Source organism: Diorhabda carinulata, chromosome 6 (genome assembly GCF_026250575.1).
Source record: "Diorhabda carinulata isolate Delta chromosome 6, icDioCari1.1, whole genome shotgun sequence".
Lineage (NCBI taxonomy): Eukaryota > Metazoa > Arthropoda > Insecta > Coleoptera > Chrysomelidae > Diorhabda > Diorhabda carinulata.
Genome location: NC_079465.1, coordinates 30,964,113 through 31,080,065, shown reverse-complemented (window position 1 = coordinate 31,080,065; position 115,953 = coordinate 30,964,113). Strand labels below are relative to the sequence as shown.

Genomic DNA, 115,953 nt, shown 5'->3' with positions numbered 1-115,953 from the left:
GCTTAATTTTGATCTTAATCAGATTTATCAGCCGATTGCGGTTCCTAATCACAATTTCCGAACGTCGTCTTCGATTTTTTGATTGATGTACTGTTGAACTGTTATAGAATTTTTAATTATACTCATAATTGTTTATTGATATTTATTTAAACGTAATATATTTTCATAAATACTAATTTCTTCTTTATTTTTAACAATTTTAGGAAAAAACGGCTCCAAGAGAAAAACTGGCGCAGTCAGTAGAACTTTTTATGAAAATGTATAACAATTTCGGTTTAAATATTGAAAAAAACGTTGATATAATTAGTTTAACTGATTATTTTACTAAATCCTGTGACGTGTAGTACCGGCTTAAGCTTCCGGACTCGCTCCGATTATCATCCGTTAGCTGGAAAGTGAATATTGACGCAAAACGTTCGACGTATCGTGTAGTTTCGGTTTAATTTTGATCTTAATCAGATTTATCAGCCGATTGCGGTTCCTAATCACAATTTCCGAACGTCGTCTTCGATTTTTTGATTGATTTTCGATTTTACTCATAATTGTTTATCGATATTTATTTAAACGTAATATATTTTTATAAATACTGATTTCTTCTTTATTTTTAGAACTTTTAGGAAAAAAACGGCTCCAAGCGAAAAACTGGCGCAGTCAGTAGAACTTTTTATGATAATGTATAACAATTTCGGTATACGAGAACGTGCTCTGCGCGATCTTTCCATGAAAAACGCGGTCTAAAATAGCGCGCTATTTGATTTGAATAACAGTATACTATAATAGAGTGTTTGTAGGTTTTGTGTCGTTTTTAACTCAAAAAATAACGGGACATTTTGTAAATATGAAAAAAGTAGTGGGGAAAACTACATTAGATTGTGGTTGTTACCAAAATATACAAGTTTTTGGTAAGGATAAATCTTAAACTGTAATAGGGGTGAGTGATTAAGTTAAAAATATTTATAGCACCCAATTGACAGACAATTTATTATGTAGCGTAGTTTTTTTACCGTTAAATATAATAAAAAAACGTTATTTTCGTTAAACAGACGAAGACCCAGCGAAAATTTGTTTATGACACATCGATTTACGGTTAAATATCTACACCTCATTGCGAATTTTTTATGTAGATTTACCGGTGATTAATTTTTGTTGATTTTGAATTTTTTACGACTAAACGCCTACAAAAACATCCAGGTACCGGGAATATTAATTAAAACTGTTTTTTTTGTAACGTATATAAGCGATGGAGCAATTACTTTTCAAGTATAGAATTGTTTTTGTTGAAGAAGTTAACACAACTCCAAATATGCTAAAAGTAAGTCGTTTCTATTTATTTTCTTCAATAATTTCATAAATTTGAGTAATTTTATGTACCAGACACGAAAATAGAAATCATCTTTATCGAAATTGATCCATAATTCATGGATCAAAATCCAAGAAACTACCGATATCCTTCGGAACGTAAATCAGTACTTTGGTTCGATTTTTTTTACGTTCCGGATCGCTTGTAATGATTTTAAGCAGATTTGTCGATCGAACAGACTTCAAACTAATCAAACGTCCATTGTATTCTCCACATTTCGTCCCTTGCGATGTCTGGTCGCTTCGGAAACTTGTATTGGAATTTGGCAAACCCCAATTGTTATTGTAAACCGTTCTACGATAATTTAAAAGAGAAAAAAATATTTTTTAATAAATTTAACTAATTTATTCATTATAGTTAATAATATTAATCGATTGACGTTTCATTTTCAGATTTGTTTGACGTTTTTCACAGTTATATGTTGTATTTCCGTAGTTTTCTCGCTTTCCGGACCGGATATACGAAATACATCAGTTTTTTCGGACGTACAACAAAATCTAAAATCAACAAACGATATAAAAGAACCCACTACAAGTATTAATGAAGGAAACGAAGATATCGATACCGCGGATACGATTGTTTTCAGACCTCTTTTTGTTTATAGACAAAACACGGCCCGAAGATATCGAGTACAAAATGCAAACAGAAGATATTATCGACCGTATTATTAATAATTTACTTAAAACGTTGATTAAGAACCATATTTCAGGATACGTTTCTAAAGCCGGTACTATACGATACGTTGAATGATTCCAACGTTGAACGGTGGTTTTATTGGACGCATCCCGTGGTCGTAGTGCGGATGTCTTTCGCGGAAAGTTTGAACGAAGCTGGAACCAACACTTCTGGTATCTACATGCAATTCTTGTGTCATTTTGCGCGAGAATGCCACGTGTTTTGTATAAAAAATCAAAGTTGCCAACGTGTAGTACCGGCTTAAGCTTCCAGACTCTCTCCGATTATCATCCGTTCGTTGGAAAGTGAATATTGACGCAAAACGTTCGACGTATCGTGTAGTTTCGGCTTAATTATGATCTTAATCAGATTTATCGGCTGATTGCGGTTCCTAATCACAATTTCCGAACGTCGTCTTCGATTTTTTGGTTGATATACTGTTGAACTGTTATAGAATTTTTAATTATACTCATAATTGTTTATTGATATTTATTTAAACGTAATATATTTTTATAAATACTAATTTCTTCTTTATTTTCAACACTTTTAGGAAAAAAACGGCTCCAAGAGAAAAACTGGCGCAGTCAGTAGAACTTTTTATGAAAATGTATAACAATTTCGGTTTAAATATTGAAAAAAACGTTGATACAATTAGTTTAACTGATCATTTTACTAAATCCTGTGACGTGTAGTACCGGCTTAAACTTCCAGACTCGCTCCGATTATCATCCGTTCGTTGGAAAGTGAATGTTGACGCAAAACGTTCGACGTATCGTGTAGTACCGGCTTAATTATGATCTTAATCAGATTTATCGGCTGATTGCGGTTCCTAATCACAATTTCCGAACGTCGTCTTCGATTTTTTGGTTGATATACTGTTGAACTGTTATAGAATTTTTAATTATACTCATAATTGTTTATTGATATTTATTTAAACGTAATATATTTTTATAAATACTAATTTCTTCTTTATTTTCAACACTTTTAGGAAAAAAACGGCTCCAAGTGAAAAACTGGCGCAGTCAGTAGAACTTTTTATGAAAATGTATAACAATTTCGGTTTAAATATTGAAAAAAACGTTGATATAATTAGTTTAACTGATTATTTTACTAAATCCTGTGACGTGTAGTACCGGCTTAAGCTTCCAGACTCGCTCCGATTATCATCCGTTAGCTGGAAAGTGAATGTTGACGCAAAACGTTCGACGTATCGTGTAGTACCGGCTTAATTTTGATCTTAATCAGATTTATCGGCTGATTGCGGTTCCTAATCACAATTTCCGAACGTCCTCTTCGATTTTTTGGTTGATATACTGTTGAACTGTTATAGAATTTTTAATTATACTCATAATTGTTTATTGATATTTATTTAAACGTAATATATTTTTATAAATACTAATTTCTTCTTTATTCTTAACACTTTTAGGAAAAAACGGCTCCAAGCGAAAAACTGGCGCAGTCAGTAGAACTTTTTATGAAAATGTATAACAATTTCGTTTTAAATATTAAAAAAAAACGTTGATTTAATTAGTTTAACTGATTATTTTACTAAATCCTGTGACGTGTAGTACCGGCTTAAGCTTCCAGACTCGCTCCGATTATCATCCGTTAGCTGGAAAGTGAATATTGACGCAAAACGTTCGACGTATCGTGTAGTTTCGGCTTAATCAGATTTATCGGCTGATTGCGGTTCCTAATCACAATTTCCGAACGTCGTCTTCGATTTTTTGATTGATGTACTGTTGAACTGTTATAGAATTTTTAATTATACTCATAATTGTTTATTGATATTTATTTAAACGTAATATATTTTTATAAATACTAATTTCTTCTTTATTTTTAACACTTTTAGGAAAAAACGGCTCCAAGCGAAAAACTGGCGCAGTCAGTAGAACTTTTTATGAAAATGTATAACAATTTCGATTTAAATATTAAAAAAAACGTTGATTTAATTAGTTTAACTGATTATTTTACTAAATCCTGTGAAGTGTAGTACCGGCTTAAGCTTCCAGACTCGCTCCGATTATCATCCGTTAGCTGGAAAGTGAATGTTGACGCAAAACGTTCGACGTATCGTGTAGTACCGGCTTAATTTTGATCTTAATCAGATTTATCAGCCGATTGCGGTTCCTAATCACAATTTCCGAACGTCGTCTTCGATTTTTTGATTGATGTACTGTTGAACTGTTATAGAATTTTTGATTTTACTCATAATTGTTTATCGATATTTATTTAAACGTAATATATTTTCATAAATACTAATTTCTTCTTTATTTTTAACAATTTTAGGAAAAAACGGCTCCAAGAGAAAAACTGGCGCAGTCAGTAGAACTTTTTATGAAAATGTATAACAATTTCGGTTTAAATATTGAAAAAAACGTTGATATAATTAGTTTAACTGATTATTTTACTAAATCCTGTGACGTGTAGTACCGGCTTAAGCTTCCGGACTCGCTCCGATTATCATCCGTTCGTTGGAAAGTGAATGTTGACGCAAAACGTTCGACGTATCGTGTAGTACCGGCTTAATTTTGATCTTAATCAGATTTATCGGCTGATTGCGGTTCCTAATCACAATTTCCGAACGTCCTCTTCGATTTTTTGGTTGATATACTGTTGAACTGTTATAGAATTTTTAATTATACTCATAATTGTTTATTGATATTTATTTAAACGTAATATATTTTTATAAATACTAATTTCTTCTTTATTCTTAACACTTTTAGGAAAAAACGGCTCCAAGCGAAAAACTGGCGCAGTCAGTAGAACTTTTTATGAAAATGTATAACAATTTCGTTTTAAATATTAAAAAAAAACGTTGATTTAATTAGTTTAACTGATTATTTTACTAAATCCTGTGACGTGTAGTACCGGCTTAAGCTTCCAGACTCGCTCCGATTATCATCCGTTAGCTGGAAAGTGAATGTTGACGCAAAACGTTCAACGTATCGTGTAGTTTCGGCTTAATTATGATCTTAATCAGATTTATCGGCTGATTGCGGTTCCTAATCACAATTTCCGAACGTCGTCTTCGATTTTTTGATTGATGTACTGTTGAACTGTTATAGAATTTTTGATTTTACTCATAATTGTTTATCGATATTTATTTAAACGTAATATATTTTCATAAATACTAATTTCTTCTTTATTTTTAACAATTTTAGGAAAAAACGGCTCCAAGAGAAAAACTGGCGCAGTCAGTAGAACTTTTTATGAAAATGTATAACAATTTCGATTTAAATATTAAAAAAAACGTTGATTTAATTAGTTTAACTGATTATTTTACTAAATATTGCGACTTATTAAAAGAAAACTACGATTTGATTTGCTAATTAGCAGTTTTTCTTTACAAGTTTCCCTTTTTATACAATTTGCGTCTGTTATAATCGCAATTTTAATAAAAAAACTGAATTATTAACTGTTTTTATTCACTTCTAAAATACATTTTCATTAAAAACAACATTTCAATTACCAAAATCAGAAGCTATTAATACTCGTTATGAAAAAAAATTGAACATAATCAAAATTCCAGTAGTTTATTGACCTGTGATCATTTATTTGTCGATAATTATTGTTGAGACGTTTGAGAACAGTTATTCCAATCTATGACCTCTTTCACACGTTGTACGACCGGTTTTAAAACCGTATCGTTATGAGTCGAAATCGTGAAACAAGGTTCTAATTTATTTTCAGCTTTACTCAAGAAATTCTTAACGTAGATCGGTACTTTGTGTCCAATGTTGCCATCGTTAACTAAAAATACATAATTTTTCAATATAAAAACCTATAAATTATTCGAAAATGAAAGATAACACAATTTGAGTGAGTCGGAGCGACATTTGGTCTTCGAAGGTCGTCCGGTCTCGTCTAAACTTTGCTACGCAATATTTTACTGTTTACAACGAACTAGCAATCTCATTTAGAGTAGAATCTAGTTCGGTTTAAGTGAAAAAAAAATTGTTTTACCTAAAATTCCTATGGTCAATTGTTCTCCAAGGAATTCTCCATTGCAGGTACAATTCTCCCAGCCTCTCCCTTCGTAAATAGTACCGTCTTGATCGACGATGAAATTATAAAGTATATCTGGTTCTTTTAGCTCATTCATATGCTGATTTTGGATCACCCTGACGCAGCTAGAATAGTAGTAGTTTCCCCCGCATACATTTCCATCAGACGCGTCGATTTCTATCAAAGAAACTTTTCGTAAAGGCAATTTCAATTTCACCATTTCCCTTGTTGGGTAAACGGTCGTCCATTTGCTTTTAACTATCAAGTGAAAAGTCGATTTTTCATAACCTACGAACGATTTTATTTAAAGTAAACCGGTAGCTCCATCTGTTAAGTCATAACTTACCTAACCAAATCAACAGAGAAACCCCCACGAACAAACCAACAATCACCATCAAAATAAAAGTAACCAACCATATTTTATCGCAAATACTCCATATGGTATTGGATCTTGGTATTAACGGCGTGGATTCTTCTGTACGATCTTCATCGGCGTTGGTATCGTTATCTAAACTTTCTTTAAGTTTATTAGCGCTTAAATTTATTGTGACGCTTTTAGGGGTTGTTGGATTTCGACTAGATTCCTTCGGGTCGATGTTACTACCCCGATTTGAACCGTCGATTTTCGTAAGATACGATTTACCACCCGAATCGTTTTTACCAACAAGAATATCCGCTGCAGAAGAATCGTTACTCGAATAAAGTTTATTGTTCGGCGTTGTTTGCATAATTTCTGTCGATATTTTTTCCGTAGATACCTCTGAGGAAATAAGGATAATTATTTTAATCGAAGGACGTCGAGGTTTAACTTTCTAAACCAAACACCGATATAATACGACAGATTTTTATTCCGTAAATTTTTGAACGAACCCTGTACAATATTTCTCGTTAGATGGAACTTTTTAACTTGCCCCTATATTCCCCATATCCATGGCTATCTGATATACATCTGACAACATCGCAATACATCGAAATTGCCATTTTATTAACAGTTTTTGAAATAATCTGTATTCCAATTTATTGGGACAACCTTTATATTATGAGGTTCGTAACCTCGGTTATTAACATCAAGACTGATTACATATTTTTTACCTACGGTATTTGAAATGAAAATAAAAGTTAATCAACACTGATAGTATAATCGAATGTACAGGATAATCGTTAAATTTATTTATAATTAAAACACTAGGGGGGGAACAGTGTTAATAAGGGGGGTCGGACAAATTAACAAACAAATAATTTATGGATAAGATAGGTGGTGATTTCCTTCACGATTAGATCTATTAAACAAAGTAAATTTTATTTATAATTAAACGTCGTAACAGATAAATAATACGGGGTATAATCAAAAAATATTATTCCTTAAAAAAAAACGGTAATTATACATTTGGTTTTTTGGCTCTAGAAAATCGAAAAATGGATGGATTTTAATGATCTTGGTCTCAAAATGTTCCATTTTACGGCGGATTTATAAAAAAAATTAATAGAAATAGCTGGAATGAAAATTTCTCATAGTTTTTTCATTTTTTATAGCTTAAAATGAAATCGATGAAAAGCAATCAATTTTCGTGAATAGTTTCGTACTATATTCTTCATTGTTAATAGTTTTTGGACCATTAAAAATAGAAAAATAGATAAATTTTATAATTTTGGTCCCATTTTACGAAGAATTTATGAAAAACACGGGGGTAGTAGCTGAATTTGCGGTTTTTAATAGTTTTAAACCTTAAATAATACAAAAACTTTTTTTTTTTTTCAAAATATTAATTTTTTTTTATGTAAATTGCGAAAAAAAATATACGAACTTGATTCCACGACGTCAGAAACAGTTACGAAGGATTATATGTGAAAAGTCATTTTTTTTTGTATTTAAAGTCATGAAACTGTAAAAAATATTTATTTTTTTTAATTTTCGTAGTTTTTTTTATAAATCCGCCGTAAAATGGAACATTTTGAGACCAAGATCATTGAAATCCATCCATTTTTCGATTTTCTAGAGCCAACCTAACCTAACCTAACCTAACCAAAAAACCAGGTGACCGCGAAAGTGTATAATTACCATAATTTTTTGTAAAGGATTATTTTGCAAAACCGTTTTTTTTACGATTTAAAACAGTAAAACTATGAGAAATTTTCATTCCAGCTATTTCTACTAATTTTTTTTATAAATCCGCCATAAAATGGAGCATTTTGAGACCAAGATCATTAAAATCCATCCATTTTTCGATTTTCTAGAGCCAACCTAACCTAACCTAACCTAACCAAAAAACCAGGTGACAGTGAAAGTGTATAATTACCAAAAAAACGAATTGGGATTAAAAATAAATTGAAAGATCAACGTTTTTCACCTGAATAATCAGTCGATATAATCAAAACACATGTTTTGGATCGGATTGTATCCACAAGTGTTCAAATGAATACAAAAAGTGTCTTATTGGAGATTATTTCGAAAAACTACAAAGTCTTATCTAATTATGAATATTTGTAGCAGCCCTCGTATAAATATATCGTGGTTGAAACTAATTTTTAGTACAATAATAAAAATTAAACTTATAATAAATGCGTTTCTTAGTTTTGTTTGTTTGTTTATTATTATTAAAAAAACTAGAAACGAATTTATTAATTATTAAGCACAAAACTAGTTTAAACTAGATATAAACGAATGGGTATTACACCGTAAAAAACGATGGAATAGAGGTTAAATCTGTCATGGAATAAAAAAGAAGAAAAGAAAAGCACCGTTAGTAAATTATTATTTTGTGGTTAATATTTCACGACGTATTCTGATTTTTAACCATGGTACCATACAACTATGGGACCTTGGTATAATCTCCAAGTGATTAAAATGATTTTTATGAAACTTCGAAGCATTTAAATATGAGTTTGGACATAAAAACATACACACGTTTACATCACGTCTTCTTTATTGGAATATCTTTGACCACTGAACCGTTTTTTCAAGTCTGGAAACAGGACATAGTCCGAGGGGACTAAATCTGGCGGAAAAGGCGCATGGGATAGATTTAATTCGTCAATTTTGGCTATTGCAATAACGGACGTTTAAGCTGGTGCAAACAACACTTTCTTCTTAATCAAATGAAATCTACCAAACAAATACTTGAAACATATGCAGTATAAATCGTCATCTTTAGGTCAAACTAGGTAATTTTAGGACCAACCTCGTACCACAGATTGAATACAACTAATTAAATTATGTATTAATAGAAATATCAAAAGTTTTTTCCACGAAAAACAACAGATATAATATTTAAAACGATATTTTTCATAATTCGATTTTATAAATACGCAAAACAACTTACTAATTGCTTCTGGTTTAGTCTGGTTATCAGTCATTTTTACCGTTTCTTCGATGTTAATAACAGCATCGTCAAATCTATTGTATTAAATTGATAAAGAAGTTAAAAAACTGTAATTAGGTAATTGACAAGCACGTCGTGGGGATTTCCTCCTAATAAAACACAATCTCATACTACGACTCACGTATAACTCGAAACAATTATAAATTTTGATACCAAATCACGTACAATCGTTTGTCTTACACTCGGACCGTACTATTTAAATTATGATAAAAGTTAGATATCAATTAATTAACAAAGGAAATGAAACGGTTGACAAAACGTTTAAATAAATATTATTTTAACGATGAATTATTATTTCACCTTTAGGCCGATGATTTGTTTACCGGGGGTGTTCGAAAGGATCAGGGAAATCAATCGCGGAACGTTTTTAACAGTCAAAACGTCGAATTTACGGATCGTCCCTCGTATCATCCTTATTTGACATAATCTATAGTAAATTTTCTTCATTAATTATTATTTTTTATTGAAATCAAGTTGATTTTTATCGATATAAAATGTAGTATTTACATGAATTTTATCTATTTCGAAAATAAATACGAACCACGTTTAATTCCGATGTTTTCTGTATGCTATTAAATCGGAACTTGTACTTAAATTTATTCCTTTCGTGTTTTGTTTTAATTTAATGAATTACGGCACGAAATTCAGGATGAAATGCGTCCTTTGCAGGACCGGTTTCATTGGAAAATTTATTCCGTTAGAATAATCATTCAAAATAGAGAAAATAACGAAGAAATTTGAGGAAATGAAAATTGAACAAACTTTGGACGGTATTAAATTCGATCATTTTGGGCCCCAGTGTCCCCTAGTCCGGCATTAACGAACCCTCTAGTACCCCAACGAATCGCATATACCCCAAAAGCTCTAAAACCGTAGGTCAGGTCATTTATATTCCCTTTTAAAAAGAGAAGCGACCAGGACAAGGATTTTTTGGTATCTAATGGCACTAGGTATCAATTTGATCCTTCAATTTAATATCATAATCATCCTTTGATTGTTATTACATCAATGAATCAAAAATGACTTGTGGAAACGCGGACTATAATTTCGAATAGTTAGTATCGATTAATAAAGTGAGATGCTTGATTTGTGAACCGGTTTTGTATCTAACTAACCTCTTCAGTACGATGATTCTTTCTAAGAGTCGTAGGGGGAGAAACGTCAGATCTGAGCCGGTCCTGTGAGTGAGGAGGATCAGTTTTCCTCAATTTAAATTGGAATGTCATTTAGAAATCAATTCTTTAGTTTCCAGTATCTACTAACGATCTAAGAGAATTTAGTTGGGTTCGGTAATTCTTATCAATAATTTAATGTAGAATTTTATTTAAATTTTGATATAAATGGACACGCGAATGAGAAATTAGAGAAAATAATAATTGCGTGGTGGAGTTTAGTTTATAGTTAATCACCGAACATAATGGCCGACGATGAGGAGTTTAACAAGGTAATACCTTTATTTTGCATTGCAAATTTTTATTATTGTAATAAAAACTTACAACGTTCACTATTTAATACCTTGTCGACTATATTCTTAACGTACTTTCTTAGTTATAATTTTACCTGGAGAACTGCGAAAAGTATTCAAAAAATCAACATAATCCGTTGCTTTTAGTTACCAATCTCTTGTAGCTGCGAAAAATGATACCAAATAGTACAGAACGATGTCGAATTGAGGTTAGAAAAATAAAAGAAGCCATCGATACATTAAAATGTATATTAACTGCAAAAAAATTAATATTTCCTAGTCCTTGATTGATTCATATTAAGCGAAACGATTGAGATTCATATCCACAATAATCAAAAAAATAGTTTACGAAGAGCGACCGTGCTAATTAAACACCAAAGTGTACTAATACTAATATATTTACTAAAGAAAATAAACATTTCTCATTCCTTGATCGATTTATATTGAAAGAAACGATCGGGATTCATAGTTGTACATGAAACTCGAATCCACAACAATCAAAAAAGTGATTTACGAAGAGCGACCGTGCTAATTAAACACCAAAGTGTACTAATACTAATATATTTACTGAAGAAAATAAACATTTCTCATTCCTTGATTGATTTATATTGAAAGAAACGATCGGGATTCATAGTTGTACATGAAACTCGAATCCACAACAATCAAAAAAGTGATTTACGAAGAGCGACCGTGCTAATTAAACACCAAAGTGTACTAATACTAATATATTTACTGAAGAAAATAAACATTTCTCATTCCTTGATTGATTTATATTGAAAGAAACGATCGGGATTCATAACTGTACATGAAATTCGAATCCACAACAATCAAAAAAGTGTTTTACTAAGAGCGACCGTGCTAATTAAACACCAAAGTGTACTAATACTAATATATTTACTAAAGAAAATAAACATTTCTCATTCCTTGATCGATTTATATTGAAAGAAACGATCGGGATTCATAGTTGTACATGAAACTCGAATCCACAACAATCAAAAAAGTGATTTACGAAGAGCGACCGTGCTAATTAAACACCAAAGTGTACTAATACTAATATATTTACTGAAGAAAATAAACATTTCTCATTCCTTGATTGATTTATATTGAAAGAAACGATCGGGATTCATAGTTGTACATGAAACTCGAATCCACAACAATCAAAAAAGTGATTTACGAAGAGCGACCGTGCTAATTAAACACCAAAGTGTACTAATACTAATATATTTACTGAAGAAAATAAACATTTCTCATTCCTTGATTGATTTATATTGAAAGAAACGATCGGGATTCATAACTGTACATGAAATTCGAATCCACAACAATCAAAAAAGTGTTTTACTAAGAGCGACCGTGCTAATTAAACACCAAAGTGTACTAATACTAATATATTTACTAAAGAAAATAAACATTTCTCATTCCTTGATCGATTTATATTGAAAGAAACGATCGGGATTCATAGTTGTACATGAAACTCGAATCCACAACAATCAAAAAAGTGATTTACGAAGAGCGACCGTGCTAATTAAACACCAAAGTGTACTAATACTAATATATTTACTGAAGAAAATAAACATTTCTCATTCCTTGATTGATTTATATTGAAAGAAACGATCGGGATTCATAGTTGTACATGAAACTCGAATCCACAACAATCAAAAAAGTGATTTACGAAGAGCGACCGTGCTAATTAAACACCAAAGTGTACTAATACTAATATATTTACTGAAGAAAATAAACATTTCTCATTCCTTGATTGATTTATATTGAAAGAAACGATCGGGATTCATAACTGTACATGAAATTCGAATCCACAACAATCAAAAAAGTGTTTTACTAAGAGCGACCGTGCTAATTAAACACCAAAGTGTACTAATACTAATATATTTACTAAAGAAAATAAACATTTCTCATTCCTTGATCGATTTATATTGAAAGAAACGATCGGGATTCATAGTTGTACATGAAACTCGAATCCACAACAATCAAAAAAGTGATTTACGAAGAGCGACCGTGCTAATTAAACACCAAAGTGTACTAATACTAATATATTTACTGAAGAAAATAAACATTTCTCATTCCTTGATTGATTTATATTGAAAGAAACGATCGGGATTCATAACTGTACATGAAATTCGAATCCACAACAATCAAAAAAGTGTTTTACTAAGAGCGACCGTGCTAATTAAACACCAAAGTGTACTAATACTAATATATTTACTAAAGAAAATAAACATTTCTCATTCCTTGATTGATTTATATTGAAAGAAACGATCGGGATTCATAACTGTACATGAAATTCGAATCCACAACAATCAAAAAAGTGTTTTACTAAGAGCGACCGTGCTAATTAAACACCAAAGTGTACTAATACTAATATATTTACTAAAGAAAATAAACATTTCTCATTCCTTGATCGATTTATATTGAAAGAAACGATCGGGATTCATAGTTGTACATGAAACTCGAATCCACAACAATCAAAAAAGTGATTTACGAAGAGCGACCGTGCTAATTAAACACCAAAGTGTACTAATACTAATATATTTACTGAAGAAAATAAACATTTCTCATTCCTTGATTGATTTATATTGAAAGAAACGATCGGGATTCATAGTTGTACATGAAACTCGAATCCACAACAATCAAAAAAGTGATTTACGAAGAGCGACCGTGCTAATTAAACACCAAAGTGTACTAATACTAATATATTTACTGAAGAAAATAAACATTTCTCATTCCTTGATTGATTTATATTGAAAGAAACGATCGGGATTCATAACTGTACATGAAATTCGAATCCACAACAATCAAAAAAGTGTTTTACTAAGAGCGACCGTGCTAATTAAACACCAAAGTGTACTAATACTAATATATTTACTAAAGAAAATAAACATTTCTCATTCCTTGATCGATTTATATTGAAAGAAACGATCGGGATTCATAGTTGTACATGAAACTCGAATCCACAACAATCAAAAAAGTGATTTACGAAGAGCGACCGTGCTAATTAAACACCAAAGTGTACTAATACTAATATATTTACTGAAGAAAATAAACATTTCTCATTCCTTGATTGATTTATATTGAAAGAAACGATCGGGATTCATAACTGTACATGAAATTCGAATCCACAACAATCAAAAAAGTGTTTTACTAAGAGCGACCGTGCTAATTAAACACCAAAGTGTACTAATACTAATATATTTACTAAAGAAAATAAACATTTCTCATTCCTTGATTGATTTATATTGAAAGAAACGATCGGGATTCATAACTGTACATGAAATTCGAATCCACAACAATCAAAAAAGTGTTTTACTAAGAGCGACCGTGCTAATTAAACACCAAAGTGTACTAATACTAATATATTTACTAAAGAAAATAAACATTTCTCATGCCTTGATTGATTTATATTGAAAGAAACGATCGGGATTCATAGCTGTAGATGAAATTCGAATCCACAACAATCAAAAAAGTGTTTTACTAAGAGCGACCGTGCTAATTAAACACCAAAGTGTACTAATACTAATATATTTACTAAAGAAAATAAACATTTCTCATGCCTTGATTGATTTATATTGAAAGAAACGATCGGGATTCATAACTGTACATGAAATTCGAATCCACAACAATCAAAAAAGTGTTTTACTAAGAGCGACCGTGCTAATTAAACACCAAAGTGTACTAATACTAATATATTTACTAAAGAAAATAAACATTTCTCATTCCTTGATCGATTTATATTGAAAGAAACGATCGGGATTCATAACTGTACATGAAATTCGAATCCACAACAATCAAAAAAGTGTTTTACTAAGAGCGACCGTGCTAATTAAACACCAAAGTGTACTAATACTAATATATTTACTAAAGAAAATAAACATTTCTCATTCCTTGATCGATTTATATTGAAAGAAACGATCGGGATTCATAACTGTACATGAAATTCGAATCCACAACAATCAAAAAAGTGTTTTACTAAGAGCGACCGTGCTAATTAAACACCAAAGTGTACTAATACTAATATATTTACTAAAGAAAATAAACATTTCTCATTCCTTGATCGATTTATATTGAAAGAAACGATCGGGATTCATAACTGTACATGAAATTCGAATCCACAACAATCAAAAAAGTGTTTTACTAAGAGCGACCGTGCTAATTAAACACCAAAGTGTACTAATACTAATATATTTACTAAAGAAAATAAACATTTCTCATTCCTTGATTGATTTATATTGAACGAAACGATTGGGATTCATAACTGTACATGAAATTCGAATCCACAACAATCAAAAAAGTGTTTTACTAAGAGCGACCGTGCTAATTAAACACCAAAGTGTACTAATACTAATATATTTACTGAAGAAAATAAACATTTCTCATTCCTTGATTGATTTATATTGAAAGAAACGATCGGGATTCATAACTGTACATGAAATTCGAATCCACAACAATCAAAAAAGTGTTTTACTAAGAGCGACCGTGCTAATTAAACACCAAAGTGTACTAATACTAATATATTTACTGAAGAAAATAAACATTTCTCATTCCTTGATTGATTTATATTGAACGAAACGATTGGGATTCATAACTGTACATGAAATTCGAATCCACAACAATCAAAAAAGTGTTTTACTAAGAGCGACCGTGCTAATTAAACACCAAAGTGTACTAATACTAATATATTTACTAAAGAAAATAAACATTTCTCATTCCTTGATTGATTTATATTGAAAGAAACGATCGGGATTCATAACTGTACATGAAATTCGAATCCACAACAATCAAAAAAGTGTTTTACTAAGAGCGACCGTGCTAATTAAACACCAAAGTGTACTAATACTAATATATTTACTAAAGTAAATAAACATTTCTCATTCCTTGATTGATTTATATTGAAAGAAACGATCGGGATTCATAACTGTACATGAAATTCGAATCCACAACAATCAAAAAAGTGTTTTACTAAGAGCGACCGTGCTAATTAAACACCAAAGTGTACTAATACTAATATATTTACTAAAGAAAATAAACATTTCTCATTCCTTGATTGATTTATATTGAACGAAACGATTGGGATTCATAACTGTACATGAAATTCGAATCCACAACAATCAAAAAAGTGTTTTACTAAGAGCGACCGTGCTAATTAAACACCAAAGTGTACTAATACTAATATATTTACTAAAGAAAATAAACATTTCTCATTCCTTGATTGATTTATATTGAAAGAAACGATCGGGATTCATAACTGTACATGAAATTCGAATCCACAACAATCAAAAAAGTGTTTTACTAAGAGCGACCGTGCTAATTAAACACCAAAGTGTACTAATACTAATATATTTACTAAAGTAAATAAACATTTCTCATTCCTTGATTGATTTATATTGAAAGAAACGATCGGGATTCATAGTTGTACATGAAACTCGAATCCACAACAATCAAAAAAGTGTTTTACTAAGAGCGACCGTGCTAATTAAACACCAAAGTGTACTAATACTAATATATTTACTAAAGTAAATAAACATTTCTCATTCCTTGATTGATTTATATTGAAAGAAACGATCGGGATTCATAACTGTACATGAAATTCGAATCCACAACAATCAAAAAAGTGTTTTACTAAGAGCGACCGTGCTAATTAAACACCAAAGTGTACTAATACTAATATATTTCCTAGCTTTCGAATACTTATGTATTCATCGTCTGAGGAATAATTAGTTGAGATTCGAGGCGGTTTTAAACTGTGTTTTTTCTCATTTTCATTATCGTATGGGTTTACAGGGTTGTATTTGATTTACTTTAAGTTAATACATTATTTTGTTTTGTGAATTTTAGACGCATCATTCTGTATAATGAATAAATAACATTTTTGTTCAAACTGCAGTTTTTTTTCATTTTATTTTGAAAAATTTACATCGATTATTGAATCATTTGGAAAAAATCCTTCATTCTGAAGTACTTTGACTGCGATTTTTTTATAAAAGGACTAACGCCAAAGCGACATCGCTTACGATACAAAAATTACAATTAATTACGATAAATTCGTTGTTTGGGCTTTTCCCACCTTCCGAATGTGTCGATCCACGTCAAATTTTCGATCAAACTCAGTTGCTATGTTACTAAATAAAAATAAAACAGCCAAAGTGTTATCCTAAAATATTATACTGTTATAATATTTGTTTGATTCGTTATATTATTTAAACAATAAAAATGGAGAAGCCCGCGAGTGGTAATACTAAGAAACCGAGTAGTAAATTGGTCCTTCTTCAAGGTATAAGGAGATTCGCGATGCCTAGCAGGTCCTTCAGCGAAGGCACGCAAAATGTAAGTCGATTGGTGTAATTATCGATTCGATAAATTATTTGTAACAAAAGTTCATGCATGTCGGACGTTAATTATTCTTAAAAAATTCGAATTAACGTACTAAGTGCGTTTTATTCAACAAAAATCATCGACAACTACTCGTTATTCCATATTTAATATAATATATCATTATTTTTATGAACAAAGTTTATTCTACGGTTTTCTATTTACTGCTACAACTATCGGCACGCATGATCAACGCGTTTCTGAAGCTGAATTGTGGACAAAGTGATTTTCAGAGTTGAGAAAGCTCTGTTCAAAATGGGATGATTCTGAGACTAGTATTTGGAGCTGTTCGATCGTAATAAATCCGAATGTTGTTGTTGTTATGTGAAAACTATGAACGGCGAGTTTAATGAAGCGATTCGATGAGGAAATCGAGGAAAATCGACCCCATTTGAAGAAGAATAAACAGCAGATAATGTATCTTATCATAAACAGCTTCGTATCCACCATATTTTCCGTATCCGGTCCCTAGTTACTATTTTCTGTTCCCAGAAATCGAAAAGTTGATCCGATGGATAGTAATTAAGAGTTTATTGATTGCTTGTTTTAAGTAAAACCCCGAAATAATAATTTGGAAAGTTTCCGAGCAATCAACAAGAGATTGAGAACTTTTCCGTTAATTTTTATTGAATTTTATTGGTTTTCGTTTACTTTCTCAAGTTTTATGTGGTTTTCATGACTTTCCATTATGTTTTCACCAATTCCTCATTAATTTTTCTCAATTTCGAATGATTTTTATCGATTTTCATTAGTTTTCCTCAAATTTTCATTATTTTTCGTTTGCGTTTTCAAATTTACTGCAGTTTCCCTGGCTTTCCATTAATTTTTATCGATAATTTCCTTCAATATCGATTGATTTTTATTCATTTACATAAGTTTTTAGTTAATTTTCATTGGTTTTCGTTTTGTTTCTTAAGCTATCTTCAGTATTCATTGCTTTCACAACAATATGCGTCAATATCCATTGATTTTCATTAGTTTTTACTAAGTTTTCATTAGTTTTCGTTTACTTACTCAAGTTTACTGCAGTTTCCATGGCATTCTCTCGATTTTATTCATCAATTCGATGAAAATCGATTGATTTTCATCAGTTTTTACTAAATTTTCGTTTGTTTTCTTGGATTTTCTGAGATTTTCATTGCTTTCCATTTATTTTTTTTGCTATTTCTCGTCAATTTTTGTCAACATCCATGAATTTTCATCGATTTTCATTAGTTTTTACTAAGTTTTCATTAGTTTTCGCTTGCTTACTCAAGTTTACTGCAATTTCCATGGCTTTCCATCGATTTTACTCATCAATTTCGTTGTTTTCTTGGTTTTTCTGCGATTTTCATTGCTTTCCATTTATTTTTTTGCTATTTCTCATCAATTTTTGTCAATATCCATGGATTTTCGTCGATTTTCATTAGTTTTCACTAAGTTTTCATTAATTTTCGCTTGCTTACTCAAGTTTACTGCAATTTCCATGGCTTTCCCTCGATTTTACTCATCAATTTCGTTGTTTTCTTGGTTTTTCTGCGATTTTCATTGCTTTCCATTTATTTTTTTGCTATTTCTCATCAATTTTTGTCAACATCCATGGATTTTCATCGATTTTCATTAGTTTTCCTCAAATTTTCATCAATTTTCGCTTGCTTACTCAAGTTTACTGCAGTTTCCATGGCTTTCTCTCGATTTTACTCATCAATTTCGTTGTTTTCTTGGTTTTTCTGCGATTTTCATTGCTTTCCATTTATTTTTTTGCTATTTCTCATCAATTTTTGTCAACATCCATGAATTTTCGTCGATTTTCATTAGTTTTCACTAAGTTTTCATTAATTTTCGCTTGCTTACTCAAGTTTACTGCAATTTCCATGGCTTTCCATCGATTTTACTCATCAATTTCGTTGTTTTCTTGGTTTTTCTGCGATTTTCATTGCTTTCCATTTATTTTTTTGCTATTTCTCATCAATTTTTGTCAACATCCATGAATTTTCGTCGATTTTCATTAGTTTTCACTAAGTTTTCATTAATTTTCGCTTGCTTACTCAAGTTAACTGCAATTTCCATGGCTTTCCCTCGATTTTACTCATCAATTTCGTTGTTTTCTTGGTTTTTCTGCGATTTTCATTGCTTTCCATTTACTTTTTTGCTATTTCTCATCAATTTTTGTCGATATCCATGAATTTTCGTCGATTTTCATTAGTTTTCACTAAGTTTTCATTAATTTTCGCTTGCTTACTCAAGTTAACTGCAATTTCCATGGCTTTCCCTCGATTTTACTCATCAATTTCGTTGTTTTCTTGGTTTTTCTGCGATTTTCATTGCTTTCCATTTACTTTTTTGCTTTTTCTCATCAATTTTTGTCAACATCCATGAATTTTCGTCGATTTTCATTAGTTTTCACTAAGTTTTCATTAATTTTCGCTTGCTTACTCAAGTTAACTGCAATTTCCATGACTTTCCCTCGATTTTACTCAGCAATTTCATTAAATATCGAATGATTTCCATTTATTTTCATCAGTTTTTACTAAATTTCCGTTGTTTTCTTGGATTTTCTGCGATTTTCATTGCTTTCCATTTATTTTTTTGCTATTTCTCATCAATTTTTGTCGATATCCATGAATTTTCGTCGATTTTCATTAGTTTTCATTAATTTTCGCTTGCTTACTCAAATTTACTGCAATTTCCATGGCTTTCCCTCGATTTTACTCATCAATTTCGTTGTTTTCTTGGTTTTTCTGCGATTTTCATTGCTTTCCATTTATTTTTTTGCTATTTCTCATCAATTTTTGTCAACATCCATGAATTTTCGTCGATTTTCATTAGTTTTCCTCAAATTTTCATCAATTTTCGCTTGCTTACTCAAGTTTACTGCAATTTCCATGGCTTTCCCTCGATTTTACTCATCAATTTCGTTGTTTTCTTGGTTTTTCTGCGATTTTCATTGCTTTCCATTTATTTTTTTGCTATTTCTCATCAATTTTTGTCAACATCCATGGATTTTCATCGATTTCCATTAGTTTTCCTCAAATTTTCATCAATTTTCGCTTGCTTACTCAAGTTAACTGCAATTTCCATGACTTTCCCTCGATTTTACTCAGCAATTTCATTAAATATCGAATGATTTCCATTTATTTTCATCAGTTTTTACTAAATTTCCGTTGTTTTCTTGAATTTTTTGCGATTTTCATTGCTTTCCATTTATTTTTTTGCTATTTCGATGATAACAATCAAAACGATGATGGACCGAAGTGGAAGATCCGATTCCAAACAAGACGAATACCGTTTCATCTGCTGGTAAAGTCATGGCGTCGGTTTTTTTGGGAAAATTTTCATTGACTATCTTGAAAAAAGAAAAATTATCAACGTTCGAGCGAAGAAATCAAGCAAAAACGACCGCAATTGGTTAAGAAGAAAGTATTGTTTCCACACAGCTCACAAATCCGTTATTCCAATAGCCAAAATTGATGAATTGCTTCTACATCCACCCTATTCGCCAGAATTAGCCCCCTTGGATTATTTTCCGATTCCAGATCGATGATTTTTCATTTAATGGATATTTTGAGGAGCATGACGATAAACATCGCCGGGAAAAGCTACCAGGAGAGCTACGTCGCGATTTCTTCGTTAGACCAGATACTTTCGGGACCATCCTCGTATATCAAATACCAGCAAACAATTTCTAATAATACCCGAATCAAATTTATTTAGTTTTCCATGCGAAAACGAAGAAAAGTACTAAAAACTCACCTTTGGATTAAATTTTTGTTAATTTAGTATACAAACTCCAATTTTTTTGGGGTATACATTTAAGTTGGGACAACTTTAACGAATTTAACTTCTTTATACCCGCCATTGGTGTATATCCGGATGAATTGGTACCAGTTAGCGCGTGTACTTTAATTCGCCACCTCGCCCTTTGTTCTACATCAAATTCCGACACCATCATGAAACTAAGTATCAAGAAATAAGGGCATTCAAATGAAATTCTTCGAGAGTGACTAGTGCTACCTCGAACGGTTCGAGTTGAAAAGTGAATTACGAAAAAACTAGATCGTTAAAAAGTATCGAAAAATACAATTCTACGTAGTCATGCAAAGAAAATTTAATCATCCCCCACGATAGATATCATTTACGAACCCACGGATTTTAATTAGTCGATTAATTTTCATTTTATTACGTTTTGGCATTAAACGCGGCTTCGTTTTTACTTCAGTACGCGTTTGAATCGTTTCTAGTGCATTGGAAATACAAAAAAAAAGTGTTGGCTGGTTCTTGTGATGTAAATTTCATTTCATCCATGTCAAACTTGTTTTTTATTCTACTTAAACTGTTTCAAACAACGTACGAACCACCAAAATCGCTACAACCGTTTAAAAATGTCGCTAAACCTTTTCCAAGCTAGATCAACGTTCCATTTTGCCCAAAATCTGTTTTTAGTTCAATGAGATAACGTTGTTTTGTATGATTCTCTCTGTGAAATCTCCGAGAGCCTCTACAAGTGCCAGGACGATATTAGACCCAAAATCCCCGGGATAAATCTGATCTTCACATCTCAATTGGACGAGTTTGATCTTCAGAATCAAATGGAACGCGAAGATCTTCATCAAGACTCAAATTCAAGACTTTCTAAAGATATATGTTAAGTTTCTGTTTCTACTGAAAGAGAGACGTCGACTTTTACTATCCGAGTGCTTAAACTTCGCCAGGAATATCACTGGGAACTAATTCATGGTCTGGTGTCGCGGTTTTTGTCTAAATCTTCCTCGTCGGCTTAACCTAACCTAATAAATTTATATTTCTCGTAGTTTACTGAAAGTTTTATTCGACTTTTACTATCCGAGTGCTTAAACTTCGCCAGGAATATCACTGGGAACTAATTCATGGTCTGGTATCGCGGTTTTTGTCTATATCTTCCTCGTCGGCTTAACCTAACCTAATAAATTTATATTTCTCGTAGTTTACTGAAAGTTTTATTCGACTTTTACTATCCGAGTGCTTAAACTTCGCCAGGAATATCACTGGGAACTAATTCATGGTCTGGTGTCGCGGTTTTTGTCTAAATCTTCCTCGTCGGCTTAACCTAACCTAATAAATTTATATTTCTCGTAGTTTACTGAAAGTTTTATTCGACTTTTACTATCCGAGTGCTTAAACTTTGCCAGGAATATCACTGGGAACTAATTCATGGTCTGGTGTCGCGGTTTTTGTCTAAATCTTCCTCGTCGGCTTAACCTAGCCTAATAAATTTATATTTCTCGTAGTTTACTGAAAGTTTTATTCGACTTTTACTATCCGAGTGCTTAAACTTCGCCAGGAATATCACTGGGAACTAATTCATGGTCTGGTATCGCGGTTTTTGTCTAAATCTTCCTCGTCGGCTTAACCTAACCTAATAAATTTATATTTCTCGTAGTTTACTGAAAGTTTTATTCGACTTTTACTATCCGAGTGCTTAAACTTCGCCAGGAATATCACTGGGAACTAATTCATGGTCTGGTATCGCGGTTTTTGTCTATATCTTCCTCGTCGGCTTAACCTAACCTAATAAATTTATATTTCTCGTAGTTTACTGAAAGTTTTATTCGACTTTTACTATCCGAGTGCTTAAACTTTGCCAGGAATATCACTGGGAACTAATTCATGGTCTGGTGTCGCGGTTTTTGTCTAAATCTTCCTCGTCGGCTTAACCTAGCCTAATAAATTTATATTTCTCGTAGTTTACTGAAAGTTTTATTCGACTTTTACTATCCGAGTGCTTAAACTTCGCCAGGAATATCACTGGGAACTAATTCATGGTCTGGTATCGCGGTTTTTGTCTAAATCTTCCTCGTCGGCTTAACCTAACCTAATAAATTTATATTTCTCGTAGTTTACTGAAAGTTTTATTCGACTTTTACTATCCGAGTGCTTAAACTTCGCCAGGAATATCACTGGGAACTAATTCATGGTCTGGTATCGCGGTTTTTGTCTATATCTTCCTCGTCGGCTTAACCTAACCTAATAAATTTATATTTCTCGTAGTTTACTGAAAGTTTTATTCGACTTTTACTATCCGAGTGCTTAAACTTTGCCAGGAATATCACTGGGAACTAATTCATGGTCTGGTGTCGCGGTTTTTGTCTAAATCTTCCTCGTCGGCTTAACCTAACCTAATAAATTTATATTTCTCGTAGTTTACTGAAAGTTTTATTCGACTTTTACTATCCGAGTGCTTAAACTTCGCCAGGAATATCACTGGGAACTAATTCATGGTCTGGTATCGCGGTTTTTGTCTATATCTTCCTCGTCGGCTTAACCTAACCTAATAAATTTATATTACTCGTAGTTTACTGAAAGTTCTGTAAAATGTTCGTACATGGTATACGCGATTATCCAGTCTCTACATCTGACGAAGATTTCGAAGACGACGACGATGAAGATGATCCCGAGAAACTACTCATTGTAAATAATTTATTTATTATGAGATATTAATGGTGAAAAGCTTAATTTATGTCGAGTCGAATTGTTCAAAATGACGTGTGTTTTTGTTGAAAACCTTTCTGCTATACCGAGTCGTCGATTTTTATATTTTTCTTTTATTAGCGCCGTCGAGAAGAATGCGAGCGGAAAGCTAGAAGAGGCGAAATGGATCCTCGATTGGAATTTACCTTCCAATTACTCATGGACGCCACCGGTCTACCTAGAAACGAAATAATGGATCATGCTTTCGAAGGAGATATGGTATTCGTTTTCACTACTTTATAAAATTCGATCAAAAACATCTTTTTCTTCTATATCCAGCTGGACGAAATCAACCAACTGTTTTTACCTCACATGAAAACGAAATTGATGTGGTTCTACCAAGACATGGAGGAGACATCGTCCGAACCTACCGCGGATCCAAATAAACCGAGCACCAGCAGGCAATTGCAACCGACTTCCAGCAAACTTACTTTGATACAACAGCATACTTACAAAAAGAAATTGTTTCTCACAGATGGCGTGAGCGTACCTTTAACAGGGACACTCATATACATATACAGGACTAATAGTAGTAAACAACTTCCTGAAGAGGGCTTCCAAAAGGTGATTTTTCTATATAATAATTTAAAATAGTACTTGGCTTTCTAATACCAGTCAAATGGAGGTTTATGGTTTGTGATTGTGAAGCTGTCCGAGACCCCAGAGCTATCCACAGTTGACCAGAATCTTGGAGAAGCTCAGGACGTAGATAAAAAGTCTCTGAAATGATGTTTGGCCGATATTCGACCTAGAGCAATATTTGCAACATCTTCCCGTGGGACATCAACACCGACTGCTCCTGAAGACTTCTTTCTTTGGAGCACATCTTTCTAAAATTTAACAGGGACACTCATATACATATACAGGACTAATAGTACTAAACAACTTCCTGAAGAGGGTTTCCAAAAGGTGATTTTTCTAAAACCAGTCAAATGGAGGTTTATGGTTTGTGATTGTGAAGCTGTCCGAGACCCCAGAGCTATCCACAGTTGACCATAATCTTGGAGAAGCTCAGGACGTAGATAAAAAGTCTCTGAAATGATGTTTGGCCGATATTCGACCTAGAGCAATATTTGCAACATGTTCCCGTGGCACATCAACACCGACTGCTCCTGAAGACTTCTTTCTTTGGAGCACATCTTTCTAAAATTTAACAGGGACACTCATATACATATACAGGACTGATAGTACTAAACAACTTCCTGAAGAGGGTTTCCAAAAGGTGATTTTTCTAAAACCAGTCAAATGGAGGTTTATGGTTTGTGATTGTGAAGCTGTCCGAGACCCCAGAGCTATCCACAGTTGACCAGAATCTTGGAGAAGCTCAGGGCGTAGATAAAAAGTCTCTGAAATGATGTTTGACCGATATTCGACCTAGAGCAATATTTGCAACATCTTCCCGTGGCACATCAACACCGACTGCTCCCGAAGACTTCTTTCTTTGGAGCACATCTTTCTAAAATTTAACAGGGACACTCATACACATATACAGGACTAATAGTACTAAACAACTTCCTGAAGAGGGTTTCCAAAAGGTGATTTTTCTAATACCAGTCAAATGGAGGTTTATGGTTTGTGATTGTGAAGCTGTCCGAGACCCCAGAGCTATCCACAGTTGACCAGAATCTTGGAGAAGCTCAGGACGTAGATAAAAAGTCTCTGAAATGATGTTTGGCCGATATTCGACCTAGAACAATATTTGCAACATGTTCCCGTGGCACATCAACACCGACTGCTCCTGAAGACTTCTTTCTTTGGAGCACATCTTTCTAAAATTTAACAGGGACACTCATATACATATACAGGACTGATAGTACTAAACAACTTCCTGAAGAGGGTTTCCAAAAGGTGATTTTTCTAATACCAGTCAAATGGAGGTTTATGGTTTGTGATTGTGAGGCTGTCCGAGACCCCAGAGCTATCCACAGTTGACCAGAATCTTGGAGAAGCTCAGGACGTAGATAAAAAGTCTCTGAAATGATGTTTGGCCGATATTCGACCTAGAGCAATATTTGCAACATCTTCTTGTGGGACATCAACACCGACTGCTCCTGAAGACTTCTTTCTTTGGAGCACATCTTTCTAAAATTTAACAGGGACACTCATATACATATACAGGACTAATAGTACTAAACAACTTCCTGAAGAGGGTTTCCAAAAGGTGATTTTTCTAATACCAGTCAAATGGAGGTTTATGGTTTGTGATTGTGAAGCTGTCCGAGACCCCAGAGCTATCCACAGTTGACCAGAATCTTGGAGAAGCTCAGGACGTAGATAAAAAGTCTCTGAAATGATGTTTGACCGATATTCGACCTAGAGCAATATTTGCAACATCTTCTTGTGGGACATCAACACCGACTGCTCCTGAAGACTTCTTTCTTTGGAGAACATCTTTCTAAAATTTAACAGGGACACTCATACACATATACAGGACTAATAGTACTAAACAACTTCCTGAAGAGGGTTTCCAAAAGGTGATTTTTTTAAAATCAGTCAAATGGAGGTTTATGGTTTGTGATTGTGAAGCTGTCCGAGACCCCAGAGCTATCCACAGTTGACCAGAATCTTGGAGAAGCTCAGGATGTAGATAAAAAGTCTCTGAAATGATGTTTGACCGATATTCGACCTAGAGCAATATTTGCAACATCTTCTTGTGGGACATCAACACCGACTGCTCCTGAAGACTTCTTTCTTTGGAGCACATCTTTCTAAAATTTAACAGGGACACTCATACACATATACAGGACTAATAGTACTAAACAACTTCCTGAAGAGGGTTTCCAAAAGGTGATTTTTCTAAAACCAGTCAAATGGAGGTTTATGGTTTGTGATTGTGAAGCTGTCCGAGACCCCAGAGCTATCCACAGTTGACCAGAATCTTGGAGAAGCTCAGGACGTAGATAAAAAGTCTCTGAAATGATGTTTGACCGATATTCGACCTAGAGCAATATTTGCAACATCTTCCCGTGGCACATCAACACCGACTGCTCCTGAAGACTTCTTTCTTTGGAGCACATCTTTCTAAAATTTAACAGGGACACTCATATACATATACAGGACTGATAGTACTAAACAACTTCCTGAAGAGGGTTTCCAAAAGGTGATTTTTCTAATACCAGTCAAATGGAGGTTTATGGTTTGTGATTGTGAAGCTGTCCGAGACCCCAGAGCTATCCACAGTTGACCAGAATCTTGGAGAAGCTCAGGACGTAGATAAAAAGTCTCTGAAATGATGTTTGGCCGATATTCGACCTAGAGCCTGAAGACTTCTTTCTAAAACTATAAAACCTCCAGTATCAGCATCGATATCCATCCAAAGACTTCTCGAGCGTTTGCTTTTTAACTAAAACGAAGTGTGCTAAAAATTAGTATGTTTCAGGACTTGTTTGTGGGTATAATCGATTCGAAACACGTCGGTTTGGTAACCAGCATCCAAAGAATCATCGAATTCGTTTTCATGGAGGCGTTAGCCCACCCCAGTTTAGATTGCGAAGACGACGCCGCTTCCTGTCCAATGGTAAAAAATAATCTACTGCCGAATTTGAGATCTTTTTGTAGCGTTCTAAAAGGTAAATAGCTTCGAAACTTTCTCCAATCAAATTTCAACGAGATTTTTCTAGTTTGCGAAGAAGTATGCGGCAGCGGCAACTTATTCGACGACGGTAAAGTTATAACGGCGCATCTCGACGCCGACGACGTAAAAGAAATGGCGAAACATCCGGATCAGATACAACGGCTGGAAAATCGAGTCAAGGGATGGATTAAGCGATTGGACGAAATTTTAAAGGAAAGCGAACAGATTAGACGAGAAAACGATTCCTCAGGTTTCACGTTAATTCAATTAATTTTCTTTTTTGATCAAAAAAAGTTTCCAGGACCTCAAGACGAATTGGAATATTGGAAAAAAAGGGGAGCGCAGTTTTCTCAAATCGTTAATCAAGTAAATACTTCCGAAGTACAGATGACGATATTGTGTTTGAAGTTGGCGCACGCGAAAATTTTGAAAGAGTGGAAAGAAACCGATAAAAAAATTACTTTTTGTTATAACGAAGCCAAAGATAACGCCAAGTTTATACAAGCTCTAGAAACGAAATGTCACTCCTTATATTTGGATGATCCGGTAAGTACGATGACTATTTAATCTATTTCCTAAATATCGAGATGTTTGTCCTACGCGGAATGTTATTTATCATTGTAAACTCGCTCAAAATGAAGAGAAACCGTCTAATCAAATTCAATTACGTCGATTTTTTCCACCAGAATCTTCTTGGTGCTTTCCGGGAAGTTAAAAAACAGGTAAATCGTTTAGGTGGTGGTATTTGGGGTCTAATAGAAGGAATATTAATATTTGTTCGTCGGGAAAACTGGATTTTGATAAATTTCAGGTGAAAATGCAATCTTCCATTATGGGGTTACTACAAACGGTTCGCTTGATACACAGCGTTTCGCAATTTTATAATACGTCCGAAAGAACATCTGCTCTAATGGTCAAAGTAAGTTTGATTTCTGTCGAGAGGCGATTGTCCAAATTGTTTTTTCTTGAAGATAACCAATCAGATGATCGAAACTTGTAAGGATTATATAACCTGTAGAGGACAGGAAAGTATCTGGTCGCAGGAAAGGTGTCATATGAAGGAAAAACTCGCGCAGTGCATTATTTTGAATAGAGTTTATAGGAAAACTTACAATATCGTAAAAGCGCAGTCGTTTTTACCTGAACAACGACAATTCAATTTTTCGGAAAACTACGTTTTCGGAAAATTCGACGCTTTCTGTAGAAGATTGATGAAAATAATCGCCATGTTCGATCTTATTGATGATTACAGCGGCTTGTTTCAACGTAGAATGGAAGGACTGCTCTTAGGAGACGGTAAAGTATATTAAAAAAAATAGAAAGTGATTTTTTTAATAAAAAATGTGGTAATCGATTTATTTCCCTTGAATGAAGCGCACTTGTAAACCCTAATAAATCGATTTAAACAATCGATTACCCGGAAAATCGCTTTCGGATTAAAAACATTTCGATTTTTAGTTATTTCTGATTCGCTTGTATAAAAACTTTAACATTTCCGAGGCTAAATCCAAGGATGAAACGTTTATCCAAGTTACCGTTTGGTTTTTGAATAAAAAATGTGGTAATCGATTTATTTCCTTTGACTTGAGCGCACTTTTAAACCCTAATAAATCGATTTAAACCATCGATTATTCGGAAAATCGCTTTCGGATTAGAAACATTCCGATTTTTTGACATTTCTGATTCGCTTGTATGAAAACTTTGATATTTCCGAGGCTAAATCCAAGGATGAAACGTTTATCCAAGTTACCGTTCGGTTTTTGGACAAAAAATGCGGTAATCGATTTATTTCCCTTGAATCGAGCGCACTTGTAAACCCTAATAAATCGATTTAAACAATCGATTACCCGGAAAATCGCTTTCGGATTAAAAACATTTCGATTTTTCGATATTTCTGATTCGCTTGTATGAAAACTTTAACATTTCCGAGGCTAAATTCAAGGATGAAACGTTTATCCAAGTTACCGTTCAGTTTTTGAATAAAAAATGTGGAAATCGATTTATTTTCCTTGAATTAAGCACTTGTAAACCCTAATAAATCGATTTAAGCAATCGATTACCCGGAAAATCGCTTTCGGATTAAAAACATTTCGATTTTTCGATATTTCTGATTCGCTTGTATGAAAACTTTAACATTTCCGAGGCTAAATTCAAGGATGAAACGTTTATCCAAGTTACCGTTCAGTTTTTGAATCAAAAATGTGGTAATCGATTTATTTCCCTTGAATTGAGCGCACTGGAAAACCCTAATAAATCGATTTAAACAATCGATTATCCGGAAAATCGCTTTCGGATTAAAAATATTTCGATTTTTCGATATTTCTGATTCGCTTGTATAAAAACTTTGATATTTCCGAGACTAAAACCAAGGATTCATTACTAATTGTTTCAATTTGTTATTTGTACGAAATATATTCAGACTGAAAGTTAAAATGGAAGATATTTGAAACGTCCAACGACTTTTGGTGATGTGTTCGAACAAAAACGTTTTTGAACGTTCAAAACATCGAATTTATGAACAATCCCTCGTACAGTCCTTGTTTAACACCTGATGACTCCTTTTTATTACCGTAGATCAAAAATAATTCAACACGTTACGAATATTTGATTCATTTGATTATTTCGAAACTTTAGTAGCAACCCTCGTAATAAATCGATTTAAAAATTTCGATTTTCAAATTTTGAAACTAGATTTCTTATTCCAAAAGTAGTAAATAAAAAAAAACTTATACTTAAGGTATTATTAGTTTATTAATTATTACCGAACGCTTAAAATTTTCAACTTTGTACATTTCGAAGTTTCCCCAGGTAAGGAAAGATCTGAGTGATGTCTACCAACCTTTTAAAAATAAAATAACCGTAATTGGTCGGCGATGAATCTTTTAGAATCATTAAAAATATTATTTTCGTTTTTAATTTTGTAGATTGTAGTTTCGATGGTGAATTTTGTATTTGTAGCTTTAGAGGAAGCCATCCAAAAATTCGGGGAGATCAAACAAATCGTCACGAATAAAACGTACGATTATTTAGATCATCGAAACAACGAATTCGAATCGGATTTCGAAATGTTTTTGACGAATACCGAACAGTTAAGGCAGGGCGTAGCGGAATCGATCGAAAAAAATTTCGATAGCGTTTGGGAAACACCACAAGGGATACGTTTTTTGACCAGATTCGAAAAGGTTCGTAAATTTACCAAGGTTAATCAAAAAGAAAAAGTTCTACTTTGAAAACAACGAAAATTTCGAAAATAAAAATCAAGTTACAGTCCTAGTGGATTATTATTTGCTAATTTAGGTCTCATCAGTACAATGTAATTCGTTATTGTCTAAAATGTGTATTTACGTCAATAATTGGTGATAGAAATAATTTTTTTTATTGATATTTTGAAATGTAGGTCAGTGAAAAAATTCCTTTGGTAAAAATGGAAGAAAAATACGAGAGGATATTGAAATATTGCGAAAAGGAAGTGGAAAGGATAGTGAAAATGTATAAAAAACAGAAAGATGATCCTCCCATTTCGAATTTGTTTCCGCCGATTGCTGGTAAATACAATTTTTGATAATTTTGTAAAATTAACGCAAAATTCGACTTTTTCGAACGCGTTTTTGATAATTCGACTTTACACACTGTTTTTCGAACGCGTTCTTCTTCTTTTACACAGCGATTGTTTATAAAATATACGAGGTCTTAAAAAAAATGAAGGAATCATTACAAAGTAACCAATTTACTAAAAATGAAACGATTTGGAATATTTCTTTAAACAAAACGAATGTTATTAGTTAGTTTTAATTGAAAATTCCATTACAGGAAGGATAAAATGGTCTAGAGCTCTAGTTTCTCATTTAGACGAACTTTTAACTAGTGTAACGACACATCACATATTAAAAAATCTTCCAGCTACCGTGGAATTATCTAAAAAACACAAGATAGCAGAAACTATGTTGAAGACGTTCGAAACTGATATGGTTGCTCTGTGGATGAATCAACACGTCAGTATGAACAATTTTTTTCTTTTATAAACTTGTTAAACTAAAACATCTTGAAACGTACGTAACTTTTAGCAGGGAAAGTAATTGTTTCTTTTTTAAAACGTTCAACCTCGACAGAATAACCTCCAGCGTATTTCTCCTCCAAGTGCAATTCCCCAGGTACAGAAATGCTACGAGGTTCGTCGCTCTATTCTAGTACCTAGCACCGAGCCTCCAGTCACTTTGTACTCCTTGGGGTCTTTCTGTGTCGTATTTTTAATATTCTATCAGTGAATTCGTAGGCTACCATCTTCTGTAGGTATCCTGGGACGTCCATCTGTTAAACCTAATTAATTCAGGTATCGATTGAGGTTCGAAGATGGTATATTACTAGTTGGAATTAAAGAAAAGTCTTCAAATCAATAAAACAAGTTTGGTTAGAGACCTGTAAAGGATATATTTTCAGATATCCGAAGTGGATCCTTGTTTGCTGAGAAACCTTTTGACTGTTTGTCAAGATCAACAAAAATTGAAAGTCAATATCCACCCGGTTATACCGTTATTGATTAAAGAATCAGATTTAATGATCAAAATGAAATTACCGATACCGATGGTTGCTTTGACGCTTTATACTAAACAAGATCATTTTAATTTGGTGATCGATTCTTTACAAGTAAGTTTATAGCAGAATATTTTGATTTTACCTACTAATACAGATATTTATGCATGTTATTGGTTTTCGGTTAGGATATACATCATTAAATATATTAGTTTATAGTCGAGGAACCTTTTGTTTTATTTTTGTTTGCAGTTTTTGATCGACGACTTTTTAAAAGCCGTTAAAAGTGTAAAATTAGAAGTAAGGCCACTATTTTTACCGCATTTGATCAAATTAACTCATAAAATCGAGCCCGGTTTGACCAAACTCAATTGGGTATCGCCCGATTGGCAACAGTTTATCGATAAAGGAAATATTGCGATCGGCAATTTCAAAGAACTGGTAAGTACGTGTCTGTTTATCTGTTAGATATATTTTGAGTTTATTTCTTTTTAGACCGACAGAGTTCACGATATATACGAAAACAGAGTCCTGCAAGTATTGGAAAGCATGCAGGTCATACAACTTTATGCTTTGCCGGATATCGGTGAAGATCCATGGACCGTCGATATGTTCTGTAACAAAATCGATACTATTTGTAGAAATTCTGCCATCGAACTACAAAAAAAAAGTTTGATGGTAGAGGAAGCCGTTGAAGAGATACTATCGTTAGTGAAAAGGGCTAATATCGATCCTCAATGCAGCTTAGACGAAGAAAGCTTCGCGTTCGAAGGTAAAATAGTCAAACTTCATCTTTTACTCATTATTACCTTCAGCAGATGTCACTTTGATAGTAAGGAACTGCCCTTTTTAAATGTCACTTTAGATTTTTTTTATAAACCTCAGAATAAATCTCCCGGCTTGAACTGCAGGTCTAAATCTAGTTCCAATTCTACAAAATTACCTAGTCCTTTGAGCAGATAGGTTACTTAAACCAGCTTCAGCTTCAAATTTGTCTAAATAGTCCATTCTTTTCGTTCAACAACAATAACTTGAGCCATTGGTAGCTTCTAGGTGGCGAAACCAGAACTAAGTGCTTGGGAATTATCTGGAGCTTCAATAAAATCTCATGCTTACAGTCTGCAAGCTGCACCTGGAACTAAGAACGAGTCTTTCGACCTGCAGGTCGAAATCTAGTTGTTCGTAAGCTCCATTTCTACAAAATTACCTAGTCCTTTGAGCAGATAGGTTACTTAAACCAGCTTCAGCTTCAAATTTGTCTAAATAGTCCATTCTTTTCGTTCAACAACAATAACTTGAGCCATTGGTAGCTTCTAGGTGGCGAAACCAGAACTAAGTGCTTGGGAATTATCTGGAGCTTCAATAAAATCTCATGCTTACAGTCTGCAAGCTGCACCTGGAACTAAGAACGAGTCTTTCGACCTGCAGGTCGAAATCTAGTTGTTCGTAAGCTCCATTTCTACAAAATTACCTAGTCCTTTGAGCAGATAGGTTACTTAAACCAGCTTCAGCTTCAAATTTGTCTAAATAGTCCATTCTTTTCGTTCAACAACAATAACTTGAGCCGTTGGTAGCTTCTAGGTGACGAAACTACCACTAAGTGCAAAGTACCCCGCAAATCTCTATGATTCGTGTCTGGATTGTTGGGTGGTTGCTCTGATAAAGGGTGTTGACAATATTTAGTTATCGATACGCGTCTTTTTGATTAAACTAACCGTTGTTGGTATATGTGTAGATGAAGAAAAACATACAGATGTCAGCTCTAGTCAGCAACCATCCGATTGGTCGTTAGTTTGGGATTGTTTCGAAAAACCCCATATACTTATTGGAGGAAACGTCAACAAATCCGTCCACGATATAGTAAAAGGAGCACTAGGCGAAATGAGAAGATACTATAGTAGAAAAATCATAGATGTACTAGTTAAAGTCACTAGAACGTCCTTAGATACGTTAAGAAAACGATTTTCCATGGAACGTGAGTAAAATTCGATTGGAAATTATCGTCGGATCGATAAAAATGTTTCTGTACAGATAAAAATGAAAGAACGGCAGTTTTTAAATTGAATTCGATACTTCTGATACCGAAAGTGGCGATCAAACCAAATTTGGACGAGATCCAGGATATTTTAGTATCGGTTGGAAAAACTGTCACTTCAGTAGCGAAGGGAGTAGGGCAATGGGCTTTAGGACCGGGACAGGTGTGTACCAAATTGATTTTTTATGAAAAAATCAGTACGAACATAAGGAAATATCAAAAAAGCGGACTCGGAAACTTCGTTTGAAGTATTGCGGGTGTTCAAAAGTGATTTTTTTACCTAATTTGGTATCTGAAGCATTTTTAACGATGACTCATCTCTTAATTACGTATTTTTGTTTATATTTTTACGTTTCCGCGTGTTTTAACTCACCATATTACCTTTTAACTATGTCATATCGAACTGCACATCGCAACTATTCAATCACCCCGCTTGGCTCTGTACGTTCTAGTTTGATACTAAGATGTAACTGTCTCTAATTGGAGGTTATACTAAATAGGCGATTGTTCTGATGTGAATCAACTTTTGTAAATATGAAAATATGATTCCTTATGTTCGTCTTGTATATAATTCCATTATTTCATTCTTTTCGTATGTTTCGTGACTATATGTTGGTAGAAAAATTGTTTTATGATTGGCCTGATTATTTTATTTTTATTTATGTAGTGTATTAGTTCATTTTAAAGCCCTAAATCGTAACTTCAAAGAAATATATTTGTGATAAAGTTTTTTAAGCTAGCTCCTCTCCAACTCAACCGATTTAAGTATTTAAAAGCTCAAAAGAAAGAGGATATTTCAACGAGTGTTTTCCAACTAAAACGAAGGCTCTATCTTGAATAGAACCTGAGATATTGAGGATAGAAGGTGTGTATGTGAAAAACTCCCACAAGTAATGTACAGGGGGAAATCGCATTTGAGTATAACTTGAGAACGGTGAAAATTAGATAAAATCCGATGGTTGATGGCTGATCCGTGCATCAATACCTTCCATTGAAAAAAAAAATTAAACAAATCGGTTGGGACTCGGAATGGAAATCTTCAATTTTTTTAATATATAAGATTATTACTAGATATATTCAGTATAACTATTCTTCGATTTCTTTTATTGTTTTTTCCTCTTAAAAATTAACGTTCAATGAATACTCGACGTTTTTATGAATATTATTTGCCTCATTCACTGTACTATATATCGACTGTACTAATATTAATGTATTAGCGAATTTCCGCACAACTAAATTGCATTTGACTAAAAATCAGTGCAGGTTTCTTTATTTCTATAATTATTTTCGTTCACTTTTCGAAAAAATAAATACAGGGTTATTCATTTTTATAAATAAATCGATAATATAAAAGAATAGTCCTTGGATTGACCTAGAGACGGTTAAACAGATCCAAACGACACTTTGTATCAATTAGAAACTGTTTGTAAATATTGATAACCCTGTATTATATATACATATATATATATATATATATATATATATATTTCAATAGTTGATTTAGTATTAATAATAATAATAATATTTTTTTTTCATACCACTAAACTCACTCACTCACACCACTGTATAAAATCTAATGTTAAAAACATCACTCGTATCACATAACCTCACATTCTACTGCTTCCGAAAACATAACCTCACATTACTGTAAAAAATACGTACCGGGGCATGCGGCTTTGTATATACATAAAAGGCAAACACCCCGAAGAAATCAGCATGGACAAAAATTGCTGGTCCGAAATCTAGTCTAATGGATATAGTCAATCGTTCACGTTATGATCAAAAGGCTACCAACAAAGCATCGATAAAAGGAAAAGAAGAAAACGTCAAGAATAGAAGAAGAAAATTATACCGTTTACTCACCGAAGAAAAACCCACCATTCCTTTACAGCAGAGGAATTTCTATAATCTCGTCATGGAAAACAAGGAAGTCATCAAAACTTCATCTTTATTGTCAACTTGTACGCAAGATATGAAACAGGTAAAATAATCCGAAGTTTTCGAGCGCGTACGGTCCTGTTTTTTATTTACATCTTACATTATTAAAACATGCGATTATTTGGTGTTGTAATAACCAAAAAAAATAAAAAAATAACGGTTACAAATCGGCTTAATTTAGAACTAAAAAATCTCTCGACGGGGTGTAAATTAACAGCAGGTCCGTACTAGCTCGGATTCTACTTATAATAAAAAATATCTATTGTATTAAGCCAATTTCCGTTTCTAATTATTGATTTTTTTTTCTGGAATGTCAATTTTTAAAAATTTTCTATTTGATGATACAGGAAGTGACACAATTCGTAGCTAGATGGCGTGTTTACAATATTCTATGGAGGAACGAAAAGTCGCAACGAGAATTGCTAACGGCGGTTTTAACGGAATTCGAAACGTCGCTTAGAAAACACGAAGAATTAACCGAAAGATTGGATACGGAACCGGATACGTTCGTTATAGCTAATTGCTTAGCTATTTCCACGGAAAATCTCAAATTCGGTCTTTTAACAGAAATAAAATCTTGCACGCACAGGTAATTCATCGTTATTTTGATAAAAACGCTTCGATTTAGTTGTTCAAACGTATAAAATACGTTGATATTGACGTAAGACGTAACTTGAAGTCTTAAATGGCACAAAAAATCTTAAACCATCAATTTTCCAACAAAAAATTCATTAGTCAATGCAAAAAGTTAAATTACATCTTATAAAATTTATAGGAAACCATACCCCGATAGATATTCACTTACTGAACACGTTTTTTATGAAGGATTTTCAATTGATTACAAATCTACCAGATTATTAACAACAGAAAAATACTATTAGAAACGAAATACATTGTTCAAAACTGATTTTAATTACATTATAATCTACATTCGATTTTTTATGTTTTTAATAAAAAGGTCAATGTTATTCGTAAGGATTATTAATCGAATTAATTCCATTTATAAATATTATGTCAACTGTCGTGTGTACTGTGTCATCCGTCATACGTCAACTGTTCCGTGTGCCGTGATCTCTATTAATCCATCTATTGTGTTGTTTATGATCCAACCATCATACGTCAACTGTCGTTTGTCATATTCGTGTCATTTGATGTATGTAGTACATTCCACGACGTTTTCGTCTTATTATATGATACGAGGACGGTTCCAGAAGTACCTAACCCAACAAAGAAAAACCCAAAACATATTTATTTTTCTTTGGAGCCGTTTTTCCGTTTTCAATCCATTGTTTTTGACTGCGATCTATTCGTTTAGATTAGAAACGAAATACATTGTTCAAAACTGATTTTAATTACATTATCATAATCTACATTCGATTTTTCATATTTTTAATAAAAAGTTTAATGTTATTCGTAAGGATTATTAATCGAATTAATTCCATTTATAAATATTATGTCAACTGTCGTGTGTACTGTGTCATCTGTCATACGTCAACTGTTCCGTGTGCCGTGCTCTCTATTAATCCATCTATTGTGTTGTTTATGATCCAACCATCATACGTCAACTGTCGTTTGTCATATTCGTGTCATCTGATGTATGTAGTACATTCCACGACGTTTTCGTCTTATTATATGATACGAGGACGGTTCCAGAAGTACCTAACCCAACAAAGAAAACACCAAAACATATTTATTTTTCTTTGGAGCCGTTTTTCCGTTTTCAATCCGTTGTTTTTGATTGTGAAACGGCGGTTAGGTCGCTAATCTCGAATTATTTTTTAAAGAATCGGTCAAGCGATGAAAAAGAAATACCGTCGTGAAATGGACTACGTTTACGCGGTTATAAGCGAAATGGACAGAAAATTAGATCGAACGATCAGAGATTTGGACGACGTTCGATTGATAATGGACACATTGAAAAAAATCCGGGAACAAGAAGTCGACATGGATTTGAAAATAGAGCCGGTGGAGGAGGCTTTCAACGTACTCCATCGATATAAAGTACCGGTGGAAAGGGAAGTGATAGAGCAAGTGGATAATCTTAGATACACGTGGAAACAGCTACTGGATAGAGCCATGAAAGTCCAAGCGAATCTGTTGAACATGCAGCCGCAATTCGAACGGGATCTCAAAAATAATTTGAGCAAGTTCAAACAAGATAAATTGGATTATTGTAATCAATATCGTACCGCGGGGCCGATGCAACCCGGATTAAGTCCGCGGGAGGCTTCCGATAGGTTAATTCTCTTCCAAGTGAGTCCAAGAATATTTTTGGGGTTATTCCCATAATGGACAAACATTTTTTTAGAACCGATTCGACGGTATGTGGCGCAAACTTCAAACGTACCAAAGCGGCGAAGAACTTTTCGGTTTACCGACCACCGATTACCCAGATATGGCGCAAATCAGGAAAGAATTGAATCTTCTGCAAAAACTTTATAAACTTTATAACGACGTTATCGATAGAGTGAACAGTTATTATGATATACCTTGGGGAGAAGTTAATATTGAAGAAATCAACAACGAACTTATGGAGTTTCAGAATAGATGCAGGAAGTTACCTAAAGGTAAGAGCAATTTCCGAGACCATTCGATCGAAATCCCCCAGCTCGATTATACCTACGTGGGGTTTCAGGTCTAAAGGAGTGGCCGGCGTTTTTCGCTTTGAAAAAAACGATAGACGATTTCAACGACATGTGTCCTCTATTGGAATTGATGGCGAACCGAGCTATGAAGCCGAGACATTGGCAACGTATCATGGATTCCCTTAACCACGTTTTCGAGTTCGAGAGCGAAGGATTCTGTTTGAAAAACATCCTGGAAGCTCCGTTACTGCAACACAAAGAAGACATCGAGGTACTCTAAATTGCGTTTTATTTTTATTATTTTTATTATTTGTTGCGTCGTTTATCCCTGCAGGATATTTGTATTTCTGCTATGAAAGAAAAAGACATCGAAGCTAAATTGCGTCAAGTCACCAATGAATGGACGGTGCACGAATTGACGTTTCAAACTTTCAACAATAGAGGGGAGCTGCTTCTGAGAGGCGATACTACAGCTGAAACTATTGGGCAATTGGAAGATAGCCTCATGATATTGGGATCTCTATTATCGAACAGGTAATTAACAGCTCGAAGATGTTGCTATAATAGTAGAAACGTTGTTAATTATTGAATCGTTTACTAGTAATTTACTTATGGTATACCAAATATTTTATTTGGAACATTTCTAGAAGGGATTTTTTCGAATGGGTTAAATCTTCTGTTAAAAACACCTCAAATAACTAAAATTCAAACAACTAGACACATCGATACATCATCTAGTACGATTGCCTCGAGTTCTTTTAGAATTTGAGCTAGTGGTGACTTTCTGGAAGGGATCTTTCGGAATGGGTTGAATATTCTGTGTCGGGCAAGCTAAAAACACCTCAAGGACTTGAAAATCGAACGCCTACACACCTCGATACATAATCTAGTACGATTGCCTCGAGTTCTTTTAGAGTTTGAGCTAGTGGTGACTTTCTGGAAGGGATCTTTCGGAATGGGTTGAATATTCTGTGTCGGGCAAGCTAAAAACACCTCAAGGACCTAAAAATCAAACGTCTACACACTTCGATACATCATCTACTACGATTGCCTCGAGTTCTTTTAGAATTTGAGCTAGTGGTGACTTTCTGGAAGGGATCTTTCGGAATGGGTTGAATATTCTGTGTTGGGCGAGCTAAAAACATCTCAAGGACCTAAAAATCAAACGTCTACACACTTCGATACATCATCTACTACGATTGCCTCGAGTTCTTTTAGAATTTGAGCTAGTGGTGACTTTCTGGAAGGGATCTTTCGGAATGGGTTGAATATTCTGTGTTGGGCGAGCTAAAAACATCTCAAGGACCTAAAAATCAAACGTCTACACACTTCGATACATAATCTAGTACGATTGCCTCGAGTTTTTTTAGAGTTTGAGCTAGTGGTGACTTTCTGGAAGGGATCTTTCGGAATGGGTTGAATATTCTGTGTCGGGCAAGCTAAAAACATCTCAAGGACCTAAAAATCAAACGTCTACACACTTCGATACATCATCTAGTACGATTGCCTCGAGTTCTTTTAGAATTTGAGCTAGTGGTGACTTTCTGGAAGGGATCTTTCGGAATGGGTTGAATATTCTGTGTCGGGCGAGCTAAAAACATCTCAAGGACCTAAAAATCAAACGTCTACACACTTCGATACATCATCTACTACGATTGCCTCGAGTTCTTTTAGAATTTGAGCTAGTGGTGACTTTCTGGAAGGGATCTTTCGGAATGGGTTGAATATTCTGTGTCGGGCAAGCTAAAAACACCTCAAGGACCTAAAAATCAAACGTCTACACACTTCGATACATCATCTACTACGATTGCCTCGAGTTCTTTTAGAATTTGAGCTAGTGGTGACTTTCTGGAAGGGATCTTTCGGAATGGGTTGAATATTCTGTGTCGGGCAAGCTAAAAACACCTCAAGGACCTAAAAATCAAACGTCTACACACTTCGATACACATCTAGTACGATTGCCTCGAGTTTTTTTAGAGTTTGAGCTAGTGGTGACTTTCTGGAAGGGATGTTTCGGAATGGGTTGAATATTCTGTGTCGGGCGAGCTAAAAACATCTCAAGGACCTAAAAATCAAACGTCTACACACTTCGATACATCATCTACTACGATTGCCTCGAGTTCTTTTAGAATTTGAGCTAGTGGTGACTTTCTGGAAGGGATCTTTCGGAATGGGTTGAATATTCTGTGTCGGGCGAGCTAAAAACATCTCAAGGACCTAAAAATCAAACGTCTACACACTTCGATACATCATCTACTACGATTGCCTCGAGTTCTTTTAGAATTTGAGCTAGTGGTGACTTTCTGGAAGGGATGTTTCGGAATGGGTTGAATCTTCTGTGTTTCTGCACCAGAAACTTTTCTAGAATCATCATTGGTACGATATTAAAAGAAATTGATAGAAATTAGAAAGTAAAAGAGATGGGATAACTGGGATAAAATAGTAGGACTAAAACAAGCTTGAGGAAAGCTAAAACCAAAGTAAATCTTCATCATGAGAGTTTCATTAGAAGATCTAATGAGTCATTGCTGCATCAGTGGATACCTTAAGTAACTAAACTAGTGGAAGGATGAATGGATGAAGTTTCCTGATGAATTTATTGTCGATATTGGATATAGTAGAACTAAAAGTGGATAGAGGAAGTGTTTTGACAGAGTTTGGAAGTAGGAAACCCCCAAATGTCTTTGTAACTCGTTATATTTTAGTTTCAATTCAAATTTTCACCAGGTATTGCATATCTTTCAGATATAACGCACCTTTTAAGAAACAGATCCAACAATGGGTGTACGATCTATCCAATACCAACGAAATATTGGAAAGATGGCTTCTGGTACAGAATATGTGGGTTTATTTGGAAGCCGTTTTCGTCGGCGGCGATATCGCTAAGCAATTACCGAAAGAAGCCAAACGGTTTTCGAAAATAGACAAATCTTGGCAGAAGATAATGCAGAGGGCGCACGAAACACCCGGTGTCGTTAACTGTTGCGTCGGTATTAATAACAACATAATTATTAATATTTATATATATAAAAATATACGTATTTGTTCAAGGGGATGATCTGCTAAAACAACTGCTACCGCACCTTCAAGAACAGCTGGAATTGTGTCAAAAATCTTTAAGCGGTTATTTGGAAAGGAAACGCATGATGTTTCCCAGATTTTTTTTCGTATCCGATCCGGCGCTTCTCGAAATTCTCGGACAAGCCTCCGATTCGCATACCATTCAAAATCATCTACTTTCTATATTCGATAATACGCGATGCGTCAAATTCCACGATATCGAATATAATAAAATAACCGCCATTTTTTCCTCCGAAGGCGAAATGATCCAATTGGAAAAAGTCGTTAGAGCCGAAGGTAGCGTCGAAACTTGGTTAACTCAATTATTGGTAACGTCTCAGTTATCATTACATTCGATTATAAGAAGCGCTTTCGGTATCATTAACGATGTCAACTTCAATTTGTTACAATTTCTTGATAAAATGCCGGCCCAGGTGAGTAATTTATGAAAAAAAAAAAAAAATTAAAATATCTCTTATTTCGATTCAATTATATATATTTTGAATGCACTATTCACTAATTTACATCCCCTATTCGAAATTGCACTATTCACTAACTACTTTTCACTATTCACTAATTTATATCAACAGTTTGGTTCTAAAAAATCGAAAAATAATCCGATTGACGATCCTTATGTGATACAATATTTTTATTTGGAAGCCATTAGCTCAACCAATAAAGATCTGAACTAGGTTCTACTCTAGGTGAGACAGCTCGTTCATTACCAATAGTAAAACGTTGGGTAGTAAAGTTTAGACGAGACCGTACGACCTACGAAGACGATAATTACAATGGTCGATCAAATTTTGGAAAAAATTCACCGAGTGGTACCGGATAATCGTCGATTGAAAGTGCGAGATCTAGAAGACATAGTAGGCGTTGCAAAAAGGACTTTTTAACTGAAAATTTAGACATGGAAAAAGGTTGAATCGGCTCCAAAGAAAGTAGAAACCGTCCCATCTACAGGAAAAGTCATGGCGTCGGTTGTTTTGCCAAAAAGAAAGTTTTGTTCCAACAAGACAATCCATCAGCTCAAACAACCTTCATTTAAATGGCCAAAATTGATGAATCAAAGTTTGAATTACTACCCCATGCATTATATTCGCAAGATTTAGCACTAATTTATATCCCCTATTCGATAACTACCGGAAATTGCACTATTCACTAATTACTATTCACTATTCACTAATTTATATCAATAGTTTCATACTATTATGTTTTTTTGGTTCTAAAAAATCGAAAAATAATCCTATTGGTGATCCATTAGCTCAATCAATAGAGGGCTGAACTAGGTTCTACTCTAGATGAGACAGCTCGTTCGTTACCATTAGTAAAACACCGAGTGGTACCGGATAATCGTCGATTGAAAGTGCGAGATCTAGAAGACATAGTAGGCGTTTCAAAAAGGACTTTTTAACTGAAAATTTAGACATGGAAAAACGTTGAATCGGCTCCAAAGAAAGTAGAAACCGTCCCATCTGCAGGAAAAGTCATGGCGTCGGTTGTTTTGCCAAAAAGAAAGTTTTGTTCCATCAAGACAATCCATCAGCTCAAACAACCTTCATTTAAATGGCCAAAATTGATGAATCAAAGTTTGAATTACTACCCCATGCATTATATTCGCAAGATTTAGCACTAATTTATATCCCCTATTCGATAACTACCGGAAATTGCACTATTCACTAATTACTATTCACTATTCACTAATTTATACCAATAGTTTCATACTATTATGTTTTTTTGGTTCTAAAAAATCGAAAAATAATCCTATTGGTGATCCATTAGCTCAATCAATAGAGGGCTGAACTAGGTTCTACTCTAGATGAGACAGCTCGTTCGTTACCATTAGTAAAACACCGAGTGGTACCGGATAATCGTCGATTGAAAGTGCGAGATCTAGAAGACATAGTAGGCGTTGCAAAAAGGACTTTTTAACTGAAAATTTAGACATGGAAAAAGGTTGAATCGGCTCCAAAGAAAGTAGAAACCGTCCCATCTGCAGGAAAAGTCATGGCGTCGGTTGTTTTGCCAAAAAGAAAGTTTTGTTCCATCAAGACAATCCATCAGCTCAAACAACCTTCATTTAAATGGTCAAAATTGATTAATCAAAGTTTGAATTACTACCCCAGGCATTATATTCGCAAGATTTAGCACTAATTTATATCCCCTATTCGATAACTACCGGAAATTGCACTATTCACTAATTACTATTCACTATTCACTAATTTATATCAATAGTTTCATACTATTATGTTTTTTTGGTTCTAAAAAATCGAAAAATAATCCTATTGGTGATCCATTAGCTCAATCAATAGAGGGCTGAACTAGGTTCTACTCTAGATGAGACAGCTCGTTCGTTACCATTAGTAAAACACCGAGTGGTACCGGATAATCGTCGATTGAAAGTGCGAGATCTAGAAGACATAGTAGGCGTTTCAAAAAGGACTTTTTAACTGAAAATTTAGACATGGAAAAAGGTTGAATCGGCTCCAAAGAAAGTAGAAACCGTCCCATCTGCAGGAAAAGTCATGGCGTCGGTTGTTTTGCCAAAAAGAAAGTTTTGTTCCATCAAGACAATCCATCAGCTCAAACAACCTTCATTTAAATGGCCAAAATTGATGAATCAAAGTTTGAATTACTACCCCATGCATTATATTCGCAAGATTTAGCACTAATTTATATCCCCTATTCGATAACTACCGGAAATTGCACTATTCACTAATTACTATTCACTATTCACTAATTTATATCAATAGTTTCATACTATTATGTTTTTTTGGTTCTAAAAAATCGAAAAATAATCCTATTGGTGATCCATTAGCTCAATCAATAGAGGGCTGAACTAGGTTCTACTCTAGATGAGACAGCTCGTTCGTTACCATTAGTAAAACACCGAGTGGTACCGGATAATCGTCGATTGAAAGTGCGAGATCTAGAAGACATAGTAGGCGTTGCAAAAAGGACTTTTTAACTGAAAATTTAGACATGGAAAAAGGTTGAATCGGCTCCAAAGAAAGTAGAAACCGTCCCATCTGCAGGAAAAGTCATGGCGTCGGTTGTTTTGCCAAAAAGAAAGTTTTGTTCCAACAAGACAATCCATCAGCTCAAACAACCTTCATTTGAATGGTCAAAATTGATGAATCAAAGTTTGAATTACTACCCCATGCGTCATATTCGCAAGATTTAGCCCCCTTGGAGTATTTTCGGTTCCCAGACTTGCCCTTTGGTCACAGTTTTTCCAACAATGAAGAAGCGATGTCGAAATATTGTTGGTTTCTTCGTTGGACCAGGTACTTCTGGATCCTTCTTCGATTATGACTATCACGCGTTTATATTTTCCTTATTTAAAAAATAAATATACTTGGGTTGTCGTTGAAATTCGTTTTTTTTTTTTTTTTTAATTGCAGATCGGCCTGTTGGGTTTACAGATGATTTGGACCAGAGATGCAGAATCGGCTTTAACCCAAGCCAGACACGATAAAAAATTGATGCCCGAAACTAACAATAAATTTTTAGAGCTGTTGAATACGCTCATCGATCAAACGACGAGAGATTTAACGAAAATAGAAAGAACCAAATTCGAAACTTTGATCACCATCCACGTGCATCAGAGGGATATCTTCGATATTTTGGTTGGTACAAATCTAATATCGATTACGAGGTCTCTTAAATTCCTTTCGTACTCAATTCACTCGTTTATATTGTCTTTAATCGATTCTTTCAATATATTTCCGATTTCGTGATATCACAAAGTGATAGATCCGGCGATTAGTGCGACTAGAATATTTCGAAAAACTATCTCGAGTAATTCCCGATGATTTCTAGTCTGTTTAACTTGTTATTGACCACCTCGTCGATGCTATTAGCGTCCGATTCGTTCGAAACAATCATTTGGTGTTTTCCACACGAAAATTTTCCTATTAAGGCGCGTACACACTATCAGTGCGAGCTTCCGACGATCTCCATTCGAACCGTTTGTCGTAAAATTCGATCGCGACGTATCACTCGAGTTTCTTCTTCTTTTTTTTTTCGTGGATATAAGTGGATAGAGCATCTACAAACTTATAACAAACGAAAATATTATTATTACTTATTAAAATGATGTTTTAGTGTCGATTGAACGTCAGGCACGTGAACGATTTCGAATGGTTGAAACAATGTAGATTTTATTTCAAAGAAGAACAAGATAAAACTTTGATTATAATTACCGACGTTGTATTTTCTTATCAGAATGAATATCTGGGATGTACCGATCGACTTGTCATCACACCTTTAACCGACAGGTTAGTTTTGTACTGATTAATGGATTGCTACTGCCTCCAAAGCGATTTAATGAATCCGGAAGAATCGAAACGCATTTGGAATCGATTATTGAATCGATTTCTCCCCAATCGGGGACTTAAATTCTAATAGACTTTAGAAGGAGTAGCAATCCGCGTAAATGTACGGTTTGAGGTTATGTATTATTATTATTTTTTTTAGATGTTATATCACGTTGGCGCAAGCTTTAGCTATGAGCATGGGTGGCGCCCCGTGCGGACCAGCGGGTACAGGTAAAACTGAAACTGTTAAAGATATGGGGAAAACTCTTGCTAAATATGTTGTGGTTTTCAATTGTTCCGATCAAATGGATTATCGAGGACTCGGTCGAATTTACAAAGGTACGTTCGTAGATCGATTTTAAATTTGGAAAAAATCGATTATAATCGATGACAATATGATAATTTCATTAATATCGTTGCCGGGATCATCAGGACAAAACGTTGGATATTATGTGGTTATATATATTGTTGGGTTTATAGGTTTGGCTCAATCCGGTTCGTGGGGTTGTTTCGACGAGTTCAATCGCATCGAGCTTCCGGTGTTGTCGGTCGCGGCGCAACAAGTCGCCGTGGTATTGGCGAGTAAAAAAGAAAAAAGGAAAACGTTCCAATTCACCGACGGAGATATTGTGGAAATGTGTCCGGAATTTGGTATATTCATAACAATGGTAAATATATTTCGACGTCATGGATAATTTTGACGTTTCTCTAAACAATTTTGTGTTGTATACAGAGATTTTTGTATTGTTCACCCCCTCGAAACTATACGTTAAGCTCGGAGCCCATTTTTACAGATTTAATACAATAAATATATTTTCTAGATTTACCAAAATTTACGTAGTCTATTAAGAGGTCTAAAAGTAAGGAAAAGGTATGAAACAGATGAAATTAATGAAAAAATAAGATTTTTCAACAAAATTTATTGATTATATCGAAAATTTCAATACCGACGACACCATCCACATTTGTTTTAAACGAATTATCGAGTTTAATTTGTTGGTTTTCAAAATTTCACGAGTTATTTCACACTTATACGGCTATACCGATTTATTAACAACACCTAAACCTCGTATTTCTTATAAATCGTCAATTTTATGTTTGATTTTCGATTCCCAACGGTTTGTCACATGGTGATTTTGCAATATCAATTAAAGCACAGAATTTTTCTGATTTTGGACGACCTTTAAGTAATTCATCCTGTATCGACTTGCGACAAGGACGGAATTCGATAAACCAGCGAAAAACGATGCTTCGAAATTGGGTTTCATCACCAAAAGTCGAAGCGAGTTCATCGAAACTCTGTCGTTGGTTTAATCTACGTCGAAATTGCGAAATCGTATCTTTTTTGCTTCACCCTGTATACAGATATACCTCTATTTATGAACTAGACATTTATCGAGTTTCTACTTGGAATAAATAATCGTTTACTCACTAGTAAACAAGGTGTCCCATTAAATATCGAATCATTTATTTATTTCATCGTGTCACCGTGTATATTTTCCAGAATCCGGGTTACGCTGGTAGAAAAGAACTTCCGGAGAATCTTAAAATACAATTTAGGACCGTGGCGATGATGGTGCCCGACAGACAGATCATAATAAGAGTTAAACTAGCCAGTTGCGGTTTTTTGGAAAATATAACACTAGCCAGAAAATTTTACACCCTGTATAAATTGTGCGAAGAACAATTAACGAAACAGGTACGGAAATGGTCGGGAAATAATCCGTTTTCACGATAAATTCACTACGTTGTAGGTTCACTACGATTTCGGTTTGAGAAATATCCTTTCGGTGTTGCGCAGTTTGGGGGCGGCTAAAAGGGTCAATAATAAAGATTCCGAAAGTACCATAGTTATGAGGGTGCTGAGAGATATGAATCTTTCGAAATTAATAGACGAAGACGAGCCGCTTTTTATTTCTCTAGTGGCGGATCTGTTCCCGAATCAAACTTTGGAAAAAACCGCGTATCCGGAGCTCGAAGAAGCCATCAATGTTCAAGTGGATCAAGCGGGGCTGGTTAACCATCCGTCGTGGGCTCTAAAATTGATCCAAGTAAATATCGTTGGGGATTTGGGGTAAAATCGTATTATAATTGGTTTTTCTTCTTAGTTGTACGAAACCCAAAGGGTGCGGCACGGGATAATGACCTTGGGTCCGACCGGAGCCGGTAAGACAACGTGTATACAAACGTTGATGAGGGCGTTGACGCAAATGGGCGACATTCACAGGTACTAGTGACGGAGAAATCATCGACGATAATGTTTTTATGTTGTTTTCGATATTTATAGAGAGATGAGGATGAATCCGAAATCTATTACGGCTGCACAGATGTTTGGTAGATTGGACGTTGCGACTAATGATTGGACGGATGGGATTTTTTCGGCCTTGTGGAGGAAAACATTGAAATCGAAAGCGGGTAAACTGTTATAAATATCTATATAAACCTATTCATCCTAAAATCTAGCTTGAGATCGAATCAAATTTGTTGCGGGGACTCAATTTTATTATTATGATAGAAACCTCTTCTGGACCGAAGTGAATACCATTTTCTTCGAATTAGATCCTCTATTTCATCGCCAAAACTCACTTGGTCGTGAATCTGATGAGTTTCGTGGACTCCATTTGATATAAACTTGTCCAAAACCAAGCAAGTATTCATTTCTTTGGATTAGAACCTTCATTCTATTTCCTAAAGTCTTTTGGTGTGAAATTTGATGACCCTAATGGATTCTAAATCGTTTTTTCTCATATAAACTTGTCCAAAACCAAGCAAGTATCCATTTATTTAGATTAGAACCTTCATTCTATTTCCTAAAGTCTTTTGGTGTGAAATTTGATGACCCTAATGGATTCTAAATGGTTTTTTCTCGTATAAACTTGTCCAAAACCAAGCAAGTATCCATTTATTTAGATTAGAACCTTCATTCTATTTCCAAAACTCACTTGGTGTGAAATTTAATGACCCTAATGGATTCTAAATCGTTTTTACTCATATAAACTTGTCCAAAACCAAGCAAGTATCCATTTCTTTGGATTAGAACCTTCATTCTATTTCCAAAAGTCACTTGGTGTGAAATTTGATGACCTTAATTGATTCTAAATGGTTTTTTCTCATATAAACTTGTCCAAAACCAAGCAAGTATCCATTTATTTAGATTAGAACCTTCATTCTTTTTCCAAAACTCACTTGGTGTGAAATTTAATGACCCTAATGGATTCTAAATCGTTTTTACTCATATAAACTTGTCCAAAACCAAACAAGGATCCATTTCTTTGGATTAGAACCTTCATTCTATTTCCAAAAGTCACTTGGTGTGAAATTTGATGACCTTAATTGATTCTAAATGGTTTTTTCTCATATAAACTTGTCCAAAACCAAGCAAGTATCCATTTATTTAGATTAGAACCTTCATTCTTTTTCCAAAACTCACTTGGTGTGAAATTTAATGACCCTAATGGATTCTAAATCGTTTTTACTCATATAAACTTGTCCAAAACCAAGCAAGTATCCATTTATTTAGATTAGAACCTTCATTCTATTTCCAAAACTCACTTGGTGTGAAATTTAATGACCCTAATGGATTCTAAATCGTTTTTACTCATATAAACTTGTCCAAAACCAAGCAAGTATCCATTTCTTTGGATTAGAACCTTCATTCTATTTCCAAAAGTCATTTGGTGTGAAATTTGATGACCTTAATTGATTCTAAATGGTTTTTTCTCATATAAACTTGTCCAAAACCAAGCAAGTATCCATTTATTTAGATTAGAACCTTCATTCTTTTTCCAAAACTCACTTGGTGTGAAATTTAATGACCCTAATGGATTCTAAATCGTTTTTACTCATATAAACTTGTCCAAAACCAAGCAAGTATCCATTTATTTAGATTAGAACCTTCATTCTATTTCCAAAACTCACTTGGTGTGAAATTTAATGACCCTAATGGATTCTAAATCGTTTTTACTCATATAAACTTGTCCAAAACCAAGCAAGTATCCATTTCTTTGGATTAGAACCTTCATTCTATTTCCAAAAGTCACTTGGTGTGAAATTTGATGACCTTAATTGATTCTAAATGGTTTTTTCTCATATAAACTTGTCCAAAACCAAGCAAGTATCCATTTATTTAGATTAGAACCTTCATTCTTTTTCCAAAACTCACTTGGTGTGAAATTTAATGACCCTAATGGATTCTAAATCGTTTTTACTCATATAAACTTGTCCAAAACCAAACAAGGATCCATTTCTTTGGATTAGAACCTTCATTCTATTTCCAAAAGTCACTTGGTGTGAAATTTGATGACCTTAATTGATTCTAAATGGTTTTTTCTCATATAAACTTGTCCAAAACCAAGCAAGTATCCATTTATTTAGATTAGAACCTTCATTCTTTTTCCAAAACTCACTTGGTGTGAAATTTAATGACCCTAATGGATTCTAAATCGTTTTTACTCATATAAACTTGTCCAAAACCAAACAAGGATCCATTTCTTTGGATTAGAACCTTCATTCTTTTTCCAAAGCTCACTTAGTGCTGAATCATATCAGTTTAATGAGTTCTATGAACCATAACTCTCTTACCAAAATTCACTTGGTGTTAAATCAGATATTTTTGATAGAGTTTTCTCCTTAAACCATCGATTATTATAGGCGAACATGTCTGGTTGGTATTGGACGGTCCCGTAGATAGCATCTGGATAGAAAATTTAAATTCGGTTCTCGACGACAATAAAACACTGACTTTAGCCAACGGAGACAGACTTGCAATGTCGCCTACATGTAAAATTATCTTCGAACCCCATAATATAGATAACGCCTCACCGGCGACCGTCTCCCGAAACGGTATGGTGTACATGAGTTCCTCGGGATTGAATTGGAAGCCCGTGATTAAAGCTTGGTTAAAAGGAAGAACGTCGAAAGAAATGGACATCTTCCAGCACCTTTTCGACGAATCGTTTTCGAAGATGTTCAATTGGGGAGCACAAAATTTATCGATGGTTATCGATGTACTGCAGTGCAATATCACTTTACAAATGATCAATTTACTTGAAGGTACGTTATATAACCTGAATATTTAACTTGTATAACCGATTTATTATAAGGTTTGATACCGAAACAACAAACGGTCGAAGAAGATATTTCCGCCGCTAAATCGGACGCCGGTGATTTGGAAGACGAAATCATCGAAGATAACGAAAAAATCGAAGAAAATAGAATATTCACTTCGGAACATTTGTCTAAATTGTACGTCTTCGCTTTGGTGTGGAGTATGGGCGCTTTTCTGGAAACTGAAGATAGAATTAAATATGACGTTTTCATTAAAGAAGAATTGGGATTTTTAGATTTACCCATAAACGATAGAAAGAACCAAGACGTATGTATTCATATACATAAATATCTTTATTTACATTTTTATATATTTATGCTCATTGATTCTATTTTCGAATTATATATTTGTTTGTCCTAAAATCGATTTATAAATTCTGCATTATTAGAACTACAATAAATAAACAAATATTCTTTTGTAATTTTTACAACCGCCTGTCATTTATTTATATCAATATTTTGTTATTGTAATCGATTTTTCATAAAAGAAACTCCAAAAAAATAAAGTTTCTACATCAAGTTTGAAATTTTTGGTATTTATGCTCATTGATTCTATTTTCGAATTATATATTTGTTTGTCCAACGATCAAGGAGATTCGGGCTATTCGATGATGAATTTTACTCGTATTTCAGGCGACTGTGTTCGATTACGTGGTAAACATAGATGGTGAATGGGTTCACTGGAATACCATGTTAACCAATTACGTTTATCCCGAATTGGCGACTCCGGAATTCGCGTCGATTCTCGTACCGATTCCGGATAACGTTCGCGTGAATTTTTTGATCGAAACGATAGCTAAACAAGAAAAAGCCGTTCTGTTGATAGGTGAACAGGGAACAGCTAAAACGGTGATGATGAAGAGCTTCATGAAGAAATCGAACAGCGAAATTTATTTGAATAGGGCTTTCAATTTTTCGAGCGCCACCAGTCCCTACCAATTTCAGAAGACGATAGAAAGTTACGTCGAAAAGAGGATGGGTAATACCTTCGGACCGCCGAACGGTAAAAAGATGATAGTTTTTATCGACGATATCAATTTACCGGAAATTAATTGTTGGGGAGATCAGGTTGGTTACTGCTAATGATTCTTCCTCTTTGTTTCGTTTATCTCTATTTATCCCATTCCATTTTTTATCATCCTTTCTGTTTCTTCTTGTTATGTCATTCGTATTTTCGTATTCGTAGTTATTTTACCTGCCATTGATTATTTTTTATCTCCACTCCGTTTTTTCCTTTTGCTATTCTCTATAATGTTACCTTACAGGTAACGAATGAGATAGTAAGACAGACAATGGACATGGGAGGTTTTTACAGTTTGGAAAAACCCGGGGAATTTACAACAATAAATGACGTGCAATTCGTGAGCGCCATGGGTCAACCGGGCGGCGGTAGAAACGACATTCCATCGAGATTGAAACGTCAATTTTGTATATTCAACTGCCCTTTGCCTAACGAAGCGTCCATCGATAAAATATTCGGCGTTATAGCTCAAGGTCATTACAACGCGAAAAGAGGTTTCACTTTAGAGGTTAGAAATTTGGTAAAAAGATTGATACCGCTAACGAGAATATTGTGGAAGAACACGAGGACGAAACTGCTACCAACTCCCGCCAAATTCCATTACGTATTTTCTTTAAGAGATCTATCTAGAATATGGCAAGGGATGGTATGTATGCTTCTATTTGGTTTTTTCATCCCTCTTATCGCTTATTAGTAATCCCAGTGGAAAATCACAAGGTTCAGGCTTGACCATTTGTGTATCAGTTTCATTTTAATGGTAAAGCTCGTCAATTATTGTTGTGGTTGCTCAAATTTTCTCCATGGAACATCTTCACGAGGTTCCAACGGACAATGAGGACGTCTCGTATCTATAAGAACGCTATCCAAGACCTTTTCGTCCACTAGCTTTCCAGCAATTATTGGTTTGGTTCTTCAGGCTTGACCATTTGTGTATCAGTTTCATTTTAATGGTAAAGCTCGTCAATTATTGTTGTGGTTGCTCAAATTTTCTCCATGGAACATCTTCACGAGGTTCCAACGGACAATGAGGACGTCTCGTATCTATAAGAACGCTATCCAAGACCTTTTCGTCCACTAGCTTTCCAGCAATTATTGGTTTGGTTCTTCAGGCTTGACCATTTGTGTATCAGTTTCATTTTCTTGGTAAAGCTCGTCAATTATTGTTGTGGTTGCTCAAATTTTCTCCATGGAACATCTTCACGAGGTTCCAACGGACAATGAGGACGTCTCGTATCTATAAGAACGCTATCCAAGACCTTTTCGTCCACTAGCTTTCCAGCAATTATTGGTTTGGTTCTTCAGGCTTGACCATTTGTGTAACAGTTTCATTTTCTTGGTAAAGCTCGTCAATTATTGTTGTGGTTGCTCAAATTTTCTCCATGGAACATCTTCACGAGGTTCCAACGGACAATGAGGACGTCTCGTATCTATAAGAACGCTATCCAAGACCTTTTCGTCCACTAGCTTTCCAGCAATTATTGGTTTGGTTCTTCAGGCTTGACCATTTGTGTATCAGTTTCATTTTCTTGGTAAAGCTCGTCAATTATTGTTGTGGTTGCTCAAATTTTCTCCATGGAACATCTTCACGAGGTTCCAACGGACAATGAGGACGTCTCGTATCTATAAGAACGCTATCCAAGACCTTTTCGTCCACTAGCTTTCCAGCAATTATTGGTTTGGTTCTTCAGGCTTGACCATTTGTGTATCAGTTTCATTTTAATGGTAAAGCTCGTCAATTATTGTTGTGGTTGCTCAAATTTTCTCCATGGAACATCTTCACGAGGTTCCAACGGACAATGAGGACGTCTCGTATCTATAAGAACGCTATCCAAGACCTTTTCGTCCACTAGCTTTCCAGCAATTATTGGTTTGGTTCTTCAGGCTTGACCATTTGTGTATCAGTTTCATTTTCTTGGTAAAGCTCGTCAATTATTGTTGTGGTTGCTCAAATTTTCTCCATGGAACATCTTCACGAGGTTCCAACGGACAATGAGGACGTCTCGTATCTATAAGAACGCTATCCAAGACCTTTTCGTCCACTAGCTTTCCAGCAATTATTGGTTTGGTTCTTCAGGCTTGACCATTTGTGTATCAGTTTCATTTTAATGGTAAAGCTCGTCAATTATTGTTGTGGTTGCTCAAATTTTCTCCATGGAACATCTTCACGAGGTTCCAACGGACAATGAGGACGTCTCGTATCTATAAGAACGCTATCCAAGACCTTTTCGTCCACTAGCTTTCCAGCAATTATTGGTTTGGTTCTTCAGGCTTGACCATTTGTGTATCAGTTTCATTTTAATGGTAAAGCTCGTCAATTATTGTTGTGGTTGCTCAAATTTTCTCCATGGAACATCTTCACGAGGTTCCAACGGACAATGAGGACGTCTCGTATCTATAAGAACGCTATCCAAGACCTTTTCGTCCACTAGCTTTCCAGCAATTATTGGTTTGGTTCTTCAGGCTTGACCATTTGTGTATCAGTTTCATTTTAATGGTAAAGCTCGTCAATTATTGTTGTGGTTGCTCAAATTTTCTCCATGGAACATCTTCACGAGGTTCCAACGGACAATGAGGACGTCTCGTATCTATAAGAACGCTATCCAAGACCTTTTCGTCCACCAGCTTTCCAGCAATTATTGGTTTGGTTCTTCAGGCTTGACCATTTGTGTATCAGTTTCATTTTAATGGTAAAGCTCGTCAATTATTGTTGTGGTTGCTCAAATTTTCTCCATGGAACATCTTCACGAGGTTCCAACGGACAATGAGGACGTCTCGTATCTATAAGAACGCTATCCAAGACCTTTTCGTCCACTAGCTTTCCAGCAATTATTGGTTTGGTTCTTCAGGCTTGACCATTTGTGTATCAGTTTCATTTTAATGGTAAAGCTCGTCAATTATTGTTGTGGTTGCTCAAATTTTCTCCATGGAACATCTTCACGAGGTTCCAACGGACAATGAGGACGTCTCGTATCTATAAGAACGCTATCCAAGACCTTTTCGTCCACTAGCTTTCCAGCAATTATTGGTTTGGTTCTTCAGGCTTGACCATTTGTGTATCAGTTTCATTTTAATGGTAAAGCTCGTCAATTATTGTTGTGGTTGCTCAAATTTTCTCCATGGAACATCTTCACGAGGTTCCAACGGACAATGAGGACGTCTCGTATCTATAAGAACGCTATCCAAGACCTTTTCGTCCACTAGCTTTCCAGCAATTATTGGTTTGGTTCTTCAGGCTTGACCATTTGTGTAACAGTTTCATTTTCTTGGTAAAGCTCGTCAATTATTGTTGTGGTTGCTCAAATTTTCTCCATGGAACATCTTCACGAGGTTCCAACGGACAATGAGGACGTCTCGTATCTATAAGAACGCTATCCAAGACCTTTTCGTCCACTAGCTTTCCAGCAATTATTGGTTTGGTTCTTCAGGCTTGACCATTTGTGTATCAGTTTCATTTTAATGGTAAAGCTCGTCAATTATTGTTGTGGTTGCTCAAATTTTCTCCATGGAACATCTTCACGAGGTTCCAACGGACAATGAGGACGTCTCGTATCTATAAGAACGCTATCCAAGACCTTTTCGTCCACTAGCTTTCCAGCAATTATTGGTTTGGTTCTTCAGGCTTGACCATTTGTGTATCAGTTTCATTTTAATGGTAAAGCTCGTCAATTATTGTTGTGGTTGCTCAAATTTTCTCCATGGAACATCTTCACGAGGTTCCAACGGACAATGAGGACGTCTCGTATCTATAAGAACGCTATCCAAGACCTTTTCGTCCACTAGCTTTCCAGCAATTATTGGTTTGGTTCTTCAGGCTTGACCATTTGTGTATCAGTTTCATTTTAATGGTAAAGCTCGTCAATTATTGTTGTGGTTGCTCAAATTTTCTCCATGGAACATCTTCACGAGGTTCCAACGGACAATGAGGACGTCTCGTATCTATAAGAACGCTATCCAAGACCTTTTCGTCCACTAGCTTTCCAGCAATTATTGGTTTGGTTCTTCAGGCTTGACCATTTGTGTAACAGTTTCATTTTCTTGGTAAAGCTCGTCAATTATTGTTGTGGTTGCTCAAATTTTCTCCATGGAACATCTTCACGAGGTTCCAACGGACAATGAGGACGTCTCGTATCTATAAGAACGCTATCCAAGACCTTTTCGTCCACTAGCTTTCCAGCAATTATTGGTTTGGTTCTTCAGGCTTGACCATTTGTGTATCAGTTTCATTTTAATGGTAAAGCTCGTCAATTATTGTTGTGGTTGCTCAAATTTTCTCCATGGAACATCTTCACGAGGTTCCAACGGACAATGAGGACGTCTCGTATCTATAAGAACGCTATCCAAGACCTTTTCGTCCACTAGCTTTCCAGCAATTATTGGTTTGGTTCTTCAGGCTTGACCATTTGTGTATCAGTTTCATTTTCTTGGTAAAGCTCGTCAATTATTGTTGTGGTTGCTCAAATTTTCTCCATGGAACATCTTCACGAGGTTCCAACGGACAATGAGGACGTCTCGTATCTATAAGAACGCTATCCAAGACCTTTTCGTCCACTAGCTTTCCAGCAATTATTGGTTTGGTTCTTCAGGCTTGACCATTTGTGTATCAGTTTCATTTTCTTGGTAAAGCTCGTCAATTATTGTTGTGGTTGCTCAAATTTTCTCCATGGAACATCTTCACGAGGTTCCAACGGACAATGAGGACGTCTCGTATCTATAAGAACGCTATCCAAGACCTTTTCGTCCACTAGCTTTCCAGCAATTATTGGTTTGGTTCTTCAGGCTTGACCATTTGTGTATCAGTTTCATTTTCTTGGTAAAGCTCGTCAATTATTGTTGTGGTTGCTCAAATTTTCTCCATGGAACATCTTCACGAGGTTCCAACGGACAATGAGGACGTCTCGTATCTATAAGAACGCTATCCAAGACCTTTTCGTCCACTAGCTTTCCAGCAATTATTGGTTTGGTTCTTCAGGCTTGACCATTTGTGTATCAGTTTCATTTTCTTGGTAAAGCTCGTCAATTATTGTTGTGGTTGCTCAAATTTTCTCCATGGAACATCTTCACGAGGTTCCAACGGACAATGAGGACGTCTCGTATCTATAAGAACGCTATCCAAGACCTTTTCGTCCACTAGCTTTCCAGCAATTATTGGTTTGGTTCTTCAGGCTTGACTATTTGTGTGACCATCAGATTCATTTTCTTTGTAAGCTCGTCATTGATGAAGAAGACAATGAGGACAAGAACGCTGTCCAATGGTTCCATAGTACATTAAGAGGAAAATCTTTTTGTTTCAGTAGAGTTTATTTTTACTAACCAAAACTTTGATTGATTCGATTCCAAATTGTTGTAGTTGCATATTCCAGCTATTATCTTCTCTAGATTGGTACCTTATCATCTGTAATAGAATCAGAAGGTTGTATGATGGTTTTATGGAAGCACGAATGTACCAGAGTCTTCTCAGATCGATTCACCATACAGGAAGACAAAAATTGGTTCGACAAGGAACTATTAAATTTAGTTCGAGATCATTTAGGTGATGAATTTAAAATTAAGACGGAACCAAGTCCGGTTTTCGTCGATTTCATGAGGTGATTTCGATATAATAGATTGTTGGGAGATGTGAAATATTTTTGTTATTTTCCAGAGACGCTCCCGAACCTACGGGAGAAGAAGGAGAAGACGCCGATATGGAATTACCGAAAGTTTACGAACCCGTTATCAATTCTAACGAATTGAGAGAGAGATTGGACATGTTTTTGGCGCAATTTAACGAAATGATCAGAGGCTCCGGAATGGATTTGGTATTTTTTCCGGACGCTATGCTACATCTTGTGAAAATATCTAGGGTTATTAGACATCCGAGGGGTAACGTGATGCTCGTCGGTAAGAAATCAAAGTTCATATTAATTTGAAAAAAACATGTGGATTTGCCAGTTTGGGCATTACCGGTTTATGAAAAAGTCACAATTTGCAACTTGGACATACCTAATCTAGACAAAAAGAGATAGGAAAATACTTTAGCTACATCTAGATTGGAAAGAACGTGAAGGCTCGTACTTTGGAAGATTCCGGCATCAAAAGATGTCTATGGAACGTTTCTGGTTTGGATAGTGAGTCCAACTTGGTTTGGACATTCCTACGGAGAAGGCAATTTGACATTTTGGGCAAATTTGGCCAAGAAATAGAGCCAAAGCTCAATAACACCAAAGCTTTTTCTGTTGACACCATTAGATGGTGAAGAATGCCAATAATTGCATTTCGAACATTCCTGGTCTGTTTGGGAAGGTCAAATTTTGATCTTTGGACATTCTTAGCTATTGAAAAAGCGAAATATACAATTTGGACAGACATATCTGGCCAGTGAATGAAAAGATCCTCAAAACTTCCACTTTTGATAATTCTAGCTTGAAATAACAAACAAAATTTGCATTTTGGATATTCTTGACTAAAAATTAATACCAAGATTTGGCATTTGAACACTTTAAGCTTCTAAAGAATCCAATTTTCGTTTCCGGTTTGCAAAAAACGTCAAGGCTCGTACTTTGAAAGATCCTGGCATGAAAAGATGTCTATCGAACTTTTTTGGTTTGGATAGTGAGTTCAACTTGGTTTGGACATTCCTACGGAGAAGGCAATTTGACATTTTGGGCACATTTAGCCAAGAAATAGAGCCAAAGCTCAATAACACCAAAGCTTTTTCTGTTGACACCATTAGGTGGTGAAGAATGCCAATAATTGCATTTCGAACATTCCTGGTCTGTTTGGGAAGGTCAAATTTTGATCTTTGGACATTCTTAGCTATTGAAAAAGCGAAATATACAATTTGGACAGACATATCTGGCCTGTAAATGAAAAGACACTCGAAGCTTCCCAATTTTGATTATTCCAGCTTGAAAAAACAAAGAAAAATTTGTATTTTGGATATTCTTGACTAAAAATTAATACCAAGATTCGGTATTTGAACACTTCGAGCTTCTAAAGAATCCAATAATGTTAGGACTTCTAATTTGTAGATTACAAGTTACAAAAAATCATGAAGGTTTGTGTTTTAGACCTTACCAACTTGAAACAAATACCATAGGGTTTATTTTAGACTCTATTGGTTTGGAAAGAGTGTACCAAGACTTGTATTTTGACCTGGATGGGAAAAAATACCTTCAAAATATTTGACTCAACACTATTGATTCATATTTTTAAATAATTCGATATTTTTGTTTTCCGAATTAACTAGATTTGTAACTTTTAGGTGTCGGCGGTAGTGGAAAGCAATCATTAACAAAATTATCGTCTTTCATTGCCGGATATAAAACGTTTCAGATAGCTCTAACCAGATCTTACAATATTGGTAACTTTTTGGAAGACCTCAAAGCTTTGTACCGTTCCTGCGGTTGTCAAGGCAAAGGTACTACTTTCATATTCACCGATCTCGATATAAAAGAAGAAGGATTCCTGGAATATTTAAATAATATACTTTCCTCCGGTGTTATTTCCAATCTTTTCACCAAAGACGACCAAGCCGAAATCATACAAGAATTAACGCCTATTATGAAGAGGGAAAATCCGAAACGGACACTAAACAACGAGATCGTAATGGAGTATTTCATGAATAGGACTTGTCAAAATCTACACGTCGTTTTCTGCTTTTCGCCTGTGAGAATAATCCTTGGAATTACTCTATTTCCTTTTAATGTGATATTTTGTAGGTCGGGGAGAAATTTAGGAACCGCGCTTTACGTTTTCCGGCTCTAATATCCGGTTGTACAATCGATTGGTTCCAGCCTTGGCCGAAAGACGCTCTGGTACTAGTAGCTCAACATTTTCTCGACGAATTCGAAATCGCTTGCACTAAAGAAGTGAAACAGGAATTGGTCGTGGCACTAGGATCCATACAAGACGTTGTGGCTCAAACTTCCGTCGAATATTTTCAAAGGTAACGTTCCTATCGTCTTCAATGGTACTTAACCCTTCAGGTTTGGATAAAGTTTGATTTAAATAGAGCGCCAAACGCTAAACCTTCTATTTGAACACTTCCAGATGGAAAATCATCCTTGATTCACAGTTTAGATGCACCTGGTTTGGAAAAAATAACAAGATCAGAATTTTAGACGTTCCTGTATTGAGTAGAGCGACTAGGATTTTCCTTCTGACTTGGAGCTAAATCCTAGTCGATATTTCAGGCACTCTCGACTCGAAATTAACACTTCTACATAGAGCAAAGTTGCTCCGTCCCTTCCCTATCATAATTTATCAATTTGGAAGATCTGTGATCAGTACTAGATATCGAATCGGGTTGTTTCAGGTTCAGAAGGGCGACTCACGTAACGCCCAAGTCGTACTTGAACTTCATAGCCGGTTATAAAAGCATTTATAATAATAAACAGGTAGAATTGAGTAACGGTGCGCTGAGGATGGATACAGGATTAGAGAAACTGGCGGAGGCTTCTTCATCGGTATTAGTACTGAAGAAAGAACTTGCCGTTATGGAAAAAGAGCTTGTCGAAGCTTCCCAAAGAGCGGAACGAGTACTTACCGAGGTAAATTTTTTTTTTTTCGGCTCAAAATATTGAAATTAAGACTTAAAATTTAATTTCAGGTAACCGAGAGGGCGATGCAGGCCGAAATCGTGAAAAATCAAGTTCAAAAAGTTAAAGAGAAAGCCGAGGTTCTCGTACAATCGATAGCGGTCGAAAAGGCGTTGGCCGAAGAAAAACTAGAAGCCGCCAAACCGGCGCTTGAAGAAGCCGAGGCGGCTTTGAATACCATAAAACCAGCGCATATTGGTAAGTATATCCCAATATAGAGGATTTGTAACAATTGTATATCGGTACCAGAAAGAATGAATCGCTGTTCGAACCCTCCTGGTTCGTAAGGAATCCAAGTCTAGTACTTTGGACGCACCCGATTTGGAAATACTGAAAATGGAGACCAAGAATCGCTGTTTGACCGCTTCTAGTTTGCTTCGCTTGAGAAAAGTCCTCAGAGAAAGGATCGGCGCCCGTTTCTTCAATTTTTTAATTTGAAATGTGCCTTACAATTAAATAATGATTCAAATTCACTATTCAGTTCAAAAATTGAAGGACTAACGTTCACGATGTACTCAATAACATTTTGGCGTCTACTAGTTCATGAAAAATCGAAGGTTTGCACTTTGGACGTACTTGTTTTTGAAAAAAAAAAACGTCAATGTTCGTGCATGGGATATCCCTGGGTTGAACAAATCATAAAGGTTCATGTTTTGAACCTTTTAAAACTTGTTTTGGACACTTCTGACATCTCAAGATCATCGAGGTTCATGTTTTGAACCTTTTAAAACTTGTTTTGGACACTTCTGACATCTCAAGATCATCGAGGTTCATGTTTTGAACGTTTTGGCTTGAAAATAATGCAGAGGCTTGTACTATGGATATCATTAGCAAGATATGAATGCCTAGAGCAAAGTTTTGGACACTTGGACACTTCTGACATCTCAAGATCATCAAGGTTCGTATTTTGAACCTTTTAAAACTTGTTTTGGACACTTCTGGCATCTCAAGATCGTCAAGGTTCATGTTTAGAACCTTTTAAAACTTGTTTTGGACACTTCTGACATCTCAAGATCATCGAGGTTCATGTTTTGAACGTTTTGGCTTGAAAATAATGCAGAGGCTTGTACTATGGATATCATTAGCAAGATTTGAATGCCTAGAGCAAAGTTTTGGACACTTGGACACTTCTGACATCTCAAGATCATCAAGGTTCGTATTTTGAACCTTTTAAAACTTGTTTTGGACACTTCTGGCATCTCAAGATCGTCAAGGTTCATGTTTAGAACCTTTTAAAACTTGTTTTGGACACTTCTGACATCTCAAGATCATCGAGGTTCATGTTTTGAACGTTTTGGCTTGAAAATAATGCAGAGGCTTGTACTATGGATATCATTAGCAAGATTTGAATGCCTAGAGCAAAGTTTTGGACACTTGGACACTTCTGACATCTCAAGATCATCAAGGTTCGTATTTTGAACCTTTTAAAACTTGTTTTAGACACTTCTGGCATCTCAAGATCATCAAGGTTCATGTTTTGAACCTTTTAAAACTTGTTTTGGACACTTCTGACATCTCAAGATCATCAAGGCTCATGTTTTGAACCTTTTAAAACTTGTTTTGGACACTTCTGACATCTCAAGATCATCGAGGTTCATGTTTTGAACGTTTTGGCTTGAAAATAATGCAGAGGCTTGTACTATGGATATCATTAGCAAGATATGAATGCCCAGAGCAAAGTTTTGGACACTTGGACACTTCTGACATCTCAAGATCATCAAGGTTCGTATTTTGAACCTTTTAAAACTTGTTTTGGACACTTCTGGCATCTCAAGATCATCAAGGTTCGTATTTTGAACCTTTTAAAACTTGTTTTGGACACTTCTGGCATCTCAAGATCATCAAGGTTCATGTTTTGAACCTTTTAAAACTTGTTTTGGATACTTCTGACATCTCAAGATCATCGAGGTTCATGTTTTGAACGTTTTGGCTTGAAAATAATGCAGAGGCTTGTACTATGGATATCATTAGCAAGATATGAATGCCCAGAGCAAAGTTTTGGACACTTGGACACTTCTGACATCTCAAGATCATCAAGGTTCGTATTTTGAACCTTTTAAAACTTGTTTTGGACACTTCTGGCATCTCAAGATCATCAAGGTTCGTATTTTGAACCTTTTAAAACTTGTTTTGGACACTTCTGGCATCTCAAGATCATCAAGGTTCATGTTTTGAACCTTTTAAAACTTGTTTTGGATACTTCTGACATCTCAAGATCATCGAGGTTCATGTTTTGAACGTTTTGGCTTGAAAATAATGCAGAGGCTTGTACTATGGATATCATTAGCAAGATATGAATGCCCAGAGCAAAGTTTTGGACACTTGGACACTTCTGACATCTCAAGATCATCAAGGTTCGTATTTTGAACCTTTTAAAACTTGTTTTGGACACTTCTGGCATCTCAAGATCATCAAGGTTCGTATTTTGAACCTTTTAAAACTTGTTTTGGACACTTCTGGCATCTCAAGATCATCAAGGTTCATGTTTTGAACCTTTTAAAACTTGTTTTGGATACTTCTGACATCTCAAGATCATCGAGGTTCATGTTTTGAACGTTTTGGCTTGAAAATAATGCAGAGGCTTGTACTATGGATATCATTAGCAAGATATGAATGCCCAGAGCAAAGTTTTGGACACTTGGACACTTCTGACATCTCAAGATCATCAAGGTTCGTATTTTGAACCTTTTAAAACTTGTTTTGGACACTTCTGGCATCTCAAGATCATCAAGGTTCGTATTTTGAACCTTTTAAAACTTGTTTTGGACACTTCTGGCATCTCAAGATCATCAAGGTTCATGTTTTGAACCTTTTAAAACTTGTTTTGGATACTTCTGACATCTCAAGATCATCGAGGTTCATGTTTTGAACGTTTTGGCTTGAAAATAATGCAGAGGCTTGTACTATGGATATCATTAGCAAGATATGAATGCCCAGAGCAAAGTTTTGGACACTTGGACACTTCTGACATCTCAAGATCATCAAGGTTCGTATTTTGAACCTTTTAAAACTTGTTTAGGACACTTCTGGCATCTCAAGATCATCGAGGTTCATGTTTTGAACCTTTTAAAACTTGTTTTGGATACTTCTGACATCTCAAGATCATCGAGGTTCATGTTTTGAACGTTTTGGCTTGAAAATAATGCAGAGGCTTGTACTATGGATATCATTAGCAAGATATGAATGCTTAGATCAAAGTTTTGGACACTTCTGACACGTAAAGATCATCAAGGTTCGTGTTTTGAACCTTTTTGCATCGATAAGAACATCGAAATTTGTACTTTAGACACTTTTAGCTTGAAATGAATGTTAAAACTTGTTTTGGACATTTCTGACATCTCAAGATCATCGAGGTTCATGTTTTGAACCATTTGGATTGAAAATAATGGATGGATTTGTGCTATGGATATCATTGGAAAGATATGAATGCCTAGAGCAAAGTTTTGGACACTTCTGACACGTAAAGATCATCAAGGTTCGAGTTTTGAACCTTTTCGATTTCTGTTTCTACATTTTTCCAAATTTAGACTGCGACATTACATTTTTTTCCAACTTTCAGCGACAGTGAGAAAATTAGGACGTCCGCCGCATTTAATCATGAGGATAATGGATTGCGTTTTGATTTTATTCCAAAGAAAACTACAACCGACCGTCGCCGATACCGCCACGCCATGTCCGAAACCTTCTTGGGCGGAATCTTTAAAGGTAATTTCAACGAAAGTCCGATGAGATATTTTCAACTCGTTTTTTTTTTATTGTTTTACTTTTCAGATGATGGCTTCCACGACATTCTTATTACAATTACAAAATTATCCCAAAGATATTATCAATAACGAAATGGTAGATCTACTACAACCTTATTTCGAACTGGATGATTATAATATGGACACGGCTAAAAGAGTGTGCGGAGACGTGGCCGGGTTACTATCGTGGACGAAAGCCATGGCGTTTTTCCACGGTGTAAATAGGGAAGTATTACCCCTAAAAGCGAATTTAACATTACAAGAAGCAAGATTGAAAGTACGTATCACAACAACTTAAAAATATACGGGGTAATTCCTGGGGAGATGGCAGGAATTACAACCGGCCATCTCTCCAAGGATATCCGGGAATAAAGACCATAATGGTCTGGGAAAAGAGGAAGACATGGCCAGTACTTATTTTGCCCTTTGAGATCTTTCAACTGTCAAAAGAAGGCTTAGTTGTTGGGCTTGTTCGCCGACTTGATTTAATTTTACAGGCAGTGGAGATACTCTTGGAGGTGTTGGTTGATCCGCAGTCCGACTTGATCTACTCGGACCTGGATCTGAAGCTAATTGGGTCTGCGATTCATATTCTATGTTTCTTTCAGTTGATTCCTCAATGTCTTCACTAAAAGCGACTCCGGAATGGCTTTTGGATTTAGCGGTCGAACTCCAGCTGTTTTGATATAGACTTTCCAGGCTTGGTTATAAATCTGGAGGCGGTTCATCTTCGAATTCAGGGTTTTTCCTTCGTCTTTTACCAACCAATTACCGTGATGGTTTTAGATTTTTCTTGGGAGGTTTAGGACCTGGACTAGCAGCCGCATTCTGGCGGACCAATTTTCCCCGGAATTACCTTAGATAATTTAGAGGTTTTTTAGGTCGCAATGGAAGATCTAGCTGCTGCTGAACGACAATTGGAAGAACGGGAACAATCTTTGAAAGAGGTTAAAGAGCAATACGACGCCGCCGTAACGGAAAAACAAAGACTGACGGAGGCGGCGAATTCGTGTTTGAGAAAAATGAATACCGCCACCGCTCTAATAAACGGTTTAGGTGGCGAGAAAGTCAGATGGACGCAACAGAGTAAACAATTCAAAGAACAATTGGGACGATTAGTCGGCGACGTTTTACTCGCTACGGGATTCTTATCCTATTGCGGTCCTTACAATCAGGAATTTCGAGCGAATTTAGTTAAAACTTGGATGGGGATTCTACGGCAGCGTCTAATACCTTTCACTAACAATCTCAATATTACGAATATGTTGGTGGAAAACGCGGTTATATCCGAATGGACCCTTCAAGGTTTACCCAACGACGAATTGTCCGTACAAAACGCTTTAATAGTGACCAAATCGAGATCGTATCCTTTATTGATCGATCCGCAGATACAGGGGAAGATTTGGATCAAAAATAAGGAAGCCAATAATAATTTACAGATAACGTCGTTGAATCACAAGTATTTTAGAACGCATTTGGAAGATTGTCTGTCATTAGGTGAGTTTCGATACAATTATTCATTTGTTTGAATTAAATCGGTGAATAGGAAACATTTTTTTCAACATTTGAGGTCGTAGAATAAATATAGTGTGCACTATGAAACATCTGATTACTTATAATCTCAATTATAAAAGTTGGAAATCTAGATTTTGCCATTTTCCATGATAAATTTCTCATTGAAATTGTTGAAATGTATTTTCGAAAACCAAAAGTTTGATTTTGTCCTTTATAAAGGTTAAATTTTTCTGATTTCAGCGTTTTCTGATTCGTTTACGACTATATTGACTGTCAATTTCGTTTAATATCACGAATATTAAATAAAATGCATTTTGTTGTTTCTATGAATTTTATTATCCCATCGACTGCGCCAATTTTACCTCCCTCTATAAAAATTGTAATAAAACATTGCAAATTTGAAAAGTTTCTCAATTTTGTTTCAATCAAATCGGTTTTTTATTTTAGAAACTTGTTTCCAAATAAACATAAAGCATTTTTTCAATATGTAACGTCGTAAAATAAATATAGTGTGCACTATGAAACATCTGATTACTTATAATTTCAATTGGGAAAGTTGGAAATCTAGATTTTGCCATTTTCCATGATAAATTTCTCATTGAAATTGTTGAAATGTATTTTCGAAAACCAAAAGTTTGATTTTGACCTTTAAAAAGGTTAAATTTTTCTGATTTCAGCGTTTTCTGATTCGTTTACGACTATATTGACTGTCAATTTCGTTTAATATCACGAATATTAAATAAAATGCATTTTGTTGTTTCTATGAATTTTATTATCCCATCGACTGCGCCAATTTTACCTCCCTCTATAAAAATTGTAATAAAACATTGCAAATTTGAAAAGTTTCTCAATTTTGTTTCAATCAAATCGGTTTTTTTATTTTAAAAGCTTGTTTCCAAATAAACACCAAACGTTTTTTCGATATGTAACGTCGTAAAATAAATATAGTGTGCACTATGAAACATCTGATTACTTATAATTTCAATTGGGAAAGTTGGAAATCTAGATTTTGCCATTTTCCATGATAAATTTCTCATTGAAATTGTTGAAATGTATTTTCGAAAACCAAAAGTTTGATCTTGTCCTTTATAAAGGTTAAATTTTTCAGATTTCAGCGTTTTCTGATTCGTTTACGACTATATTGACTGTCAATTTCGTTTAATATCACGAATATTAAATAAAATGCATTTTGTTGTTTCTATGAATTTTATTATCCCATCGACTGCGCCAATTTTACCTCCCTCTATAAAAATTGTAATAAAACATTGCAAATTTGAAAAGTTTCTCAATTTTGTTTCAATCAAATCGGTTTTTTTATTTTAAAAGCTTGTTTCCAAATAAACACCAAACGTTTTTTCGATATGTAACGTCGTAAAATAAATATAGTGTGCACTATGAAACATCTGATTACTTATAATTTCAATTGGGAAAGTTGGAAATCTAGATTTTGCCATTTTCCATGATAAATTTCTCATTGAAATTGTTGAAATGTATTTTCGAAAACCAAAAGTTTGATCTTGTCCTTTATAAAGGTTAAATTTTTCAGATTTCAGCGTTTTCTGATTCGTTTACGACTATATTGACTGTCAATTTCGTTTAATATCACGAATATTAAATAAAATGCATTTTGTTGTTTCTATGAATTTTATTATCCCATCGACTGCGCCAATTTTACCTCCCTCTATAAAAATTGTAATAAAACATTGCAAATTTGAAAAGTTTCTCAATTTTGTTTCAATCAAATCGGTTTTTTATTTTAAAAGCTTGTTTCCAAATAAACACCAAACGTTTTTTCGATATGTAACGTCGTAAAATAAATATAGTGTGCACTATGAAACATCTGATTACTTATAATTTCAATTGGGAAAGTTGGAAATCTAGATTTTGCCATTTTCCATGATAAATTTCTCATTGAAATTGTTGAAATGTATTTTCGAAAACCAAAAGTTTGATTTTGACCTTTAAAAAGGTTAAATTTTTCTGATTTCAGCGTTTTCTGATTCGTTTACGACTATATTGACTGTCAATTTCGTTTAATATCACGAATATTAAATAAAATGCATTTTGTTGTTTCTATGAATTTTATTATCCCATCGACTGCGCCAATTTTGCCTCCCTCGATTTAGTACAAAATTTCGCACATAATTATCTTTCGAAAGGATAAATTTTTTTTTTCAGGAAAACCCTTGCTTATAGAAGATATAGACATAGACCTGGATCCTGTTTTGGACAACGTCCTCGAAAAAAATTTCATCAAATCTGGTTCTATAGAAAAAGTAGTAGTGGGAGATAAAGAATGCGATGTCCTTAAAGGATTCATGCTCTATATAACAACAAAATTACCAAATCCTCCATATTCACCGGAAATAAGTGCTAAAACATCGATTATCGATTTTACCGTAACAATGTTGGGTGAGTGATTCGTACGAATCCAAAAGAACCCGTCAGTGTTATAGATTCTTTATTGTATTTAGGTTTGGAAGATCAGCTTCTGGGCAGGGTTATTTTGATGGAAAAATCCGATTTGGAAGCCGAACGAGTCGCTCTATTCGAATCGGTTATGCAAAATCAAAGAAGAATGAAAGAATTGGAAACCAATCTATTAAGTAGATTGAATTCCACCAGAGGTTCTTTGGTCGACGACGAAGAACTGATAAACGTTTTGCAAGTCACCAAAACCACAGCCGAAGAAGTTAAACAAAAATTAACAGTATCCGTCGCCACTGAGAAGAAGATCAATATAGCGCGGGAGGAATTTAGAGCCGTCGCCGCCAGAGGCTCCATATTATATTTTTTAATTGGTAAAAACAGATTGTTTTTCGATTATCGAAACGTTCCTTGCTTATTTATTTCCTTCTAGTCGAAATGAGTAACGTTAACGTGATGTATCAGAATTCGTTGAAGCAATTTTTGATCCTATTCGATAATTCCATCACCAAGTCGGAAAAAAGCAACGTCGCACTTGACAGGATAAATATTATTTTGAAATATCTCACGCACGAGGTAAGTTGTAGCATTACAATTTTCAATTTTTGCCGATCTACTATGAATCTACTTCCTGAAGCTGTATTCTCATATGATCCTTCGTTTTTATCAATCGCAGCTTTGAAATCTTCTCTGGTACTACTTCCTTATCTCTTGGCATCTTCACCACGATATTCTGTTGGGTTTGGACATCATTTTGAACACTTTTAATAGTTTATATCCGAGCTGCAAACGCTGTTTCATTAGTAACATCAGTATTTTGGTGATTTGTTTCTCCAGGTTGGGTTTTCATCGATGTCTACATCAGTTTTTCTCTTGGCATCTTCTTCTTGATTCACCAGGATATTCTGTTGGGTTTGGATATCATTTTGAAGACTTTTAATAGTTTATATCCGAGCTGCAAACGCTGTTTCATTAGTAACATCAGTATTTTGGTGATTTGTTTCTCCAGGTTGGGTTTTCATCGATGTCTACATCAGTTTTTCTCTTGGCATCTTCTTCTTGATTCACCAGGATATTCTGTTGGGTTTGGATATCATTTTGAAGACTTTTAATAGTTAATATCCGAGCTGCAAACGCTGTTTCATTAGTAACATCAGTATTTTGGTGATTTGTTTCTCCAGGTTGGGTTTTCATCGATGTCTACATCAGTTTTTCTCTTGGCATCTTCTTCTTGATTCACCAGGATATTCTGTTGGGTTTGGATATCATTTTGAAGACTTTTAATAGTTTATATCCGAGCTGCAAACGCTGTTTCATTAGTAACATCAGTATTTTGGTGATTTTTTTCTCCAGGTTGGGTTTTCATCGATGTCTACATCAGTTTTTCTCTTGGCATCTTCTTCTTGATTCACCAGGATATTCTGTTGGGTTTGGATATCATTTTGAAGACTTTTAATAGTTTATATCCGAGCTGCAAACGCTGTTTCATTAGTAACATCAGTATTTTGGTGATTTTTTTCTCCAGGTTGGGTTTTCATCGATGTCTACATCAGTTTTTCTCTTGGCATCTTCTTCTTGATTCACCAGGATATTCTGTTGGGTTTGGACATCATTTTGAAGACTTTTAATAGTTTATATCCGAGCTGCAAACGCTGTTTCATTAGTAACATCAGTATTTTGGTGATTTTTTTCTCCAGGTTGGGTTTTCATCGATGTCTACATCAGTTTTTCTCTTGGCATCTTCTTCTTGATTCACCAGGATATTCTGTTGGGTTTGGATATCATTTTGAAGACTTTTAATAGTTAATATCCGAGCTGCAAACGCTGTTTCATTAGTAACATCAGTATTTTGGTGATTTTTTTCTCCAGGTTGGGTTTTCATCGATTTCTACATCAGTTTTTCTCTTGGCATCTTCTTCTTGATTCACCAGGATATTCTGTTGGGTTTGGATATCATTTTGAAGACTTTTAATAGTTTATATCCGAGCTGCAAACGCTGTTTCATTAGTAACATCAGTATTTTGGTGATTTGTTTCTCCAGGTTGGGTTTTCATCGATGTCTACATCAGTTTTTCTCTTGGCATCTTCTTCTTGATTCACCAGGATATTCTGTTGGGTTTGGATATCATTTTGAAGACTTTTAATAGTTTATATCCGAGCTGCAAACGCTGTTTCATTAGTAACATCAGTATTTTGGTGATTTGTTTCTCCAGGTTGGGTTTTCATCGATGTCTACATCAGTTTTTCTCTTGGCATCTTCTTCTTGATTCACCAGGATATTCTGTTGGGTTTGGATATCATTTTGAAGACTTTTAATAGTTTATATCCGAGCTGCAAACGCTGTTTCATTAGTAACATCAGTATTTTGGTGATTTGTTTCTCCAGGTTGGGTTTTCATCGATGTCTACATCAGTTTTTCTCTTGGCATCTTCTTCTTGATTCACCAGGATATTCTGTTGGGTTTGGATATCATTTTGAAGACTTTTAATAGTTTATATCCGAGCTGCAAACGCTGTTTCATTAGTAACATCAGTATTTTGGTGATTTGTTTCTCCAGGTTGGGTTTTCATCGATGTCTACATCAGTTTTTCTCTTGGCATCTTCTTCTTGATTCACCAGGATATTCTGTTGGGTTTGGATATCATTTTGAAGACTTTTAATAGTTTATATCCGAGCTGCAAACGCTGTTTCATTAGTAACATCAGTATTTTGGTGATTTTTTTCTCCAGGTTGGGTTTTCATCGATGTCTACATCAGTTTTTCTCTTGGCATCTTCTTCTTGATTCACCAGGATATTCTGTTGGGTTTGGATATCATTTTGAAGACTTTTAATAGTTTATATCCGAGCTGCAAACGCTGTTTCATTAGTAACATCAGTATTTTGGTGATTTGTTTCTCCAGGTTGGGTTTTCATCGATGTCTACATCAGTTTTTCTCTTGGCATCTTCTTCTTGATTCACCAGGATATTCTGTTGGGTTTGGATATCATTTTGAAGACTTTTAATAGTTTATATCCGAGCTGCAAACGCTGTTTCATTAGTAACATCAGTATTTTGGTGATTTTTTTCTCCAGGTTGGGTTTTCATCGATTTCTACATCAGTTTTTCTCTTGGCATCTTCTTCTTGATTCACCAGGATATTCTGTTGGGTTTGGACATCATTTTGAAGACTTTTAATAGTTTATATCCGAGCTGCAAACGCTGTTTCATTAGTAACATCAGTATTTTGGTGATTTTTTTCTCCGGGTTGGGTCTTTATCGATTTCTACATCAGTCTTTGTTTTCTCCCACGATTTCTTGAAGTTTTTGGTCTCGGTAGTTGTTTATTTTGGTGTGATATCGATTCAACTGTTTGAGATGGTTTTAGGTATGGATTTTTACGCAGAGGAGTTTGTACGAAAGACACAAATCTCTGTTTACGTTAATGATGGCGATGAAGATCGATTTGTATGAAGGTACCATAAAACACGAAGAATTTATGGCTTTCATAAAAGGAGGCGCTTCCCTAGATCTGAACGCCGTCGCCCCTAAGCCTTTCAAATGGATTTTGGACATTACTTGGTTAAATCTAGTCGAAATTAACAAGCTACCAACTTTTTCTGAAATATTAACAAAGGTAGTATCACGGAAAATATTAAAAATTTTATTTACGAAAACGATAACGTTCCAGATTGAAAATAACGAAAAAGAATGGCGGATTTGGTACGAAAAAGAACGTCCCGAAGAAGAAGATATACCGTGCGGATATCAAAAAAGCTTAGACGTATTCAGAAAATTGATTTTAATAAGATCTTGGAGTCCAGATCGAACTTTATCTCAAGCTAGAAAATATATAATGGATTCTCTTGGTGAAGAATACGGAGAACCGTGCATTTTAGATTTGGAAGCTACTTGGAACGAATCGGATACAAGAACGCCTCTTATTTGTATACTTTCCATTGGATCGGATCCTTCTCCGCAAATATCCTCCCTAGCTAAATCGAAGGATATACGTGAGTATCCTAATGACTCAAATCCTTCATTTCTCCTAAATCTAGCGGATATTTTCAGCTTTGAAGGCGGTTTCTATGGGACAAGGTCAAGAAATAGTCGCCAAGGATATGATAGAATCGTCGATGGTTAACGGCGGTTGGGTTCTATTGCAAAACATTCATTTGTCTTTACCGTTCGCTACGGAAGTAATGTCCATGATGGCGGATACGGAAACGATAGAAGATAGTTTCCGGATATGGTTAACGACGGAAGTTCACGAATTATTCCCTATCGGATTGTTACAAATGGCGATAAAGTTTACCAACGAACCGCCACAAGGTATCAGAGCTAGTATGAAAAGGACGTATCAGAATATCACGCAGGATTTTTTGGATTATTCCGCGCAGGCGCAGTGGCCTCCGTTGTTGTACGCCGTCGCGTTTTTGCATACCGTCGTTCAAGAAAGAAGAAAATTCGGACCTTTAGGTATGCAACACCCAATACTGGAAATCGGTATTTAGGGTTGCGTGTATTGCAGGTTGGAACGTCCCGTACGAGTTCAATCAAGCGGATTTCGCGGCCAGCGTCCAATTCATTCAGAATCATTTGGACGATATGGATCCTAAAAAAGGAGTTTCTTGGCCTACCGTTTGTTATATGCTCGGCGAAGTTCAGTACGGCGGTAGAGTAACTGACGATTTCGATAAAAGGCTTTTGACGACTTTTACGCAGGTAGGTATACAAAAAATCGTCGACACCCCGTATAATTACGTCGTATACTCTTAAACAGAAAGAAAAAAAATATCGGAAAATAATGAATTCAAATATAGTAAACTATTTGAAAGTATTTAAATCGTATTATTTTTTTAGACTACCCCGTATACAGATATTTATGATTTTCGAAATTATTTCGTTATAAAACTTGTTACGGCCATAATATTTTTTATAATTTGGTGTGAAATAAGATATTACAACAAAAAAATTTACGTAAAATTATTTATGAAGAGATATACAAGGTGTTTATTATCACCCTGTAACATATTTAATGTGAAATATTTGCGATTTTTTCAAAATTAAATGAAAATTTCAATAAACGAATTGAATGTATCTTTTTTCCATATACAGGGTGTTTATTTTATAACGATTTAAATATAAAAATAATGGTCTGATCAAATCTTTTTAAATACCCTGTATAATTCGGTAGAAATTCGTGCTGTAACAACGAGAATTGAGAAAAATTCGAATTTGAGGATATATACAGGGTGTCGCATCCTGTTAAGTAATGATTAGTCATCATATTACATTTTTTTCGATATCTTTGTTGTTGAATAATTTTTATTGCCACCCTGTATAATTGACATATTTAATATAAAAGATCACACAAAACAATTTACTTTGATAAAGAGAAAGCTCTAAAAAACGAGAATATATATCGTATATATTGAAAAAAAAATTTTTTTGAAAAATAAAATTGAAAAATCATCAGTTTAGTTTTAGCATCGCCCGGTATGTGGATTTTTGTGTTTTTTCGTTACAATTGATTGAAAATTTCGATATACAAATTCATTTTGTCACTTATTCATATACAGGGTGTTTATTTTCTAGCGATTTATATATAAAAATAATGGTCTGATCAAATCTTTTTAAATACCTTGTATAATTCGGTAGAAATTCATGCTGTAACAAAGAGTATTGAGAAAAATTCGAATTTGAGGATATATACAGGGTGTCGCATCTTGTTAAGTAATGATTAGTCATCATATTACATTTTTTTCGATATCTTTGTTGTTGAATAATTTTTATTGCCACCCTGTATAATTGACATATTTAATATAAAAGATCACACAAAACAATTTATTTTGATAAAGAGAAAGCTCTAAAAAACGAAACGATATATCGTATATATTAAAAAAACAAATAAAAAACATTTTTTGAAAAATAAAATTGAAAAATCATCAGTTTAGTTTTATCATCGCCCGGTATATAGATTTTTGTGTTTTTTTTTTGTTACAATTAATTGAAAATCTCGATATACAAATTCATTTTGTCACTTATTCATATACAGGGTGTTTATTTTCTAACGATTTAAATATAAAAATAATGGTCTGATCAAATCTTTTTAAATACCCTGTTTAATTTGATTAAACTGCATTTTATGATAATTTTTCAATTATTCGACCATATTAAATGTGAAATATTTTCATTTGTTTCCTTTTGAGGTATGGTTTTGCGACGTCCTCCTCCGACCGGGATTCGAATTTTACAAAGGATACAAAGTACCGCAAACAAGGAACCTCCAAGGATACATCGATTACGTAAATAGTTTACAGGCGACGGATACGCCGGAAGTTTTCGGTTTACACGCCAACGCCGACATTACATATCAAATTAATACAGCGAAAGGTAAATTTTTAACACGTCAACATAAAAAAAAACGTTGCCAAACTTCGTGAAATTTCTCGATATACATTCTCGTGCAAAAAAATCGACTCTGACAAAAAAAAACTAAACGCCGATACTGTCAAACGTCAATTTCGTTAACAACCAACAAGAATTCTACCAAAAAATTGACACAACACGTGATAAAACTGTTCAAGCGTTCACCCTATCGCGAAAAGGTCAGTGGTTTCTGCTCTGAACATGAATCAGTCCAAAATTTACCGTCGTTACCAAAAAAAAGTGACAGCTGTCAACTAAGACGCGATTCCCGAAGAAAAAGCCATAGAGTGCATGTTTGGTAGCGATGGAAGCTACAGAATACCTGATGAAGTATTGGACAAAAGAAAACGTGGCTTTTCCAGGAGGTTCCTGGACGAACTTGATCCTAACGCAGGACAATGTCCATCCGCATCGCTACGGATTGGAATCAACAAATTTTCCGCTAGTTTTTGACCGCGAGCGTGCGATTTGAATCCGTTCTTTTGCTTTTCTGATCAAAGATGTCATCCTGAAACATCTTAGCGTTCAAATTGGGTTAATGCATTTAATTCCAGGTATTCTTGATACCATTTTGAACGTTCAACCGAAGGAAGGAGGTGGCGGAGGAGGAGAAACTAGAGAAAGCGTCGTTTATTGTTTAGCCGAAGACATGTTGGAGAAGCTTCCGAAACCCTACAACAGTTTCGAAGTTAGAGAAGCCTTACAAAGAATGGGACCTTTGTTACCGATGAATATATTCCTAAGACAAGAAGTCGATAGGATACAGAAAGTTTTAAAAGAAGTACGTTAATTTTGGGAAAGTATCGACTGTCCACTCGGAGATTTTATTCGATTTTTTTTTAGGTTAAATCGACTTTGACGGATTTGAAATTAGCTATTGACGGTACGATTGTTATGAGTCAAAATTTGAGGACGTCTTTGGATTCCATGTACGACGCTAGAATACCGGAAAAATGGCAAAAAGTATGATAGTAATTATCTGTTTTATTTTCATGTTTTTTTTTTTTTGGTGTTAATAAAAATATTTAGGTTTCGTGGGAATCGGCGACTTTGGGTTTTTGGTACACCGAGCTTTTAGAACGAGACGCTCAATTTCGTAGCTGGTGTCAAAATGGGAAACCGACCGTCTTTTGGATGACTGGATTTTTTAATCCTCAAGGTTTTCTAACCGCTATGAGACAAGTGAGTATACGTGAGTCTCCAATATTTTTTTCCGCCCCTTTTTACTACCATCGTATTTCTCCAAAACGTCATTCGGTCACCAATCCTGTCTTCATTAGTTTTTTCGACCCAATTTATCTCGAAATTAAGATAAAAAAAAACCCGGAAAGGAAAAAATCGATAATTTGTCAAACTTCATTAAAACTAAAAACTTTAAAAACAACATTGACAGAAGTAGTGACTTTCGCCATGTTAGTTTTCGCCATATTTTTGTTGTCAACTGTCAAAATTTGACATAAATATGACAGATACGTTCAATAATCATGAAAATGGAAACCATTTATCTTGTCGTTGCTGAAGAAAAGAAATTCGGATAGTAAACATTTTTTTACGCGAAAAGATAAACAAAGAAATCGAGAAAAAGTTATATAATTATCATCATGAAAGTATTTCGTCGCATGAATACGCAGAATTTTCATTTACTCTACGGTACCAGAAGTACCTGGCCCATAAACATTTGACCCGACCTCGTAGAAACGAAAATTCTGTAATAACAACAAACACAGATTTGTAGATAGCTTTTGACGCTATATATAAAGGGGAATTTCCAATTTATTGATGTTTGTTCTGCAATTGCTCAATTTAATTTCCAAAATTCAATATTTTCATATTCAGTATCCTACTAACTGCGCCAATTTTACTTTCCTTTCAGTAAAATATAGAGAATAGTCAAAATTTGACATAAATATGACATATACGTTCAATAATCATGGAAATGGAAAATGTTTATGATGTTGTTGTCGAAGAGAAAAAAAATCGGGTATTAAACATCTTTTTACGTGAAAAGATAAACAAAGAAATCGAGAAAAAGTTATATAATTATCATCATGGAAGTATTTCGTCGCATGAATACGCAGAATTTTCATTAACTCTATGGTACCAAAAGTATCAGTACCAGAACACAGATTTGTGGATAGCTTTTGACACTGTAGATAAAGAGGAAACCAATCCAATTTTTTCTGCAAGTAAATATGAAATTTGCTCTTTCAATTTTGAAAAATTCGGTATTTTCATAGTCACTATCCTACTGACTGCGCCAATTTCATTTTCCTTCGAGAGAAATCCGTTCGCGAAGGAAAACTTTTAATCAAAAATCTAATAGATATTAGAATTTAAGATGAAGGATACAGAGAATAGTCAAAATTTGACATAAATATGACAAATACGTTCAATAATCATGGAAATGGAAATTGTTTATGTTGTTGGGTATTAAACATCTTTTTACGCGAAAAAATAAACAAAGAAATCGAGAAAAAGTTATATAATTATCATCATGGAAGTATTTCGTCGCATTTAAAAATCACAATCCTACTGACTGCGCCAATTTTATTTTCCTTGGAGAGAAATCCGTTCGGGAAGGAAAACTATTGATGAAAAATCTAATAGAGATTGGAATTTAAGATGAATAATACAGGGAAAAGTCAAAATTCAAGAAATAATATAAACATTACAAGGACCTTCGTTAAATTTTTATTTTTTCCAATTGTATAGTTAACGATGGGCGTTTTTTTCTTCTCAATGATTTAATAGACAATGTCGAAGATTACATTTCATTTAATTATTTTTCAGGACGTAACCCGAGCTCACAAAGGTTGGGCGTTAGATTCTGTAGTACTACAGAATATGATCACAAAACAGGGTAAAGAAGACATTAAAGAAAGTCCCGCGGAAGGCGTATACGTTCACGGTTTATTTCTAGAAGGCGCCGGTTTGGATAGAAGAACTGGAAAATTAATCGAAAGTAAACCGAAAGTTTTGTACGAACAAATGCCTGTCATTTACATTTTCGCTATAAATACAACGGCAGGTAAAGATCCCAAATTGTACGAATGTCCTATTTACAGAAAACCCCAAAGGACCGATCAGAAATACGTCGGTTCGATCGATTTCGAAACTGATCACAATCCTCGACATTGGACGTTGAGAGGGGTGGCACTTTTATGCGATATTAAATAAATTTTTTTAACCAATTTGAAAATATGAATTTTTAATAAAAAATTTGCCATTTTGTAGTTGCCTCATGATGAGATCGCTTCTCGAAACGCTTCATTTGTTGTAACATTTGCACTGGGTTATAATAAAAGTTATTAAAAATGACATTTTCGTATCAATCTATTCGATAATCAACCTTAAAATTGAAATTCAATTAAAGCAAATCAGTTTTTATTTCATCATTATCGATTTAACTTCTAAAAAACTGCGTTTCGTATCTTATCTTATTTCACTTACCTTCCCGACGTTTTCTAACCTCACTTAACCTTATTTAAGGTTACCTAACCTCAGTTTAACGTTACCTAACCTCAATTAATCTTGTTTAACATTACCTAACGTCAGTTTAACGTTACCTAACCTCAGTTTAACGTTACCTAACCTCAATTAATCTTGTTTAACGTTACCTAACCTCAATTTATCTTGTTTAACGTTACCTAACCTCAGTTAAACTTGTTTAACATTACCTAACCTCAGTTTAACGTTACCTAACCTCAGTTTAACGTTACCTAACCTCAGTTAATCTTGTTTAACATTACCTAACCTCAGTTTAACGTTACCTTACCTCAGTTTAACGTTACCTAACCTCAATTAATCTTGTTTAACATTACCCAACCTCAGTTTAACGTTACCTAACCTCAATTAATCTTGTTTAACGTTACCTAACCTCAATTTATCTTGTTTAACGTTACCTAACCTCAGTTAAACTTGTTTAACATTACCTAACCTCAGTTTAACGTTACCTAACCTCAGTTTAACGTTACCTAACCTCAGTTAATCTTGTTTAACATTACCTAACCTCAGTTTAACGTTACCTTACCTCAGTTTAACGTTACCTAACCTCAATTAATCTTGTTTAACATTACCCAACCTCAGTTTAACGTTACCTAACCTCAATTAATCTTGTTTAACGTTACCTAACCTCAATTTATCTTGTTTAACGTTACCTAACCTCAGTTAAACTTGTTTAACATTACCTAACCTCAGTTTAACGTTACCTAACCTCAGTTTAACGTTACCTAACCTCAGTTAATCTTGTTTAACATTACCTAACCTCAGTTTAACGTTACCTAACCTCAGTTTAACGTTACCTAACCTCAATTAATCTTGTTTAACATTACCTAACCTCAGTTAACTTTATCTGATCTAAACTAGCCTTAAGGTGGTGGACAATTTGTTATGTTGGCCGAGGAAGATCACGATAAATTTCATGCCAAATAATTCCAAGAGTCGTCGACGTACCATTTTATTACTTATGCAGCGGTTTTAAAATATGACAATCACGTTTTTATCAGGACAATATATAATAATTCCAAACTCAAATTATAATTTAAACACGTTCGCTGCCGATAATCCAATCAAAAAACTTCTTTCCTTATCAATAATAAAAAATAACATAAAAAAAAATTAGTGAATATTTATTATTTCCATAATATTATTTATTATAATTATACAGGGTGTCATTACAAATATTAGTATTTGAAAGAATATGACGGAATTTTTAGTAAATAATTCGAATACCAAAAAATTAATCAACTTCTTCGACTTTTGGACCACCTTGAGCTTGTTGGGATCCCATGTGGAGCTTCATCATAACAGGCGAACAATCCTGTTGTACTTCCTTCAATTTATGTTCGAATTCGTCTTTTTCGGCCAATTGATTCGAATCTAACCAAGATAATACTTCGGCGCATTTATCTTGTACCAATTTTTTATCTTCTGTAGTCAATTTATCAGCCGGGGCGTCTTCTACGGCCTAAAATTCATAATTTCGATAATAGTTCGTCGTTAATTTATGTAGAAAAGTGTCTTTAAATGACAAATGATGGTTAGTTTATGTAGAAAACTGTTTTATAAGACAAATGACAGTTAATTTATGTAGAAAACTGTCTTAAAAGACAAATGACAGTTAGATTATGTACAAAACTGTCTTAAAAGACAAATGACGGTTACTTCATGTAGAAAACTGTCTTAAAAGGCAAATCACGGTTAATTTATGTAGAAAACTGTCTTTAAATGACAAATGACGATTAGTTTATGTAGAAAACTGTCTTAAATGACAAATCACGGATAGTTTATGTAGAAAACAGTCTTTAAAAGACAAATGACAGTTAGTTTATGCAGAAAACTATCTTAAAAGACAAATGACGGTTACTTCATGTAGAAAACTGTCTTTAAATGACAAATGGCAGTTAATTTATGTAGAAAACTGTCTTAAAAGACAAACGACGGTTAATTTATATAGAAAACTGTCTTTAAATGAAAAATGACGGTTAATTTATGTAGAAAACTGTCTTAAAAGACAAATGACGGTTAATTTATGTAGAAAACTGTCTTTAAATGACAAATCACGGATAGTTTATGTAGAAAACAGTCTTTAAATGACAAATGACAGTTAATTTATGTAGAAAACTGTCTTAAATGACAAATGACGGATAGTTTATGTAGAAAACAGTCTTTAAAAGACAAATGACGGTTAATTTATGTAGAAAACTGTCTTTAAATGAAAAATGACGGTTAATTTATGTAGAAAACTGTCTTAAAAGACAAATGACGGTTAATTTATGTAGAAAACTGTCTTTAAATGACAAATCACGGATAGTTTATGTAGAAAACAGTCTTTAAAAGACAAATGACAGTTAGTTTATGCAGAAAACTATCTTAAAAGACAAATGACGGTTACTTCATGTAGAAAACTGTCTTTAAATGACAAATGGCAGTTAATTTATGTAGAAAACTGTCTTAAAAGACAAACGACGGTTAATTTATATAGAAAACTGTCTTTAAATGAAAAATGACGGTTAATTTATGTAGAAAACTGTCTTAAAAGACAAATGACGGTTAATTTATGTAGAAAACTGTCTTTAAATGACAAATCACGGATAGTTTATGTAGAAAACAGTCTTTAAAAGACAAATGACAGTTAGTTTATGCAGAAAACTATCTTAAAAGACAAATGACGGTTACTTCATGTAGAAAACTGTCTTTAAATGACAAATGGCAGTTAATTTATGTAGAAAACTGTCTTAAAAGACAAACGACGGTTAATTTATATAGAAAACTGTCTTTAAATGAAAAATGACGGTTAATTTATGTAGAAAACTGTCTTAAAAGACAAATGACGGTTAATTTATGTAGAAAACTGTCTTTAAATGACAAATCACGGATAGTTTATGTAGAAAACAGTCTTTAAATGACAAATGACAGTTAATTTATGTAGAAAACTGTCTTAAATGACAAATGACGGATAGTTTATGTAGAAAACAGTCTTTAAAAGACAAATGACGGTTAATTTATGTAGAAAACTGTCTTTAAATGACAAATGACAGGTAGTTTATGTAGAAAACTGTCTTAAAAGACAAATGAAGGTTAGATTATGTGGAAAACTGTCTCTAAACACAAATGACGATTAGTTTATGTAGAAAACTGTTTGAAAAGACAAATGACGGTTAGATTATGTAGAAAACTGTCTGTAAAAACACAAAATTTACCTGCTTAGCGCTAAAAATATAAGATTCCAATTGATTCCTGGCGGATATCTTTTGTCGCTGTTGTTCGTCTTCGGCGGCATATTTTTCAGCATCGGCAAGCATCTTATCAATATCAGCTTTCGATAATCTCCCTTTATCGTTGGTTATCGTGATTTTTTCCGATTTTCCAGTACTGCTATCTTTAGCGGAAACGTTCAATATCCCATTGGCGTCCAAATCGAAGGTTACCTCAATTTTAGGTACCCCTCTAGGAGCTGGAGGTATTCCTGTCAAATTAAAAGTTCCCAAAAGGTTATTGTCTTTGGTCATAGCTCGTTCCCCTTCGAATACTTGAATAGTAACAGCATTTTGATTATCGGCGTATGTAGTGAAAGTTTGTTGTTGTTTACACGGTATCCTCGAATTTCTTTCGACGATTTTCGTCATAACTCCTCCCGCTGTTTCTATTCCTAGCGACAAAGGAGCCACGTCTACTAGTAGTACGTCTTGTATTTGCGAGCTAGTATCTCCGCTAAGGATAGCAGCTTGTACAGCGGCTCCGTAAGCTACAGCTTCGTCTGGATTAATACTTAAATTCAATGCTTTACCGCAGAAGAAATCTTGCAACATCTTTTGTATTTTCGGAATTCTAGTAGAACCTCCGACTAATACAACATCGTGGATAGCTTCCTTATCTAATTTAGCGTCGATCAAAGATTTTTCCACTGGTTGGAGAGTCGATCTAAACAGATCCATACAAAGTTCCTCGAATCGAGCTCTGGTTATTTTCGAATAAAAATCGACACCTTCGTGTAAAGCGTCTATTTCTAAACTAGCTTCGGTACTCGAAGACAACGTCCTTTTAGCTCTTTCGCAAGCGGTTCTCAATCTCCTTAACGCCCTACTATTACCGCTCAGATCTTTCTTGTGTTTCCTTTTAAATTCCTCCACGAAATGATTTACTAAACGATTATCGAAATCTTCGCCACCTAAATGCGTATCTCCGGCTGTTGATTTAACTTCAAATAGAGATCCTTCGTCTATCGCTAATATTGATACATCGAAAGTACCACCTCCTAAATCGAATATCAACACGTTTTTTTCTCCTTTCAAGTTCTTGTCCAATCCATAAGCCAGAGCAGCGGCCGTCGGTTCATTTATGATTCTTAAGACGTTAAGACCGGCGATGGCACCGGCGTCTTTGGTTGCTTGTCTTTGGGAATCGTTGAAATATGCTGGTACCGTAACTACGGCGTCTGTTACTTTACCTGAAGAAGTTTCGATTAGATATATTCTTGGGGAAGACAACAACAAAGAAATAATAGAAAAGAATGGAGAAATGATATTAGATCGTGGTTGGACTCTACGCATACCTCATAAGAGCTAATGTAGAAGGGATTAAGGATTAATAAAGATAGACCGTGGAAAGCAACAGGAAAACGGAATTGGAATGGATTTGAAGAAAAATAACGTACCTCCGAGGTAAGTTTCCGCGATTTCCCTCATCTTCGTCAAAACCATCGAACTAATTTCTTCTGGAGCGAACTTTTTGGTTTCACCTTTATATTCGACTTGGATTTTCGGTTTACCGCAATCGTTGATGACTTGGAATGGCCAATGTTTCATGTCGCCTTGTATTTTGGGATCGTCGAATTTTCTCCCGATGAGACGCTTGGCGTCGAAGACGGTGTTCTTAGGATTCATGGCTACCTAATAACAAATATCGAAATTAAATTGGGATAACGAAAAATCTATCCAACTCCAAGACAGTAAGGTATCGAAAAACCTGTTCAAGTGGTCTGCCGATAGAGAGATAAATAACATCCGGTATACCACTCTCTATCTCTCTCTATTCGCTTCTGATTATTTTGCCGTTCCCGCCACTCGAAACTTCGACGTCATGGCGATCCGATCGCAATCAGCAATCCGGGATTACTCGAACAATTATGGCAGCGCCATCTATGCGTCAGTTACAAGACTTATCGAGCGATGTTATGTCTTACTGTCTTTAAAAGACAAATGACTGGTAGTTTATGTAGAAAACTGTCTTAAAAGTCAAATGACGGTTACTTTATGTAGAAAATTGTCTTAAAAGACAAATGACAGTTAATTTATGTAGAAAACAGTCTTTAAATGACAAATGACGATTAGTTTATGTAGAAAACAGTCTTTAAATGACAAATGACAGTTAGTTTATGTAGAAAACTGTTTTAAAAGTCAAATGACGGTTACTTTATGTAGAAAACTATCTTTAAAAGACAAATGACAGTTAGATTATGTAGAAAACTGTCTTAAAAGTCAAATGACGGTTACTTTATGTAGAAAATTGTCTTAAAAGACAAATGACAGTTAATTTATGTAGAAAACAGTCTTTAAATGACAAATGACGATTAGTTTATGTAGAAAACAGTCTTTAAATGACAAATGACAGTTAGTTTATGTAGAAAACTGTTTTAAAAGTCAAATGACGGTTACTTTATGTAGAAAATTGTCTTAAAAGACAAATGACAGTTAATTTATGTAGAAAACAGTCTTTAAATGACAAATGACGATTAGTTTATGTAGAAAACTGTCTTAAAAGTCAAATGACGGTTACTTTATGTAGAAAATTGTCTTAAAAGACAAATGACAGTTAATTTATGTAGAAAACAGTCTTTAAATGACAAATGACGATTAGTTTATGTAGAAAACAGTCTTTAAATGACAAATGACAGTTAGTTTATGTAGAAAACTGTCTTAAAAGTCAAATGACGGTTACTTTATGTAGAAAATTGTCTTAAAAGACAAATGACAGTTAATTTATGTAGAAAACAGTCTTTAAATGACAAATGACGATTAGTTTATGTAGAAAACAGTCTTTAAATGACAAATGACAGTTAGTTTATGTAGAAAACTGTTTTAAAAGTCAAATGACGGTTACTTTATGTAGAAAACTATCTTTAAAAGACAAATGACAGTTAGATTATGTAGAAAACTGTTTTAAAACACAAATGACAGTTAGATTATGTGGAAAACTGTCTTTAAAAGACAAATGACAGTTAGATTATGTAGAAAACTGTCTCTAAACACAAATGACGATTAGTTTATGTAGAAAACTGTCTTTAAAAGTCAAATGACGGTTACTTTATGTAGAAAACTGTCTTTAAATGAAAAATGACGGTTAATTTATGTAGAAAACTGTCTTAAAAGACAAATGACGGTTACTTCATGTAGAAAACTGTCTTTAAATGACAAATGTCGATTAGTTTATGTAGAAAACAGTCTTTAAAAGACAAATGACAGTTAGTTTATATAGAAAACTGTTTTAAAACACAAATGACAGTTAGATTATGTAAAAAACTGTCTTTAAAAGACAAATGACAGTTAGATTATGTAGAAAACTATCTTTAAAAGACAAATGACAGTTAGATTATGTAGAAAACTGTCTCTAAACACAAATGACGATTAGTTTATGTAGAAAACTGTCTTTAAAAGTCAAATGACGGTTACTTTATGTAGAAAACTGTCTTTAAATGACAAATGACGGTTAGTTTATGTAGAAAACAGTCTTTAAATGACAAATGACGGTTAGTTTATGTAGAAAACAGTCTTTAAATGACAAATGACGGTTAGTTTATGTACAAAACTGTCTTTAAATGACAAATGACGATTAGTTTATGTAGAAAACTGTCTTTAAATGACAAATGACGGTTAGATTATGTAGAAAACTGTCTTTAAGAGTCAAATGACGGTTACTTTATGTAGAAAACTGTCTTTAAATGACAAATGACAGTTAGATTATGTAGAAAACTGTCTCTAAACACAAATGACAGTTAGATTATATAGAAAACTGTCTCTAAATACAAATGACGATTAGTTTATGTAGAAAACTGTCTTTAAAAGTCAAATGACGTTTACTTTATGTAGAAAACTGTCTTTAAATGAAAAATGACGGTTACTTTATGTAGAAAACAGTCTTTAAATGACAAATGACGGTTAGTTTATGTAGAAAACTGTCTCTAAACACAAATGACGGTTAGATTAAGTAGAAAACTATCTTTAAAAGACAAATGACAGTTAGATTATGTAGAAAACTGTCTCTAAACACAAATGACGGTTAGATTATGTAGAAAACTATCTTTAAAAGACAAATGACAGTTAGATTATGTAGAAAACTGTCTCTAAACACAAATGACGATTAGTTTATGTAGAAAACTGTCTCTAAACACAAATGACGATTAGTTTATGTAGAAAACTGTTTTAGCTCTTACCATTGGAGACTTTAAATGTTGCGTCTGGGTATTTTTGAAATTTTATAGGGATTGAAATATCGATGGTACGTTTGTAAATTGACACCTTGTATAAACTACCGATTTCGATGTTTTCAAAGGCGACTGGTTTTTCCAAAAAAGGACTATAAGATTGTAATTATCGCAACCAGATCCTTTAAACGTAAATGGTATTGGGTAGTACCATAAAGTTACGTAAAAATTGGATTCCATTTATAGAAATATTTTATTTTTTTTTTTCGATTTCTCTTAATCAAATCAAATTTTATCAACGTACAAATATATCGTTTGTCTTACAAATAATCTTAAAAAATTCAATTTTAGATATTATACAGAATGACTCACTTGATTTTTAGCAGCGTCTCCAATCAATCTTTCGCTATCGGTGAAAGCCACGTAACTAGGGGTGGTTCTGTTTCCTTGGTCGTTAGCTATAATTTCAACTTTTCCGTGTTGCCATACACCTACGCAGGAGTAAGTAGTACCCAAATCGATACCGATTGCTGCTACTTTACCCATTTTGGAAATACTGTAGACGAAAATCTGATTTAACTCAATTTTATAGGATCGTTAAATTAATTGACTAGTTTCGACGTTGTTGTATCTCATCAGAGTGGTGTAACGAACACTCCTAAACACCTGAATTGAAGACAACTTCGAACAGAGGGTTCATGTAGTTATATAATCAAAGTATTCGAAAACTGGGAAATATATTAGTGTTAGTACACTTTTTTTTCGAAATCTTGTTTTATAATATTATAGAGCACGAAATAAAAGAGAAAATTGAAAGTTTATTAGAAACATTTTGGGAATAATTGGAGGTCGACGTATTTTCAATTTCCTCGCACTATAATGATACAAATTTTTACCGGACTAATAGGCGAATCACAGGAATTATAGGTTATATGAAAAATCGGCCAGAAATTGATGAAAATTAGTAAATTTTCCATGGAAAATATAAATTATATTATATTACGAATAAAGTTTAGTCATAAAAAATATATTTGAAACTCTTACCGGTTGTTTTTGATGCCAAAAAACAGAAAATTTTATAGTTGCTTACCAGTTTTGTGACTATAATAGAATGTGAAAATCGAGTATCCAAAGTGATGGCGTGCATCCTCCCACAGATCGTCTAGGTGGGGAAAATTGGGTTAATATATCTATAGATACAATTTAAGATATACAGGGTGTGCAAATTTGAAAATAATGTAACATTTTATCTTTCATTTGTGTGGGTATGATTATTTTTAATCGGGCAATAATTGAGTTAACATTCGACAAGTATTTAATGACTTAAGATCGTAAATTCAGAAAAATTTTTAATGTTTTTTGTATCTACAATAGACAAATAATAATTCCAAACAAATTCTACAGAATCATTTTAATAAAAACCATAGAAAATTACGTTAATTTAACAATTATTACAAACGATTTTTTCTATTTCAAAATTTGAATAATACATCTCGAAAATTCGACGTTTTATAATACGATATAATGTCTTTTAATAAAATTTTCGAAATGATTCATTTGTTTTGATTGAAATAGATTCGCCGTTGGAAAATTCTTACTTAAAATTCAGTATAAATCAAAACGAGAAAGTATAAAATCTAAAAATACTCGACGTGTTTTCAAAATAAACCCGATAGAAATTTGAAACGTGATTTCAACAAAATTAGATTAGAAAAATTATCTCGACGTTATATTATAGGTAGGCGACAAAGTAATTTCATTTTTTTTAAATAAAAAATAGTTTTTAATCAATTATATATCTTCCATTTTGTTTAATGACCTTTTTCCACCCTCAAAATACCGCGCTCGTAAAAAAACTGAACCAGGTCATCGTCAAATTTTGACAATTCAAAGAATTCTACAAATTTCGAAATAAATGGTAATCAGACGGTGCTAAATCAGGGTTGTATGGGGGAAGCTTTGCCGATTCGACAATTCTGGTCGTTTTTCCTTGATTGCTCCGTCCAATTTTATTAATTGTTGATAGTAAACATCAGATTTGATCGTTTGGTTCATTAAAAACACCTCAAACAACACAACACCTTTAAAATCCAACCAAAATGGTAGTATTAGCTTTTTTCGTTGTTTATCAGTCTTCCCGTGTGGTTTGTGCTAGTTCATCGTGTTTATTCGAACTATGATACTCTACAGGATCCATTTTCCATCACCAATGAAGATTCTTTTCAAAAAAGGATCAGTTTCATTTCGTTTAAAGTGCATATCGCAAACGTTGATTATTTTTGTCGAATAAATTCGATTAAAAAGTCCAAAGCAGCGACTCATCATGAAAAAAAACAACTAGAAACATACTTTAACTAGTAGTAGTTGATATGAAAACATTTTTAACCCAAAACAACGAATCAGGGTCGTTAGAAATAGTTTCAAATTGAGGTCTTGTTCTAATCATAACCTAAAAATTAGTAGTAGTTCATATAATCGAATTCATAACCTAAAACTAGATTTGTAACTTATAAATTTTAGTTCAAACGTAAATTTTGTTAAGATCATAACCTAAAATTATAATAGTAGTTCATATAATCGAGTTCATAACCTAAAACTACATTTGTAACTTATAAATTTTAGTTCAAACGTAAATTTTGTTAAGATCATAACCTAAAATTATAATAGTAGTTCATATAATCGAGTTCATAACCTAAAACTACATTTGTAACTTATAAATTTTAGTTCAAACCTAAATTTTGTTAAGATCATAACCTAAAATTATAGTAGTAGTTCATATAATCGAATTCATAACCTAAAACTAGATTTGTAACTTATAAATTTTAGTTCAAACGTAAATTTTGTTAAGATCATAACCTAAAATTATAATAGTAGTTCATATAATCGAGTTCATAACCTAAAACTACATTTGTAACTTATAAATTTTAGTTCAAACGTAAATTTTGTTAAGATCATAACCTAAAATTATAGTAGTAGTTCATATAATCGAATTCATAACCTAAAACTAGATTTGTAACTTATAAATTTTAGTTCAAACCTAAATTTTGTTAAGATCATAACCTAAAATTATAGTAGTAGTTCATATAATCGAGTTCATAACCTAAAACTACATTTGTAACTTATAAATTTTAGTTCAAACGTAAATTTTGTTAAGATCATAACCTAAAATTATAATAGTAGTTCATATAATCGAGTTCATAACCTAAAACTACATTTGTAACTTATAAATTTTAGTTCAAACCTAAATTTTGTTAAGATCATAACCTAAAATTATAGTAGTAGTTCATATAATCGAATTCATAACCTAAAACTAGATTTGTAACTTATAAATTTTAGTTCAAACCTAAATTTTGTTAAGATCATAACCTAAAATTATAGTAGTAGTTCATATAATCGAGTTCATAACCTAAAACTACATTTGTAACTTATAAATTTTAGTTCAAACCTAAATTTTGTTAAGATCATAACCTAAAATTATAGTAGTAGTTCATATAATCGAATTCATAACCTAAAACTAGATTTGTAACTTATAAATTTTAGTTCAAACGTAAATTTTGTTAAGATCATAACCTAAAATTATAAAAGTAGTTCATATAATCGAGTTCATAACCTAAAACTACATTTGTAACTTATAAATTTTAGTTCAAACCTAAATTTTGTTAAGATCATAACCTAAAATTATAGTAGTAGTTCATATAATCGAATTCATAACCTAAAACTAGATTTGTAACTTATAAATTTTAGTTCAAACCTAAATTTTGTTAAGATCATAACCTAAAATTATAGTAGTAGTTCATATAATCGAGTTCATAACCTAAAACTACATTTGTAACTTATAAATTTTAGTTCAAACGTAAATTTTGTTAAGATCATAACCTAAAATTATAGTAGTAGTTCATATAATCGAGTTCATAACCTAAAACTAGATTTGTAACTTATAAATTTTAGTTCAAACCTAAATTTTGTTAAGATCATAACCTAAAATTATAAAAGTAGTTCATATAATCGAGTTCATAACCTAAAACTACATTTGTAACTTATAAATTTTAGTTCAAACGTAAATTTTGTTAAGATCATAACCTAAAATTATAAAAGTAGTTCATATAATCGAGTTCATAACCTAAAACTACATTTGTAACTTATAAATTTTAGTTCAAACGTAAATTTTGTTAAGATCATAACCTAAAATTATAAAAGTAGTTCATATAATCGAGTTCATAACCTAAAACTACATTTGTAACTTATAAATTTTAGTTCAAACCTAAATTTTGTTAAGATCATAACCTAAAATTATAGTAGTAGTTCATATAATCGAGTTCATAACCTAAAACTACATTTGTAGGTTATAAATTTTAGTTCAAACGTACATTTTGTTATGATCATAACCTAAAATTATAGTAGTAGTTCATATAATCGAGTTCATAACCTAAAACTACATTTGTAGGTTATAAATTTTAGTTCAAACGTAAATTTTGTTAAGATCATAACCTAAAATTATAGTAGTAGTTCATATAATCGAGTTCATAACCTAAAACTAGATTTGTAACTTATAAATTTTAGTTCAAACCTAAATTTTGTTAAGATCATAACCTAAAATTATAAAAGTAGTTCATATAATCGAGTTCATAACCTAAAACTACATTTGTAACTTATAAATTTTAGTTCAAACGTAAATTTTGTTAAGATCATAACCTAAAATTATAAAAGTAGTTCATATAATCGAGTTCATAACCTAAAACTACATTTGTAACTTATAAATTTTAGTTCAAACGTAAATTTTGTTAAGATCATAACCTAAAATTATAAAAGTAGTTCATATAATCGAGTTCATAACCTAAAACTACATTTGTAACTTATAAATTTTAGTTCAAACGTAAATTTTGTTAAGATCATAACCTAAAATTATAATAGTAGTTCATATAATCGAGTTCATAACCTAAAACTACATTTGTAGGTTATAAATTTTAGTTCAAACGTAAATTTTGTTAAGATCATAACCTAAAATTATAAAAGTAGTTCATATAATCGAGTTCATAACCTAAAACTACATTTGTAACTTATAAATTTTAGTTCAAACGTAAATTTTGTTAAGATCATAACCTAAAATTATAGTAGTAGTTCATATAATCGAATTCATAACCTAAAACTACATTTGTAACTTATAAATTTTAGTTCAAACGTAAATTTTGTTAAGATCATAACCTAAAATTATAATAGTAGTTCATATAATCGAGTTCATAACCTAAAACTACATTTGTAGGTTATAAATTTTAGTTCAAACGTAAATTTTGTTAAGATCATAACCTAAAATTATAAAAGTAGTTCATATAATCGAGTTCATAACCTAAAACTACATTTGTAACTTATAAATTTTAGTTCAAACGTAAATTTTGTTAAGATCATAACCTAAAATTATAGTAGTAGTTCATATAATCGAATTCATAACCTAAAACTACATTTGTAACTTATAAATTTTAGTTCAAACGTAAATTTTGTTAAGATCATAACCTAAAATTATAATAGTAGTTCATATAATCGAGTTCATAACCTAAAACTACATTTGTAGGTTATAAATTTTAGTTCAAACGTAAATTTTGTTAAGATCATAACCTAAAATTATAAAAGTAGTTCATATAATCGAGTTCATAACCTAAAACTACATTTGTAACTTATAAATTTTAGTTCAAACGTAAATTTTGTTAAGATCATAACCTAAAATTATAAAAGTAGTTCATATAATCGAATTCATAACCTAAAACTACATTTGTAACTTATAAATTTTAGTTCAAACGTAAATTTTGTTATGATCATAACCTAAAATTATAGTAGTAGTTCATATAATCGAGTTCATAACCTAAAACTAGAGTTGTAGGTTATAAATATTAGTTCAAACGTAAATTTTGTTCTGATGATAACCTAAAATTATAGTTGTAGTTCATATAAACAATTAAACGATAATCTATATAACTTAAACGACGCTTTATCAATAACTGACTCAATTTCGTGAAATTTCTAAGGCTAAATGCAGTTTTTTCTTCAATTCGTTGCTTGTAATACCAATTGAATAATTTCCTTTAGATAAATCGAGTTCTCGTTGCAGCGCCATCTCTTGGTTCAATAGCAATACTAAACTTACATGGAAAAAAACAGTTTTCTGTCTGATTTTGGCGGCATATTTCAAATACAAATCTCACGATTAGATATTTTTCAAAATAATTCAAAAAGATCGTGACCGTAATCATGCATCCATTAAATGAAGTGATGACACACTTTAACTAACCTCAAAAAAGACCCCTAACCTTCGGTTTTTTATTTAAAACACGACGGGTCGGAATGTTTTAAACATATTTCCAAATTTCTTCATATTTTGCCCTTAAAACCGATCCGATTTAACTTCTTTAATCAAATCTATAAAAACTGTTACGTTTATTGGCATCTCTTTTTTCAAAATATAGTTGTTTCACTCTAAATAGTCTGTATGAAACCGCCTGCTTCGATTAGTTTAAAAACGAAATCGAATATTCGAAATTTGATCACGTGTGGCAACGTCGCAAAGTTTCAACCGCGTTTTCCGTTATTTGGTACACCCGTTACGGCGAATTTATTGCGAAATTCCAACTAAACAGAATTAACTTTATTGTTTAAAATTTAAGTAAATTTACTTACAATGCCTATTAAATATTAATGTCCCATTAAAATATTCGCCTTGTAGTCGAAACGATTTCATACCGAAATTGTTGTATAAATAATTTCGAATATGGTAGTTGTTAGTAAAGAAGTTTTCTATAAACATGTACTCAAAGATACAGGATGTCAATTTGTACATTATTGGACTCCGAGTTGTACAACGGCGCTTTCGAATTTACTACCCAACGTAGTTTTAGGAACGACCAAGTTTTTTATTCCCATATTTATTGTAAGTTATACAAAAATTCATTATACAGCGTGTCGAGTATTGTAAAACCATAAAAACGCGTTGTGGAATAAACGCTACGAATATACAGGGTGTGGTACGAAAATTTTTAAGATACGTTGGATTTAGATACCAAACAACTTGATTCAAAGTAACCGGCGGATATATTTGTCTGCCGCACCCTGTATAAAGTATTATTATAGAATATTTTATATAAAAACGAATAAATTAACTAACACCATCATTTAAAATAACTCAAACGGCTTGATTCTATTAAGCTTTCTCCCTAAAATTTGGAATTTGGAAACGGGGACACAGTCGTAAGCCATATGTCCAGACGGGGTCCAAAATCCCTTTGTAAAGAAGCAATTTTTTGTTTATAGTCTTTGTTTTAACGTTAACTGTCCAACGAAGTCCTTCGCATTGTTAGTATAAAAAAATTCGATTCTATTCTTGATACGCCATGTATTAATTCAATAATTAGCTTCTTCATGGTCTGTTCCACGTCCAAAATAACCACCAGCAAGTGTCTTCAAGGTTTTGGTATATTTAACTTGTAGTTTATTAAAGACCACATCTATGAAAGCTGCAGAATCCTTCCAAGGACTAGATCGATGGTTTAGAGTCAAATTTTTGACATGGAATGATGTTGTTAACCTTGGGAAGGTTCCTTGATTTACGTACCATAACCTCTGCTACTTCCAACAGTTTAGGAAGGTTTTTTTTATCTATAGCTTTACGTGGAAGCTTCTTCAGTACTTCCTCGATGATGATGTCAAATCTAAAAGCTTTTTTACGATTTATGTTGATCGTAGAAACTTCTTTTGAAGAATGGAGTTTATTCGAGTCTTTGGGCTTCTTCAACCTTGGTTGCTTTGGTCGAAAATTTTCAGAGTAGTTCTTCATAAGTTAATTAGTGTCTATAATTGGGGTACCTCGTCATTTAAAGGGTTAACTTTATGGTGAGACATTAATTAATGAAAAATTGAATAATTTATGTGGAGAATTTGATATTTTTGTTGGGATTCGAACTACAAGCAGAAGTTTTTATTAAAATTATTGATAATTGAATAATTTCTTTACATAATTTTGCTTTTTTAATTCAAGATCCGATTGATTATGGATTACAAAATGAAGAAGAAAAATATAGGAAAACGATCGTTGAAACGTGTTTTTAGAACTGTATTTTACGGATTTTTAATGGGAACTTTTACATTCGGTTCGATATGTCTTTTGGCGTAAGATTTTTTTATTTGAAAATTCATATTTAATACGGTTTTTTACTATTTTTACCACGTTTTTAGCAAAACCTTTGGATTACATTTTTATACAGCTTTACTAGTACCCGGATTAATATCTGGTACATCTATATTAGTTGAATCCAAGGAAAACCAAAATTTGAACACTTTAATGTTTTTTAATTCAGTAAGTTTATTTTTTTTAATATATCCAACCCTCTATATAATCAGAATCATATAGAAACTGTCTTCCCCATATTATGATTCACGAATTGCAGAAGATTTTAATAAATTTGTTGTCTACAACTTAAAGAAACGTCGACTGGTCTGATAAGTACAGAAAAATTTACAAAAACTTGTCGAATCCACTACAAGACACCGATTCGTCCAGATAGTTTACAAAAACTTGGAATCTTCTTCGAGACCAAAAAGTTGTAGCTTCGAATCCACTACAAGACACAGATTCGTCCAGAAAGTTTACAAAAACTTGGAATCTTCTTCGAGACCAAAAAGTTGTAGCTTCGAATCCACTACAAGACACAGATTCGTCCAGATAGTTTACAAAAACTTGGAATCTTCTTCGAGACCAAAAAGTTGTAGCTTCGAATCCACTACAACACACAGATTCGTCCAGATATAGTTTAGAAAAACTTGGAATCTTCTTCGAGACTAAAAAGTTGTAGCTTCGAATCCACTAAAAGACACCGATTCGTCCAGATAGTTTACAAAAACTTGGAATCTTCTTCGAGACCAAAAAGTTGTAGCTTCGAATCCATTACAAGACACAGATTCGTCCAGAAAGTTTACAAAAACTTGGAATCTTCTTCGAGACTAACAAGTTGTAGCTTCGAATCCATTACAAGACACAGATTCGTCCAGAAAGGTTACAAAAACTTGGAATCTTCTTCGAGACTAACAAGTTGTAGCTTCGAATCCACTACAAGACACAGATTCGTCCAGATAGTTTACAAAAACTTGGAATCTTCTTCGAGACCAAAAAGTTGTAGCTTCGAATCCACTACAAGACACAGATTCGTCCAGAAAGGTTACAAAAACTTGGAATCTTCTTCGAGACTAACAAGTTGTAGCTTCGAATCCACTACAACACACAGATTCGTCCAGATAGTTTACAAAAACTTGGAATCTTCTTGGAGACTAAAAAGTTGTAGCTTCGAATCCACTACAACACACAGATTCGTCCAGATATAGTTTAGAAAAACTTGGAATCTTCTTCGAGACTAAAAAGTTGTAGCTTCGAATCCACTACAACACACAGATTCGTCCAGATATAGTTTAGAAAAACTTGGAATCTTCTTCGAGACTAACAAGTTGTAGCTTCGAATCCATTACAAGACACAGATTCGTCCAGATAGAGTTAACCAGGTTATATTAAATGGACTCACGATGCTACAGCACTTTGTAAACAATATTTAGACCATAACAGAATTAAAGAAATGTTAAAAATTGGTTCAAGAGTTTAAATTGATCATTTTCACTTTATTATACTGTATAGAAAAGTTAAAACATCCCGTATATCTTTACAGTTCTTAGAAACATGTTTAAACGCGTTGAGATTATCATCTGTACAACAAACGGCGTTATTTATGATCACCAGCGGAATTCTAATGCACCTTTTCGAAAAAAGAAATAAAGAAATTGATTTCAATTATTTTTGGTAAGTAAAATTCAAAAATAATGTGTATCTGTCATATTTTTTTGAATCTCACTAGTGATTTATGAATTAGTTAAACACCCACCTTATTTACCAGATCTAACCCGTAGTTTTATTTAAAACCTTCAAGTTTTACTTGCAGGAAACAGACGTATTCATATCTTAGTTTTTTTTCGTTTTAAATTACAGGTTTTTCATTCCAAAATTAAAAAATGATAAATACAGAAAAAATCGAAAATCTCTCAAGCAAATCGGAGAAATTTCATTACAGGTGAATATACTGGCCTACCCTAATGTTGTAACATTTTATTAAATTAAACTTTTGGTTTGTGTACGAGGTTCGATTAAAAAATTTTAGTAGCAAACAATAAAAACTGATAGTGATAATTTAAAACGGATTTTTTAAGAAAATAAGAATAAGAAATATGTTTTTAATAAGATTATGGTTAATATTGAAGCTTCCAGCTAATAATTGATCATTTTTTAAGACAAAACCGAGCGCCGCGATCTTCTGGTGTGTTTTTCTAGATTTTAACCGAGTCGCGTGCTCCCGAGAAATCAAAAAACCGTTTTAAGAACCACTACGCTTATATTCTTGCAGGCATTTTTCAAATATTCGTTGGTAGGTGTTGGAATCAATCTAACTAAACGTTTATTAGGAAAATTGAATTCGATATTTAAGGATCCGAAAAAGATTTTTGACGTTATTTTTCATAAATCGAATATTTATTTTGGTTTATTTGTCGGTGTTTACGTCGGATTATATATGGTAAGTAATCAAAATTTGTTAATATATGATCATAGACAAACAATTTATCAATAAACTTTTCTATTTTATCTTTGGCAAAAGTTATTAATTAAAACCACTCGAGTTTCGAGGTATGGCAACACTGATATAAATATGTCAAATCTGACATTGACATTTGACATTTTTGCATAGCAGATTTTATTTGTTGTTTCGTGTCAACTAAATCGGCGTTTTATGATGATCAGTATTAAACTTTACAGTAAAGATTTTTACACATTTCAGGCAATAAGTTCTTATTTAGAACTGAACGATCAAACAAAGGAATGGCGCGGACTTATCTCCGGAATTATTTCGGGAATTACTTATATATGTTGCCCCACAATTCAAGTTTTAGTACTGGCACTAACCACAACCTTACAGGTAAAACAAAAATTTAATTTGTTTCCTTTGGGTTTTTTTTAACGAATCAGCATCGTTTCCATTAAATTATTAGAGCTGGCAACATCCAAATGATACCCAAAAGATTAAACTTCTTGAATTGGATCTTCAAGTTCAAAATTGTCATTTTTCATTATATATTTATTAATAAAACTAGTTGCGAGGTTTCCGTATAAATTTAAACATATTTTTCATTATTTTCAGATGATTTATCATCGATTTTGCGAAAAATATAAAATCACCGATCACTTCTATCAGCGATTGTTGATATTTCAATTGACTCACGCTATTAATTTGCATAACAAATTTTTTAACGATGAAATCTGTTCCCCGTACTACGATAAAATGATCGACGCTTGTACTAATAATGTGTAAGTGAAATGATTTCTTATAATATGTCCAAAATTAGTAGTTTGGCGACTAAAAACACTTTTAAATTGTAAAAAATCGTATCCATACATTCTGTCAAGTTTCGATTCTCGCCAAATCAATTTTTCGTAAAAGTTTATTGACGTAATGAAATACGACGTGCACGAAATCGCTTGCAAGTCTCCTGTCATTGCATGACGGCTGTCACTAATAAAACTGTCAAAATTCTATGAGGAAAAGTAAACAAATTCCTAACCTCAAATTTTATCTAATGTTTTGTATCTAGTTTTACGAAAGTCAGCTGATCTGTCAAGTCAAAAGTGACGAAATTTTGAGTGACAAGCAGTCTTTAGAGCTTTGAGCTACAATGTTATAAGATCTAAACTGATTAGATATAATATTAATTTATTACCAAATTCTTGGTGGAAATAATTTGAGAAATAAAGAAAAATCGATTATTTATCATAGGTGGCAAAATCTAGTGCCACTATTTGAGAAACGTCCTTTAGAGAAAGGTAATTCATTAAAAAATGACTCGTCCAAGTGACATTTTGGATAAATTTTATCGAAATTTCTTTTTTTTTATATGTCGTAGTAGTTTATTTTGTTTTTAGATCGGCAATTATAAAACACGAAGTTATAAATAAAACTCTTTCATAAGAAGAAATAAATAATCTTTTAGGAATTATGCGTTTTTTATTTTCAATATATTTACATCATAACCCTACTTTTTTTCATACCAATATACAGACTCGATTTCCACGAAAACTAGAACAGTATGACAACGTCGGAATTCAGTTGCAACCTCGACGGCCAAACATTTGGTTATTCGACCAATAGGATACTATGCAAGAGCCTTGCGCACATTGACCTTGGAATTTTGTAAGCCTTGCACCGTTTGATCTCGGTTATGAGCCTTCAGCTTGTCTCACTCTCGAAAGGATTCAAGTTGTTTGCTTTGTCGCACTCGATCTTGATCTTACATGCTTTTAGTTTGTCTCAATGTAGTTCGTGATCACTTAACAATGGTTTTACAAGCCTTTAGCTAGTCTTGGTATCACACACTTCGTCTTGGAGTTGATCTTACAAGCCTTCAACTCGACCCAATCTTACAAATCTTCAGTTTTTCTTGGTCTAGGTTTTGCGCACTTTATCTTGGTTTTACAAGTCTTTAGTTCGTATTGGTCTAGATATTGCGCACTTGGCCTTGGTTTTACAAGCCTTTAGCTAGTCTTGGTATCACATACTTCGTCTTGGAGTTGATCTTACAAGCCTTCAACTCGCCCCAATCTTACAAAGCTTCAGTTTTTCTTCATGTAGGTTTTGCGCACTTTATCTTGGTTTTACAAGTCTTTAGTTCGTATTGGTCTAGATGTTGCGCACTTGGCCTTGGTTTTACAAGCCTTTAGCTAGTCTTGGTATCACACACTTCGTCTTGGAGTTGATCTTACAAGCCTTCAACTCGCCCCAATCTTACAAAGCTTCAGTTTTTCTTCATGTAGGTTTTGCGCACTTTATCTTGGCTTTACAAGTCTTTAGTTCGTATCGGTCTAGATGTTGCGCACTTGGCCTTGGTTTTACAAGCCTTTAGCTAGTCTTGGTATCACACACTTCGTCTTGGAGTTGATCTTACAAGCCTTCAACTCGACCCAATCTTACAAATCTTCAGTTTTTCTTGGTCTAGGTTTTGCGCACTTTATCTTGGTTTTACAAGCCTTTAGTTCGTATCGGTCTAGATGTTGCGCACTTGGCCTTGGTTTTATAAGTCTTTAGTTAGTCTTGGTATCACATACTTCGTCTTGGAGTTGATCTTACAAGCCTTCAACTCGCCCCAATCTTACAAAGCTTCAGTTTTTCTTCATGTAGGTTTTGCGCACTTTATCTTGGCTTTACAAGTCTTTAGTTCGTATCGGTCTAGATGTTGCGCACTTGGCCTTGGTTTTATAAGTCTTTAGTTAGTCTTGGTATCACATACTTCGTCTTGGAGTTGATCTTACAAGCCTTCAACTCGCCCCAATCTTACAAAGCTTCAGTTTTTCTTCATGTAGGTTTTGCGCACTTTATCTTGGCTTTACAAGTCTTTAGTTCGTATCGGTCTAGATGTTGCGCACTTGGCCTTGGTTTTATAAGTCTTTAGTTAGTCTTGGTATCACATACTTCGTCTTGGAGTTGATCTTACAAGCCTTCAACTCGCCCCAATCTTACAAAGCTTCAGTTTTTCTTCATGTAGGTTTTGCGCACTTTATCTTGGCTTTACAAGTCTTTAGTTCGTATCGGTCTAGATATTGCGCACTTGGCCTTGGTTTTATAAGTCTTTAGTTAGTCTTGGTATCACACACTTCGTCTTGGAGTTGATCTTACAAGCCTTTAGCTTGCCCCAATCTTACAAGGCTTTAATTTGTCTTGGTCTAGGTTTTGCGCATTCGATCTTGGTGTTTTTAGATTCGATCTGGCGTACTCAATCTTGGTCTCAGGATCTTAGTCTATGTCTTCAGCACTTTATCTTAATTTTATAAGCTTTCAGCTGGTCTTGGTCTTACACAATTCGTCTTGGTCCTGGTTTTACAACTTTCAGCTGGTCTAGTTGTGTCAAAATCGGCCTTGCAAGTCTTTAGTTGGTGTGGGTCTCGCATAATTATTGGTCTTTATCTTGCCGGCCATTAATTGGTCTTGGAATTGAATTTAAAAGATATTTCAACGAAATTACCATTTGATGTGCAATAGGAATTAGGAGGAGGAACTTGGATAGGGATCTGGGTTTGAAGATACCAAGCCTTCAATTAGCATTTGTCTTGTTGTAAGTCTTTGGAGATTCGTGCAAGCCTTCAGTTGGTTTTGGACTTGTATACTCGAACCTGTTCTTAGTCTTGCACATTCGATCTTAGTCCAACAGGTCTTCGGCTTGGTCTTGGTGTCGTAAGTCTTCAACTAATCATGGTTTTGATATTGCAAACCTTAGATGGTTCTGGTCTTTTACATTCGAGTTTGATCTTGCTCACGCGAGTGTGGAGCTGATCATGGTCGTGTTCCTGCAAGTCTTCAGCCAATGTGTTTCAAACTTGTTTTCGCAGGACCGTACTGTGGAAATTAAATATGACAAAAGGCAGTTTTTTATCTTTTTATTGTCAATAAAGTACTGGCTATAATCGTAATAAAATTCACAACATTCTCACTTTTGATCTCGATCAAACTGCAAACAAAACTTTTGAAATTTAACAAATCGATTTCAAAGATCAATTCCTCGCTCTATTCTGGTTATTCTCAGGTACGGGTATAGCTCCAGGTGGTAGATTAGGAAAATCGGATTTTCCCCTGTTCTTTGGATTATTTTGGGGAATGTTGTCGAGTTCGTCATCGTCGCGTTGCGGCGGCGGAATGGTGGAAGGTACGTCGCAATCTTCGGTTGGTGGTACGACGCATCTCAAAGCGTTCCGATCGAAAACCAACATCGCGGGACATCTTTGGAGCCTAGGATAACCTCCTTGGCATTGCCAATATCTGTTGCAGGATTTTCCGAGGGGTACGTTACCGTTAGGATCATCGTTACAGAGAGCTGGAAAAAATAATTACGCTTTTTTTTTTTTCTTAGATTAACTAAAATTAATTAACTCACGATGTTTCTGGCATCCGTCTACGTTTTCCGGCCAATCGCAAGAATGAGTTTTTTCGTTGTACAAAAGTCCCCCGATGCAAAATTGTTCGACTACTGTTCCATTCCAGCACGTCCAGTATCTTGTACACGACGTTTCGTGTCCGAAAATACCGTAAAGCCACCCGCAATGATCGGTACCGATCGGCGGATCTGATAAATAAATAAAAATATTTGGATGTCCTTATAATCGATACGAATTTTTAAAGACGTTTGTCCTATATATTAAAATAATAATAATTAGAAGAAACGGTTTCTTACTGGCTTGTTGTTTTCCGTCGCAGTAATTCGATCTCCAAGGATAATCGCATCCTTCCGTTACTCCTTTATTTTTTCCTGCGAACACCAAACCGTTCGGACAATCGTATAATTCGGGTTGACCGTTGACGCATTCCCAATATCGGTCGCAATACGTTATATCAGCCACCACTCGAGATTTAACTTTACAAGGATCTTCTTGAACTGCATTTTGAGCTTGTACATAACCTAGAAACCGATTAGTATTTTTATAATTCGCCAAACATACAACCGCTCGTAATATCCGTTAACCGATGACTTTAATGCAAGTTAAACGACATCTATGTGAAGTACAGCGAACAATAAAACGAAGACGAAAATAACCTGACCCCTAAAACACCGAGAGATTGCAGATTTCTACTTTGAAGAGCAGAGTGATTTGAATCGTCGGCCATTTTGTCGTGATTACTATCTTTTGTTTGTAGAAAATTGATTGTTTCGATCGGTTTTTTATTGAAACGAATATATTTGGTAAACAAATGAAATTAAAACTAAAATATTTGATGTAGTAAACGCAATGTTTGTCTTCAAAAACAATATGGTGGCTGGTTGTGATGTCAACCGGAAATGACGTATTGTAGCTTTGTATATTACGTGGTGGCAATACTTGAATCGTTCTGTACCAATCAAATTTGTTATATTTTATAGTCCAGGAACAAAAATCGAAAAAATTTAACCTCACATTCAATTTGAAACAATTGCGTTGATATTTCTTTTATTTTTGTACGTAAAAAACCAGAATAGTTTTCGAAACTTTAACAAAAAATAACCTAATCGATTTGATATTTTATATAAATATATTTAGAGCGATTGTTTTTCAAAAAAAAATTTTTAAAATTCAAAATGGCTGCCGTATAAACCAAATTTATATATAGTTTTTTTAATTCCTGTTTATTTTATTAATACAGAAAATTTCTGAATGCATTTTTCTGTAATCGATAGAAAAAAAATTGATAATGAATATCAACAACATTTCCAAAATGTTATTCACCTTCAATTTTTAAGGCTTAAACTAGAAAAAACATATAACCTAGATGACGAAAATCAGTGTCAGCTTCGTAATTTTGAATTTTAAGGGTTGAACATTTTTTTTTTTTTGAAAAATATAGTTTCATCTTGTTATAAAACATAAAATTCTCTACAATATGGATACGTACAAATTTTCGTACACTCAAAAATAACATTTGAAAATCAATTTTAGAGTAATCATTTATTTCACCTGTATTATACGATTTTTTTAACTAATTTCATATCATCTGATATAAGTAAACAACAGATAAGTATTTGTTTCCTATGTAGATGCTGGTACTAGAATAGAAAGTATGGAGAAAGTCGTACTATTTGATTTCTTTTAAATAAAAGTTGGGTGTACACTAAGACACCATATAAAACGTGACCTTTAACTTTGACATATTAGTTTACGTAATAGAATAAATTATAATTACATCAAATTTATTCATAGACAAATATTTAACAAACAAAACGTTTCACCCACACTTTTTTCTATGTTTCGATCTTGTGTAAGAAGAAACAAAACTGGGTACAACTTCGAACCTAAAATAATAATAAAATTCATGAATATCCTGAGTATTGGTACAGATTTTTGCTTTGAAAACATTAAAAAGCAATAACTTAGTCCAGATTACATCTACCGTTCACACATTCTAAAAAATGGTGAGGTATCAGACTTTAAAGGTTTCATTAGAACGTTAATAAGAATGATGAAATTGTCTTCGTCATTAATCACAATCCAGAGTCACCAGAAGAACATAAATCGAATGTTGAAACGATTGTCATCTTCCTGTGTATCCTGTTCCCTTAGAATTTTCTAGAATCTTAGCTTCGTAGAACTATATTGCTACGAAAATTGTCTTTTGCAAATATTCAAAAATTTGAAAGGTCTTTTCAATCGCCTGGTATAATACTTAGTACACCTTCTCTTCTAAGTGATAATGTACATATAGAAAGTTATATATTATGTATATAAATTCACATGTCGTGATTATGTAATAATATTTTTTTGATAAATTGTTTAAAAATTATATAAGATTAAATTTATATTACCTGTTTGGTCGAACAATTATATTTTATTATACTATTTTTCACATTAACGATTATCTAGAAAGTATTTGACGAAAATATGAAAGCAAATGATAATCGAACGGGACATTTAGGTAAATCTACCTCAAAATGACGGCCTTGAGGTAAACAATCGATCCGTGTTAGTTTTTCTTGATTTCTATATCTAATTGTGTTCAAGTTTAACGAATTTCAATCTTGCTAAGTGGCATCTGGAAGATACAATCTAATGATACAGATCTAATGAAAATAACTGTAGTCAATATCCTGATCATTTTTACGTTCCTAAATAATGACCAACCCTGGGACATTCCTCAAGACGTTGCATCGAAAAAGTTTATCTTTGAGAAAAGTCACGTTTCCTAAAGGAAGTTTAGCACTCTTAAAAAAGCCCTTTTCCAATAAAACTACAAACAATGAGGTGTAAAATCCAATAATACACAAAAGCTCTGTATTATCCCCACACCGGCCATTTTTAAATGGTAATTTGACACTTCACTAGATTGCTCTCAGTTGAGACAATTTTTGGCGAATCATCGAATATAAGTATGACGTGACGTTATCGTTTCAGTCTAATTGACATTTCATATTCACTTTTTTAGTAATAAATATCGTGAAAATTGACTTTTTTCGTGTTTTTTTATGAATTAATTTATCAAAATCTGTATGATTCGACCATTATTATTAAGTAAATTCTACAGTGGGAACAAAAGCAGAGAGAAATTCGATTTACGTAATATCTACTCTTACTTTCAAGTCGAGAGATAACTAAAATTGAGTTTTGTTATGTCGGACACGACCGAGTGAATAAGTTTACCGTGAAATTCGTTGTTTACAGAAGATTCTTCTTAAAAACGTTACGTAAAGATATTTAAAGATGAAACATTAACTAGAAAATTAAATAATAAAATACGACTTATCTGTAATCAGTAACGACGTTTTAAAAAGAAATCTTCAACCAGTTCGACACATATCTATCAAATATCAATCTGAAACGCCAACTTAACAAAACCAAAATCACTAAGAAACTGGATTCGCCTCCAGCACATTTCTAAGCATTTTTTTGAGAAAAAAATAGCAAATCAGAACCAACACAAACCGTTATCACGACTATATAGTGCAGCTACATCAAGAATTACTTTATTTTCACTAATTTGGCTGATAGATTCGTTCATTTAAGTCCAAGAGTTCATTTCAGACGAAAGCAACGTGTGGCTGGATGGTAACGATGGAAGAGGACAAATCTACAGAATAAGAGAAGAAAAAGAAAACGTGGCGCTTTTGGAGGAGGTTCCTGAATTAATGGTAGCAAAAGCTGAGTTGGTTTTTATTGAAGCTGCGTGCTAATTTTGAGCGAAAATTTTTGAATCTTTAATCGATAAAAGTTATTTCGTGTCTTTACTACAAACAACTAGCGGATTTAAGACCTTCATACATTGAATATTGTAATAATAGCGCGAATAATTTATACGAAAAATAAAATGTTGAAATACACATCCTGCTACGTGATATTAATATTCAGTTTAAACATAAAATACCGTAATTAATTACTACTTGAAATTCTTGTTGTATATATAGGGATGCGTAAGTAGGTGTGATTGTCTCATATTTAAAAAATGTCGGCTTTAACTTCACTATACACTACACTATATTCACAAATTTATTTATATATTACTATAAAGAAAATAATCAAATTAAATAACTAATAGTGGAGATTAACCGTTACAAAAAAGGAAAAAATAACGGATAGTTTCAAAATATAGATCAAAATACGTTAGTTTAAATATGGTGACGATGTTTTTCGATTTAAACCTCGTACAGTAATACTGATAATATATTGAATATTGTCGGTACGTTAAATACGATTCGTGCTTAGATTTTCTCGATCTTCTCATGTTTTTTTTTTCACGATCTTGCACGCTTCAATGATCTTAATAGTGAAACAAATGAAAGTTCACGGTCATCGAACGATCCACTTTCTCTAATAAGTTCACGTTTCTTTAGAGAACGATGAACAATTAACATCAGTTTTTTATCTACAACAGATCTTATCGATTTTTTTTTTGTTATATTCGACATAGCATCTTGACGGAATGTTGAAATCTGTCTATGGGCATAAAGTAGTTTTTTTATAGAACACTTTCTATGTATTTCACGTAATTTAACGCTCTTCAGTTAGTTGCAGTGATTGTTGTACCGTTTTTTTATTAACTTTGAACCCCAAACATCTTTTTCGCACTGCAGAACGTACTCGTGACGTATATTGTCAAGAATGTCTAACGTCAAGATTACGATGAAAACAAATAGAATTAAAAAGATGTTGATATCTGTCTTTGATGTTTAAATTGTTTTTATAGAACGTTTTCTATGTATTTCACGTGATTTGACGCTCTTCAGTTAGTTTCAGTGATTGTTATACCGTTTTTTTATTTACTTTGAACCCTAAACATTTTTTTCGCACTGCAGAACGTACTCGTGACGTATATTGTCAAGAATGTCTAACGTCAAGATTACGATGAAAACAAATAGAATTAAAAAGATGTTGATATCTGTCTTTGATGTTTAAATTGTTTTTATAGAACGTTTTCTATGTATTTCACGTGATTTGACGCTCTTCAGTTAGTTTCAGTGATTGTTGTACCGTTTTTTTATTTACTTTGAACCTTAAACATTTTTTTCGCACTGCAGAACGTACTCGTGACGTATATTGTCAAGAATGTCTAACGTCAAGATTACGATGAAAACAAATAGAATTAAAAAGATGTTGATATCTGTCTTTGATGTTTAAATTGTTTTTATAGAACATTTTCTATGTATTTCACGTGATTTAACGCTCTTCAGTTAGTTTCAGTGATTGTTGTACCGTTTTTTTATTAACTTTGAACCTTAAACATCTTTTTTGCTCTGTAAAACGTACTCGTGACGTATACTGTCAAGAATGTCTAACGTCAAGATTACGATGAAAACAAATAGAATTAAAAAGATGTTGATATCTGTCTTTGATGTTTAAATTGTTTTTATAGAATGTTTTCTATGTATTTCACGTGATTTAACGCTCTTCAGTTAGTTTCAGTGATTGTTGTACCGTTTTTTTATTAACTTTGAACCCTAAACATTTTTTTCGCACTGCAGAACGTACTCGTGACGTATATTGTCAAGAATGTCTAACGTCAAGATTACGATGAAAACAAATAGAATTAAAAAGATGTTGATATCTGTCTTTGATGTTTAAATTGTTTTTATAGAACGTTTTCTATGTATTTCACGTGATTTAACGCTCTTCAGTTAGTTTCAGTGATTGTTGTACCGTTTTTTTATTTACTTTGAACCCCAAACGTCTTTTTCGCACTGCAAAACGTACTCTTGACGTATACTGTCAAGAATTTCTAACGTCAAGATTACAATGAAGACAAATAAAATTAAGGAGATGTTGATATCTGTCTTTAATGATTAAATTGTTTTTATAGAACGTTTTCTATGTATTTCACGTAATTTAACGCTCTTCAGTTAGTTTCAGTGATTGTTGTACCGTTTTTTTATTAACTTTGAACCTTAAACATCTTTTTCGCACTGCAGAACGTACTCGTGACGTATATTGTCAAGAATGTCTAACGTCAAGATTACAATGAAAACAAATAGAATTAAAGAGATGTTGATATCTGTCTTTAATAATTAAATTGGTTTTATAGAAAATTTTCTATGTATTTCACGTGATTTGACGCTCTTCGGTTAGTTTCAGTGATTGTTATACCGTTTTTTTTATTTACTTTGAACCCTAAACATTTTTTTCGCACTGCAGAACGTACTCGTGACGTATACTGTCAAGAATGTCTAACGTCAAGATTACGATGAAAACAAATAGAATTAAAAAGATGTTGATATCTGTCTTTGATGTTTAAATTGTTTTTATAGAACATTTTTTATGTATTTCACGTAATTTAACGCTCTTCAGTTAGTTTCAGTGATTGTTGTACCGTTTTTTTATTTACTTTGAACCCCAAACGTCTTTTTCGCACTGCAAAACGTACTCGTGACGTATACTGTCAAGAATTTCTAACGTCAAGATTACAATGAAGACAAATAAAATTAAGGAGATGTTGATATCTGTCTTTAATTATTAAATTGTTTTTATAGAACATTTTTTATGTATTTCACGTGATTTAACGCTTTTCAGTTAGTTTCAGAGATCGTTGTACTGTTTTTTTATTTACTTTGAACCCCACAAATCTTTTTCGCACTGCAGAACGTACTTGTAATGTCAAAAAATCTGTAACGTGTTCGACGCTCATGAGCTTGGCAAACAAGTATCAAACTTCGGTAAGTTTTGTGTCAAATGTCAAATTTGAAAAAAATACGTATTCCCAATTTGTTTCCGATTCTAATAATATAAGAAAACAAAAATGTAAATCGAAAATCGATATCGAAATAAATGCCTTCTACGATTTGTGTTTAACGCCTATATAGACAGTTGATATGAGAAAAAACATTCCTAGGTTACGGTGTTGACAACATCCATTTTCTTTCTCGTTCGAGACACTTTATCTATACTGCGCACGCTTGAGACTGCACAGAACCGAGCTGGAACCTCGGCGGATAGAAAAGCTCGAGGAGCCCAAACATTTAACTGGTTTTTTATCAGATTTGATATTAAATATTTTTTTCGTAATAAGTTATATAAACGTAGTGTATAATTGTTTCGAAAAAATCGTGAAAATGTTTAGTTATGTAACTAGATCTCTATTGGAATTAGATTCTTGTGAACGTTAACAAACAACTAAAGTACCAATTTGAGTATAAAAATTAATCAGCTCGTCATGAGAGTAGGTCAGTGTAGATATTCGGAATGTATTAACAGGAACTGAAAGGTAAGAGGAGTCAGTCACGTTAGCCTTGGAATAGAATCTATTATGTAACACGAGATTTTTTTTGTTTGAAACAAGATATTATGTGATATATGCTTCAAGAAAAACAACTAGTCATCATGAGTCATACGTAAACCGAAACATTATTTTCCAAAATACTGCAGTAAAAGTTATATTTGATTAAATATGGGCAGATGGACGACATTTTATAACTACTACAGTATATTTAAAGTCAAAATGAATAAGTAAAAAAAGCAGGTGTGTTTGCAAAAATTATTATTTCAATTAGTCTTTTATATATTCATTATACGTATAATAAAAACATTTTTATACATTGGCATCAAAGTTATTAATGAATTAATACATTGTGTTTAACTCGTTTGAAATCCTATCGTTTTTTATTTTGTTTTCGGCATTAAAACTGACAGTTGATAACCTGTTACATCAATAACTCGTGTGACTGATACACAAATGACGCTGTCATTGTCAAATCCATATGACGTTTACCAAGTACCAACCTTCAAAAGACTGTGTGTCAAATTTTATGACATTCCGATTAATCAGAAAAAAGTGACAGCCAATTAAGTGAAGCTATACTTTTATTATTTATAAAACAATTTCGTTTATGTATTTATCATATAATCATCAAGTTGACAATTTTTTCTTAGTGTATTTTTTCTCTTCTTCGCCCAAGCCCCTAGTTTTTAAAAATTAGCCCTTCAAAAATAAAATCTTTTGTGTAATTCACGAATCCATATGTAAAAGCCGAACCGGAAGTTACTCTCTTAATGGTAAAAACGGAAATAGTAATCTGGTAATTCGATAAACGCCAATTAAAGTTTTTTTTTGTAAATTTACACTTTATGCAGTTCGATATAACCAAATAGGGATTTTCAGATGTTATCTAATAAATATTTTTTATCAGTGTAATATTTTTAACTACAAAAATATATTGTTTCGTACAAATATATCCTAAAACTCATATAAAATATTAAATAATTACTATTTATAACATTTTAAAGTATAAATAAATATATATTACATATCCTTGACATTTATAAGTTTTTTAATATTTATATTTGTGTGAAAATTTCGAATAAAAGTTATAAATAGGTAAGAGATACTCGAATGTATTATTAATATTATAAATTAAACAAAAATATCAGTATTCGAAATAATAAAAAATAATTTTATGTAAAAGCTAAAATTTTTATTGTAAAATTCGACTTACCTAATAGTCCTATAACGACCATTACATTCTTCATTTTTCCCAATATATATATATATAAAAAAAACCTTCCACAAAGCAACAGTTTATTTATTTTTAAATGCCACTGTTCACTGTCCAAAGTATTCTTCTTTACTGAAGATCGCCGATGAATTCTTTCTCTTTTCAAACTGGAGAATCATTAACGGACTCAGTTCTTCGAAAGTACCACCACCACCTCCACTACAATTAACTTATTCCTTCAGAATTATAATTAAATACAGAGTTGTACGAAATATTTTCAATTGTTGATTATAATAAAAATATTTACTACACTATCATTTATATCAAGTATACAAAACTTATTAATAGACGATTAAATAGAAGCACTCAAATATTTATAAACCTCTAATATACAGGACTTGATGCAAAAAACTCGATAGTGAATATACACTTTTCTGAGTTATAACGAAATCAGAACTTATATTTTATCTAAATTATGAATTCGAACATTATGAATTGTATTTTACGGAATAAATAATTCTGCACGACTATCTGAAGTCCAGGGACGGCTCATGTCCAATGGTTAACAATACGTAGCTTTCACAGGGACAACCTGTACAATCTAAAGATAGTAAAAATGAATTTTTCCATCGATTTTATAACTAAATCAATAAATAATTGATACGACACTTTTCTGTTCTATAAACGATTTAATCTTAATTAAAATCACACTAAATCTTGTGAAACTAATTTAAATATTATTGTTTCAATATTTCTCAACTCGATTAAACCTAGAAGCGTTCGTTTGTATCTTTCGAGATAAGTCATGTTAATTAATAATATTGCGATATTAACATTGTTTCCAAAAGATAAACATGAATTAATTAAATATAATAATGCAGTCACCTTGTATCTATTCCCATCACTAAGGACATTGAATAATGAAAATATTTTCCCACAATGCTAATTTAAATGGTTAAATATGATCATTAAGATATCCAATGATAATTCGGACGCGTTCAAGCGTGATTTTCAATGATCTGTGTTAAACTATAAATAGAATCAAAGTTTTTGTAATAATGAAATTCAATGAGATTATTCTATTTAAAAAAATGTACGTATCAAAAAAAAATACAAAGTTGTATTTATTATTCAATTACCAATTAGGTTAGTTTTTTAAAAATGTCTTTAGCATTAGTTCTAAGGGTGTTTCAACACTGCTCTGGACTTAGTTTTGTGGTTTTATTTAAATTGTCAAATATCAAAAATATAAACAATTTCTTAACCTTGAAAAATGTTTCGCTTGAAAGAATGTGATAAGTGTATAATAAATGTAAAAACACTATTGATTAACACTTTCTTTATCAATTAGAATGTGATGATTTGAGAGTTTATAGGTTAGATAAATAACGATGAAGACTCCATGCTTGATATTATCCAAGATAACAAGAAGTTTTTCTAGTGCGATAGTTAAATTAGAAAAAAATATGAGTGAAAAAACTTACGAGGTAATAATCGAAATAATAATTAACAAAATTTTGTGTTTATTGTGTATTTTTAAAGGACGCTTTAGCAGCTTTAAATGATCTACAAAGTAATGCTCAATATATTAGAGACGCAGGAAAATCTAATATATTGAAACAAGTTGCGAATAAACCGGAAGTTTTAACCTATCTACAAAGGTAATTACCTTAAGTACTAAATAAATTGAGTGTTAGAGTTTTTGTTTTTTTTTTATAAAGAACTGGTCTAAATGTAAAAGATTTAGATAAACTTAAAGTGGTACACGTAACGGGAACAAATGGGAAAGGTAGTACTTGCGCTTATACGGAACAAATTTTAAGAAATCACGGTTGCAAAACGGGTTTTTTTTCATCACCTCATCTCCTTGAAGTTCGTGAAAGGATACGAATAAATGGAAAACCCATATCAAAAACTGAATTCACTCATTATTTTTGGAAAATACACGATCTTCTTACCAACAACAAGGTTAGTAACTCTTATTCCGCGTTTTTTTTGTTCTCTCAGAACTCGAATTTTCAGGAAAATTTCACTGATATGCCGATGTATTTCCGGTTTATGACTATTTTGGCTTTTCACATTTTTTTGGGGAATAAAATCGATGTGGCGATATTAGAAGTTGGTATAGGTGGAGAATATGATTGTACTAATATTGTAAAGTAATTTAAACATTATATTTTTTTTATTTAAGTGAATAAAATCGATTTTCTTATAGAAAAACTTTGGTAGTAGGAATTACCCCGTTGGATTTGGATCATATGTCACTTTTAGGTGATAGTTTAGAGTCGATTGCTTGGCATAAAGCTGGTATCATGAAAGAGGGTTGTACGGCTCTAACGGTACCTCAACCACTTAATGTTTTCAGGATTTTTAAAGAACGAAGCATAGAAAAGAAGGTAGTTGTAGTATATATATGTAAATGGGTGTTATTTTTAGCTTTTTTTTTGTTTTTCAGTGTACATTGAATGTTGTAGATTGTGATTATTATGGTGGAAATGATAGGATACCTTTGAATGTGTGTAAAACTAATGCGAGTTTGGCGTTGGCTTTAGCAGAGGCTTTTCTTAACAAAGGTTAGAAGAATATTAAATATATTTATTTTGGGGAAAATTTGATCTTTTGTTTAAAAATTGATGGGAATATAATTTTTAAATTTGAAAAATGCCGATTCGTGAAAAGAAAATATTTTCATTGGGAAAAAACTCCAAAATAGAATTTGATTGCAAAACATTAACCCAAGAGCTTCTATTTAGGCTTGTTTTTGTCTTATACGAAACATATTCAAAAATTTGTGAACTTTTCCTAATTATTTTCGTCGTTTTTTTTATTTGTAGACGAAAATCGAAATTTTAAAAAGTTCGATTTTGATTTAGCCAAAAAATCGATAGGAATTACGTACTGGCCGGGTCGATATGAAATCAAACCTCACCAAAATCACACGTAAAGTATTTTTTTTTTCAAAAATACACTTTTTTAATCCAAGTTTAAAGATATTTGACGTGAATCGTCATTGTTTTTCTTTAGGTTTTATCTAGATGGCGCTCACACTTTGGACAGTTGTCGTGTCTGTAGGGATTGGTTCGTATCGCACGTTAATAATTCGAAAAAGAAACGTTGTTTGATATTTAATTTGACGAGAGATAGACGGGCCGATGTTTTTTTTCGAGAATTACTAACCTGCGATTTCGACGTTGCCATTTTTATACCGAACGTTGGTAGTAACAACGACAAACCAGGTAAATATTCATTTATCGTCCTGTATATATTTGACGAAATAAAGGAGAAAATACGAAGAAAAAGAAGAAGAAATGAACTGGTTTTGACGTTTCTCCTTCTATTTCGTGTTATTCTTCTTTCTTATTTGTCCTTTTGTATTATGACTTATAAGTGGCCTGGATCGTTCTATCATTCAGTTTAAAATTTGGAAATTCTTCTCCTTAGTCTTTTTTCATCTGTAATCAATGGATTTTTGGAATTTGAAATTAAAAATAAAGGATTTCCGAAAAAATTGTTGAATTCCTCGTTTGGAAACAAAAAAAAACGAAAACTAGTTGACGTATAATCCAAAATTTGTTTAAAAAGAGAATAAGACAAGAAGAAAAAGAAGAAGAAAAACAATTTTCGACGTTTTTCCATTTCATTTGCGGTCTTCTTTTTGTTTCATCTCTTCTAAGTGGTCTGGATTATAGTATCATTCGGTTCCATCAAGTCTAAACCTTGGAAATTCTTTTCTTTCCTCTTTTTTCATCTGTTATTAACGGATTTTTGAAATTTGAGAATAAAAATTGATAAATTTTCGAAAAAATTACAGAATATCGAAAACAATTGCTGAATTCCACATTGGGAAGCAAAAAATCGCAAACTAGTTGACGTAAAATCGAAAATTTGTTTAAACAGAGAATAAGACACGAAGAAAAAGAAGAAGAAAAACAATTTTCGACGTTTTTACATTACATTTACGGTCTTCTTTTTGCATTATGTCTTATAAGTGGTCTTGATCGTTGTTATTAAATTAGTAATTTGGAAACTTTTTGCTCTTCTTTTTTAATTTTTTAAAACGAAAGAGAGAGAAGAAAAATAAGAAGAAAAAAACGTATTTTTAACTTTTCCGTCTCATAATATTATTTTTTATACGTGGTTTCGATCTTTTTATCATTCATCATCAATAAATCGTTTTTAAATTCTTCTTTTTTATCTATCGATATTAATTATTACTATATAAGGTTAACTTATTCACAAATAACAAATGTCATTATTCGTTCATGGGGTTTTGTATCTAATTTTTAAAGATACAGCGGATTTTCTATGCCCCGCAGACAAACAATTGGTACAATGCGAAGCGAACAAGAAACTTTGGTTAGAAATGGAGGGAAATCGGAGTAAAAAAGTCGAAATCGCTTTAGTTTTGCCGTCTTTCGAAAAAACCGTCGAATTTTTAAACCGAACCGGGGAATACGATTCGCTCGTCACAGGTTCCATACATTTAATAGGAGCAGCTCTTTCGATTCTAGACCCGAATCTCGGGGGCACGTTGAAAGATGATTGAAACTATCGATCGAATTTAATTTGTGCTATAAACAAATTGAGAAAAAAATTTTAATCTCATTTATTTTGCTTAAGTATATAAATTGTTCCCTACATACTGTGATTCTATAAAATAAATTTGTTTATGTTCGTTGGATCTTTTCGAAACCTTCTTCGTGTTTGTCCAATATACATTTTTTAACAAAAACTACAAAAAAAAACGACAGAAATCAAGTAAATGAAATTTATGTTCATTGAATCTTTTTTAGAAGTAGTTAATAAAAACATGTACAATAAACGATGAAAATGAAGTAAATAGTATTATTTATACACGTTGGTTATTTTTTAAAATGGCCTAAGTCTATATCCTATATAAATTTTTGGTTTAAAACTACGAAAAAACCGATTTGAAAATGTTTATGTTTGTTGGTTCTTCTTTTGGAACGGCTTAGATGTTTGTCCAACATAAATTTGTTGAGAAAAACTACGAAAAAACGATAAAAATCGAGTTGAAAATGTTTATGTTTGTTGGTTCTTCTTTTGAAACGGTTTAGATGTTTGTCCAATATAATTTTTCATCAAAAACTATACAAAAAACGATAGAAACCAAGTAAACAATATTTATGTTCGTTAGTTCTGTTTTAGAACGGTTTAGTTGTTTGTCCAACATAAATTTATTGAGAAAAACTACGAAAAAACGATAAAAATCGAGTTAAAAATGTTTATGTTTGTTGGTACCTTTTTGAAACGGTTTAGATGTTTGTCAAATATACATTTTTCATCAAAAACTATACAAAAAACGATAGAAACCAAGTAAACAATATTTATGTTCGTTAGTTCTGTTTTAGAACGGTTTAGTTGTTTGTCCAACATAAATTTATTGAGAAAAACTACGAAAAAACGATAGAAATCGAGTTATAAATATTCATGTTTGTTGGTACCTTTTTGAAACGGTTTAGATGTTTGTCCAACATACATTTTTCATCAAAAACTATACAAAAAACGATAGAAACCAAGTAAACAATATTTATGCTCGTTAGTTCTTTTTTAGAACGGTTTAGTTGTTTGTCCAACATAAATTTATTGAGAAAAACTACGAAAAAACGATAAAAATCGAGTTAAAAATGTTTATGTTTGTTGGTACCTTTTTGAAACGGTTTAGATGTTTGTCAAATATACATTTTTCATCAAAAACTATACAAAAAACGATAGAAACCAAGTAAACAATATTTATGTTCGTTAGTTCTGTTTTAGAACGGTTTAGTTGTTTGTCCAACATAAATTTATTGAGAAAAACTACGAAAAAACGATAGAAATCGAGTTATAAATATTCATGTTTGTTGGTACCTTTTTGAAACGGTTTAGATGTTTGTCCAACATACATTTTTCATCAAAAACTATACAAAAAACGATAGAAACCAAGTAAACAATATTTATGCTCGTTAGTTCTTTTTTAGAACGGTTTAGTTGTTTGTCCAACATAAATTTATTGAGACAAACTACGAAAAAACGATAAAAATCGAGTTAAAAATGTTTATGTTTGTTGGTTCTTCTTTTGAAACGGTTCAGATGTTTGTCCAACATACATTTTTCATCAAAAACTATACAAAAAACGATAGAAACCAAATAAACAATATTTATGTTCGTTAGTTCTTTTTTTAGAACGGTTTAGTTGTTTGTCCAACATAAATTTATTGAGACAAACTACGAAAAAAACGATAAAAATCGAGTTAAAAATGTTTATGTTTGTTGGTTCTTCTTTTGAAACGGTTCAGATGTTTGTCCAACATACATTTTTCATCAAAAACTATACAAAAAACGATAGAAACCAAGTAAACAATATTTATGTTCGTTAGTTCTTTTTTTAGAACGGTTTAGTTGTTTGTCCAACATAAATTTATTGAGACAAACTACGAAAAAACGATAAAAATCGAGTTAAAAATGTTTATGTTTGTTGGTTCTTCTTTTGAAACGGTTCAGATGTTTGTCCAACATACATTTTTCATCAAAAACTATACAAAAAACGATAGAAACCAAATAAACAATATTTATGTTCGTTAGTTCTTTTTTTAGAACGGTTTAGTTGTTTGTCCAACATAAATTTATTGAGAAAAACTACGAAAAAACGATAGAAATCGAGTTATAAATATTCATGTTTGTTGGTACCTTTTTGAAACGGTTTAGATGTTTGTCCAACATACATTTTTCATCAAAAACTATACAAAAAACGATAGAAACCAAGTAAACAATATTTATGCTCGTTAGTTCTTTTTTAGAACGGTTTAGTTGTTTGTCCAACATAAATTTATTGAGACAAACTACGAAAAAACGATAAAAATCGAGTTAAAAATGTTTATGTTTGTTGGTTCTTCTTTTGAAACGGTTCAGATGTTTGTCCAACATACATTTTTCATC

General features: G+C 33.3%; 6 protein-coding genes across 8 annotated transcripts; 3 read left to right on the top strand and 3 right to left on the bottom strand.

The window, feature by feature from the left end:
* Window positions 1-5,457: 5,457 nt before the first annotated feature.
* LOC130895587 (peptidoglycan recognition protein 1-like) lies at window positions 5,458-9,596 on the bottom strand. Its single transcript, XM_057802962.1, has 4 exons — window positions 9,364-9,596; window positions 6,390-6,803; window positions 6,002-6,331; window positions 5,458-5,788 (listed from the first exon to the last, which is right to left on the bottom strand). The coding sequence occupies exons 1-4, from the start codon at window positions 9,395-9,397 to the stop codon at window positions 5,604-5,606; spliced, it is 963 nt and encodes a 320-aa protein (XP_057658945.1). The 5' UTR covers window positions 9,398-9,596; the 3' UTR covers window positions 5,458-5,603.
* A 14,243-nt stretch (window positions 9,597-23,839) lies between these two features.
* LOC130895585 (dynein axonemal heavy chain 5) lies at window positions 23,840-77,915 on the top strand. Its single transcript, XM_057802960.1, has 56 exons — window positions 23,840-23,971; window positions 24,032-24,316; window positions 27,132-27,231; window positions 27,373-27,576; window positions 27,628-27,872; window positions 28,138-28,245; window positions 28,298-28,622; window positions 30,285-30,508; window positions 30,724-30,871; window positions 31,137-31,318; window positions 31,764-31,970; window positions 32,109-32,297; window positions 32,352-32,628; window positions 33,592-33,831; window positions 33,888-34,054; window positions 35,585-35,872; window positions 36,177-36,418; window positions 37,614-38,082; window positions 38,138-38,396; window positions 38,465-38,685; window positions 38,749-38,948; window positions 41,160-41,404; window positions 41,466-41,908; window positions 44,882-45,106; window positions 45,585-45,757; window positions 45,957-46,135; window positions 46,277-46,464; window positions 47,301-47,495; window positions 47,551-47,847; window positions 47,905-48,023; window positions 48,084-48,211; window positions 50,447-50,848; window positions 50,899-51,170; window positions 51,536-51,970; window positions 52,168-52,569; window positions 57,300-57,508; window positions 57,565-57,803; window positions 59,167-59,570; window positions 59,624-59,850; window positions 60,220-60,454; window positions 60,514-60,700; window positions 64,062-64,207; window positions 64,274-64,522; window positions 65,127-65,742; window positions 67,939-68,172; window positions 68,235-68,561; window positions 68,621-68,763; window positions 71,554-71,802; window positions 71,857-72,178; window positions 72,237-72,644; window positions 72,697-72,890; window positions 74,378-74,561; window positions 75,152-75,378; window positions 75,441-75,560; window positions 75,627-75,779; window positions 77,388-77,915. Exons 1-56 carry the CDS (start codon window positions 23,876-23,878, stop codon window positions 77,772-77,774), a joined length of 13,839 nt encoding a protein of 4,612 aa, XP_057658943.1. The 5' UTR covers window positions 23,840-23,875; the 3' UTR covers window positions 77,775-77,915.
* Window positions 77,916-79,209: 1,294 nt separating this feature from the next.
* On the bottom strand, window positions 79,210-86,648 carry LOC130895586 (heat shock 70 kDa protein cognate 2-like). The gene is made up of 5 exons (XM_057802961.1): window positions 86,563-86,648; window positions 85,891-86,074; window positions 82,753-82,987; window positions 81,299-82,545; window positions 79,210-79,563 (listed from the first exon to the last, which is right to left on the bottom strand). Exons 2-5 carry the CDS (start codon window positions 86,062-86,064, stop codon window positions 79,336-79,338), a joined length of 1,884 nt encoding a protein of 627 aa, XP_057658944.1. The 5' UTR covers window positions 86,065-86,074; window positions 86,563-86,648; the 3' UTR covers window positions 79,210-79,335.
* A 5,584-nt stretch (window positions 86,649-92,232) lies between these two features.
* On the top strand, window positions 92,233-97,582 carry LOC130895583 (uncharacterized). The gene is made up of 9 exons (XM_057802957.1): window positions 92,233-92,434; window positions 93,539-93,669; window positions 93,736-93,856; window positions 95,214-95,344; window positions 95,531-95,612; window positions 95,943-96,110; window positions 96,372-96,509; window positions 96,732-96,898; window positions 97,511-97,582. The coding sequence occupies exons 1-9, from the start codon at window positions 92,276-92,278 to the stop codon at window positions 97,554-97,556; spliced, it is 1,143 nt and encodes a 380-aa protein (XP_057658940.1). The 5' UTR covers window positions 92,233-92,275; the 3' UTR covers window positions 97,557-97,582.
* Window positions 97,583-100,001: 2,419 nt separating this feature from the next.
* LOC130895584 (protein obstructor-E-like) lies at window positions 100,002-109,666 on the bottom strand. Its single transcript, XM_057802959.1, has 4 exons — window positions 109,015-109,666; window positions 100,807-101,031; window positions 100,510-100,698; window positions 100,002-100,449 (listed from the first exon to the last, which is right to left on the bottom strand). The coding sequence occupies exons 1-4, from the start codon at window positions 109,046-109,048 to the stop codon at window positions 100,130-100,132; spliced, it is 768 nt and encodes a 255-aa protein (XP_057658942.1). The 5' UTR covers window positions 109,049-109,666; the 3' UTR covers window positions 100,002-100,129.
* A 523-nt stretch (window positions 109,667-110,189) lies between these two features.
* On the top strand, window positions 110,190-113,854 carry LOC130895566 (folylpolyglutamate synthase, mitochondrial). 3 transcript variants are annotated; one of them, XM_057802936.1, is made up of 9 exons: window positions 110,190-110,501; window positions 110,557-110,675; window positions 110,736-110,982; window positions 111,037-111,173; window positions 111,230-111,410; window positions 111,470-111,587; window positions 111,849-111,954; window positions 112,039-112,250; window positions 113,331-113,684. In XM_057802936.1, the coding sequence occupies exons 1-9, from the start codon at window positions 110,406-110,408 to the stop codon at window positions 113,558-113,560; spliced, it is 1,446 nt and encodes a 481-aa protein (XP_057658919.1). In that variant the 5' UTR covers window positions 110,190-110,405; the 3' UTR covers window positions 113,561-113,684. The 3 variants fall into 3 exon arrangements, with proteins under 3 accessions (XP_057658919.1, XP_057658918.1, XP_057658920.1); XM_057802935.1 differs by having other exon boundaries at window positions 110,265-110,501; window positions 113,304-113,854; XM_057802937.1 differs by having other exon boundaries at window positions 110,265-110,501; window positions 112,826-113,684.
* The last annotated feature ends 2,099 nt before the right edge of the window (window positions 113,855-115,953 follow it).

Excerpts from the sequence above, each read along its gene's own strand:
- LOC130895587 (XM_057802962.1), bottom strand. The coding sequence starts at position 9,397 with ATGACTGATAACCAGACTAAACCAGAAGCAATTA. Across the intron at positions 6,332-6,389 it reads TTCTCTGTTGATTTGGTTAG|GTTATGAAAAATCGACTTTT; the intron begins GTAAGTTATGAC and ends AATCGTTCGTAG. Across the intron at positions 5,789-6,001 it reads ATTGACCATAGGAATTTTAG|TTAACGATGGCAACATTGGA; the intron begins GTAAAACAATTT and ends ATGTATTTTTAG.
- LOC130895585 (XM_057802960.1), top strand. The coding sequence starts at position 23,876 with ATGGATCCTCGATTGGAATTTACCTTCCAATTACTCATGGACGCCACC. Across the intron at positions 30,872-31,136 it reads TTTGTTTCCGCCGATTGCTG|GAAGGATAAAATGGTCTAGA; the intron begins GTAAATACAATT and ends ATTCCATTACAG. Across the intron at positions 38,397-38,464 it reads ATGCAGGAAGTTACCTAAAG|GTCTAAAGGAGTGGCCGGCG; the intron begins GTAAGAGCAATT and ends GTGGGGTTTCAG.
- LOC130895566 (XM_057802935.1), top strand. The coding sequence starts at position 110,406 with ATGAAGACTCCATGCTTGATATTATCCAAGATAACAAGAAGTTTTTCT. Across the intron at positions 110,502-110,556 it reads TGAGTGAAAAAACTTACGAG|GACGCTTTAGCAGCTTTAAA; the intron begins GTAATAATCGAA and ends GTATTTTTAAAG. Across the intron at positions 111,588-111,848 it reads AGAGGCTTTTCTTAACAAAG|ACGAAAATCGAAATTTTAAA; the intron begins GTTAGAAGAATA and ends TTTTATTTGTAG.
- LOC130895584 (XM_057802959.1), bottom strand. The coding sequence starts at position 109,048 with ATGAAGAATGTAATGGTCGTTATAGGACTATTAG. Across the intron at positions 101,032-109,014 it reads GGTCGTTATAGGACTATTAG|GTTATGTACAAGCTCAAAAT; the intron begins GTAAGTCGAATT and ends ATCGGTTTCTAG. Across the intron at positions 100,450-100,509 it reads AGACGGATGCCAGAAACATC|CTCTCTGTAACGATGATCCT; the intron begins GTGAGTTAATTA and ends TATTTTTTCCAG.
- LOC130895586 (XM_057802961.1), bottom strand. The coding sequence starts at position 86,064 with ATGGGTAAAGTAGCAGCAATCGGTATCGATTTGGGTACTACTTACTCC. Across the intron at positions 82,988-85,890 it reads GAGACGCTGCTAAAAATCAA|GTAGCCATGAATCCTAAGAA; the intron begins GTGAGTCATTCT and ends ATTTGTTATTAG. Across the intron at positions 82,546-82,752 it reads CGCGGAAACTTACCTCGGAG|GTAAAGTAACAGACGCCGTA; the intron begins GTACGTTATTTT and ends AAACTTCTTCAG.
- LOC130895583 (XM_057802957.1), top strand. The coding sequence starts at position 92,276 with ATGGTAGTTGTTAGTAAAGAAGTTTTCTATAAACATGTACTCAAAGAT. Across the intron at positions 93,670-93,735 it reads GGTTCGATATGTCTTTTGGC|CAAAACCTTTGGATTACATT; the intron begins GTAAGATTTTTT and ends CCACGTTTTTAG. Across the intron at positions 96,510-96,731 it reads CACTAACCACAACCTTACAG|ATGATTTATCATCGATTTTG; the intron begins GTAAAACAAAAA and ends CATTATTTTCAG.